General features: G+C 38.4%; 2 long non-coding RNA genes across 2 annotated transcripts; one reads left to right on the forward strand and one right to left on the reverse strand.

The window, feature by feature from the left end:
• Nucleotides 1–8,950: 8,950 nt before the first annotated feature.
• On the forward strand, nt 8,951–95,338 carry LOC147574940 (uncharacterized). The gene is made up of 3 exons (XR_015243329.1): nt 8,951–9,262; nt 70,359–70,503; nt 95,013–95,338. It is a non-coding gene; the product is annotated as an uncharacterized LOC147574940 (long non-coding RNA).
• Nucleotides 41,828–44,663, reverse strand: LOC147574941 (uncharacterized). The gene is made up of 2 exons (XR_015242900.1): nt 44,447–44,663; nt 41,828–42,213 (listed from the first exon to the last, which is right to left on the reverse strand). It is a non-coding gene; the product is annotated as an uncharacterized LOC147574941 (long non-coding RNA).
• Nucleotides 95,339–138,186: the final 42,848 nt, after the last annotated feature.

Genomic DNA, 138,186 nt, shown 5'->3' on the forward strand with positions numbered 1-138,186 from the left:
CTGGGCCAGAAGAGGATCCCTTTGAAGTGAGATTGAGTCACATATTGCAGAAGATTTCTCTGAAAATGTCCTCTGCATCCTCACTTCTTCCGCTGAGTCTGTGGAACAATCAGGAATACGAACAAGGAAGACAAAGGAGAGATCCTTGTCTGCTTGCCTGAGGTGCTATTTAGAAAGCAGTTCTTGAAAACAAGAAGGCTGAACTCTGATTCGTGTGGGAAAGTAGGGTCGGGGATGTTTCCTGCCCCTCTCACACTTTATTTTGCAGTAACTGAGTTCTAGAGGAAAGGCCAGCAAATTATGGCCTACGGCTAAATCTGGCTCTCTGCCTGTTTTTGTAAATACATTTAATTGGACCCCAGCCATATCCATTTGTTGACATATTGGCAGCCTTTTGCACAACTATGAATAGTTGTGACAGAGACCATATTTTTGCAAGGCAAAAATATTTACTATCTGCCCCTTTAAGACAAAAATGGGGGAACATTTGGTCTAGAAGGATGTAAACATTTAGAAGCCTTAATATCTGGTTAGCATTTAGCTGACTTTTCATAAAAAAATAGTAATTTGGTCTTTTGGGGGAAAGATCTATCTTTCTTTCCAAAAAGCAAATATTCTGGTTGAGGATGATATATTCCCTGAGGTTTCTTAGAAGTTGTACCCATGTGGAGCACCTGGGTGGCTCAGTCGGTTAAGTATCTGACTTTTGATTTTGTCTTGGGTCATGATCTCACAGTTGGTGAGTTCCAGCCCTGCATTGGGCTCTGCACTGACAGCAGTGCCTGGGAGTCTCTCTCTCTGTCCCTCCCCCACTCACTCTGTCTCTCAAAGTAAATAAATAAACTGAAAAAAAAAAAAGAAGTTGTACTCATGTAAGTCAGAATTATATTTATTAATTCTTTTCAGGAATTATACATTTAAGTGTGCTATATCTTTTTTTAAGTAGAAAATATTGGCATATGTGATGTAAATTTTTTGTAGTTTCTTAGCACACTTTCCTGTAGGAGGACTAATAAGTCACTGTTATACTAATTATTTCATTTGTCAAGATATCAACAAAAGGCTCTGTGGCTATTTACCTTTCATTCGATAAACATTCTTGTGATTACCTTTCATTCAACAAATAGTCTTGTGACGGATGGTGTGGCTTATGTTGGAGAGGAAAATTTTTCTTCTACACTTCAAGTTCTTTTAGCTGGTCTAAGAATTAAATTGACATGAGATAGTTTAATAGGAAAAATGAAATTTAATTACGTATATATGGGGGAAACCACATAAAAATGAGATTACAAAGAAAGGAGAAATGAGGTATATATGTCATTATGGATTAAGGAGAAGAGGGTAGGGGCCTGAGGCTTGAAGGGAAGGAATGCAATTCACAAAAAGAATAGAAAGAGTAAATGTTGGGTAAATATGTTTGTTGGGCCATACAGAAACAATGGGACATAGAGACAATTTAGGTCAAAGGGGTTTTGCTAGTTTCCTCCCTGTCTAGCATAACGACTTCATGTTACACTATAGGTATCTATAGTGGTATCTCCCTTCCTGGAATAGGTCCTCTATCTAAATTCTTTTAGGTGGTTACAAGGGAGGCAAAAAAGAAAAACTCCTTGAGTCTTCTGTTTTTTAAAAATAACCAACCTAGGTGGCACCTGGGTGGCTCAGTCAGTTAAGCATTGAACTTTGGCTCAGGTCACGATCTCACCACGTGTGGGTTCGAGCCACACGTGGGACTCTGTGCTGACAGCTCGGAGCCTGGAGCCTGCTTCAGATTCTGTGTCTCCCTCTTTCTCTCTCTGCTCCTCCCCCACTTGTGCTCTGTCTCTCTCAAAAATAAATAAACATTAAAAAAAATTTTTTTAAATAATAAAACTAAAATAATCCACATGCCAAAGAGGCATATGTTGGGATAGCAAATTTTGGCCCCTACACTTAGTTATGAGTTTGTAAGTGCTCAGCTATTGCTAAGTCAGAATCATGGTAATTCATTTTGAATTACAAGTTTTGAATAGTAAAATACACTTTCTACAGATCCTCTTTCTCTTCCACATGATTTTCATTGATGTGGCCCAGTGGGAGGGTCTGCAGAAAGGAGCTGCCAGAAGGGAAAATTCTGTTTATGAGTATTGGGGGAGAACACGACAGGTAGGCTCTCCACCCTCCTCACCACTGCGCTTTATTTGCAGAAACTTTTTCAGGTATGTAGGGGAAACCCTTCTGTATGGTAAGGTGGTTATGGAATAGGATTTCCTCATCTAATCTACTTAAGGGAATTGGGGGTGGGGTAGAGTGCCTGGCTGGCTCAGTTGGTAGAGCAAGTGACCCTTGATCTTGGAGTTGTGGGTTCGAGCCCCACGTTGGGTGTAGAGATTACTTAAAAATATCTTAAAAAATAAAAGAAGGGAATTGGGCATGGTAGGGTGTCAGAATGTTATATTTTCACCACATTTCCCCAGAATCCTCCCTAGATTATTGTAGTTTAATTTATTTTAAAACTATTGTGTTGTTTTCAAACCATGTTTTTCCTATTTCTGTAACCTCTAGCCATATATATTTATATGACTTATATTTAAGGAATTTCAATGTATAACTTCAGTGCTCTCCTGTTCCAAATTTCTTAATGTTGATTTATGTTTCAGTATGCTGATTTCTTCAAGCACTTTTTAAAATGAAGGTGTGTGTGTTCTATATTTTATATGTATACCTGTGCCCTTGCATGTGTGAGAATACCTTTGTGGTTTTTTCTTATATAAAAGAAAGTGGGCACAATATTTTTGACTCACAAGAGTTTTTTTTAAAACACTATAATTATAGTGTTAAAAGATACTTTAAAATGGGGAATTTTGACTCACATACAAACATACAATGAACATGTATCAAAGATTTTATTTAACTCATTAGTTAGAAAACCAGTAAGATGCTATGGTTGTTTCCAATGGAAATTTGAAGAACCACATATTATACAGGCAAATAAGGAATGCTGGAATAGATTTACCAATAGAATCAAGATAGGTCTATCTATGAGGCAATAATCAATTATATTCCACTAGATACAATTATTTTGCATTTTTATGGACAAGGATAATTTACATTATTCCCCATTTTCTACAGAGTTGTGAAGTAGCTCAATGACAATGAAAGGTTGATATAACCTGGATGGGCATGCTATATGGGATTACACTTGGTAATTGGTCCATTTCAATGTCTTTCTCAATTTTTCCCTAAAATAATAACATTTGGTAATGTCCATTATGCTTGGTATAGTTATAAATACATTATTATACCCGACTCAATAAACTCTTACAAAATTAGCTTTATTTTACAGATAAAGAAACTGAGGCATGCAACTCTGGTCAGCTGGTGGGCCTCACTCACATGTTTGGTGGTTGGCAGGTGATAAGCCAGAGAGCCATGATTTTCTCTGTCTGGCTTTTCATCTTCTAGTCGGTTAGCTTGGGTTCATTTACATGCTATCTCAAGGTTTTAGGATCAGCAAGAAGCAAACCACAGAGAAGAAGTGTTTCTCAGGTCTCTGCTTATATTACATCTGCCAATGTCCGTTGGCTCAATGAACGTCTGTGGCCAAGCCCAGATACAAGGTGATGAAAAAGCAGACCTCTTTCTCCCCTCCCCCAGCTTAATTGAGATATGATTGATATGTAGCATTTTGTAAGTTTAAGGTGACGATGTGATGATTTAATATATGTGTATATTGAGGAATGATGACCACAATTAGGTTAGTTAACATATCTATTATCTTATACAGTTACCATTTGTGTGTGTGTGTGTGTGTGTGTGTGTGATAAGGACTTTTAAGATCCACTCTTTTAGCAACTTTCAAGTGTAGAATATAGTATTGTTAACTGTACTCACCATGCTGTGCATTAGATTCCCACAATCTCCTGGTCTTGATGGGAAGAGCAATGTCCCATTGCAAAGCACTGTGGATACTGGGGTAGAAAAATTTGTGGCCAGTTTTGCAATTCACCACATTCTGTTCATCCCATATTTCTCTCTTGTAGTGTCAGGAGGTATTTTCTGTCATGGGAGGGTTTTCCTGACATTTTTTCCATGTTAACAGTCACATTTTCTACCTCATAGTCCTTTTCGTTCTTAGGGAACACATTTTCATGAACATCAAGCAAAAAATGCTTCCCAGAAGTCACTTTTTTCTTTCACTTAATCTGAGTAAAATCTCATATTAATATTTAGAGGATTTTCTAAGAAGGAAGATCCTTATTTAAAATATATATTTATGGGGGCGCCTGGGTGGCTCAGTCGGTTGAGCGTCCGACTTTGGCTCCGATCATGATCTCGCAGTTTGTGAGTTTGAGCCCCACATCGGGCTCTGTGGTAACACCTCAGAGCCTGGAGCCTGCTTCAGATTCTGTCTCTCTCTCTCTCTCTTGCTCTCTCTCTCTCTCTCTCTCTGTCTCTCATTCTGCCTCTCCTCCACTCACGCTGTCTCTCTCCTTTGGAAATAAATAAACATTAAAAATATTAAATATATATATATTTATGGATTTTAAAAATAAAGATGTGAGTAATACATGTTAACTCACAAAATCTAGAACATAGATTGAGTGCAAAGGAAAAAAAAATATTCAACCACAAACATACTAGTGAATGTCTGTCTGGTTGTTTTCCCTTAGAGAGAGAGAAGGAGAGAGAGGCACAAGCAGTGGTATAGAAAAGATGTAAAGAGCATAGACTTTGGAGTCAGATTGCCTGGGCTAGAATTCCAGATCTTCTACTCACTAGCTGGAGAGGGCAAATTAGAGAACCTTGTTGTCCTTTGGTTTCTGCATTTCTATATAACAATACCTCTTCACAGTTGTTCAGAGGATGAAATGAGTATACATAAAGAACAGTACACAGCTCAAGGTAAGTGCTTTGTGTCAGCGTTTGTGTGTGTGTGTGTGTGTGTGTGTGTGTGTGTGTGTGTGTGTGTGTGTTCTCTGCTCCCCAGTTGTCCAGCCTCAAGGCATGGCTTTTCCCTTTGAAGCCCAAATACTGAGTCTGTGCACTTATTCTGCTGAACGCTGCAACTGCACTCATTTATCAGGTTCACCTCCCCAAGTCCTTTCTGGGGCTTGGAAGGAATTGTTGCAAGTTCCACAAATCCATCTTGGCTGTTGTTTATCACCTTTGTCTGCCTCTCCAGGGTTGCAGGGCTTCTGGCTGGTGCCCAAAGTTCCACCAGGGACTGCTGTGTTACTGGCCACCTTCTATGGTACCCGGACCATTGTCTCCTGAGAAATGAGGCTGCATAATATCTCTTCCCAGTTAAGAAGTCACTCTCTTAATTTCTTGAATGCTAATTAAAACAAAGCGAAACATTTTGTAAAAATGTACTAAAGGCTTTGAGACAGAGGAAACAAAATATCTCCGTGTCACTCCTCAGCCCACTGCAATTTGGCCTCTGTCTGCTTTCCCTCAGTTTTAAAGAATATACCAAAGTTAAGAGAAAAGTGTAATGAATTCCTATGTACCTATTACCTAGACTCAACATTTACTAATCTGTCGTGTTTTTTAAAAATATAATTTATTGTCGAATTGGCTTCTATACAACATCCAGTGCTCATCCCAACAAATGCCCTCCTCAATGCCCATCACCCACTTTCCCCTCTCCCCCACTCCCATAAATCCTCAGTTTGTTCTCTGCATTTAAGAATCTCTTATGGTTTGCCTCCCTCCCTCTCTGTAACTTACTCATCTTTTGTCAACCACATTTCATTTATCTTATTCCCTTTCTAGATCATTAAAAAGCAAGTCCTAGACATCATGTCATTTTACTCAAAAATGCTTCATTATACATCACTAATAAATAATGGCATTTAAATATATCTTTTACATGCCACGATCACATCATCACACAAAATGTCCCCATGTCATCTGATGCACAGTCCTTATTCCCCACTAGACTTGAATGATCTGCTTAAAGTCATTGGTTCGACGAGGACCAGACAACTTCACATGGGTAGGAGATAACATCTCATCTTTTCCCTTCACCTGTTCCTGCTTCTCCTCCTTTTTTCTCTCTCCTTCATCCCTTACACTTTTGGAACACAACTTTTACCATGTATTTAAAAATCTGCAAACAGGAAAAAGTGAGGGGAGCATCCACAGCAAAGAGCTAGATGTTTTACATCATGAGTTTTCTGGGTTACCTATAATTACTGAGTATAACTTAAGGTTCCCTGCCACCTCCTTCATTTTCAGAAGTTTTTTTGGGACCCACAGAGGAGGCAGTCTTTGTATTCATAAGAATACTTATATCACACATTCAAAAAGTGACTGAAGCAGACGTTGCACAATTAGGAGAGTAATGACAAGATGAAGTATACATTTGCATGGAGACACAAATGTACCTCTTGAAAAATAAGAGAAGTCATAGTAAAGAAGATTAAATGTGCCTCTGAAAGGAAATTCAGATATATATTTGGAATGAAAAGAAGTCACAGTATTCCCATGGTTTATAAATTTTAGAATAAGAGATATGAAGCTCTTTTGTTTTGCTGATCTTATTATTCTTCCCTCTGTGTAAGGTCTAATCCACACACTTAGAGCTATATATTTGCTAGGCTGTAATTATACTGTAGGAGACACTTGAGGGAGGTTATGATAATTTGACTGTTCTTCCCACATTGATTTTGACCACCCCCTTCCACCGTGGCTGCACTGTAGCCAGGGCGACTTTTTAAGGCAAATAATCTAATCATCCCCCATTAGTGGTTTCCCATTGCACTCAGAATAAAACCAACATTTTGTAGCTTGGCTTACAAGGCCTTGGATGGTTCACCCCCTGCCTGACTCTCAAGTTTTATTTTGGACCACTTGTCTTTCTTTTGATTTGGGCACAATGTCCTTCTTACAGTTTCTACAGAATGTCATGCTTCCTCCTGCTATCAGGCTTTGCCCAGGCCATGTTTTCTGATTGGAATATTCTCCTCATCCCCTACCTTCCATCTAAGTTGGGTGACTTCCTTAAAAATTTTATTTATGTATATATATTTTTAAATATTTACTTTTGAGAGAGAGAGCACGAGCAGGGCGGGGGCAGAGAAAGAGAGAGGGAGAGAATCTCAAGCAGGATTGGCACAGTCAGCGCACAGCCCAACATGGGGCTCGAATTCGCGAACAGTGAGATCATTCCCTGAGTTGAAATCAAGAGTCGGATGCTTAACCCAAGTGAGCCACCCAGGCACTCCATGGGTGACTTCTTTGTTAGAGAACCATATTCTTCTCTCACAGAGCACTTAGCTAAGTCTGTGATTATTAATTCATTAATGTGATTATTTGGTTACATTTGTATTTTCTAGTCAGGTTGTGCATCATATAACATATATGAATGAATGGTGGCCCTTCCCTGTTAGACCACAAATGTCCAGAAAGTCATGGCAATGCCCATATTTGTGCACCACTTTTATCTCCAATATTCATTCATTGAAAAAATGAATAGCTATCAGACATGGATCTTATTCAGGCTCATTTCTCTAGCTTAAAGGATTGAAGTTCCAGGAGCACCTGGGTGGCTCAGTTGTTTAAGTGTCTGACTTCGGCTCAGGTCTTGATATCACGGTTTATGAGTTCAAGCCCCATGTGGGGATATGTGCTAACAGCTCAGAGCCTGGAGCCTGCTTTGGATTCTGTGTCTCCCTCTCTCTCTCTGCCCCTCCCCTGCTTGTGCTCTGTCTGTCTCTCTCTAAAATAAACATTTTAAAAAATTTCCTAAAGTTTGTTATGTATGTATGTATGTATGTATGTATGTATGTATGTATGTCATTCTTGTTATCTGCTGGTAGTTATATTCTATAAACTTGCTTTGAACAGAATACTGCATCATTGCCCCTAGGGCAGATTCAGGGTTAGGTTCCTATGAGCCTCTGGTCACATTTTTTGTCAACTGATCAATATATAACCTTGTTTTATATGTGTTTCTATTTAGGGACACTATTTAATATCATTGCTGGTGTATTAATATTGAACTCATAGCTAGCAGCATTATAACTAATGCCTGAATGAAGCTTGTTTAATACATGCTTTTCTGCATCAGGCACATCACAGCCTTCTTGCACTTAGGAACACTAGACAGCACTTTAGCCCTATGTCTGGGATCCATGTAAAATCACCAACAAAAATGTGAAAAATGTGACACAGAAATGTGAAAAAGATGGCACTAAGTAAACCATGATCGCCTGTTTGACCTCAATTGACAACATAAATGTTGGGCAACTCAAGATTTTCCTCCCTTTTTGAAGGTCAGTGAATGACTGCAAGAGTTCCCTTAGTATTAATTTTGGTGTTACAAGTACATTTTGGCAAATAGACAAATTTGCATATATGGAATCTAAGAATAATGAAGAAATTATGTATGTGTGTATAACAAAATATATACTATATATCTTACATATATTTAGATATCTAAATAATTAGATAAATAATGTATCAATATATAATAACACAATTGTTACTATCTTATACATAGTGTTGGACTACTTGGAAATGTATGCATGTCAATAAACATTCTTCTATAAAATATATACCAAATGGTGTTTTCCGGGCCAATGTTAAATGTGCACTGGGTTATAAGGATTCTTTGGGAAGTCAGTTTGGAAAATGCTGCAGTTAAGAAATTCTTGGGGCTCCTGGGTGGCTCAGTTGGTTGAAAATCCGACTTCAGCTCAGGGCATGATCTCACGGTACGTGAGTTCGAGTCCCGCATCAGGCTCTGTGCTGACAGCTCAGAACCTGGAGCCTGCTTCGGATTCTGTGTCTCTCTCTCTCTCTGCCCCTTCCCTGCTCGTGCTCTGTCTCTGTCTCTGTCTCTCTCTCTCTCAAAAATAAATAAACAAAAAAAGAAACGTTAAAAAAAAAAAAAAAAAAAAGAAATTCTCTGTGGCATTTGAAAAAAAACCAGTGACTCAGACTCTTCTAGTGATGCTTTTGATGGGAACAGGGTCACTTGTGCCAAAACAGAGGCTAGAATCAATCTCCCTTTTGCAGCTGTGTATTTTGTCTGTTGTTTGGTGCTTTGCTTTGCCAAGCTCTTACAGCTGTACTCTACAGTGGTCCCCCTTATCCATGGTTTCGCCTTCCAAGGTTTTCCGCTCGGTTCGGCCCTCCTCCCTGGTCTGGAAGCAGATGCTCCTCCTTCTGACGTAGCATCAAATGACGTCACAATTACGGCGTCACTCACGGCATTTCAGCGCTTCGTCTCGTCATTCGGGCTTTTTATCATCTCCACGTCATCGCAAGAAGGGTGAGTGAAGTACAATAAGGTATTTTGAGAGAGAGAGAGACCACATTCACATAACTTTTATTGTTTTAAGTGTATATTTTAAGTGTATAGTGTAACAGGATATTGGTTTTTTTTAAATGTTTATTTTGTGTGTGTGTGTGTGTGAGAGAGAGGGAGGAGAGCGAGAGAGAGGGGAGAGAGAGAGAGAGAGAGAGAGAGAGAGAGAGAGAGAGAGAGAGAATCCCAAGCAGGCTCGGTGCGCTCAGTGCAGAGCCCGATGTGGGGCTCCAGTTCAGGAAACGTGAGATGGTGAGTGACGTGAGCGGAAATGGAGAGTCTGACATTTAACCGACTGAGCCACCCAGGAGACCCAACAGTATGTTGTTATGGGTGTTATATTTTATCGTTAGTTATTGTTAGTCTCTGACTATGCCTAATTTGTAAATTTAACTCTATCATAGGTATGTTTGTATAGGAAAAAACACAATATGTATAGGATTTGGTACTATTGGGGGTTTCAGGAACCCAGTGGGGGTCTCAGAACGTATCCGCCACGGAAAAGAAAGAATACTGTACCCCCTTGGGTGGAGCATAACTTCAATCTTTTTTTTTTTTTAAATTTTTTTTTCTTTTTTAACATTTTTATTTATTTTTGAGACAGAGAGAGACAGAGCATGAATGGGGGAGGGGCAGAGAGCGAAGGAGACACAGAATCGGAAGCAGGCTCCAGGCTCTGAGCCATCAGCCCAGAGCCGGATGTGGGGCTCGAACCCACAGACCATGAGATCGTGACCTGAGCTGAAGTCGGACGCTTAACCGACTGAGCCACCCAGGCGCCCCATAACTTCAATCTTTTTGATAAACATTGACATATATGATTGAGCAAAATCAGGGTTGTCTGTTTTTCTCATATTTTGCACAGATTTTATATGCAGCTTTCACCTGAAAATGTTTAATGTAAAATTCCAATAAGTACCTTGGTTCAGTCAGTGCCTCAGCATCAGTTCAGTAAGTTTTGCATCCTTACAAGCCTTGTTTTGGGTTTTCTTGTATTTAATAGGAGCTTCATTTGACAAGAAGCCATGGGCTGTCCTCAATTCAAATGATTTCAAAATCTCTTCTTAGATGGCCCTTTTGGAAATGTCAATAATTTCTAAACTGTCAATGCTACAGTATAAACAATGCTGCATATACTGTTAATAATGAAGGTAATTTCTGGTCCTAGTAAAACCTCAGGGAAGTTTGTTGTGGTGATACGTTTTTTGCCTGCAATTGCGGACGACTCAAGTACAGGCTGTGTGTTTGCAGCCTGGCATCTCATTTCCTGAGACCTGTGTGTTATGGATTACATCTGGCATGTTAAAGCATTATCTGATCATGGGTGCAATATCATTTCAACTACATACCACTTCTGACAGTGAGTATGTATAATCTTTGCCTTTTAGAATCTATATACCCTCCCTGCTCCCTTATTTTTTCTTAAACCTTTGAATTGGAAAAAACTCAGTTATTCTAGTTGAGAATATCCTCGTGGTATGGTTTTTATGTTCTTTGTTTAATATTCTATAATTAATCCAAGAAACAAAACCTAACAGATAATGTGAGTTGGTAATTGTGCTGTTCTGATTTTGTTTTCTCTTCTATATTTATGTACTAAATCCAGATACTAAGAAAAATACATTGCAGATGCAAAAAAATTGACAATGAAAAAACTCCCTGTAAGAACCCACAGGATATGACCAAAACTGCCGAGACAAATCCATGGCCTTATTACTTTCCTTATTAAATGACAATGAAAGTAAATAAACCTAAACAGAATTAAAAGGTGAGCAACAGGGGCGCCTGGGTGGCGCAGTCGGTTAAGCGTCCGACTTCAGCCAGGTCACGATCTCGCGGTCTGTGAGTTCGAGCCCCGCGTCAGGCTCTGGGCTGATGGCTCAGAGCCTGGAGCCTGTTTCAGATTCTGTGTCTCCCTCTCTCTCTACCCCTCCCCCGTTCATGCTCTGTCTCTCTCTGTCCCAAAAATAAATAAACGTTGAAAAAAAAAATTAAAAAAAAAAGGTGAGCAACAAACTCTTGTAATGTCAGTCTGAAATACTACAAATATCCTAGAGGAAAAATGGAAGAAAGAAGGGCTGTCAAGAAGGCGACCTACGTGCAAAAACTTTTAGGGTCCCTAGAAAGGAAACACTATCTAAAATATTTTGGATGGTATTGTTGGAGAAGGTCATCATGACTGCTGGCTGACCCTGGAGCTGGATGTGGGCTATCTTAGGCTCCTCACTCCCTCCCTCCCCTTTCCCTGGCATGTACATTCTGCCCGTACTTCCCACAGCAGGAGCCCTTTTCAAGGCTGCAGGCTTGAGAGAGTAAGGTGCTGTTGGGAACATCAAGTGTTATACAGGACAGAACCCCGTTAAAACCTCTATGTAAATTTAAGAATCTGGTGGGCAGGTGTGGAGCTCTCTCTGTCTTGCAGCTAGCCAAGACAAGCCTCCTAAGTAAGTTCCCTTGCTTTTTAAACATGCCATCTGCCAAGCTGCAGTGGCCTGTCTCTCCTGTCTCTCCTTACCCTCCGTGTGAAAACCAACAGGTATTTGCTTTGGAACCGCTTGACTGCCATTACTGTGTGATGTGCCCCAGTTTTCCTTTTTTCCTTCTGCCTTGGTAAAAGGTATGAAATGGCCATTTATGCAGGGACAGTTTCAGATGTCAATAGATCTAATAAGTGTTCATCCTTACTAAATAATAAATATAATCCAAAATGAATCTAATACTGATCAGCCACTTTGTCCTACCAAATTGGCAAAAGTAAAAAAGGATAATATCCACGTGGCCAAGGGTATAGGAAAATTAGTACTTTTTTTTTTTTTTTTTTTACTGTTTATGGAAGTGTAAGCGGATTCAGCTTTTCTGAAGGACAGTTGGACCCTATGTGTCATGAATCTCTTGATCCATTAATTTCATGTCCAGGATTTTACTCTAAGGAAATTAGGGATGTGTGTAAAAGTAGATAAGGATTTCTTGCAACATTTGTAAGAGGGGAAAAAAGGCTACCATGCCTTTTTCATTAGCAATATTCATTGCTATCATTATCAAACATTTACTAGATTCAAGACATTGTACTAAGTAAATGTAATGTCTCACCTATTAGGTCATAGTTTTAAAAATTGTAGTATAAAGAGGTTAAATAACTTATCAAAGGTCACATGGTTAAGGATTAATAAAGCTTAAATGAAACCCCAATCTTATAACTATATTGTAATAAATGTCCTCTGTCACTGAACAAGGATACTTAATGACATAAGGAAATGTTTATAATATATTGCTGTATGGAAAAAATACCAAGCTGTATTCAATTTCTCTAATAGTTATAGGACTTATCAGATTTTCTGATACTTTTGCTAAGTTATATTTTTCTAGGAATTAGTCCACTTAAGTTATTATGTCAAATTTTTTGGCATAAAGTTGTTAATATTTCCTTGTTTTAATGTCTGTAGATACTGTAGTTGATGTCCTTTTTCTTCTTCTTCTTCTTCTTCTTCTTCTTCTTCTTCTTCCTCTTCCTCTTCCTCTTCTTCCTCTTCTTTTAGCCTTTCTCAATTTTCCGATATGCACATAAGGCCATAAATGTCCTTCTAAGTGTGACATTAATTCTTCATCTGGAAAAAATGAATATGCAATTAAAAAAATTGTCATTCATCTCAAATAGTTCTCATTTTCATTATCTTCTTTAACCCATGAACTATTTAGAACAGCATTGGTTAATGTCCAAACATATGGGGATTTTTTAGTTATCTTTTTGGTATTAATTATTAGTTTTAATTCCACTGTGGTTAGTCAGGACATGACATGTGTTACTTAAATCTTCTAAAATTGGTTGGAACTTGATTTTTGCCCCAGATCTGAGATTATTTGGTAAATATCCTGTGGTATTTGAGAAGAATGTGTAGTTGACACTAGTTGGTGTTCTGTTGTCTGTCTGTCCACTAAGTCCTTTGTTAATCTTGCTCTGTATCCTTACTGATGATGTATTTGCTTTTTCTCTCAGTTACTGAGAAGAATGTGTTAAAGTCTCTAACCATGATGTGGATTTTTCTATTCTTCTATTTCTGCCAGTTTTTGGCTTTACGTAGTATTTTTAGATTCATCATACAAATTTAAGCATTGTGTTTTCCCTTTAGATCTATGCTTTTGCCATCATAAAACATCCATCATAAAACATCCAAAAAATTGATGATAAAATTTGTAATATGAAGAGTAATGTTTCTTGCCTTTAAATCTGCTGTATCTTACAGTAGTGAAGATATACCAGCCTTCTTTTAGTGAGTGTTTGCATGGCATATATGATTTTCCATCCTTTTGTTCCCGACCTCACCTATTGATGGTGTATCTTTTCTATGTAATTGAGTTGCTTATTTGTGATGATAGTTTGACAGTTTTTCTAAAATTATGTATTTGATATATTCACATTCAGTGTATTAATTATATATTTGGTATAAAGCTATCTTAATACTTATTTGTCCTACTAGTCTGTGTTCTTTTATCTTACCATCTTTCTGTTAATAAAATATTTATTCAAGTATTGTATGTAGTACTACCTTTACTAGTTCTGGGAAATGCAAAGAAGGCAGAGTAACCCCCTCATGTCTTATGTGCTACTAATGTCAAGGTTATTAATGATATCTTTTAAACTCCAGATGATATTGTTCCTGTTATTTTCTAGTCAATATTTACTTAAATGTACTGACATACTTTACCCTTTCCATTGTTCTGCATTCTGTTCTGTATCTTAGTTCTTCTTTCTGGGATGATTTTTCTTTCTCTTGAAGCACTCCCTTTTGTATTTCCATGAGTGCATTTGTGCCAGTCACACATCCTCTCAGTTTTTGTATTAAATGTATTTGTCTTAAACTTTGAAGGATATTTTTGGTGGATAAATAATTCTGTGTAGGCAGGTGTTTTGTTGTTTTGTTTTTAGCACTTTGAGGATATCATTACATTGTCTTCTTGCTTTTTTTTCCCTTTCTTGTTGAACAATCAGCTGATGGTTTTAGTGTTGTTGTTTTAATTTTTTTTTTTTTTTTGAGAGAGAGAGAGAGCACGAGCAGGGGAGAGAGAGAGGGAGAGAGAGAATCCCAAGCAGTCTCCACACTGTCAGCACAGAGTTAGATGCGGTGCTTGAACTCACAAACCATGAGATCATGACCTGAGCTGAAATCAAGAGTTCAACACCACCCAGGTGCCTCAGTTGTTCTTCTAAAGGTAATACATCTCTTTTCCTCCAATGGATTTGAAGCTTTTTCTCTTTCTCTTTGTTTTTCAGTAGTCTGACGATGGTGTGCTCAGGTGTGGTTTTCTTTGTATTTACTCTTCTTGGAGATTGTAGCACTTATTGGTGTTTTGACATTTTTGGGGGGAAAAGTTTTGCCATTATTTCATCAAATATCCCTTCTGCTTTATTTTCTCTTATGCTTGGACACTTTCTCCTTATCCCTTATGTCTTTTAGGATCATTTCTCAATTCTTTCATTTTGATTTTCCATGCTTCAGGGTGTATATTCCCCTCTGATGACCTCTTCACTAATTGTTTTTTTCAGTTGCATGTAATTTCCTGTTGTCAATTTACCATGTTTTATTTTCTAATTTTAGACTCTGTTTGATTTATTTTCTGGTTTCCAGTTCTCTGAAATTCTCCATCTTTATCCATCAGTTATTGATTGAACATAATAATAGTTTATCTGGTCTTTGATACTTCAATATTTGTATCACTTGTGAGTTTATTTCCATTGTGTTTTTTTGTTGATTTGCAGATAAATCTTACCCTCTTACATGCTTTCTTCCTTTTTAAAAAATGTTTATTCATTTTTGAGAGAGAGAGAAACAGGGGAGTGGCAGAGAGAGAGGGAGACAGAGAATCTGAAGCAGTCTCCGGGCTCTGAGCTGTCAGCACAGAGCCCAACCAAGGTGGAGTTTGAACCCATGAACTGTGAGATCATGACCCAAGCCAAAACCAAGAGTTTGGATGCTTAACTGACTGACCCACCCAGGTACCCCGTGCTTGCTTGCTTGATCTTTCTTTTCTTTTCTTTTCTTTTCTTTTCTTTTCTTTTCTTTTCTTTTCTTTTCCTTTTCTTCCTTCCTTCCTTCCTTCCTTCCTTCCTTCCTTCCTTCCTTCCCTCCCTCCCTCCCTCCCTCCCTTTTCTTTCTTTCTTTCTTTCTTTCTTTCTTTCTTTCTTTCTTTCTTTCTTTCTTTCTTTCTTTCTCTTTCTCTCTTTCTCTCTTTCTTTCTTGTTTATTGAAGGCCAGGCATTGTTTATGAAAAATTTTAGATAAAGAAATTGTGGTTTATATACACAATGGAGTACTACACGGCAATGAGAAAGAAAGAAATATGGCCCTTTGTAGCAACGTGGATGGAACTGGAGAGTGTGATGCTAAGTGAAATAAGCCATACAGAGAAAGACAGATACCATATATTTCCATTCTTATGTGGATCCTGAGAAACTTAACAGAAACCCATGGGTGAGGGGAAGGAAAAAAAAAAGAGGTTAGAGTAGGAGAGAGCCAAAGCATAAGAGACTGTTAAAAACTGAGAACAAACTGAGGGTTGATGGGGGGTGGGAGGGAGGGGAGGGTGGGTGATGGGTATTGAGGAGGGCACCTTTTGGGATGAGCACTGGGTGTTGTATGGAAACCAATTTGACAATAAATTTCATATATTGGGGAAAAAAAAGAAAAATTTTAGAGATAATTTTGGGCTCTAGGTAATGTTTTTTGTCCTGGGAAGATTTCCTCTGGCTCTTGTATACAGTTCATTTGAACAGAATCAATCTCATCCCATCAGAAACTGAGACCAGATTCAAATCTGAGCTTCAGTTCTTGTGAGGGCTGTTCTGTTCCTAATTCCTCTTAAGCCCTTTCAGAATCTCACTTAAAGTACAGGGTATTTATTTACTAAGTCCCTCCTTGTTCTGATGCCGTGTACTCAAGTTTTTATTTTATTGTGCTCACTTTCTTAGCCTCTCATTTGTTGTTTTCATTTTCAGAACTGGCAGTTTGCCTCAAGGGGAAAAGTGCCCTAAGTTCTGGATTACCCCTCTTGGTTTCCCTCTTCTCTTAAATCTTGTCTCACCTCTTCTCACTGTCTTGGTAGTTCTTTGAGGCCAACGTATATTTCAAATATATATTTTATTTTTTTTAAAGTTTATTTATTTTGAGAGGGAGAGAGAGAGAGCGAGGGAGAGAAAGAGAAGGTGAGCATTAGTGGGGGAGAAGTAGAGAGAGAGGGAGAGAGAAAGAATCCCAAGCAGGCTCCTCAATGTCAGCATAGAGCCTGACACGGGGCTCAAACTCACGAACTGTGAGATTATGACCTGAGCTGAAAACAAGAGTCAGATGGACGCTCAGCCGGCTGAGCCATTCAGGTGCCCCTCAAGTATATATTTTAAAACACTGTCCATCTTTTAGCTGTTCTCAACAGGATGGGTGTTCTGACACTATGCATCATTCTTTCCTTGAAGTGGAACTCTTGTTTCTTTCCTCTATTCATATAAATATGCACAGACACAAAAGACTCAAAGAATTTAGAATTTTTGTAGGATTATGGATGCTTTTTGTTTTCTTTTTTATTTCCTTGTGATGTATATGTTTTCTGAAAAAAGCATGGATTGCTTAGATTTACTAAAATTAACATATAAATAGGATATTAAAATTGACATATAATAAGATTCTAGTAGCAGCATTTATTTGTAACTGTTTAAAAATATTATTATAAAAATAAAAGGTAAATAAACCAAATCACCCATAATCCCCTTCCCTGAACTTACCTCTTTTATTTTCTAGTCTGTGTCTTTATTTCATATGCAGATATAACAGTGCATGAGTGTTCATAGTGAATTTTAGTAAGGTACTTTGGGGAAAAAATAGCCTTCATATATTTTTTCTAATATTGTGTTTCTAATTTTCACCCAACATCTTATTCTTTGCCTAGAACTAAAAAGATTGGCACGTTTATAGATATATTTTCTATCCAACAGGCATATAGTTAAAATGTTGAATAAAAATGGTTAAAAATATTAACATCACTAGAGGATGTATATGGTATCTCTCTACAATTTTTTTTTCAAATCAGAAGAGGCATAGGAAAATTTTGTTTTAGAATATTATATTTGACTTTGCCAGCCTTTAAAAGCTTTCTTTTAGCCTGGATAAATTATTTCGGCTGTTTGTTTGAAGTCCATTTATCAAACTCTGGATATATATCCTTTCCCAGAACAGTGCCTGTGTCTCATTAATGGTGATGGTATTGATCTTTAATAATACTAGACTCTGATGAATTGAAATCTTTTGGTGATATCTCGATTATCACTTACAAACTTTTGGCACAGATAAATTATTGGTGAGATTCACATTATTATCATTATGTTTATAGGCACCTTAATGAAATTGATGGCAGTATAAAAGGAAGCTAAAATTTAAGTGGAGATTGCCCTTAAAAATGAAAGAATCTAATATTTTTGGTAGTTAGGCAACAAGTAGGTGAATATAGGAAATAAAAATGGGTTTGAAATAAAAAGTTTCAAACATTAGTGAACTGGATTTTCTCTGAAAATCATGCTAATAATTGGTGGTACATTAAAACATCAGTCATATTATGAAAAAAACATAGGGATTAATCTTGGCCAGATATCTACTCTCTGGAAATGTAGTGACTGTAAATTATGTAGTGAATCTTACTTTTCTGAATGGCTTTAGTAAGCAACTCATAATAGAATGCCAGCTCTGGAAACTTACTTAGAGGTCATAGATGAGACCCAAGAGGCTTTTCTGGGCATCTGGTTGGTGGATAATTTTGTGAAACTCCTAGAACAGTAGTTGGCCTTGAACAAAGTTTCCATAAATGTTCATTTCTTTTTCCTTTTTGTAGAACACAGAAACCTAGTCTCCCCATTCTTGGGATAAACACATCATGATTTGTTTGTTGTATTAATCATCTGTTCTGTGATGAAAAGCACCCCCCAAATCTCAGTGGCAAATAACATGCATGTCCTCCGTGCACAGGTTGAAGCTTGCCCCTTTTGTTGTTGGTTGCCTGCAGCTGCAGCTGTGGCCAAGGCTAGGTTCCATATGGCTCTTTTCCATGAGTCTTCCTTTTGGAATCCAGGCTAATGGAGCATTCCATCAAGGATATGCTATTCTTTAGGTAGAGATTAAAAAGCAAGAGCAGACCTCTTAAACAAGCTCCTGCATGGAGTAAGCACACTGTCATTTCTGCTGATGTTCACTGGCCAATCAAGTCCATGGCCAAGTCTGACTATGGGCAGTGAGATTTGCTCCTTCTTACAGGAATCAGGGCAAACAACAAAGATGTGTAATTCTCTCACAGGGTAGGGAGCAAATAGTTGCCAACAATTACATGAGCTACCACACAATTGAGAAATATTTTAATGTGGCACCCTAATTTGACCTGCTATTCTTTCTCAATTCCAGTTCTGCAGAAATGTAAGATCTTGGCTCTTGCTACATTTTTCTATGGCAAAACTGAATTCTAATTTTTTCACATTAGACTAGTCATTTTGGTTACTTGGGAAGAATGTTTCCAAAGCTGCAACAGAATTTGAGGACCATCTGCAGAAATCAATTCTCCTTTGAATCAAATTGTTTCTACTAAACTTGAGGATGTTAATGTTCTTATAAAAAATGCTTGATGGAAGAGGGACATTATATGAAGGAGACTGTTGTCTTTTATCTTCTAAAAGAAGACTTTCAAGGCTTCAACTTAATCCTCAGAGAAGGTTTAAACTTTAGATGGTTAAGTATTACTGGTCATACTCATATGAAGATGAAAAGCCATGAGAACAAAGGGTATGTGTCCACATAGTCTTTAAAAAATGTTTCAAGGTCAATTTAGCAATCAGTAGGGTATTACACATCCCTCAAGGGCATTCTTCAAAATTTGTTTTCAAGGAGAGGAGAGCTCTGGGTAAAGTGGGGGTAAGTTGGGGGAAAGGAATAGGGGGGAAATGGGAATTAGTTATCTAGGGTCTATTATATTTCTTTTATACTTTAAAAATACATTTAAACATCACAGCAAACCTTAAATGGATGGATGCGTGAAGACATGAGTTACAGTGATAGAAAGGGAGAAGGGTCATCTTTCTCATGCCTGAGAATTGGATGATCTCTTCAGATTCTTCATATTAAAATTTGTCTATTTCACATGTATCCATCTGTATCTATTAAGTGATAAGCACATTCACATTTTTAGGGGCTGAGAGAGGAAAGAATAGAACTTCAAGTGATATAAAGGGACTGTAGGGAAGGGGCTCTTAGAGGCATAGAGCGCAGATGGAGGCAGAGGAATGAATGATGGGACAGAACCAGGGCCAGAGATCTGTGTGGTCCCCTAGAACACTCACCTTTTCTTTCCTTATCCTTCACAAGAGCCATATTGGTGGAAAGAGAATTTGCTGTCATTTTGAATGTAAATGGGAAATCTGCATCTGTTCAGTGTGCTATTAAAAGAAGAATCATACCAAATTACAGGGTATGAAGTGGTAAGTCATTTGAGTGAATTACCTACTAAATGTCAGCCATGACCTAATAATATGTTTTCCTTTATATGGAAAAGCTGTGCCACTCACTGCTATCACTAGGACCGTTTCTCCTCTGTCTTGCTTTGTCCCCCTTGCCACCAGCTGGAGTGAGGGGTCAGGTGGCTGTCACGAAACACAGTGATCCTGAATAGCCTTCATAAGAACTGACCCTTGGCCATGGCTTCATTTACACCTTGTCTGGTGTTCTGAGATTAATCAGTCTCAGGCAATAATACAATAGTTTTATAATTACATAATGCTTATTCTCATAATACACAAGACCATGAGCTATTATTAAAGAATGTGTACAGTTTTTTTTCTCTTAGTTTTTCTAGATTGAATTTTTTATAGATGGCAAACAGTGATATAAACGGCTAAAATGAGGATCTGTAACAATCTATTCGGATGGAAGAATTTTACTATGTCCCATTTAGTCTGAGTTTTTAAAAAATACCTTTTATTGGGGCACCTGGGTGGCTCAGTCGGTTAATTGTCCAACTTCAGCTCAGGTCATGATCCCACAGTTTGTGAGTTTGAGCCCTGTGTTGGGCTCTGTGCTGACAGCTCGGAGCCTGGAGCCTGCTTCAGATTCTGTGTCTCTCTCCCTCTCTGACCCTCCCCTGCTCTCTCTCTCTCTCTCTCTCTCAAAAATAAACATAAAAAATACCTTTCTTTAGGAGAGGTTGCATCTGCTAGTGAGTGGGCACAAGCATTCTCGATGTTTGTTGACACTGATCATCTGTCTACCTAACGACTTGAAAGTACCACTCGGGAGCTCACTCCTCAAACCCTTTACCCTTAGCTTTTCATGCTTTCAACTCGACAAATCCTCTTCTGAACTTGTCTTCTGTTTAAAGTCCAGAAAATATAAATTGTACAGAGCTGTGTCTTCCAGACCCATGCAATGGCATTTTCAGATACCATAGCACATTGTGAAAATCCTGATTTCTTCATCCTAATAAAGAGTATTTACTAAATGGTGGGCTTTCTTCAACATATCAGTGAACTTTGGCATAACCATGCTGGATTCTGTGCTTTTATGCCTGTCTGTACCCTAGAGTCCCCTGCTTTATTTTCTCCCTCAAATGCCTGCAGCTGGACTTCCCAAATCTCAGGACTGTTGCAGCAGGAGCTGTTCCAATGCTGGCAAGGGGAGCAGCAGCCTCAGCCTCCATATTTCATCCAAGTTAGAATTAAACTTTGCTTCAGACCAGACCTTGGATACGTCATTCCCTGAGGTGTTTGCAGTAGGTTATTTACCCTCAGCCCATATTTTATGTCCACGTGAATGAGAACCCCCTGGATCTCAGTGTAGTCCCTCTCCTGTTGGCCTCACATGGTTACCTTTGCTTCATACCTGAGCCAGAGTGCTTTGAAACTTATGTGTGACTATAGTATAGCCTAGGGGGTAAGAGTTTGGATTCTGGAGTCAGGATGGAGTCGTGATTTTAAATTCTTGTTCTACAATTTACTAGTGGCATGACCACGGGAAAGTTATCTACCTCTCTGCAAGCTTCAACTTTTCTCCTCCATAAAATGGATAGGGGCGCCTGGGCAGCTTAGTTGGTTGAGTGTCTGGCTCTTGATTTCTGCTCAGATTGTGATCTCATGGTCATGGGATTGAGCCTTGAGTTGGGCTCTGTGCTGACAACACAGAGTCTGATTGGGATTCTCTCCCTCTCTCTCCCTCTGTCCGTCATCCTCCACTTATGTGTGCGTGTGTGCATGCACACACTCTCTCTCTCTCAAAAAAAAAAATGAGGATAAGAATAGTAACTCCCTTAGAGAAATGTTGAAGGTTTCAGTGAAGTAATACATGTCAGATCCAATGGTTCAATAAGTGTTAGCTATTATTATTATTATTATGACTGAGATGTTGACTATTTGACTACTCAACCAGTAGAGGTGGATATAACTCTAAAGCTCCTTATGGGTAAAGACTGGCATATTAATTAATGTTCATTAAATGAGTAAATGATGGGAATGCCCTTGTTATATAGTTTTCAAGATAGAGATTGAAAATAGGACCAGAGTCGTTTGTTCTCTAGAAATATTTTTAATTGCTTTCTGTATGTAAGATCTCATTAGTGATACAATAAGGTAAAGTTTTCTCCCTCTAGGGAAGTCATATTCTTCATCACATTCTTCTATATGACAGCATAGCCATAGACAAAATAAACACAGAAGGAATAAGGCAGATCTAGTAGGATTATGATTTTCTAAATCATAAAGTGATTACAAACTGAGTATGTTTTCTTAAAAATGAAAATAGCATCATTGTTTGTCAGATTATTGAAACAAATTCAGAAAAGATTGTAACTTGAGTATCTGCAGATAACTACTACTTAAAAAAATACGGTCATCTAGAAACTTGCCATTCAGTGTCTTAACAGTATTGGCCTCACCTGGGAGCTTGTTAGAAAGGCATACCCTTCAACCCTATCCAAGAGCTAGAAGCAGAATATGCCTTTTATCAAGATCCTTAGCTGATTTTATGTAAATGAAAGTCTGGGAAGCATTGATCTGGTGGACTGTATAATATATACCAAATTGAATTAATTCTCTACATACTGCATTTCTCTTTTGGCAATTTAGAGATTAGATAACCTGAAAACTTTCCTGCCGCAGAATGTCTGGGAAACTAGGTGAAATCTAACAGATATCTCTTTGAAGGATAACAGAGTGCAAGAGAAAGAGAAATTGTTCAGGAGCAAAACAAAAAGTAAAGACAGGAACAAGTGGATGCTGAAGTATGAGTTACCCTGAGTGGGTTTGCTGGTAGTCAGGGAGCTTAGGTTTGAGTGGCTCTGGGGATGGGGATGAGAGCTTGTGCTGAAGATGTGGGACCCATAGAATGGAGCCCCAGTCTAAGGCCGTGGTTCTCAAAGGCCGAATGGCCAGGAAAGGGCAAACTAGAAAAAAATCAACCCACATACAGAGGGAGATGAAGTTGTAATTTGTGTGTCTCAGTCTGAGCTCTGGGCAGGAAAAAGGTATTCTCTGAGAATGTGTAATCACAGTGCTTCTTTTACTCACATTGGGCATTTGAATTCATATCAAAGTAATCCTCAAGCCAAGAAGTTAATATGAAAGTCCTAATTTGGAAAGAGCCCCAGGGTGTCTGAAAGAAGCAAATGCACATCCTCAACTCAGCCCCAAAGGATGCCCATAGCTCTACTAAACATGAGCTCTTAATCTAAAAGTACAAAGCACATAAAAAAAAGTGATCCCTTTTGAGTTAGACTCACTAGACACAAGTAACAGAATTAGAATTTCAAGAATTTTGAATGATACAGTTATTGGGTGCAAAATAAGTATGTTAAGATGCTTTAAAAAAAAAGAATCGTAGGTGGGGGGGGCGTGCTCCTAGGTAGCTCAGCCGATTAAACATCCACTCCTGGTTTCAGCTCAGGTCATGGTCTTGCAGTGGGTGAGGTTGAGCCCCATGTTGGGCTCTGCGTGGCATTGAGAAGAAGCCTGCTTGGGATTCTCTCTCTCTTCCTCTCTCTCTGTCCCTCCCCCACTTGCACTGTCTCTGTCTCTCTCAAAATAAATAAATAAAAACTTAAATAAAAAACACCAGAAACAAAATCTTATATACTCTAGTAATTTCTTGTAACCTCCCTTTGTTCTTCTTAACATCCCTTGAGAATAATTTTATTGTCCTAAGACAGCACATATCCAGGACATGGATCAACTCTCACTTCAGCAGTAAACAATCAAGAGAAAGAAAAAAGCACCATTATATGCTGACCTTTTCTGCATGGTGGCTCCACCCACTAGCTTATGTTGTATGATCTGTGCCCTGGAATATGATTTATAATTAGGATTTTCCCTCCTTGGAGAAGAGAATGGGGTGAGGGTAGGGTTCAGAGCAGGGGTGTAAAGTGGGCAGGGGAGGTTAGAAAGGAGCCCAAAAAAGTGTGTCTTTTCATAGAAGACTATATATCAGAGGATATGTTTAAGGGAAAAAATGATTCCATTGAATTCCTTAATTGTAATGAATTTACTCCTGCTGTTTATGTTGTAATTATGTTAATTAAAAAACCATTCAGGGGTGCCTGGGTGGCTCAGTCGGTTAAGCGTCTGACTTCAGCTCAGGTCATGATCTCATGGTCCTTGAGTTCAAGCCCCATGTTGGGCTCTGTGCTGTCAGTTCGGAGCCTGGAGCTTGCTTCGGATTCTTGTCTACCTCTCTCTCTCTGCCTCTATCCCACTCATGCTCTGTCTCTCTCTATTAAAAAATGAATAAATGTTAAAAAAAAAAAACATTCAAAGTGCATGTCAGCAGTGAAGACCCTGACCTATTTAGGTGATGATTAAAAATGAAATGATCTACAAGCCACTGTTTTCCAAAGTCCCTCAGGATTGCTCAGTTTGAGAACCAATAATGATTGCTTGCCATCTTGAGGCAACACAAGAAAGTTCCACATGTGAACATTAATACTGCATTTGCTGCTATGTGTTCTTTACCCACAGAGGGTTTCTGCTCCTCTTCCCCCATGTTGCTGACCTTGGTAATTGATCCCTCAGAAGAGAAAAGGCACCATTCCATTGACGTGGACATTTCTCCTCTGAATGGAGGTCTAGGAAAGCTTCCTCATCCCATAGGAACTCAGCAGTATCCTAGTTTCTTCCCACTGAGTTCTTTCTGTCCCTCAGGGACTCTTTTGGACAAGATCTAAGAAGACCCATGCTAGCTCTCTTGCGCATGGTCTCCACCTGGTCTACAGCAAATACTCACATATCTTTTGTTCCACAAGCTCCAGGAATGCAGGCTGCCCCAAGAAGCGGCATCTTATTTGCTTTTCTGTTAAAGCCTCTAGCTAACTGGTTTCTTGCCTTTTAGATTTTTCAGGTGGGAGTCAGTCTATAGGGGCCTCATCTTTAGGGGCCATATATCAAAGTCTCTAAGCGGTCTTCTTAATTTGATTTGCAGGTCGTCTTCTATTATTTGCAGGGATGGGGAAACAGCCCCTTAGTTCACTACCTTGGGAGGGAGGTTGGGTCTCTTGGTACACTGTTAACTTTCTCCAACATCCTAATCTCTGACTTCTGACCCTTTTATATCCTGATATAGCTGAGGGAGTAGGAGACATGTAACTGTTTTTCTTTTTTAATTACATTTTTGATTTTGACATAGTTATAAATTCACATGCAGTTGTAAGAAATAATTCAGACAGATCTTGTGTACCCTTTACTCAGTTTCCCTCAGTGGTAACATCTTGCAAAACTAAAGTTCAGTATCACAGCCAGGACACTAGTTTCAGTCTAGTCAAGATACAGAATGGTTCCATCTTCACAACGTCCTTTGGCTAGAGAATGCAGACTTTTGGGGGGCTTTTTCATCACCTCCATTGGTGTTTCTTGGTTGTTGGCTTCTTCAGATCTACTCTGGGATTTATGAGGCAAGAAATATAAGCCAGGAAACTCACCAGCATGTTATTCTCTGGCTAGTCTGTCTCATCTCCCTGCCTTTCAGAGTCTTTTATTTGTTTAATGTATAATGTCCAGGGTTTTTAGTTGTACTTAGTGGGAGAGACAGGGGAAAATATGTCAGCTCCATCTTCCGAGAAGTAGAATTCTACGTAACTGTTTTTTAATCACCTCTTTTGCAGGTTCTCAGCAAAGCATTGCTCTTCCTTGGAGTATGGCTTTTATGTCTTGGTGCCTCAGCCAAAATTTCCTACTAGCATTTAGTTATGTACATGTGATGAAGAAAGGGTTACAAAATGCATTGTTAGCAATCATGATTATGAAAAGTACCTGTGTTTTCACTGCTTTAGTAACAACACATACACATGTTCCTAGATTTTTCTTTCTTCTGGCTTCAGGGAGATTATTCTAGAAAGATAGGTCTTAGGAAAATGATGAAAGAAGTGACCAAATTCCATTGGTGAAAAAAAAGAATGTTGTTATTTTGTATTCTCTTCCCCTGTTACAACTTGAGGACTATTTATGACTTCTTATAACATGGCAGCTGCAGTATATAGTATAGATAGTGGTGGACTGGGGTCAGTTTGTACTGGCTTGTAAAAGGCAATTGTTTTCAGGAATTCTACAAGGCAATAAACATAGTCATTATTAACAATTAAATTAGGGGTGCCTGGGTGACTCAGTTGGTTAAGCATCCAACTCTTTGTATAGGCTCAGCTCGTGATCTCTCAATCGTGGGGTCGAGCCCCACATCAGTTTCTATGCTGAGCATAGAGCCTGCTTGCTGATTCTCTTCTTTCTCTCTCTCTCTCTCTCTCTGTCTCAAAATAAATAAATAAACGTTAAAAAATAAAATTATGTAAAATTTCAGTAAATTACGTGAAAAACAAAGGTAACAAATATTCAAAATTTGCCACTTCCTAGTTTTTTTAAATCTACATTCTTGAGATTATGTCCATATTATTTTACTAACTATGTTCTTGTGTGTGCGGGATAAATACTGTGTGTTGGCATCCTCCTGTGCATCTCCTTCCAATTCTGTGTTCAGTGGTGTCACCTTAGTAGCCTGACCTCATCCACAGTGAGGGTATTTACAGAGATTGGAAATGTTACAAGTTGGGACTTTCTTCCTTTTTTTTTTTTTTTTTTTAATTTTTAAACAATATTTATTTTTGAGAGAGAGAGAGAGACAGAGCGCGAGTGGGGTGGGGCAGAGAGAGAGGGGGAGACACAGAATCCAAAGCAGGCTCCAGGCTCTGTCAGCACAGAGCCCAATGTGGGCTCAAACCCACAAACTGCAAGATCATGACCTGAGCCAAAGTCGGAAGCTTAACCACTGAACACCCAGGCTGGGGCTTTCCTCCTAATCAGCCTATTGTTAAACACTTTCCAGGACACCAGTGAGTTTAGGTTATTTCCCCAGATTCTCTCTATTCCTGCGAATAATTTTTCTCATTCTCCAAACAAAAACTTGCCGTATCTTAGGAGCTTTTGAATTTCCAGACTTAAATTACTTGCATTTAATATAATGTAATAACAAGATAAGAGCAAGTATTTCTTCAATCTTCACAATCCACAGTGGGAAACAGATAGATGTTTCCTATTATTCTGCCTTTTGAAGAAGCCTTGACGATGGAGCTGATGTTATGTTCAGATTAGCTATGTGAGCAGAAGGGGTGGGGGAAGGGGAAGACAAATGAATTGTTTTTTCAATACAGCTGCTCTGGCTATTGTCTTTAATTACACTCCTGCTGGACTGATAAGAAAACTGGCTTCTGACAGCTGTGAGGAACTACCATGCCGCAAAGCCCTATCTCTTTTTGGATGTAAGCAGTCTCCTGCACTGAGCAACATAGACATGAATTATTTTTGGTGACTGTAATTGGCTATGTTTCTACTATGTTTAGGGCCTTCATTTTCTTAAAGCTACATGACTCCCATTTGGAAGTTTACCTATTGCATTTAGTGAGGCAGGAGATGTTACTGGTTACAATGTAGATGCATTTATTTCAGCTTTTCGACATACTCCTTATATTATTCAGCATTTAAAAATGTGCTGATACCTGCTTGAAAACATGACTGATAACTATACTGGTGCCTTTTCCTTTTCGGTTTGGCCAGAATATTCCCAGGCTCTTCTAAATATCCTCATGCTATGAACCCAAAGCAAAGACACATGATATAGAGAGCATGTGCCTTAATTTTTTTTTGTGTGGGAAAAATAGGTAACAGAACTACACACTTCTGTCTTTTATCCCGGTCATCTTCACTTCTTTTGTGGCAAATGACCAAATGCCAACGCAAAAAAGAATTATAGAAAGACAGACACATTACCGTATGTCCCAAGTGCCAAGGGAATATCATTTGGAGAAAAGGTCCACCTGACACTCTTGTTGTGCGCTGCAGGGTGGAAATGCTGTAGAAATCAAAGTCCCTGGAGGTTTTGTTTATTAATGAGTTTTCAATTTAGAATCTACCAAAATGTGATTAAAAAGTCCTGCTCCCTGCTAGAGTATTTTAGAATAACCTATATAAAATTGGGCATGAAATAATTAAACATTTAATGTGGAGTTGTCAAATGGTATTTCATAAGGAATGTCATTCCCTCCAGGTTTCTGTCTGATGAGGAAGTCATTTTAACTTTCTACTTCAAGCAGATACATACTCCACGTCAAAGGGACTTTGAGATATACTAATCCTGCTGCCATTGCTCAGCTATGCAGCAGGGAACACTGGGGCCAAGAGAGCCAGCTGTAGAGCACTCAAGTTGGAGAGCCGGGAGCTCTAGCACCAAGCAGACATTATAACATTACCCAGAATCTGTGGGAGGGAAGCAAATCCAGATGGGTAGGGATTAGGAAATGATTAAATCACTTCTTTGAATAAGTACTTAAGCAGAGATTCAAGACTTTATAACAAGAGTCCTGAAACAAACATAAGACCTCCAGGCATCCCAGCAGAGGACTAAATGGGATGGGAGGCACATATGCTGAGCTAATCAGAAAAAGACCCAGAGAGAACCATCTTAGAAAGTCTGACTAGTCTCTCTGACCCTGCTGGTTAATTGAGGCTAGGGCTATGGTTAAGTGTGTGGGCTCAGGAGTTAGATCACCAGGTTGATAGTCTGAATCTGCCATGAAATAACTATGTGACATTGTGTTTCTCAAACTCAGTCATGTTATCTGTGAAATAAGAATAATTATAGCACACCTCATGGAGAGCTCTTAGCAAAGTTTCTGGATCCAAGTAAATTCTCTACAAACGTTAGCTGTACAAATACTAATGCAATTATATTATTATTAGTTCCATAGTGAAATGAGACATATCAGAATCCCCTCGGCATTTTTTATGGCTTTTAGTGTGTTAGTGTACTTAGTGAACTGTGTTTTGTTCCCATTATAAAATAAGGGTTTAGGAATCCCCCATCAATCCTTTTATATTCTTCATAGAGTTTTTTTAAATACATATTTTTTTGATGTTTATTTACTTTTGAGAGAGAGACACACACACAATCTGAAGCAGGCTCCAGGCTCTGAGCAGTCAGCACAGAGCCCGATGTGGGGCTCGAACTCTTGAACCATGAGATCATGACCTGAGCCAAAGTCAGTGGCTCCACCGACTGAGCCACCCAGATACCCCTCTTCATAGTGTTTCAAAGCAGAGAATCCTTAGGGTGTTATTCTACATTGACACTAGTTTGGGTGGACCCCACCTGACTATTGGACCGACAAGAATGAACACTAGTCATATAAGCAGCCCCCTTACAGAATGTGGGCTTAACTGAGTCTATATTTATCTGAATTTGCTACCAGTTAATTTAGTTTGTACCTTGTATATGCCTCTCATGTGTGGTGGGGCAACATCTGAGGATACAGTGATGCTACTGTCCTCTTTTACTCATTCAAGCCAGGTATGGGACAAGATCAAGAGTTAGGAAGCAGGAAGAAAGTCTTTGAAAGCCAGGTTGACTTTTATTCTTTTTTTCAAAAAAAATTTTTTTTTTCAACATTTATTTATTTTTAGGACAGAGTGAGACAGAGCATGAACGGGGGAGGGGCAGAGAGAGAGGGAGACACAGACTCGGAAACAGGCTCCAGGCTCTGAGCCGTCAGCCCAGAGCCTGACGCGGGGCTCAAACTCCCGGACCGCGAGATCGTGACCTGGCTGAAGTCGGACACTTAACCGACTGCGCCACCCACGCGCCCCAGTTGACTTTTATTCTAAGAGCAACAAGGTATCATTGATGGGTCTTAAATAGGGGGATGATGTGGTCTAATTTACATTTAAAAAATGTACTTCTGGCTGCTGTGTGGGGACTAGATTGTTGGAGGTGGTTGCAGTATTCCACATGAAGGAGGGCAGTGGCTTGGATTGCAAGGCAAACAGTCTAGAGAGGGTAGATGTCAATGCATTTGGGTGTGTTTTGAAGGTAGAGCTGACAGGATTTGCTTATAGGTTGGATGTGTGGAGTGAAGGAAGAGGAATAGGTGCAAGGTAAGCTCTGAGGTTTTTGGCATGAGCAACTGGGTGAATGAAGGTGCATTTTACTGAGATGAGGAAGTTTGGGAAAGGAGCAGAGTGTGTTTTGATGGGGATGGGGGGAAGCTGTGGGGAGAGGTGTATTCTGAAATAGCTGAATAGCTGTATGGAGTTTGGGATATCTATTAGATGCACAAGAAAGAACATGCCTTCCACTTGTGGGACTGGCATGGCAACTGGCACATTCTAGGTTGGGTCAGCAACCATATTTGGATGAAGGGATGAATGAATGAAGTAGAGGATAGCCTACTCTGTCATTACATCTGCACTCTTGTCAGATGCTGCCTCATCATCACATGTGGGAGCACAGAAAGACTAATTCAAAAAGTAACATATTCAGACAAAATTAGGCTTAGATAAGTCTGCATTTGTAAAGGACTACTATTTGTTTTTGTTCCCCACAAGTACTAATTTGAATATACAAATCTGAAATCCTGGGGTGAGGTGAGATTTGCTGAGAAAGATTTAGAAATTGTGGAATATAGATGTTTTTTTAAAACCACAGGATTGCCTTGAGGTCTCTTAAGAAGAACATTATCAATAGAGAAAGGAATGGGATCTGTATTAGTGCCCAGTTGAGGCTATAACAAATTACTACAAAAGTAGTAGCTTAAAGCAACAACACAGATTTATTATTCTATTAAAAAAATTTTTTTAAAAAATATTTTTTCTTTTTTTTTTTTTTGAAAGAGAGTACATGTTTGCAAGTGGGGAAGGGGTAGAGGGAGACAGAGAGAGTCTCAGGCAGGCTCCATGCCCAGTGCAGAGCCTGACACAGGGCTCGATATCACAAGTGTGAGACCATGACCTGAGCTGAAATCAAGAGTTGGATGCTTAATTGACTGAGCCACTCACGCACCCCACAAATTTATTATTTTACAGTTCTAGAGGTCAGAAGTCCAACATGGGTCTCACTGGGCTGAAATCAAGGTGTTGGCAGGACTGAATTCTCTTTGGAGACTCCAGGGCAGGATCTGTTTTTTCACCTTCTCTACCTTCTAGAGGCTACCTGTGTTCATTGGTTTGTGGCCCCATCTTCAGTGTTTATAGTGTATCACTCAATCCCTGTTTCCATTCTCATAGCATTTTCTGACTCTGACTTTCCCGCCTCCCTCTTTCCCTTATAAAGATCCTTGTGATTTCATTGGGCCCAACTGGATAATCTGGGATAATTTCCTCATGTCAGGATCCTTAATTATACCTGCAAAGACCCTTTTGCCATGTAAAGTAGAATATTCACATAATCTGAGGATTGGATGTGAGCAACTTTGGAGACCGTTATTTTGCCTACCAAAGAGCCCAAACTGATCCCTGGAGTGGTCTGAGGGGGCTGAAAAGAGAAGATGCAGCAAAGAGGAAAAGGAGGAATGGATAGTGAGAGAGAAATAAAACCAGGAAAATGTAGTGTTGCAGAAGCCAAGGGTAGGTAGGCAGTTTTAAGAAAGGGAATGTTGGGGCGCCTGGGTGGTTCTGTCGGTTAAGTGTTGGACTTTGGCTCAGGTCATGATTTAGTGGTTCATGAGTCAAGCCCTGTGTCAGGCTCTGTGCTGACAGCTCAGAGCCTGGAGCCTGCTTCAGATTTTGTGTCTCCCTTTCTCTCTGCCCCTCCCCTACTCCTGCTCTGTCTTGCTCTCAAAAAACGAATAATCATTAAAAAAAAAAAGAGGAATGTAATTGTATCAGTTAGCTTTGGGTTTGGCTGTAGATAATAGGAAACCCTATTACAGTGGTTTAACTAAAGAAGGGCTTTACTTTTGTCCTGTAACAGTAAGTCTAGAAGGAGCTATCTTTGGATGGGGTAGTAGTGCAAGGTACCTATGTCTTCCTCCTTTGCTGTGTTTAGCGAGTGACTTCCTTTTTGTCACATTTCCAAGATGGTGGCTACATCTCTAGAGTCAGAAGAATGGGAAAGGGTAAAGAGCAAAGGGCAAAGGGTAAAAGGAGGATGACTGCTGAGTCTGGTTCCTTTCTGTAAATCTTCCTTAGAAGTTCTTTCCCAATCACTTCAGCATACATTTCATTAGCCAGGTTACATGGCCATCTCTAGAAGCATAAGAGGAGTCTGTTGGTCAGGAAGAGGGAAGCATGGATATTGGGCAGGCAAATATCGTCTGCTGCTGTACTACAGTATTTGTTAATCATAGAATTTTTGTGAAGGATAAGGCATCAAGAAGTCTTTCATTCAGGATCACTTCTTCCAAGGAGGTTGGGCTTTAAAAATACACTTAACTCTTTTTTAAAAGAATATTGATGATTGGTGTTCTATAGCCTTCATAGAAACTCTTGTAACAATTGATTTATACACTTAAGAGGCTTTTTCCTTCTGTCTCAGAATTTCCTTTCAGATGTGATTTAATTCCATTTCTTTTTGTTCAATCTTCTGCAGAGATGGAGTAACACCAGTCAGCATCAATCAATCATCTGGTCCCTTGAAATAGTTTGAACTAGCAATCCTCCAATGAATTAGTGGAAAAAAGGCATTGGGAGATGAAATATAGGTGTAATTTTGTTAGAACTTACTGAGGGAATTAGTGAAATACAAAGTGAGGAAAAGTGCACTTCATTTTTATTGGGAGAGAGCTGGTTGAATGAATTTTCATACAAATTGAAGGGGGTGTTATATATGGTTTTTATTGATGAGGAAGTAAATTTGAACACTTATAAAAAATGGAAATTAAATAAATATTCTAAAAGACTACAGACAGATGACTGCAAAGCGAGAGAAAATGGTTTGGCTGTGTTGAAGTGTCCCCCACAGGAGGAGCGAGAGAAGAGAGCACGGCACTCCAGTGAAGGCATTTCTGTGCCTGTATTAAGTGAAGTTGCCATGTGCCAGTCTCTTCTGACAGCTGGTGTTTTTCTGGGTTGGTGGTTTTATCTCCTATTTGCTCTCATTGGCAGGGTGAAGGCTAGTTTGGGCAATCATTATAAAAGAGAAACATTTTAAAATGTCATCTTTTGGTGAATTTTTCAACTATGCCTTAAAAGGTGGAAATAAATGTCTTTTGACGTTCTTCCCTACAACCCCCCCCCCACGCCACATGCTATTTTTTGGCCTATCCACCAGGCTGGAAAATTGTTGTTCTCTCCTTCCCTCACCATCAGTGATCCAGACTTAAACTTTGTAACTCCTCAGAATGTTATAAAAGGGTTCCACAATCCTGGAAATTCTGTCTAGTCAGTATGTGCTACTCTCCTTCACTCCCAACACACACACACACACACACACACACACACACACACACACACACTCTGTAGAGTGCTGGTTACATTTATCCTGAGTCTAAACCCCTATGTAACACACATACACACTCTTACTCTCCTGTCAGGATGAAGTTGAGTGTAACTTTCCCAGGTAAAATGGCTATTCTCATTAATGAGATTTGCTCATAGTAGATCCTAACTAGAATGCCAATGAATATTAGACACTTTAATTTTTGATTGATTTGATAGCAGAAATCAAACCCCTGAGTATTTGAAAATGTAAAAAGGTTTTAACCGTAATCATTCTATAGACTGATTGTCATCATTGATTATATCTTCATGGCCAGAAAAGGTGGTGTTTGAATTGGTGTTGAAAGATTTTGTCAAGAGGAAAGGGGAAAAAAGAGCAGTTCAAGCTAAGAGCACAGTGTCAGCACTGGTAGGAAGGCAAGACATTGTATTGCATACACAACAAATAGCAAATACTCTGGCAAGGCTGGTGCACAGAGTTTGGGTAACATTGGGATGGAACATAAAAGTGGAGATATACTTTGGAACTGGATTTTGGAAGGCCTTGAATGCCAGACTAAGGGGTTGAATTTTATTCATTAGGCAAGAAGATTTTTGATGATGGAAATTATCTGAACTATGCATTAGGAAGAGAATTTATAAAACAATAAAGGTAATTTTAGTGTACAGAATTCTCATATGTGTACAGAGTTCTAGAGTTTACATAGCTTTTCTACCTACTTGAAAAACATTTAATCTTATAGAATGAAGTAGATAAAGCCCTACGTGGGGTTGGGAATTCATGTCATACAGAACTTGTTTGAAATTGTTCGAACTGACTCTCACTATTTGGAGGGTTCTATGTAGAAAGGGTATAGATTTGTTCTGTATTGTCTCCGTATGCAAGGCATAAAGCTGAGAAGATTAATCCAACTCCTCCAAAAAGTCTTTAAAAGTTAATAAGATGGAAAACACAATTAAGTAAGGAACAACTTAGAAAGCACAAAAAGTTATCTCCCAAAGACAGTCATTCTTAGAAATCTGGTGTATTATCTTCCATTCTTTTGGCACACATATTCATCTGTCTATCCATTCACCCACTTACACAACAAATATTTACAGATACTATGGTAGGTTATATAGATACAAGATAAATAAGATAAACATGGTTCCTGTTCTCATGGGGTTTGTGGTTTAGTTTATTCTTTTTACAAAGTTATACTTGCATATTCACCTCCTGATTTTTCACATTAACGATTTAAAGTATCACACCACGTGCACTTGCAATGCCTTTATAGATGCATCATCTGTAAATATTTTACCTTGTGCATACGCCATGTTTTTTTCCTACTGTTAAACATTTAGATGGCTCCCAGTGTTTTTGTTATTGTAAACAATTTTAATAAACAAATACCTATTTTTTCCCTACACTTTAGATAATTTTCTTAGAAGAGATTTCTACAAGAATCACAGGGCCAAAGGCATTTGACAGTAGTTATTGGTTAACAAACAGTGCCCACATTTATTCTCTGTGTAGCAATGTAAGAATCAGTCCATCTTATAGCAACCTCACCACATTGGTCATTGCATAGAGAAAATTAATTTGGCATGAAAAAAGGTAGCCAATATCCTTAATCTTCATTAGAGAAGACTATGAGATGACTCATTCCAGCTGTCAGAAAATGCAAGGTGATAACCTTGTGCTTTTGTGGATGCCTTGTGACTGGAGGTGTGCAATCCCGACTACACAGCCATGTGATCTTCCGTCTAGAATCATTCTAAAGTCTCAATTATTGCATGGCATTTTTATTCTCTTCTATGATGGTAGTCCAAAGTGATCATGAATGAAAATGTGCTATTTTGTTGGTTTTGGAATGAGTGTCAATGGATAGGGAAACATGGAGGACATGTGAAAAAACGAAACTTTAAATAATCCAAATAGGATATAATTAGAAATAGTCAAGAGGCTTACTTGCAAGAGTTAGCGAAAAGAAGAAGCACCAAAAAGAGAAACAGAAGCACCTACAGAAGCAAAAAGGAAGGAAACCGAATACTCAGCAGTTCCAAGAGACAGAACAGGTCACCAGGGCTTCGATACAGATACGCCATAAGTATTAATTGCTTTGTTACAAGAGAAACGGCCTAAAAATATGTGAACAAGGCAGGGCCCTAGAGGTACTAATGGCAGTGGAAACGGTTGCCATGACAACGGCAAGGAAAAGTCAACCAAAGGAATTACTAATACATATGAGTGTAAATGTGCCTGACATTGAATAATGTGAGCTGATTCCTTGGCAGATTCCAACCTATTTTTGAACCAAAAAAAAAAAAAAAAAAAAAAAAAAACCCTCCAAAAAAACCATTTAAGCATTTATCACATGCAGTTTTCATTGTATGGAAGCATGGTAAGGGGTAACCAACTTTTTCCTAAGAGGTGGGCTTTGATTTTAAAATAGCTTTTATTATTAGGGACCCCTGGCTGGCTCAGTCAGTGGAGCATGCAACTCTTGATCTCGGGGTCGTGAGTTCGAGCCCCACACTGGGTGTTCAAATTGCTTACAAATAAAATCTTTAAAAATAAAAAAAGTAACTTTTATAATTAAAATATCATAGGAACATTAGAGTGTATTTTCAAAAGAAAAAAAAGAAATTGCTTATCATTCTCCGTATCAACAGCTTGCCTTTTCTTTCCATCTAACCGCATTATTATGTGTCTGTAAGCTGAGTATTCTGACAGTTTTGCATTTTGCTTTTATCATTAAATCTTAATTCCAAAGCATTTTCCATATTTTAAAATCATCTTCATAATTGGCAATTAAAATTTTTACGCAGTAGTCCGTCAATTGGATTGTATCATTTACTCAGTCATTTGCCTATTGGAAGGAATTTATATATTATTCACAAGTTGTGTTATAAGCAATGCAAGAGGGAATAGGTAGGGTTCAGATTAATGTTACTGAAATGCTGATTCTCAGCATTACATAGAATTGAGCTTGTGTTGGGGCCATGGTGCATTACAATACACAAATATCTGCTAGCTGGAGGGTGGGAGAGGTCAGTAATTCTTGATTATCAGGTAGTGCCAATGATTAATGGGATAGGGACGAATGCTTTTCTCATTATGCCTCATATTGCTTTATAATGCACATCTGCTCCTGGGCTCTGCTGAATCCCCTCGTGCTTTTCTGGAAGACCATTTCTTACCCCAAATGAATCTGTCAATAATAATTTTTATAGTAAAAGTAAAAAACCCAGCTAACATGAGTGAAACATTCCCTCATAGTCTGCAGTGAAGAATAGTAGCTGTATACCACAGGATGACAATTGTCTCTTGAATTCATGCTAAATCAGGTGTCTTTTCCATCCGGTATTGGAAGGGATTCTGCTTGGCCTCATGTACTGTACCATTCATCTTGTTTTGTGTACGTAATGGTACTCCTGGCTCAGAATGACTTTCAGTGTTTCAGGTTGTTAATAGAGCTGTTTGCTTCCATGAAGATGCCTTCTGAAAGTATGACTATTCTATCAGCCTACATGATTAGCACATCAAAGGGCAGTCTGTAAGTCACTTGTAGAGGTGCTGCTTGAATTTGGGAAATTCAGTGCAAGCTTAATGCTCTGATGATGAGTTGATGACAGATTGAAAGTGGAAACAATTTTTACCAAAACTACAGTTTCCATGACCATTCAATTACTAAAGAGTTGTACTGATTCAAATCAACTAAAAGATGTTGGTTTTGTGTAATTGTGGTTAAAAATACTTAATGAAGAATTATAAATTAGCATTTTGCATTCCAATAGGCTATTTGGCTAGAAGGAAAAATAGAAGGATTTGAGGAGGGAAAGGAATAAGCAAGAAAGGGTTGAGAGAATGAGATTAAAATAAGAAAGCCAGATGGGGCACCTGGGTGGCTCAGTCGGTTGGGCGTCTGGCTTTGGCTCAGGTCATGATCTCACAGTCCGTGAGTTCAAGCCCCATGGCAGGCTCTGTGCTGACAACTTGGAGCCTGAAGCCTGCTTCGGATTCTGTGTCTCCCTCTCCCTCTGCCCCTTACCCGCTCACACTCTGTCTCTCTCTCAAAATAAAATTAAAGAAACATAAAAAAAAAAATTAAAACAAAACAAAACAAGAAAGCCAGAAAGAAATAGGATGAGATCATTGATCCCAATCATCAGACACACTCGGGAAATTTTTTACATACTTAAGGTTATTAATAAGCCACTTGGTCAGAGGACTGTGTTGGGCTTCTGTGTCCAGGGATGCCTGTGGGGCAGCATTTGAGAATCAGACTAAATATCTGCTGCTTTCCTTCGAAGGGAAAAAGTTCTTGGTTTCTTTTTCCCAAATCAGAAAGGACCAGTTAAGAACAGTTTATTTTCTTGTGGTGAGTATATTCCTAATGTCTCTGCAAGGAAGCTTAAATTCTGAAGAAAAGGGGATTCTTCTTCTCATTGCAAGAGGGAAAAAAGAGGGCGTAAAGGAACCCCAGAGATCTCAGAGGAAATGTTGGGAGGGAGGAGGGTTAGAACAGTGGCCTTCAAACTTTGACTCCAACTCACAAGAACAAACACATTTTACATGGTGACCCAGTGTGTGCATAAGCACACAACACTAGACAAGCAGTTTTTGAAACAGTGCTTATCCTCACTGATCTCTTTTCATCAAACACATCACCACTAGTCTACTGACAAGATGACATGCATTAATTTACCAGATCTCATCCTTATGATAACCCTAAGCAGGTATTATGTTGTTTTCTAGATAAGGAAATAGGGCTTCAGGAAGTGAAATCACTGGCCTGTGTTCACATGGCAGTTAAGGGGAGGAACTGAGATATGGGCCTGTATCTGACTGATCATAGCTAAGCCATTTGCCACTGTGCTAAGTGCCCTTTCCCCAGGAAGTACTAAAAATTGGTCCTGACTTTCTTAGCAACCAAAGAAAGGAGAAAAAGATGATCAATGAGAAGAACTGTAATATCTCAGGAACTAGCTCAGAAACCCAGGCTTTCAGAGTCAGTATGGTAGCAGTAGAGCCCTGGGATTCAAAGCATGGGCTCCATCAGTTAGACTGCTTGATTTGACTGTTGGAGCTCCACACTGACCAGCTGTTGTACCTTGGGCAAGTTAAAACTCTCTAGACATCACTTACTTCATTTATAAAGTATTTATATTAATAGTAGACTCCATGTAGGTTTGCTGTAAAGGAGAAGATCCATGGAAGTATTTAATATGGTGTTGACAACAGATTTGGCATTCCATAAACATTAGTTGTTACCATGGACATGGGAAAGGTGCATAAGTGTGTTAGCAACCCCTTCATTTAAAGCCAGGATCCTGGGGCGCCTGGGTGGCGCAGTCGGTTAAGCGTCCGACTTCAGCCAGGTCACGATCTCGCGGTCCGTGAGTTCGAGCCCCGCATTGGGCTCTGGGCTGATGGCTCAGAGCCTGGAGCCTGTTTCCAATTCTGTGTCTCCCTCTCTCTCTGCCCCTCCCCCGTTCATGCTCTGTCTCTCTCTGTCCCAAAAGTAAATAAACGTTGAAAAAAAAAATTAAAAAAAAAAAAAAAATAAAGCCAGGATCCTTGAGCCTGTAACTCGGTAACTTTGTTTATGGCACTCCAAATCCTACTGAGAAGCCAAATGTATTTTTTGAACCAATTAGGGCTAGATGGAATCTCATAATAAACATTTGCTATTCATGCAAAGACCCCTAAGCAGTTACTGAGATGAAGGGGACAAAATTGCTTCTAGGTCATTACTTTCATTATCGCTCTTATAACTCTGACTAAATACAGTCATGAGTTCTCTTGTTGATAGTCCCATCTATTGGAATTAGTGGCTTCAGTTCACTTTTCATTACCCAGGTCTCTCAATCACAAAATCATAGATCCCAAAATTGGAAACTCACATTCTAAAATGAATAGAGTATATTTAGGAAGCCTGGGAGAAACTAAGAATCCCCACTGTAAGTAATTGCTTCTCATATCTTTTCCTAAGATATGTTGTTAGAACAACATGAGGTGATGTTCTTTGATTTTGATTATATCATAAATACCTTTTCAAACAAGGCACTTGCGCCAGGCATTTGATGTGAGAACGATATCTTTTTCTCTTGTTGAAGCACTTCCAGTTTTGTTAGTAACAACTCAGCCTCCAGGTATGGAAGTCATCATCAAAAACTGTTGAGTAATACTGTCCCTGGTCAAAAGCAAACCAAGCTATTCAGATAACTTTATGCATGAGTGTTATTATTATTATTATTATTATTATTTTGAGAGAGAGAGAGTGTGTGTGTGTAAGCAAGGGGCAGGGAGAGAGAGAGAGAATCCCATGAAGGGCAGAGGGAAAGGGACAGAGGGAGAGAGGGAGAGAGGAAGAGAGAGAGAAGTGGGGCTCATCTGAAGCAGGGCTTGTGTTGAGGGGGCTCGTGCTCACCCACAGTGTGTCACGAGCTCAACCGATGTGGGACTTGAACTCACGAACTGTGAGATCATGACCTGAGCCATGCAGGTGCCCTGCATGAGTTTCATTTTGTGAGTTAGATCTCATCAGATAATATTCCCATCTCTGTCTCCATCTCAACAGCTGGAATTCTTGGTAAATAGTATAAAGCTTAGGGAAGCTTGGCCCATGATCATCTCAAATTCTTGGAACACATTATTTGGAACTTGGGTAACTAACTTCACTGGTGAGGTCCTCCAGTGGACCTACTCTCTCTAGAATGAATTGGAGAGAGACAAGTGATGAAAGACTTAATTGATATAAGCAATTTGAATCTTATTATGCTTTCAGAATTTCTGGAACATGTTTTATTCCCATATATATGCTTTCTCTGAAAATACATACTGTGTGGCATTGACAGGCTCATAAAATATCAAGCATTGCAATATTGGTGATAATAATGATTACATTTTTTGAGTGCCTATTGTATGCCAAACTGTGCTAAGTATTCCACATTAAAAATCTCAGTTCCGGGGTGCCTGGGTGGCGCAGTCGGTTAAGCGTCCGACTTCAGCCAGGTCACGATCTCGCGGTCCGTGAGTTCGAGCCCCGCGTCAGGCTCTGGGCTGATGGCTCGGAGCCTGGAGCCTGTTTCCGATTCTGTGTCTCCCTCTCTCTCTGCCCCTCCCCCGTTCATGCTCTGTCTCTCTCTGTCCCAAAAATAAATAAAAAAACGTTGAAAAAAAAATTTTAAAAATCTCAGTTCCTATTCTGTAAGGTAGGTACCATTACTACCTCCATTTTACAAGTGAGAAAACTGAGACGCAGAAAGTTTACTCATTACTCAAGGTCTTACAACCAGTGCTATCTCACATTGACAAGCTATTAACAGTGTTTTATATCTCTTTTTTTCAGCCTTGATTGCTCTTTAGTAAATCTCCTGAATAGTAACTACAACTTGTGGTGGTTCCTAGTCACCCAAGAGGTCTTCTAAAATATATGGTATCTTTGCTTTATTATTGTCACATGTGGATCGCTATCAGTTGTGGATGACAGCCACAGCCTGAATAGAGCCATTGGTGCCAGGTCATGTTCTACAAAGTGTAGAGTATAGATACTACAAAGAGTATCTGTTGACATGAGCTTTTGCCCCTGCAAAAACATCTCCAATTCTAGAACCCAGAAGTTACTGGGTCCTACAAGAATAGATAGGCCTATGTGCACAGTAATGCCTCAATGGCCTCTATATGCACCATGACCATACTTGGAATGGCTTTCATCTCCTTTCTTTTAAGACCCAGATGAGGAACTCTGCCTCTGTAAAACCTTCTCTGACCTCTTCATATCTTCCCCAGCCAGGGTGGCAGCATGCACTTGGACAGGCACATTCAGGGTGGCTCTCTGGTATACCTAGACAATAGGATGCTTGGGGAAGGGTATCAGCAGAAAAGGAGGAAACTTATTGATAAGAGAGGACCTTGCATGTTTATTCTCGGAAGTTAGGATTTTATCTAGAGGGCAAGAGGGAACCACTGACAAGTTGTAAGCAGGGCAATTGACATAAGCATATTTGCATTTAGGAAGGTCATTAATAGGGAAGGAATGGTAGTCCTCAAATGAGTAGGCATTAGAACCTGCCAGAGCGCTTATTAAAACACAGACTCCTGGGAGCCTACCCCAGAGTGTCTGATACAGTGAATCTGGGTGGAGCCTGAGAATTTGCATTTCTGAGTTCTCAGGTGATAGTGATGTTACTGGTGTGGGAACCCCATACTGAGAACCACGAGAACAATTGTTGCAGAGAAACAATGGTGATTTGATGTACTGGTGAAGTTAGGGATGCAAAGATACTTTTAAGAACTATTTAAGACATAGAACTTGACTGTGTTGGTGATTAGTGGAGGGAAGTAAGGAAGAGAAAGGTTTTGAACTGGGTAACTGGGTGGGCAGAGGGGCCATCAATAAGCTGGGGAATCAAAAAGAAACAGCATCTTTAAAAGTACAGTAGTCTTAGGGTTAATGCTTCTTGCTGTACCTCACATTGAGGGCTTCCTTTTAAAGATGACTCCATTTTTCCACTTCAGCGACTTCTACTTTTCTGAGTATTTTTATGAGGGCCTTTCAGTAAATTAAGTGGCTTCCATGAATGGTTTTATGTTACCAAGCAGGCATGTGTAAGGGAGAGGAATTCATGGAGAGATGAATGAGGCTGTCAGAGGGTGTGTGTTTGGGGCTACATCATATTCTTTTCTCCTTGCTTGTCCCCTGCAGTGCTGTGGTTACAGTGACAGTAGGAAACGCCCATAAACAGATTCTCCTGGTTGGCAACAATTATAAATATTATCACTCAGCAAGCACGGAAGTTGTTCACCATTTTAAAAAAGGATGAACAATAATTTATTGTTCAAATATAGCACAATGGAGATAGTGCTTGAAAGCGGAATCCTAAGTGGGTTAAGTCAGCAGCAGCAGGACTTCCCTATGTTTGCAACCAAGCAGGAAGGAGAGAAAACCCCTGTTCATCTTGGCTTTGAGAAAAGAACATAAATTAACTGCCTGGTAAACTCTCCGGCAAGGGATTGGTCAGCAGACGCAGAAGCTGCCAGTGTTTTCCAATACTGAGCTCTTTCACCCCGGCAACTCCATTGGAGGTATGACCGTGACCGCAAATGAGAAAAGATGTGCTTGTGGAAAGATGCTTGCCCGCCAGGCTGGTCATAATTCATGCTCCAGCAACGCTGTGCCTGGGGGAGGGGGAAATGAAACATTTATGAAAATGGCACTTTCCCAGCCGCGTATCATGTTTGTCAAAGGGAAGAAGGCAAAGGAGCAGGAATCGTCTCTGAAGAGAGGCCATGCTGGCTTTGATTTTGTTTGTTTGTATCTTTTGGGCTAGACGGCATGTACGAGGATTTGAATGTGAACCCACTGAGTGGTTCCTATCCTTGACTCTGCCATTTCACTGCATCTCAAAATATCTTCCTGAAATAGAGGATAGAGTGGAAGAGAGTGGATTTGATCTTTAGAGGGTGGAGGTGTAGCCTGAAGCATCCCCCTAGGAGTGAGAAATTCTTTGCAATGTCATTGGAACACTAAAAAAAAACCCGAAGTGCATTTTGCATTCTATTCCCTGATATGCTCTCATTTGTTGTAATAGTAACAGTCATCTGTACTCTCCTACTAGAAGCATAAAATTTAGAAAATTCTCCCCAGATGACACCAAGGCAATTTGACATTCTGTAATTCTTCCTGCCACTCAGTAAGCAATTAGGGGCATTTTCTCAAATTCATGGTGATTTTATCCAAGGAGAAGGGCCCAGTAGTTCTCTGGAAGGAGTAGAATCCAACTTTGGTCAGAAGACAATGAGATCTGTTTGGAATAAGAACAGCGGCTTAATCAGCATGGGCCCTGTGCTCATGCAAGTTTTGCTGACATTTTCTTTCTCCCAGATAATTTTAACCATACTCAGGCTTTCTGGTATTATCTGAGAATATGTGGAAAGAACACTGGGTTGGCAAAGGAAGCACCGTTATGATGAGCCTTGTGCCCTGGGACAGCCACTTCACCTTGGTTTCCTCACCCATAAAATGAGAAGCTTAAGCTCAGTCATCTCTAAAATCAATTCCAGGTACTAAATCCCCATTTTTCACGTAGGGAGCAATGTTAACTACTCCCTATGCACTGACTGTACACAGACTTGGTGAAAACAACTGGAGGGGAAAAAAGCAGGCTCAAGAGTCTGAATTTGAGCTGTATTTTCTTCTCTTTTGAATGATGTGGCACAGGTATAGGTCTTGAATAATATTTATTTCTCAAACAAATATTTAAAACAAGTGTTTATTTAGTTCCAGGTCCTCTTCTAAGTTCTTTACAAATACTACGTCATTTAATCCTCATGGTCTTGCTGTGAGGTGGGTGCTATTGTAATCCCCATTCTACAGATGAGAAAACTGATGCATGGAGAGGTTAATTGACTTGTACAAAGTTGTACCTGGCAAAGGCAGAGCCAGATTTTGAACCCAGGCAGTCTGGCTCCAGAGTCCCTGCTCCTGCCTGCTGCATTATGCTCTCTTTCCATGGAACAATGGACATGATATATTTTTCCCTGCTTCCAAGTTACACTGCAGTTGTGCCATGACATTTATGCTCTTGGCATGAAGATGAATATGATTTGCCCCTACCCTCTTGGAGCCCCCAGTTCGGGGGGAGGAGAGAGATACAAAATCAGCAAACCATAGTAGGAGTGCTTTCAAAGGCATAGTGACGGAGGCAGAGGTGGGAGTGATTCTGTCTGGTTAGGGGAAGGTTAGAGGAAGGTGGGGGATAAAGTGAAGGATGCAAGGAAGGCCTTGAAGGAAATTTGGATAAGAATTTTAGGATGCTTATAGATTTACCAGAGAGGGAAGGGAGTGTGGATGAGTCTGGATGGGGATTCCAGCTGAGGGTGCAGAGGGCACAGAAGTGTAGTGAGACCTCCAGTGGGTCCGAAGCTTTGGGGATTCCCCCTGAACTGAAGCTCTTGCCATGAAGTAGGAGCAAAAATTTCTGTATTATTTAAACTTTTTACATCGAAGATGTATTTCTTTTACAAAACCAAAAATAAAGCTATTTTATTTTAAGGCACATTTGTTCACTTTTAAAAACAACTTGTCTCTGTTCCTTTAGAGAAATCAAAGCTATATTATGTACTTGGCTTCCCTAAAATGTGAGCTTTGAAAACAAATCCAAGCACTTACACTCATTGGCTGTATGTCCCTGCCTTTTCTGGGTTTCAGTCTACTTTTCTATAACTTGGAGATAGTTATAACTACTCTACTGGCTTGATGGGAGAAATATAAATGAGACAATGAATATAAAATATATAATAGCTATTGGAGCTTGGCACAGAGGGGATCAGTAAATATTATTTTGCATCCCCCTCACGTTTGTAAAAATAGTTTTCCCACATATATTAGGTTAAATCTTAGTTAACTTACGTGGTTGAAGAATGTTGAGAGCACAGCTTCATGGCCACACATGAACTTGTCCTTGTACATGCTTGGTGCCTCTGGTTTCAGGATGGATGGTAAGCAGGTTCTTGAGATGAAAATATATTATGTAGATTATAATTAGCCTTCTCAGCTTGTATAGCTCTGGGAGAAATGTTGGCATGTAGCCAGGAGCACTTAACAACTTTTCCCAGTACATGGAGGAGTCTCCTGAACCCTAAGCAAGGCAGTGACATATGACAAACATCAGGGCACAGATAGATGATCATGCCTGCTCTGTTAGAGTTGTACGCACACCCCTCTGCTCTCTCACACACAAGCAATCAAGGGATGCTCCAGCTTTCTGTGCTTGTGGACTCAACTTTTATTGTTTTTTTCCCAAGGCTGTATTGTAAAAAGATGTATTTGATTTCCTATTTGTAATTATTCACCTTTTTTTTTTTTTACAGTCAGTTTTCAATCTGCTCTTAGGAAAGATTGACATGGTCCAAGCCATCCTCACGGGGACAACACTAGGGCTTCCTTTTGCAATCCTCCTCTTCCCCTACAAGCTGTTCTCCATCCTGTAGCCTGAGTGACCTTTAAGAAAGTCCCACCCTGCTTAAAGCATTCCAGTGGCTTCCCATGCACTAGAAGAAAATCTGAACACTCTACTCTCACTTACAGAGCTCTTACTGAGTTCTCATGGCATGATCATTTGAAAACTTGGAGGAGGACAGTGGTTGATTTTCTACTGTGTACAATAACAAAATACAAAGGTTTATTTTTCTCCCAGAGTATGGATGGTTTTATGGAGTGACACCTTTTCTCTTGAAGGGTCTATTGTTATACTGGACAAGCAGAAGGAAGTGCTAGACATAGAAAGTAACCCACATACACATTTCTTTGACATAAAATTACTTGTGAGGCCTGTTAGGATGGCTTTATAGAAGATCCACACTTAGAATATATCACCAAAGTGTGGCTTATGACTTAGTAAAATGTGCCAGATGCGAAGTGCTGAGAATCCAAGGACTGTGTGGATTGGCCAAAGAACTGCTAAGAACAAAACTTAGTGTGAACAGTGAATCGTGAATTGAATTCTTACTGTCTATGACATGATGTGTCATAGGGAAATCAACAGTGGGTCAGTGGAAGGAAGTGTACTCAAAAAGTGGAACAAGTGCTTTCCTGAAGGCATTCATCATTAAGGAGAGATAAAATATATGTTAACCATGAATAGCTTGAGAAAACTGAAGGGGACCCTAGAGATATCAGGGCAACTAGAGCAGACCTAGTGTGTATGTGCTGAGGGGTGAAGATCAGTGAGGAGGGGTGTGGGGTCCTGGGGAGAGATTCTCATAAGAGGCGAATTTTGAGCTGGGAGATAAATGATTCAGATTGTTGTGAGTAATAAGGAGGTCATCTGAGGAGAAGGTAATGTCTTGAACAAAGGTAGAAGAATCCTAGGGAAATACATACAGAACAAAGGTCAGAAGGACAGAAGCCGAGGGGCTATGATGGCAAAGAAGGCTGTACTTTTATAAACTACTGTCAAATATCTACATAAAGATGAGCAATATGGAAACAAATAGAAATTTACAAGAAATATACGATACTTAAAAATAAGCCAATTGCTTTGGGCTTTGAGTATTTTGCAATATAATTCCTGGGAAAGAGATTTTGAGTTGCTTTGCTGGAACATTCATTCCTTCAGCATCTGTTGGGTACTATGTTCCAGGCATCAGGTTAGATGCTCCATCCTAAAATATAAACACAAATCTTTTTTTGGAACAAGGAACGGTACAAAAGCTAAATGAATACATACATACCCAATTGTTGATAGTAATGCGTTCATTCCCAGAATAATACGGTGCCTGTGTGAAAAAGGAAGAAAGATATTTTTAGAGAGCTGATCTCCCTATTTTGGAATATGAGGACGACACCTGCCAAATTTGGCACAAAATGATCATTGCGCCCCAGCAGAGATACACATGAACAACTGACTCAGCCATGATGGGTGGTTTCAAAATCAACAGCAGTTTCTGGGTGTAGGATTTCAGCTCTCAGCGCCTGTTGTAACCCTGTGCTAATTCCTTCAATATTTTTAGTAACTTGTAGTTACAAGTACTAAATTGTTAATAGCAAGAGCATAAAGGACAGATTTATGATGACTGGAAACTAGTGTGCTTCAGTTATTGAACAATCAAGTCAAAAATTTTTTAGAGAATGTTCTTTCTTAGGCTACACTTAATTAATCTCTAATATTTCACCAAATGACCTGGAAGAAGTAAAATGCGTTTTTTTTGTCCATTGCATTTAGTTCATTAATAAATTATCCTCATAATTTAATAGTATGAGTTGTTAATTTATAACCCAGATCATATTCTGCTCTCCCAGCATTCTTTTTAGTTTAATTAATATTTTCTCTAGGAAAAATATTTAGGGAACAGATTCACATATGAAAAGGAATGCTGAACATGGATGCTAGTTATTCTGTTTTTCTTTAAATTCTCATGATTCAAGTAGAAAATTATAAAAAGCTCATGTAAAGATAATTACAATCAGCAACCAGAAAGGAACTGAGTGACACTAGGTCTTCTCTGTCACCTTGAATGACATGCTTTGAATAATCATTCCTTCAGGTTAGAGGAGGTGTTTGGCCTTATGACAAAACTCATTTTCCTAATTAACCTCAAATTAATGCATGGGGTATTTTAAAAATTGTGGCTGCGTGCCTTTAGCCAATTTTCCCCATTTAACCTGTGTGAGTTCCCAGGTTCGTGTTTCTATCATGCTGGAATGGGCTCATGTGTAGGAGACGAGTGGGAAGGTCACTGTGCACCACACATTTCACTGGCTCTCATAGACTCTCTAATTGGGCCTAATGATAGAAAATTGCAATGTTTAAAATAGTGTGAGGTTAGCTGTCTCTGACATAGCCTTTCCTAACTTTGGTTGGAAATGTCTATGAGGTGCAAAGAAAATCCTGAAACTATATTATACTATCTAAGAAGATTTAAGAAAGAAAGTTTATTGGCAGAAGGTGGATTAAGAAATACCTCCTCATCTTCCCTTCTGGCACACCCATACTTTACCTTATGGAACAGACCCATTTGAAAAAAAAAAAAAGAAGGATAGAAAAATACTGATTTTTCCTACCAACCATTTGTCCTGTCTTCAGGACCTAAGGTCTGATCTTCTTTTCTTCAGAATCAATGATTTTTTAAGATGACAAAAGGACAAAATTACACCTCTCTATCCTTCTATATTCATTAGCACAAAAGGTTACTAGAAAATACCAGAATTTGAAGAAGGGAGTAGGTGCTGGCAGGGACATGGCTTGGTATAGAGGAATGAATGAACAGAGGGGGCAGGGTTAGAATCTTACCTCTTCCACTTGATACCTGAGAGGCTTTGGCAATGTGACTTACTCTTCTGGAGCTTGTTTCCTCATCTGTAACATGGAGAAAATAATATTTAGCTTACAGAGTTATTTTATAGATTTGATATATAAAGTATCTCATACAGCTTTGGCACATGGTTAGCATTCAAGACATGGTAGTAGCAGTAGTAGTTGTTGTTGATGATGATGTGTAGATTCCAATAGATAAAACATTATGGTTAAAGGAGGAGACTTGAAGATAGATGCTTGTTGGAGTTCATGCTGGGGGAAATGGTTTTTATTCATTGGATTGGTTTGGTATGTCAGAGATCCGGGCAAGGAGAACCCCTCATCTCAGAATAGTGGAGCTGTCTGTTAGAAGCCAGGATGGAGACAGTATAACCCACTGCTAACCTATAATCTTTTTTTTATATTAAATATACTTTATTGTCAAATTGGTTTCCATATAACACCCAGTGCTCATCCCAACAGGTGCCTTCCTCAGTGCCCATCATCCACTTTCCCCTTTCCCCCACTCTGCGTCAATCCTCAGTTTGTTCTCAGTATTTAAGAGTCTCTTATGGTTTGCCTCCCTCCCTCTCTGTAACTTTTTTTCTTTTTACCCCCTTCCCCTCCCCCATGGTCTTCTGTTAAGTTTCTCAGGATCCACATATGAGTGAAAACATGTGGTATCTGTCTTTCTCTGCCTGACTTATTTCACTTAGCTTAATACCTTCCAGTTCCATCCACGTTGCTTGCTGCAAATGGCCAGATTTCATTCTTTCTCATTGCCAAGTAGTATTCCATTGTATATATCTATTCTCCAGCAAGTAAAAAGTGGGCAAGAGAAATTGACTTACCTGAGTTTTGGCAAATACGTCACTTAAAAAATCTCACTGCATTGGATGTGTAGATTACTTTGGGTAGTATTGACATTTTAACATTATTTGTTCTTCCAATCCATGAGCATGGAATGTTTTTCCATTTCTTTGTGTCTTCCTCAATTTCTATTATAAGTTTTCTATAGTTTTCAGCATATAGATCTTTTACATTTTTGGTTAGGTTTATTCTAGGTACTTTATGGTTCTTGGTGCAATTGTAAATGGGATTGATTTCTTGATTTCTCTTTCTGTTCTAGTGTATAGAAATGCAACTGATTTCTGTACATTGATTTTCTGTATCCTGTGACTTTGCTAAATTCATTTATCAGTTCTAGCAGCTTTTTGGTGGAGTCTTTCAGGTTTTCCATGTAGAGTATCCTGTCATTTGCAAAAAGTGAAAGTTTGACTTCTTCTTGGCCAATTTAGATGCCTTTTATTTCATCTTGTTTCTGATTGCTGAGGCAGGACTTCCAACACTATGTTAAGTAACAGTGGTGAGAGTGGACATCCCTGTCATATTCCTGATCTCAGGGAGAAAGCTCTCAGTTTTTCCCCATTGAGGATGATATTAGCTGTGGTCTTTTCATATATGGCTTTTATGATGTTTACGTATGTTCCTCCTATCCCGACTTGAGGGTTTTTTTTTTTAATTTTTTTTTTTAACATTTATTTATTTTTGAGACAGAGAGAGACAGAGCATGAACGGGGAAGGGGCAGAGAGAGAGGGAGACACAGAATCGGAAGCAGGCTCCAGACTCTGAGCCATCAGCCCAGAGCCTGACGCGGGGCTCGAACTCACAGACCGTGAGATCGTGACCTGAGCCGAAGTTGGACGCTCAACCGACTGAGCCACCCAGGCGCCCCCCGACTTGAGGGTTTTTATTAAGAAAGAATGCTGTATTTTGTCAAACGCTTTTTCTGCATCTATTGACAGGATCGTATGATTCTTATCCTTTCTTCTATTAATCTGATGTATCATGTTGATTGATTTGCAAATACTGAACCAGTCCTGCAGCCCAGGAATGAATCCCGCTTGATCATGGTGAGTAATTCTTTTGATACACTGTTGAATTCGATTTGCTAGTATCTTATTAAGAATTTTTGCATCCATATTCATCAGGGATATTGGCCTGTATTTCTCCTTTTTTGTGGGGTCTCTGTCTGGTTTGGGAATCAAGGTAATGCTGGCTTCATAGAATGAGTCCGGAAGCTTTCCTTCCGTTTCTGTTTTTTGGAACAGCTTGAGAAGGATAGGTATTAGCTTTGCTTTAAATGTCTGGTAGAATTCTCCTGGGAAGTATCTGGCCCAGGACTCTTATTTATGGGAAGATTTTTGATAACTGATTCAATTTCTTCACTGGTTATGAGTCTGTTCAAATTTTCTATTTCTTCCCGTTTGAGTTTTGGTAGTGTGTGGGTGTCTAGGAATTTGTCCATTTCTCCCAGATTGCCCAGTTTGTTGGCATATAATTTTTCATAGTATTCCCTGATAATTGTTTGTATTTCTGTGGTGTTGGTTGTTATCTGTCCTCTTTCATTCGTGATTTTATCTATCTGGGTCCTCTTTTCTTTTTGTGAAGTCTGGCTATGGATTTATCAATATTGTTTATTTTTTCAAAAAAACAGCTCTTAGATTAATTGATCTGTTCTACTGTTTGTTTTTTTATTTTATATTGTTTATTTATGCTCTAATATTTATTCTTTCTCTTCTACTTCTGGCTTTGGGGGTTCTTTCTAGTTCCTTTAGGTGTGTTGTTAGATTTTGTATTTGGGATTTGTCTTGTTTCTTGAGACAGGCCTGGATTGCAATGTATTTTCCTCTTAGGACTGTCTTTGCTGCATCCCAAAGGGTTTGGACTATCATGTTTTCATTTTCATTTGCTTCCATGTATTTTTTAATTTCTTCCTTAATTGCCTGGTTGACCCATTCATTCTTTAGTAGGATGTTCTTTAACCTCCATGCATTAGGATTCTAGTAGGGTGGGTATGCCCCTTGGAAATTAAAGAGGTTAGTTTGGATGGAAAAGTACATGGGAAATTTATCTTTCCAGGTTGTATCTTTCTTAGTTTAACACCACATCCTGCCATAATATCCCTCCAATGACTTTTAACAGTCAGTAATATTGAAAACACCTGCTAACTGAAAGATTATTATGGATAAATTTAACTAAGGGTAATGATTGATCGTGTCCAATGGCACCTTCATTTCAGAGGCAGGCCTCCAACTACATGAAAGAGAGCATTGTATTGAAAAGACTTAATGAAATATAAAGGCTATTTCCCTATATTCTTTCTCTCTCTCACACACAAAATTAGTTTGAGAGAGGCATTGATACAGAAGTCTGAGAAGAAACAATGGTTTTCTAAACAAATGTGTTATCTCAGGATCCAAAGCCTTAAATACAAATGCATTGCAGAACAGAGATACTCACAGTGACAGTTCAAACATGACCTTTGATGTCATCTTTGTTCTTTTAACTCAAACTGCAACCAGCAGGCTATGTGATACGAGTTGGATGCTGAGTCCTAGAATCAGATCATTAGTACCAAGCACTGACAAACCTGGGAGCTCTCATGAAATCTCTCAGGCAATAATTGTTACATGGAATTTAGCTTGGAGACAGTGAATTAATCTCTTTAAGGATGCTTAATTTAAATAGGATGGTAATTTGCCCAGATAGTTACAATGTTAAAAGTCCTTGAAAACACCTGAGAGAAAATGTATTTATGGGACCTCTAACAAAACATATAATGAAGAAACAGACACATCAGAAGCAGCACGTTGCCTTAATTGTACCCTTCATATTCTTCCTCTTCCATTATCCCTTTAAAGCAAAAGCCCAAAAGGGGTGCCTGGGTGGCTCAGTCGGTTGAATGTCCGACTTGAGTTCAGGTCATGATCTCACAGTCTGTGAGTTCAAGCCCCATGTTGGGCTCTGTGCTGACAGCTCAGAGCCTGGAGCCTGCTTTGGATTCTGGGTCTCCCTGTCTATCTCCCCCTCCCCTGGCTCACGCTCTGTCTCTCTCTCTCTCTCTCTCTCTCTCTCAAAAATAAACACTAAAAAAACCAAACCAAAACAAACAAAAGCACAGAAGATCCAATCAGCCCTGGTATTTGACCTAAGTGGAACAACCTTAAATAAAAACCATAAAGAAAATCTCACTGCATCTAATGACAAAATCCCAAAACTCAACATAGGACATTTGGAAAAAGATTATAAAACAGCGGAGAGTAAATATGATTGGTAAAGACTCAGAAGAAGAGCATATCCGTGAAAATGAAATAGTGTGGGGTTCAGAAGAAGATTTCAGGTATTTATTTTATATGTTTTTTAGAATTTAAGAAGATTTGTGAACCAAAAAAAAAAAAAAAAGAAATCATAGAAAACAGATTGATATGAAAGGATAGGAGGACAAAATGAAGAGGAAAATAGATCTGATTAAGATATAATTGTTTTTTACAATTTTTTAAATTTTTATTTATTTTTTTAATTTAATTGTTTTAAAAATTTACATTCAAATTAGTTGGCATATAGTGCAACAATGATTTCAGGAATAGAATTCCTTGGTGCCCCTTACCCATCCCCCCTGCCAAAACCCCTCCAGCAACCCTCTGTTCTCCATATTTATGAGTCTTTTATGTTTTGTCCCCCTTCCTGTTTTTATATTATTTTTGTTTCCCTTCCCTATGTTCATCTGTTTTGTCTCTTAAAGTCCTCATATGAGTGAAGTAATATGATATTTGTCTTTCTCTGACTAATTTCACTTAGCATAATATCCTCCAGTTCCATCCATGTAGTTGCAAATGGCAAGATATCATTCTTTTTGATTGCCGAGTAATACTCCATTGCATATATATACCACATTGATTAAGATATAATTGTAAAAAAAGAAAATGCAGTAGCAGAATTGATTATAATAGTTAATCGTTTTTGAGTGTCAGCTTTGCTTTAAATGTATTAACTCGTATTCAACTCTGAGATAGTACCTATTATTATCTCCATTTTACAGATGAAAAAACCAAAGTATGGAGAGGATTAGAAATGCAGCTCAAGTCACAGAGTTGGTTACGAGAAAAACCCAGATTTCTAATCCAGGGGATGCAGGGGGTGTGCTCTCAACTAGTGTGCCTTACTGCTAAGAGAGAGTGAGAGCAGAATTAGCACTACTGAAAACTAAAATGGTTATGAGAAGACAAACCTAGGAACATTCACAGAATATCAAGAAAAAGAGGAATAGATGAAAGAAACAATAGAAAGGTGTAGAAAACAGAGATTGATGAGCAAACCTAGGAATTATAGGTATTCCTGAAAGGAAAAATAAATACATAGAACAAAAACAATTATCAGAGCTATAATTGATAAAACTGTTCCTGGGTTGAAAAGATGTCTGTGTCTATAGACAAAATAGGGCTCCTATACTCCAGACAAGATCTAAAAAGAAATCCACATGTAAATATATACCAACAAAGTTTCTGAATGAAAGGAAAATTCTAAAATATTCAAGGAAAAAGAAAAAAGAAAAAAGAAAAATCCTGGCATCAGAGTTCCTTTTTCTGTATCATTAAATGTCAGAAGACAATGGGATAATATTTACAGAATTCTGAGGGAAAGAGGTTGTGACCAAGAAATTTGTACCCAAATAAGCAATCTTTCAAGTGGTGGAGTCAACAGAAAAAAACAAAAGAGAACAAAACTCAGGTATTCATGAACTTAGAAAATGTTTTACTTTTATTAATTTTTAATATTATTATTTATTTTTGAGAGATAGAGATAGAGCTCGAGCAGGAGAGGGGCAGAGAGAGAGGGAGACACAGAATCCGAAGTAGGCTCCAGGCTCTGAGCTGTTACCACAGAACCTGATGAGAGATTCAAACCCATGAACTGTGAGATCATGACCTGAGCTGAAGTCAGAGCCCAACTGACTGAACCACCCAGGTGCCCCATACTTTTTAAAATAATATTTGAAGGTGTATTTTAAATAACAAGTAGATGAAGCAAAAATAGTGATTTGCAGTGATAAATGAAACAGAAAACATAATTGGCTGGCAAAACAGACTATAAAGCTGCCAAATGTAAGACTGATCCCAGAGTGTTTTAACACCAGTTCATTCAGACCCACAGCTAAGCTGATAAGACCACCGACAAACTGTCTTCACAGTAACTCCACATAGACTTGTATTCCATAGATAAGACCACTGATTATTCCAGCAACTGGCCCAGTTATAAATCGTGACCAATTCCTGCCTGGACCATACTTACTTCCACTTGAAACTCTATAACTAACACCAGCTTCTGAAACCTTGAAACTTTCCTTCCTAGGCTCGTCTTCCCTTTAGCAGACCCTTCTGAGACCTCTTTTAGGTGATGCTCTGTTCTGCTAAGCACGTTTAATAAAACCCAGCTTTGTATGATCAACATGCCTCCCTCATGTCTGTGGAGTATGGGAAGGCTGGTAGTGAGCACTGGAATATATTAAACACAGCAAATCAGATTATAAAACTGAATGCAAATCCCAAAATAGTTTTCATGAGAACAAAATTAAGGTAAAAATGATAACAGATGAAAAATATAAAGAATGGAAAGTTAGATTATTAGAAAAGTAGTAGTATGTACAATTATGCTAAAATTTTAGTTTTAATTATGGTGGACTCTAAATATAATTTTTCATTTTAATGTTTATAGCTAGAGAAGTGTCAGTTTAAAATATTTTTGGAAAGTAAATATAACTTAATGGAACTATACATAGATCAGTGCTTCCAAGATACCAGTGAATATCTCGTAAAGCCACATGCCAGTAAATAAAAATGAGTAAAGTCTCCTTATTAAAAAGACTAAGATTCTTGGGGTGTCTGGGTGGCTCAGTCAGTTAAGCATCTCACTTTGGCTCAGGTCATGATCTCATGGTTTGTGAGTTCAAGCCCCGCATTGGGCTCTGTACTGATAACCCTGAGCCTGGAAGCTGCTTTGGATTCTGTGTCTCCCTCTCTCTCTGCCCCTCCCCTGTTCACACTCTGTCTCTCTCTCTCAAAAATAAAATAAAATATATTAAAAAATTAAAAAAAAATTTAAAAGACCAAGACTGTCAAATTGCATGTAAAAATATAATCTAATTATTTGTGTCTATCTACAACAGACATACCCAATTAAAAATTGACTTATTAAAGTTAAAAGAAGGAAGATGGGAAAAATATTTTGTAAGTAAAAATAAAAAAATACTTTGTGATATTATCAGATAATTTAAATATTTGATGAAAACTGTTAATTTTGTTAATAAAGAGTATTTCTAATAAAGCCTTAACTATCATGGAATTTTATGTGCTGGAAAGAAATGACTAAAGCAACAGTGAAATTTGGTTTTCCCCATTAGATTGGCAAAGATTTAAAAGATTCTCAATACTTTGTGTTAATGCCTAGTGATGTGACTGAGAAGAGATGGGAACTCTAGATATTTATGTCATAGTAGAACTTGGAATCAGCTTTTACAGGCTTGTCCTGCAATATCTACAAAGAACCTGAACAGTATGTATACACTATACCATATATACCCATTAATTCCACATTTAACAAATTTATTCAAAGCAAGTAATGGGAGAACTTTTCGAAGATGAAGATAAAGGATATATATTGCAAAGTAATATATGGTAATAAAAATGGATAACCATTGTACTCTCCAGTATAGGGAATTGGTTAAATAAAGTGTAGAATATCCATACAATGGAATAGAATGTAGTCATTATATTACTACTAATATAGAATGTGTGCCTTAGACAAACGGTGGGCAGTAGAACCAGGACTTAATTGTTTAGAAGTTGGACCTTGATAAATCCAGTTTTTTTTAAATAACAAACTCATAATATATTATGAAATGAAAATAAATTTCACACTATATAAAATATGTAATTTCAGGTATGTATATGTACATAGAAAGGAGAAATGGAAGGATATCTGTCAAAATTAAAGCAGTGGATATCTTTGCATAGGGAGACCAGGGTGGCTCTCTGTCTTCTATATGCTTCTTATAGTATATCATTTTCAAAATTATTTTTTTTCATCATGGTAAGTATACTCTTTAATACCCATCCCCTATTTCTTCCATCCCCTGACCTAAATTCCCTCTGGTAACCATCAGTTTGTTCTCTATAGTTATGAGTCTGTTTCTTGGTTTGTCTCTCTCTCTCTCACTCTTTTCCTTTGTTTGTTTGATTTTGTTTCCTAAGTTCCACATGTGAGTGAAATGATATGGTATTTGTCTTTCTCTGACTGACTTGTTTTGCTCAGCCTTATACTCTCTAGATCTATCCATGTTATTGCAAATGGCAAGATTTCATTCTTTTTTGATGGCTGAATAATATTCAAGTGTGTGTGTGTGTGTGTGTGTTTGTGTGTGTGTATGTGTGTATGTGTGTGTGTGTGCGTGTGTATACCACCTCTTCTTTATCCATTCATCTATCAATAGATACTTGGGCTGCCTTCATAGTTTGGCTATTGTAAATAATGCTACTATAAACATAGAGGTGCATGTATCCCTTTGAATTAGTGTTTTTGTGTTTTGGGGTAAATACCCAGTAGCGTGATTGATGGATTTTAGGGTACTTCTATTTTTCATTTTTTGAGGAACCTCCATACAGTTTCCCACAGTAGCTGTACTAATTTGTATTCCCCCCAACAGTACAAGAGGGTTTCTTTTTCTGCACATCTACTTGTTTCTTGTGTTGTTGAGTTTAGTCATTCGACAGGTGTGAGGTGGTGATATCTCATTGTAGTTTTGGTCTGCATTTCCCTGGTTATGAGTGATGTTGGCCATCTTTTCATGTGTCTTTTGGCCACCTATATATCTTCTTCGGTGAAATGTCTGTTCATGTCTTCTGCCATTTTTAATCAGATTATTCATTTTTTGGGTGTTGAGTTATATCAGTTTTTTATATATTTTGGATCCTAACCCTTTATTGGATATATCATTTGCAAATATCTTCTTCCATTTAGTAGGTTGCTTTTTTGTTTTGTTGATTGTTTCCTTTGCTGTGCAGAAGCTTTTTATTTTGATGTGGGCCCAATAGTTTATTTTTGCTTTTGTTTCCCTTGCCTCAGGAGACACGTAGAAAAATGTTGCTACAGCCAATGTCAGAGATTATTGCCTGTGCTCTTTTCAAGGATTTATTTTTTTATTTTTTTAATGTCTATTTATTTTTGAGAGAGAGACAGAGCACAAGTGGGGGAGGGACAGAGAGAGAGAGAGGGAGACATAGAATCCAAAGCAGGCTCCAGGCTCCAAGCTGTCAGCACAGAGCCCAACATGGGGCTTGAACTCACGAACTGTGGGATTATGACTTGAGTTGAAGTCAGACACTTAACCAACTGAGCCACCCAGATGCCCCTCTTCAAGGATTCTTATGATTTCAGGTCTTACATTTAGGTCTTTAATCCATTTTGAGTTTATTTTTGTGTATGGGTAAGAAAGTGGTCCAGTTTCATTCTTTTGCATATGGCTGTCCATTTTTTCCAACATCATTTGTTGAAGAGACTGTCTTTTTCCCATTGTATATTCATTCCTCCTTTGTCAAAGATTAATTGACCATATAATTATGAGTTTATTTCTGGGTTTTAGGTTCTATTCCATTGATCTATGTGACAGTATTTATGCCAATATCATACTGTTTTATTTACTACTGCTTTGTAATATAACTTGAAATCTAGAAGTGTGATACTTCTAGTTTTGTTTTTCTTTCTCAAGGTTGCTTTGGCGATTTGAGGTCTTTTGTGGTTCTGTACAAATTTTAGGATTGTTTGGTCTAATTCTGTGAAAATGCTGTTTGTGTTTTGATAGGAATTGCATTAAGTCTGTAGATTGCTTTGCATAGTATAGACTTATAACAATATTTGTTCTTTTAACCCATGAAAATGGAATGTCTTTCCATTTCTTTGTGTTGTCTTGAATTTCTTTCATCAATGTTTTATAGTTTTCAGAGTACAGGTCTTTCACTTCTCTGGTTAACTTTATTCCTAGATGTTTTATTGTTTTTGGTGCAATTGTAAATGGGATTGTTTTCTTAATTTCATTTTCTGCTGCTTCATTATTAGTGTAGAGGAATGCAGTGGATTTCTGCACATTGGTTTTGTATCCTGTGACTTTACTGAATTCATTTATCAGTTCTAGTATTTTTTTGGTGGAGTCCTTAGGGTGTTCCATATATAGTATCATGTCATCTGCAAATAGTGGAAGTTTTGCTTCTTCCATGCTGATTTGGATGCTTTTTCTTTCTTTTTGTTGTCAGGTTGCTGTGGCTAGGACTTTCAGTTCTACGTTAAATAACAGTGGTGAGAATGGACATCTAACAGTATATTAAAGAAAATTAAAAAAAAAGAAAATCATATACCGCAATGAGATGGGAGTTATTCCCAGGATACAAAGTAGTTTAATATTTGGAAAACAATCTGGGGCACCTGGTGTCTCAGTTGGTTGATTTCTTGATTTCTGCTCATGGTTCATGAGATCGAGCCCCGGATCAGGGTCTGCGCTGACAGCGTGGAGCTTGCTTGTGATTCTCTCTCTTCTCCTCTCTTTGTCCCTCCCCTGCTTGTGCTTTCTCTCTTTCTCAAAATAAATAAATAAACATTTAGAAAATATTTGCAAAACAATCAATATGGTGTGTCACATCAATAAGAGAAAGGATAAAAACCATATGATCATTTTAATAGAGGCAAAAAAGCACTTGACAAACTACAACATCCATTGATGATAAAAAGCCTCTGTAAAGTAGGTCTAGAGGGAACATATCTTAACATAATAAAGGCCTTATATGATAAATCCACAACCAACATCATACTCTATGGTGAAAAACTGAGAGCTTTTCCCCTACAGTCAGGTATGAGACAAGGATGCCCACTTTCACCACTTTTATTCAATATAGTATATGATTTTTAACATAGTAAGAATGGTTTAATAATCTGTAAAACACTATAAAGCCATGTCCTTTATTAAGTTTATTTATTTATTTTGAGAGAGAGTGCACATGTGTGCAAGCAGGGGAGGGGCAGAAAGAGAGGGAGAGAGAGAATCCTAAGTAGGCTTCAAGCTGTCAGCACAAAGCATGATGCATGGCTCAGTTCCACAAACCTTGAGATCACGACCTGAGCTGAAATCGACTCAGATGCTCAACCAACTGAGTCACCCAGGCTCCCCTAAAACCATTTCCTTTAAATAAGCTCTTTCTGAAGGTCATGAAATGGAGGCTTGAAAACATGCACAGACACACCAGATTCTTGAATGAGAAGTCATATATGTGTGTGTGTGTGTGTGTGTTTAAATTAATTTATTGTTTAATTTACAATTGTTTAAGTTAGTTTAAATTGTTTAAGTTAGCGTATAGTGCAACAATGATTTCAGGAGTAGACTCCTTAAGCCTCTTACCCATTTAGCTCCATTGTATATATAATCCACATCTTCTTTATCCATTCATCCATTGATGGACATTTGGGCTCTTTCCATACTTTGGCTATTGTCGATAGTGCTGCTATAAGCATTGGAGTGCATGTGCCTTTTCGAAACAGCACACCTGTATCCCTTGGGTAAATACCTAGTAGTGCAATTGCTGGGTTGTAGGGTAGTTCTATTTTCAGTTTTCTGAGGAACCTCCATACAGTTTTCCAGAGTGGCTGTACCAGTTTGCATTCCCACCAGCAGTGTAAAAGGGATCCTCTTTCTCTGCATCCTTGCCAACATCTGTTGTTGCCTTAGTTGTTAATGTTAGCCATTTTGACATGCGTGAGATATCTCATTGTAGTTTTGATTTGTATTTCCCTGATGATGAGTGATGTTGAGCATTTTTCATGTGTCTGTTTGCCACCTGGATGTCTTCTTTGGAGAAGCGTCTATTCATGTCTTTTGCCCATTTCTTCACTGGATTATGTGTTTTTGGGGTGTTGACTTTGATAGTTTCTTTGTAGATTTTGTATACTAACCCTTTATCTCATAGGTAGTTTGCAAATATCTTCTCCCATTCCGTTGGTTGCCTTTTAGTTTTGTTGATTTTTTCCTTCGCTGTGCAGAAGGTTTTTATTTTGATGAGGTCCCAATAGTTCATTTTTGCTTTTGTTTCCTTTGCCTCCAGAGATGTGTTGAGTAAGAAGTTGCTGCGGCTGAGGTCAAAGAGGTTTTTGCCTGCTTTCTCCTCTAGGATTTTGATGGCTTCCTGTCTTACATTTAGGTCCTTCATCCATTTTGAGTTTATTTTTGTGTATGGTGTAAGAAAGTGGTCTAGGTTCATTTTTCTTCATGTTGCTGTCCAGTTTTCCCAGCACCATTTGCTGAAGAGACTGTCTTTATTCCACTGTATATTCTTTCCTGCTTTGTCAAAGATTAGTTGGCCGTATGTCTGTGGGTCCATTTCTGGGTTCTCTAATATGTTTCATTGATCTGAGTCTGTTTTTGTGCCAGTACCATACTATCTTGATGATTACAGCTTTGTAATACATCTTGAAGTTTGGGATTGTGATGCCTCTAGCTTTGGTTTTCTTTTTCAAGATTGTTTTGGCTATTTGGGATCTTTTCTGGTTCCATACAAATTTTAGGATTGTTTTTTCTAGCTCTGTGAAGAATGCTGGTGTTATTTTGATAGGGATTGCTTGAATGAGAAGTTATATTAAGTGATAACAATTATTTTCCAAATATTGAGGAAAATTTTATAAAGGAATGATAATTTACATGGTTGTCCCCCAATAAAATATTAAAATGCATTAAAAGTTAGAATATGGAAAATAAAAAGTCCTAATGAGACACATATTGATGGAATAGGAGGAAGAGTCCTGAAATATATTCATGTGGTAAAGGTTACATTTAAAATCAGCAAGAAAAGATTGAATGTGTCATAAATCAGGCTAGACATTGATTAAACAATTTTGGAAATGTTACGTCATACCACATCAAAGTAAATTCTACTTGAATTAGAGATATAAATGTTTCAAAAGGAGTGAAATAAATAGGATATAGAATAAGTAAATAAATGTAGAAAAACTAAAGTACATATAGGTGACTATCTATATCCATATATCAACTAGAGGCATGAAATCTAAGTATGCCACCACAGGCAGAAAATATACAATGGAAAGGTATGGTACATAAAGAGTAAATTTTTCCCTTATGTCAGAAACACCATAAATGAAAATAAAAGACAGATACATGAATGATGGATTGCTTCTGTATTCCGTGCTTTCTAATTTTTCCACAGTGAGAATGCTACTTGGTAATCTCCATGAGGACCTGATGTACAAATGATGATGGGGAAGCAGAGTATGGGGGTTAAGGGGACTTCGGTGCCAGACAACATGTGTTCCAATCCTAGAATATTTTTAAATTTTTTTTTTCAACGTTTATTTATTTTTGGGACAGAGAGAGACAGAGCATGAAAGGGGGAGGGGCAGAGAGAGAGGGAGACACAGAATCGGAAACAGGCTCCAGGCTCTGAGCCATCAGCCCAGAGCCTGATGCGGGGCTCGAACTCATGGACCGCGAGATCGTGACCTGGCTGAAGTCGGACGCTTAACCAACTGCGCCACCCAGGCGCCCCCTAGAATATTTTTTTGTGTGACACAGGCAATTTAATCTAACCTCTCTGTGCCTCATTTCTCTGATCTTTGTAATGAAGATAGAACCTACTTGAGAGTGGTCAGGATTAAGTGTGTTAATTTTTATGTATGACTCTCAGAATACTGAATATGTAGTAAGCACTCTAAATGATAGCTATTATTATCTAAGACCCTTTGAGTTCCAACATGCTTTGATTCTATGGATGACTAAAGAGTGAATGGGATCTAGGAGCAAACTACTCTTTCCCAGTAGAATAATTGACTTCAGGAGAGGACAACAGAACCTAATGAATTGTGCTTTTGCCTCAAGGTTTAAGAGAAGCCTGTGGTTCTAGGCACTGGTCAAATAGGGCCAGTTGATAGGGCTGAAGTTACATTACTGAGATAGAGAGGAAACAGAACAAGAAACATCATGTCTCTTTTATTTTCTGCATAAGCAAAGCAAATGTATAAAATGATAGCACAAATTGTATTGCGGTGGGAGGGAGTAGGTGAGCAGACAAGCTCTCTTTGTTTATTCTAACGTATGGACAGTAAATGCAATTCCAATTTTCCCCTAATTTTTCTCTCTACACAAAAGCTGAAATTCTGGATATACCGGCTACAAATGATGCCTCTTCTCAACTTAGCCTTTTATTTCCTGTTTGACTCTGCAGCAGTGTTGGTGCGCTGCTTCATTGTTTTTCCATGGTTGCCCACATGACACACACCTACTAGAGCCATGATGAAAATAATAGACGTGTTGAACAGAGGATGAGTAATTATAAATCTGCCGTGTGTCCACATGATATCTGCACCAGGGAAAAGAGAAGAGAAGTAGCAATCAACTGAAATACGACTGTTTTGAAGCAGATTGAGAAGAAACATATGACCAAAATACATACTGGGTTTGGAGGCTCACTCTTTTTACTTTTGAAATTATTGTAATCTTTTTTTTTTTTTGGTGTTTTTTTTTAAGTACAAAAGCAACATATGCTAATTGTAGAGAAAAAAGGAAACAGAGACAATAAAAATAACATGACCTACAATCTCAACCCCAAATCTTGCAGAGGATTAAATAATGAATGTGGACAAGGAGCAAACCACTCTTTTAAGAATAGAACATTTTGGTATATATCCCTCTGATCTTTTACTTTATCTTTGTGCAAAAATGTAGTCAAATGATATTTGGTATTTTATACTTCGTTTCACTTAATATATATTTGCTATATATTACAAAGGAGTTGTAAAATATTTATGAACCAAATTTTAAGATCTGTATAAAATTCTATTATAAAATCTATTATAAATAGCACAGTTTATTTTACCTATCTCCTGATTTTGGACATTTTAGATTACCTCTTTCCTGTGACTATTGTGGTACAGAAATATTTGGGCACATGAGTTATTTCCTTAGCACAGATTCTTAGAAATTAAATTGCATATATATATATATATATATATATATATATATATTTATATATGCTTTTTAAAAAATGTTTATTTTTGAGAGAGAGACACACACACACAGTGCAAGCATGGGCAGGTAGAGAGAGAGGGAGACACAGAATCTGAAGTGGGCTCCAGGCTCCAAGCTGTCAGCACAGAGCCCGACGCAGATTTCAAACTATGAATGGTGAGATCCTGACCTGAGCCATGTCGCTTAACCGACTGAGCCACACAAGCACCCCATAGTTTATATATATTTAAAAGAACTTGATACCTTGCCAAATTGCTCTGAAGTCAGGTACTATAAATTTATGATTTACACACACACACACACACACACACACACGTATATATAAAGATTTCAGTGTAGAAATATAGAATAATGAAATTTAGGAGCATATTTTCATAACCATGGGTAGAGAGAACTTCCTAACAGGAAACCCAATTGCAATAAGAGACTAATTTCAAAAAACATCAACATTTGTATGTTTAAGTATAACATAAATGAAAGCAAAGGATAGAAGACAAAAAGGAAAAAATATTTCAACATCTATGATGGACAAAATTTAAGAAGCTTGATAAACAAAGGCTTTCTATAAATGGATAAGAATAAGGCAAATGACCTAATAAAAATGGACAAAGTATATGCACAGATAATTCACAGAATACAGATAGCTAGTAAAGACATGAAAAGATGCTTATTTCACCCGTACTCAGGGAAATAAGAAACAATTAGTGTGGTAAAAATGGGAAACTTTGGAAACACTAAGTGTTGGTGAAAATACAAAATGGGTAGTTGTACATTGCTGGGTGAAATTTGAATTGCTAGAAGTTGATGGGAAAGCATCTGGCAATATCTGTGAAGATGTAAAATACATGATATCATTTGATCTTGTAATCCCTTTTTGTAATTTATAATAAAGAACAGAAGTGCAAGTGTTTAAGGATATATGAATAAGGATATTTATTTAGTGTTGTTTGTACTGGCAAAAAAAACCCCCCAAGCTGGAAACAACTTGAATGAACATTAATAGGAGAATAGTTGGATTGATTATAATAATCTTTACTATAAACTGTTATACCAAAATTAAAAAGAGTAAACCAGATTTACATATTTTGAACTGTATGGATTCCAATGATATAATATTATGTGGGAAAAAAAGTGGGAGATTAATGTACAAGATAGTATCACATTTCAGATTAAAAAGAAAAAAGTGCTAATCTAATATGTACTTTATTGGAGAATAAACATGTAATGCTTGTTTTCTTCAGTAACTGTCACTTTCATATCTTTTTCAGATTTCCTCCCTATTGTAATAGGAATGCTTAGTAATATTCAGCCAAATCCATAACTTTTCAGTTTTTAGAATCTTATTTTAGTTCTCGAGACTCAACCAAAGATATGCATGAGCTATGCATTTTATCCCAATTTCAACAATCAGATAAGTTGCTTCTCCTCTCTTCCCGAAGAGCAAGAGGGTGGAGTTGTTGATGGAAGTTCCTCAAGAGGGTGGATGTGTTGGTGAAAGTTTCTACTTTATGAATCCAGAGAGGACTTCATGGGAAGAAAGAGACTGGCTTAACCTACACTGATTCACACGTTGTTGATAAAAGATGGAATTACAAGATTGCTGTTAGTGATCATTCCACTTGCTTTTCACTATATCCATTTAATTAATTCCTTGTTAAATTGAGATTATTTAGAGTAGTAAAAGTTAAATATCTAATTGGAAAACTGGTTCCCATTGTGTATGATACAGAAAAGACTATTCAGTTGAAAGGACATCTAGTGAAGTAAGTTAATAAAATGTCTTCCTTAAAAGCCCATATAGAAATTATGACTCCTAATGTCCAAAGTCTGTCTGTCTAGTAGCAGGGGCACCTTTGTTCACTGGGTTTTCCCAAAGCATCAGAATTGATCTTATTACTGTGCACTTATACGACTTTCTAAGGGCATTTGGACTATTTTCAAGAGACTTAGCCCTGAAACATAGATGCAGGAAGTCATACATATGACTACCGCCTTTCTTTCTATTTTCCTCTGGTTCACATGAGTGTTGTTATTCTCTCTCCCACTGAATGTAGCAATTGTCATTTCCCACGTGACCGCTATTCTCATACAGTTGCTGAGATATCTCTGTTGACTTCTCTTGCATCTGTTCTGTTCTTTCCTCAGCCCAAGGATAAAGCCTCCTATATCCTAAGACAGTTTTTATTCTCTTTGTCCATGGTTAAGATTATTCATTCTCCTTTCTTCCCATGCATCAATATCACTATTCAAAGTAGGTGAGAGCTTGGCACAGTTGGTGAAATCTCCACCTGATACTGACCCTGGCCATGATTCTGATTTCTAAGGGTGGTCCACCAAGATGGCAAGTTCCATGGTGCTCAGGATTTGCTACCCCATAAACAAAAATCACATGCAGGGCATCTCTGTATAAGCAGTTGCTTTCACTCTTGGCCTGATCCTATGGATACAATACCCGCTGCTACTGCCAGAGAGAAAAATCTTGAAATGTTTACAGAAAGTCGTGATTCATAAAATGCAAATCATGTTTTTTGCTTTAGCAAAAACATGTAGAGCAGGAGGGGACACAAGCCAAACCCTCTCATTTTACAGTCAAGAAAGCACACGCTCAAGAGACTTATCCAAGGTCACACAGCTGGTTGACTTGCAAGCTCAGAACTAGGAGTCAAGTCTTGGTACTTGCTGTTGTTTATTTGTGAAATGGAATACCATAACAGCATGGGAAGGAAATCCTGATAACCTATGTTTCTTTCTGTTCACTTAAAAATAACTCCCCAGGGGTGCCTGAGTGGCTCAGTCCATTGAGCATACAACTTTTCATTTCTGCTCAGGTCATGATCTCAAGCTTTGTGAGATTGAGCCCTGCAGCACAAAGCCTGCTTGGGATTCTCTGTCTCCCTCTCTCTGCCCCTCCCCGCTAAAAATAAATAATAATAAAAAAAAACCTCCCCAAACAACCTGAAAGTGTTAAATTGTGCTTAGTCACATTGTAGGTTTTACCAATTTGAGAGTCTTAAGAAGAAATCCCCTTGTAAAATTCTTGTCTTTGTGTGTTAAGGTGCAGGTTTTTCACAGATAATTGTAAATTGGTTCATTAACATTTCTGTCTTCCTAATGCTTTGCCATTGTCATTTAGGGAATAGAAGGTAATTTTGTAATGTGCACTTTCAAATTACCTAGGGAGCTTTTAAAAAGTATCAATGCTGCCAGGGCCCACCCTTAGAGACTGTGATTTGATTGGTCTGGAGTGAGACCCAGGCTTGGGTATTTTTCAAAAGACTCCTGAATAACTCTAACATACAGCTAGAGTTGAAAATCACAACTCTAGAGTCGTGATTCTCAAGTTGTGGTCTCTGGTCCAGCAGCTTTGGCATCACCTGGAAGCTTGCTTGAAATGCAAATTCCCAGACCCTTGCTTAAACCTGATCAGAAACTGAGGGCAAGGATGAGCAAGCAAGTTTTAACAGGTTCCCAGAGTGGTGCTAATGAATACTAACATTTGAGAAACCACTGGTCTAGCCCATAGTAAATATATGGCCTGTTTCAGCAAATAGTTTCTTTTTAAAAAATTTTTTTTAATGTTTATTTATTTTTGAGAGAGAGAAAGACAGAGACAGAGAGACAGAGCACAAGTGGGGGAGGAACAGAGAGAGAGGGAGACACAGAATCAGAGGCAGGCTCTGTGCTGTCAGCACAGAGCCCAACGTGAGATCATGACCTGAGCCGAAGCCGGTGGCTCAACCGACTGAGCCACCCAGGTGCTCCAGTAAATAGTTTCAAGGGAACACAGCCACACACATTCACTTATATATAATACAATGACAGAGTTTAGCAGTTGTGATAGAGACTGTATCACCCATAAAGCCTGAATTATTTACGATCCAGCCTTTTATTAAAAAAATTTTTTTTAACGTTTATTTTTGAGAGAGAGAGAGCGCGCGTGCGCACATGTGCACAAGTGGGGGAGAGCCAGAAGAGGGAGTCAGAGGATCTGAAGCAGGCTCCTTGAGCGCAGAGCCCGACACTCAGGAATTGTGAGCTCAGACCTGAGTGGAAATCCAGAATCAACCACTTAACTGACTGAACCACTCAGCACCACATGATCCAGCCTTTTAAAGAAAAAAATTTGACCCCTGAACTGTGCTTTTCAAAAATTTTTTAATGTAATGAGATTTTTAAAATTGTAGTTGACACACAATGTTACATTAGTTTCCGGTGTACAGCACAGTGATTTGACAATTCTAAACATTATCCTGTGCTCACCAGAAATGTAGCTACCATCTGTCAACATTCAAAGCTATTATAGTACCACTAACTATATTCTCTATGCTGTACCCTTCATCCTCACGACTTTTTCATTCCATAACTGGAAGCCTGTATTTCCCACTCACCTTCACCCATTTTCCCCATCCCCCACTCCCCATCCCACTCCCCTCTGGCAGCCATCAGTTCTCTGTATTTATGGGTCTATTTCTGCTTTGTTTGTTCATGTTGTTTTTTAGGTTCCACATATAAGTGAAATCATATGGTATTTGTCACACTTATTTCACTTAGCATAATATTCTCTAGGTCCATCCATGTTGTTGCAAATGGCAAGATCTCATTTTTTTTTAAATGGCTGAGTAATATATACGTGTGTGTGTGTGTACACATATATTACATTTTCTTTATCCATTCATCTATCAGTGGACACTTGGGTTGCTTCCAGGTCTTGGCTATTGTAAATAATGCTGCAATACATATAGGGGTGCATATATCTTTTTGAATTAGTGTTTTTGTTTTCTTTGGGTAAATAGTAGAATTGGTATTATATAGTACTTCTGGATCATATGGTATTTCTATTTTTATTTTTTGAGGAACTTCCATATTATTTTCCACAGTAGCTGCACCAGTTTACATTCCCACCAGCAGTGCATGAGGGTTCCTTTTTCTCCCATTTTCTTTTTTCTCCTTTCTCACCAACACGTGTTATTTCTTTTTGAGTCTATCCATTCTGACAGGTGTAAGGTGATATCTCATTGTGGTTTTGACTTGTATTTCCATGATGATGAGTGATGTTGAGCATCTCTTCAAGTGTCTGTTTACCATCTGTATGTCTTCTTTGGAAAAATGTCTATTCCAGTCCTATGTACTTTTCAAACTTCAGTGTAGAGATGAATCACCTGGGGATATTGTTTAACTGCAGATTCTAATTCAGTGGACCTGTGATGGGGCCTGAGATCCTGTTTTCTAATAGCTTCCAGGTGATATTCAAGTTGTTGGTCTGTGAAGGACACTTTAAGCAGCAAGGGTCTATAGCAATGTTGTCTGATAGAAACACAATGTGATGAGACTTCTCAGTTGGGACTCTTAAAATATAGTTAGGGAGATTTTTGTGGGGAAGTTTCTAGAAGCCCTGAAATCTTTGGTATGGGTGTGTGAAAGTCACATTAAATCTGGAAAGGCCCTTATAAAGGGTGACCATATAAAGTACATTCCTAAACTGGGACACCTCTGAGAGGGAAAAAGGATGTTATTAATAAAATAGGAGAACAGATGTCAATTGGAACTGTCCTGGACAAATTGGGTGTATGTATGGTCACTCTGCTTACAAAGGATCTAATTCATAGTTCTTGAAGGGACCAGCTATATACTGTGAGGAGCTTTTTCCAAAATAAAAATGCAGCTGGGAATGGGAGGGGAGTGTGGTGGAGAGGGGAGCTGTTTATCAGAATTTGGTAATAAGAAGGGCCGTGTAGTTTACAACAGCGCTCCACGTGGCTATCTTGTTCCCCTCACCCTCCATCCTGAAACCCACACTGAGGATCACGGTATTAGGGTCACAAGGCAGCACAGTCAGGACCAGAAGCCAGAGCCCAGCACTGCACCCGGCACAGAGAAGGTGTTGATTGTGCGTTTATTGACTGCTTGACAGAATGCAAGTGCCTTAACCTCTAGTCTGTAACCCTTCCTATGGGATTCTGTTTCTGGGGCAGAGCAGCCTGAAGCTTGCGCATGTGCGTGCGTGTGCACAGACTCCAGGGGGCGCTCTCACCGGGGTCACTGCAGTTCCCTCCACAGGCTGTGACCGAATCTTCCTGCCACTCACCTGGGTAAATTCCTGAGGCGAGGCACACAGCCCTATCCCGGCAGGACCGGGAGCCATTTGTTAGAAATTGCTTTGCCTGGGGAGACTCTAATCTTCGGCTTGTACTGGTAGCCCATGACTGAGGTGCTGGGGAGAAGGGCTGAGTGAGAAAGAGGCAAAGGACTGCAGAACAGCGCCTCCAGCCACTGTGTGCGCGCCCACGTGATGAAGGGCAGCCGGCGATACAGGCGCCATATTTTCTGGGTTTAGTCTGTCAGTAAATAATAGGGCACAGATGTTGCTGAATATTTTATGATTAACTTGCCCCAGGGGTCCCTAAATGTTTTATAATTTCTGAGTAAAGAAAGAAAGCATCCAAGGCTGTGGATTTTTAGCAGCAAGTTCAGCATCATTTTAATGGCTAATATAAGGAGACATTCCTTCTCACAATCGCACTTAGAAGAGGGCGGTAGCCATAGAGGTCACAGCTTCCGTTTAATGTGAACAGCCTGAACACAGGAAAATAACATCAAACCAGAGGACTGGAGGCTGATTTCAGGACCACTGTAATGATTCTGTGCCTTGAATTTGGACAAAATTTTGAAAACTGACATGGAAGTCTTGCTTCTTTTAGTTGAAGGCTTTTTTTGGGGATAGACCCATGGAGCAGAAGCGTTTTCTTTGTGAGCAGGAGGTACAGTTGTTTGTTTATAAGGGACAAATTCATCTCAAGCTTTGGTCTCCTTATTATAAGGAGGCCCTCTGAATCTTCCTGGCCCTCGGTTCTTAACCCACATCTACATCATCTTTAACAGCAGAGGGCACCCTGCTTCAGCATTCTGAGGGATCACCCCCTGAGAGAGGATCAGATGATCTGGGTTATATGTGTGTCTATTCTTAATTTACCTCTTCACATCCTTTGAGTGAACTCAAAGTGGAATCATCCACAGGTCAGGGAGGGTGTGGGGGTGTGGGTAGATGGCAAGATGTCATTAGAGAGTAGGGAGGAATGGCCGTACTCTGCAGGGTGATGGTGAAGCACATGGGTTTGGGAGGATGAACTTGGGTTCAAATTCTAGCATTGCTTCTTACCAGCTCTGTGTTGTTGAGGGAGTTATTTTTCCTCTTTTCAGTTTCTACATTAATAAAATGGTGATGTATATTTGTAAAGTCCTTGGCACAATGCTTGGCTCATAGGAAGTGCTCAATAGCTTTGAAAACTGGCAAGCAAGCAAACAAGCAAATGTCTTCAGGTTCAAGCTAGGGGAAGAGAGAGGCAGAAAATGAGTAGAGAGCTGCTTTCCTACCAGGCTGGAGTAACTCATTTTGGGAAATATTACACAGACTCAGGTTTTATGTATATTCTCATTGACTGATTGATTAAAAACAATCCCTTATAAGATGTGAATAGACTTTGTTATATTTCATTTTAGTTTTCCGTTTATTTGGGAGGTGCTGGTATTCTTTCACTTCTAAATGATTTAACAGTGTGAAATTCTAAAATAGGAGTTTGAAATCATTCTCTGAAATAATCCTGTGCTTTTTCAGAGAGAAGCTTGATACGCTCAAGGATTAAACCAATTTAAAGAAGAAGAGTGATATAAGTTGTTTGGAGGTACTTTCCAAACGTTGTTCCAGATTTGGGGTCTGAGGATATAAAGGAAGTGGCTTTTACCACGCTTCACTTTGAATGGTAAGAACCTCCTTTGATACAGTTGATAGAATTTCAGAGCGAGAAGAATCTTTAAGGTTTTAGCATTTAAGAAAAAATATCGTACCTGTTTCTACCCCCTCAACTAAATAAAAATCTCTTAGCATCAGGCTAGGTTAGCAGTGCTTTTACAAGTTTCTCAGGTGATTCTAATATGCAGCCAGCAGTGTGAACCCTTGTTCTACACAACTTATTTTACTAATGGGGAAAGTACTTTATGCTGGTGGGGGAAAGTACTTGTCTGTCTTCCATGCAGCCTCTCGAGTAGAGAGGCTTAAAATAGAAATCCAATAGGTTAAAAACCTTCAGTGACCTCCCTCTCCCCTTCCCCCCACCATCTCTTTTGAGTTTTTGGGACAGAGTTCAGGGTTTTCAGCCTAGCTCACAACTCTTTTCAGTGTTGACCTCTTGCTAAGCATCTCACCTCAATTTTTCTGTTCCCTTTACTTCTCCCCCTACACTCTTCTGTATAGTCATGCACGACTGCTTACATCTCCATGATGTGGCATGACACGTCCCAGTGTCATACTTTACAATACTTTCCTTCCTCGTGCTGGACTGCCTTTATCTCTTCATTTTCAAAATGTAGCTCAAGCTGAGATATTCAAATAGGGAGGGAACAAGGAAATACTAGCTGTGGCTGCTTGGGTGAAAACACTGTAGTTTTTTTTTTTTTTCTTTTTTTTTAAGACTGGGAAATATTCTTTGAGATTTTAGCATTTCTAGCCCAAATTTTTCAGGGCTAGGTTGGTTTCATAAATGTGTAAAGGAGGATCAGTTATGAGAAAAAAAAGTGATGGGGCTCTGGCCGCCTGGACAGCATGTCCTCCATTTAAATATGATTAAATTAAACTTTTGAGAAACAGGGCAGTCATTCCAAGGACTGCCAATTCACAACTTTGAATCACTTTGTTTTACAGACGAGGAAACTGAGAACCAGAGAGAACACTGGGAACATGGTAGTATATAGCAGTGCAAGAGCCCAGGTCTTCTAAATTTAGGTCCAGTCTTCACAATGCACCATACAACTTGGCACATTTCCTTTTTAAGTTCTAGTGTATTTATTCCAGATAATAATAATACTCATTAACATTTAGTCAATGTTATACAGTTAGAAAAAAACACTAATTCCATTTTATAAACTGCAGCTCAGGAAGGTGCTGTAGAATGATGTGTCTTGCTTCCTGGGTTAGACTTCTTGTGTTCAGAGGCAGAACAGAGGGCTGCCTGGAGTGTCCTACTATGAAATGCAGTCTTGGCTCCCAGTGAGACCATGTAGGAGGCAAGTGAATCCCTGCCATGCTTCCCTCCCAGCTCACACTTACTATATAGTGAAATCTTAGCTCTGGTGTCGGATTGATTGATTTCCTTCTCTAGGCTGTGTGGGTAGATTTTACCCTTTAAGAATTTCTGAAAATAAAAGCCTTTCCCCCAACCTTCTTTTCTAGAAGAGATTTTATTCACCCAGACGAAAGTACACAGTAAAATGTGAAAATTATCCTCCTACATACATACATATGAAGTTGAAGCTGGACATTTACTTTGGTCTGGTGAACAGCTACTGTACTGGCTGGGTTTTGAAAGCTTCCTTGCTGGAAGGAAGATAAGGCTTTGTTCTGACACATGGACACTCTGGGCCCATTTGCCTGCTTCAGGGGCCATGGTCCAACCCAAGGTATGGAGAGCACCTAGGTCTGCTTTGGCTCTTCTAAACAGAGCTTTCCCAACTCCCAGTTTCTATATGTCTCAAGAGACAACTAAAGAAAAGCCTTTAGCTTTGCCAAGAGACTCACTATTGGGGATAGAAGAAAGTCTTACATACATGATACAATCAACAGGAATGGGAAAGAGCAGAAATAATAACCTGTGAAGGGAGGTGTATAGGATAAAATTATGCTTCTCCATTGGTCAGGAGATGCTACAGGTGTGGAGAGGAGAGGCTGGGAATTTGGGATGTCCACTGGTTGGCAAGACTGCCTTTGCTCCCTACATGAAAGCATCTCTCACCATAGATAGGAGATTTCGTTCTTAACTGTTGACACTTGCTATTTCTCTGTCTTGTTCTGAAGTTGTGGTGACTCATAGTGGTTTATGAGATGTGGGCAACTTCCTGGCTCAGTGTTGCTGAATGTCCAAGTGTGTCTTTATTCATGCTGTGGTCACAGAAAGGGTAACTCCCCTTGCAAAGCAGGAAAGTTTGTGTTTCAGGAAGACTTTTCTCAGTTAATACACTTTATTTATTGGACTTCAAAGCCTTTGTTGAAGAAATAGAAATATTTAAAATAAAAGAAAAACGTAAGTTAAAATTAAAAATAATGGGGCGCCTGGGTGGCGCAGTCGGTTAAGCGTCCGACTTCAGCCAGGTCACGATCTCGCGGTCCGTGAGTTCGAGCCCCGCGTCAGGCTCTGGGCTGATGGCTCAGAGCCTGGAGCCTGTTTCCAATTCTGTGTCTCCCTCTCTCTCTGCCCCTCCCCCGTTCATGCTCTGTCTCTCTCTGTCCCAAAAATAAATAAAAAAACGTGGAAAAAAAAATTAAAAAAAAAATAAAACAACAGGGACTGAAGAACATTAAGTTATTTTCACTTTATAAAAGGGAAGGGAGAAGCCACAGGTTTATTTTAAATAGCAAGATCTCCAGTAATTTAACAAGTGTTTTCCTTTATATACAATTTTTAAGAAACAAAATGTTAATTTATTTATATTTATATATTATTTACATTCTTTTCACTGTTCATTAAAATTTTTTTTGATGTTTATTCATTTTTGAGAGAGAGAGAAACAGAGCATGAGCAGGGGAGGGGCAGAGAGAAAGGGAGACACAGAATCCGAAGCAGGCTCCAGAGAGACACAGAATCAATCTGAAGCAGGCTCCAGGCTCCAAGCTGTCAGCACAGAGCCCAATGCAGGGCTTGAACTCAAGTTCTTTGTGAAATCATGACCTGAGCCAAAGTCGGATGCTTAACCGACTGAGCCACCAAGGTGCCCCTCTTTTCACTGTTCATTTTAAATACGAAGCTGATCTTGAGATATATAGACACCTAAGCCGTTTTTAAAGATGAGGAAATTAATATTTATGAAGGCCTCCCTTTCCATTCTGATTTGCTATATGTTATGGTTACAAGTTTCAGACTTGTATTCACAACTTGATAAATTTGTATGTAGACATTATATATCTGTATTATAGTCCCTGAGTTGCGGTGTCCTTATGTATCTGACATTATGACAATGGCATTTTCTGTATTAACTGCTGGAGGTACCTGTCCTCACCGTCTAGTTCTGAGAAAATCCTTCATATTCAAAAGGAGCTAGTGAGTGGGAGCCATCACAATTGTTCTTTAAAAGATTTTAGGGGCGCCTGGGTGGCTCAGTCGGTTAAGTGTCCGACTTCAGCTCAGGTCACGATCTCACGGTCCGTGAGTTTGAGTCCCGCGTCGGGCTCTGGGCTGATGATGGCCCAGAGCCTGGAGCCTGCTTCCGATTCTGTGTCTCCCTCTCTCTCTGACCCTCCCCCGTTCATGCTCTGTCTCTGTCTCAAAAATAAATAAACGTTAAAAAAAAAAAAAAAAAGATTTTAGATAAGAAATGGATCCACTAAACAATCTGCAAGGAAAGCCATCTCTCTTAGGTGGTTTCCATGTTCTTAAAATTCCCCAAATGTGTAGTTTTTCTTTGGTTATTTAATCTCTGCTGCAGATGTCCATCTAATTTATTTGCAATTTATCATAGATTTTAATTTATAGTAAAAGTACTGGGCCATATTTGCAAAGAGATAATATATTTTTTTCATGCCTCATTCCTCATTCCAGTTTCAGTGAATAATTGTTTTTTTTCCATTATTATGAATTTATCTTTGGATGTTAATACTTTTGGATAATGAGTAGTTTCATAAGGTTCTTCTCCAGATGTCACATTGCAAACCTGACACACCTGGAACCTTCTTGTGCCAATGTCTAAATGACACCCCTGGTCACCATTCAGGCTCAATTTTCACTAATACAACTTGTGAGTACTAAAACAAGTTGTTTACCTTAATGCGAATCAGAATATCTCCATGTGTATAGTAAAAATGTAATACTTGCCTTGCCTGCTTCAGAAGAAGGCAGTGTATCTTGAAGGTTATGAGAAATGAGCTCTGTGGTCAGATTGGCCAGTGTTCAAGTCTTAGCTCAGCTACTTAGTACAGTGTGATTCTGGGGTGGTTACTTGACCTTTCTGATCCTCAGTTTCTGCATCTAGACAATGGGAAAAATAATACCAACCTGTGGGATTGTTATGAAGGTGAAATTCAGCAATGTATTTTATATGCTTAGAGTAATGCTTGGCATATTGTGAATTTCTTCAATTAATTGTGGCATATTTATGCATCTGTAGTTACATATTTGTGAAGGTCAAATAAAATATACACAAAAGTGATTTGTAAGTGTTAACGAGCCATTCAGATATATTAGCATCATTACTTGAGCATTCTGGTATTTTTTGAGCTTTGAGTTACAAACCTCCTGGGGACCTGAGTGAAGCAGCCACCGAGCCACAGGAAGGCTGATGCTTGTCCACCTTCTATCTCTAGCCCCAAATAGGACCCACCATCTGTTGGGCAGCCACTGTACTCTAGGTCCTATCTTTTGCTTACTTTATTATTAACCCTCACAACAATCCTCTAAGGTAGGTATGATTCACATTATACAGATAAAGAAAAAAAGTTCAGCAAATTTAAATAGATTTAATAACTTATCGAAAGTTTATGTTAAACAGCTCTTAAGTTGGGGGATTAAAATCAAAACTTCGGGCGCCTGGGTGGCTCAGTTGGTTAAGCATCAGACTTCAGCTCAGGTCATGATCTCATGGTTCATGAGTTCGAGCCCCGCATCAGGCTCTGTGCTGACAGCTCAGAGTTCAGAGCCTGGAGCCTGCTTCAGATTCTGTGTCTCCCTCTCCCTCCCTCTCTCTCTCTCTCTCTCTCTCTCTCTGCCCCAACCCCACTCACGCTCTGTCTCTCTCTCAAAAATAAATAAATGTTAAAAAAAATAAAAAAACCAAAATTCAAATTTATCTGGTTTTGAAGTATGGGTACTTTTACTGTACTATATGCCCTGGTGGGAGTGTAACGACAGTTGTGAGCCAGACAGATTTATACCTTGTCCTGGTTCTGCCACTTATAAGCTCTGTGTCCTTGGGTAACTTGGCTTACTAGTTGAACCTAGGTTTCTTCATCTGTAAAATGGCAGTAACAAGACCTACCCCACAGGAATGTTGTGAGTATTAAGTTAGAAAGCATGTAGTAAGTGATAGTAAATAATAGCTGTTTATATTTTATCTTGTCTTCAGGTGCTTTCCATCTCCCATGGGGGTGCTGGAGATCCGCTCCTCCCTCTTCAGGCCAGCAGGGGGCAGTAGAGACAATAAAGGATATGACCAAACCAGGGCTATAGTTTTAACCACTCTCTCTCCCCCCCCGCCCCCCCCCCCCCGCCCCGATGGTGTCCACCTAGCAGTCTAGGAATTTCTGAATCAGATAAGATCCTTAGTGGTCTTTGATTCTGGCTCTTAGAAGGAAAAATAAGCCCCCCGCCACCCCCCAACCATCCTTGATTTTATAGAGAAAACGAGCCACAACAGTAATAATCCCTAGTGTTTGGATAAGACTCAGAATACATGGTTTTATATTATACACAAAACCATTCACAGTCGGCCCATGTTAGCAGTTTCATTAACCTCATGAAGACATTAATATCATTAGGAAAACGTAAGGAGAATACCTCCAGCTCCTCCATTAGACCCAATTAGCCGAGCGCTGCAGCAGAAAGGAGGTCCATGCCATTCCTGTCTGTGCTCAGGCTTGCAGCCACCATGATCCCCATTAGATTGCTACTCGCCAGTCATTAAATCAGTCTCATTCGTGTTACAGAGCCATCATTCCCAAAATAGGTTGCTTTCAAGAAATGAATATTGGTAAGTGATAATGATGACAACATAAGATGATAAACACAGATGCAGATAGGATCAAACATTGATAGATGGAGTGGGGGTGATATATCCCAATTGCTTTGAAATATTACTTATTCTTTCTTCATTTCTTACAACAACCCTATGGGATCCTTATTGTTTTCATTTTTGCTGTAGATTCTCTGACTTGCTCTCACTTGCTCTCATGAGTCCCTGCAAAGTTCTCTATGTTTTTCTGGTAGTTCTCAAAGGTGGGGTGTCTCTTGTGTATCATGAACAAATACAGCATGGCACATGTACTTTTATTCCTCCTGCCCTCATACCCCCACATGCTGAGGTCGGTTTCTCCCACTGGTCACAGTTTCCTCTGCTCTATAATGTGGTGACTGTTTCTGCTGGTTATTACTTTGGGTGTTTTGCAGCTCTGAAGGTGACAAACTCGTGGTGTTTTATGTTCAAATGTGTATGTGAAGATTGTGCCTCTTTCCTCTTAAAAAAAATCACATCCTGTTAGACACTCTATCAAGAGGCCCTTGGATTCTTTATGAAAATGGGCGTCTTTTGGCCCATCTTGCCAATTTCTCATCCTTCAAGATTGAGCTTGGATATCCTATTTTCCAGGAAGTCTTCCCCAAATCCCAGGTTGCTCTGTGAGCCTCCCCACCCCTTTGATCCCAAAGTGCTTTGCTTACTATCTTGGCACACCATATCTACAAAAGGCTAGCAGGGCAGATGATGAGTAACTTCTTATTTGCTCTCGAATCCCCAGCACCTAGGGCAGTACCTGGCCTCTAAATCCATGTTCAGGAAGTGAAACTAATTTCCTCTTCAGTGTTGTGATTGCTCCTGGTTCTGTTTCCTCCACCCTGTTAGCTTTCTCTAATCACTTCTGTTTGGTGCCTGCCTTCTTCAAATTGCATGTTGAATGCCTCTTTTTACCTAGTCCTCTGGATTAGTGGTCTGGTTTTGAATGATCCACCAGGTTTTAAACCAATACAGTATTTTGATGATTGTATTAGTTTCCTGGGGCTGCTGTAACAAAGTACAACAAACCCGGTCACTTAGACCCGGGGGTTTATTATCTTCGTTCTGGAGGCCAGAAGTCAGAAATCAGGGTGTCAGCTGGGTTGGTTCCTTCTGAGAGCTAGGAGGGAGTCTCTGTTCAGTGCCTGCTCTCTTAGCTTTTGGTGGCCTCAGGTGGTCCTTAGCTTGCTGATGATGTTCTCTCTGTGTCTTCACGTCATCCTCCCTCTGTAAATGTTTGTCTCTTTATCAGAATTTCTCTAGTTTATAAGGACACCAGTCATATTGGATTAGGTCCCATCCTAATGACCTTGCCTTAACTTGATCATCTGCAAAGACCCTAGTTGCAAATAAGATCACATTTACAGGTACCAGGGATTAAGACTTCAACATCATTTTGGGAGACACAATCCAACCCATAACAAGTGTCTCATCTGGTAATAAATACTTCAAGGGTAGTTGGTGCCACACAGCTGGCCTAGGTTTGGCCAAAGCTTCCCATATTGGCTTCTGTTTTCTAGGAGAATTATTGCTGGTTCACTTTCCTTTTCCACCTTCTCAAGGAGAGTACAGAGCTCAGACTAGGACCTGTTTCTAATGTTTCATCTTTCAAGTGGACTGGGCTGTACATTTATTTTGAGAAGCATTGGCAGCCAGCTGAAACCAACTTCAGTAACATCCTGGGCTATTCAGGGCTTCTGTCCTTCTAGCCCATTTGTGGGAAGACAATGTATTATTAACTGGTATCTTACAGCAGGCTTCTGATAATGCATTCCAGCATTTTATTTTTTTTATTTTTTATTTATTTATTTATTTATTTTTTTTCATTCCAGCATTTTATAGGTTTGCTACCTCTGAATGGATTGGAAATTCTCTGAATAATCCCACAGAGGCTGGGTAATCTTAGAAAATATCTTAATAGCAGTGAATCGATCAGAATAGACTTGTTTGGCACAATCCACAGGGATCACCTCTAGGGAGAAAACAAAGCCAAAAACAGAAAGAACTGAGTGGAAGAAATGAAACCGATGGAAGATTTAGCCAATTTCTAATTTGGATTTAAATTACTGGCTTAATCTTGGCTGAGGTGGTGCTTCGGGAGGTGCCTCCATTGCTTTCCTTTTCAATTTGATGCTCAGTTTACGGACTGTGTGTCCTTCCATTTCATGTTCTTTCCCTCTGTGGTTTCTGACTCCCTGGAATGATGTTCACAAGGTAAGTTACAGTTGAGGGGGGAGTCCCTTACCTGATGCAGACTCATGCAGGTTTGCAGTCCCTTACTGAAAGTTGTGGCTTTACACTGGTGGTTCTCAGTCCTGGCTACATTCCCACAGATTCTGTTGCAATTGGTCTGGGTGGGCCTGGGTATCAGTGCTTTTTAAGAGTTGATCTGGCGATTCCAGTATATTGCCCATGTTGGAAACTACTCTTGCACCTTTCTGGTTTGTTTGATTCAAAAGATAAAAGGGCTAAGTTAGGGGACTGTTTGAAATGTAGAGTCAGCCTGAATCTCTTGAGACCACATCTTCTCCTCTACAACCCCTGTCCCTAGCTAGGTACATTAAGGAGGCAAAATTCCCACCCCAGCTCCTGACCATGGCCATTGTAATGGAAAGCCATGCAGCTCCATGATACTTGTTTACTGCCCACAGCCTTGAGTCCATCCTGTTGTCTGATTCTCTAGACACTGGGTTTTCAGTTCCTGATGAAATTGCCTTTTACTTCATGTCCTTTTGGCCGGATTGGTAAGTTTAAGTTACATGACTACTTTAAGACTTTCTTAAATGGTGTGATGGTGGTTGTACAGCATTGTGAAGGTACTTAATGCCACTGAATTGCATGCTTAAAAATGGTTAAAATTGTGAATTTTATGTTATGTGTGTTTTACCACCCTATAAAAATATAAAATAAAAAAAAAAAGACTAGGTATTTGACTATACCCTGTGGGACAATAGTGGCTCTCTGAGGAAAAAAGAAAAGCCTTATTGGTAATATTTGCTGATTTCGGTGGTGTAAATGCTTCTCCCCAGGCCAATTTCAAGCTATTGACATGACTTTGAACTTGGAGTTCAAAGAGAAAAGCAACATTGGCTCTTCTGAGCCCACTCCTTTCTTTGGGAAACTTACTATGCCTTTACTTCCTGCTTCCTCTCTCCACTTGCTGCTCTTTGTTGTAAATTGGAGTTTTAAATCCCGATTATTAAACAATTATCATTTTTACATTGGACAACATACAGCCTTTTAATGATAATTTGACATTTACATTAATTTTTTGTCCAAATGTTAACTAGACTGTATTTCACTAACTACTTTCTTTTATAATATCAATTTTTCTTTTCTTGAATTTTTGCTTTCATTTTCAGTTATATATATACTCTAGATGTTTTTTTCATGAAGAGTACATAAGTGTTTTAATTTCAGAATATTTAAATTTCTGAAATTTCTTTTTGTCTTTGAAGATAACTACTTGAATAGATGTGATATACTTTTTTCCTTCAAAATTCGGTTCATAAAGATTGAGACCAATCTGATATTTGCTCTTTCGCACATCACTTTTATTTCTGATTGTTTTCTTGCATATTTTTTCACAAGTCTTGAACTTCAAAATTTTATCTAGGTTACATCTAAATAATTTTGCCTAGTACTCTTTTAGGCTTTGGGATTTGCAAAATGAATTCTTCATCTTAAGACATTTGCTTCTAATTTTAAACAGTTATTTCTTCTCTCTCTTCTCCGTTTTTACATCTGACATAGATAAAATTCTAATCTCTCCATATATCTTACCCTTTCTTTCATTAAATTAGCCTGTTAATCAATTTCTCCTGAATTTGTGGGAGAATATTTTGAATTCTACAATCTTATTTCTATAATCCTGATTACATTTTTTTAAGTTTATTTATTTTAAGAGAGAGAGAGAGAGGGGAAGTGAGTGGGGAGGGGAAGCGAGAGAGAGGGAGAGAGAATCCCAAGCAGGCTCTGCACCACCAGTGCAGAGCCCCATGTGAGGCGTGAGCTCACAAACCTTGAGATATGACCTGAGCTGAAATCAAGAGTTGGTCTGAGCCACCCAGGTGCCCTGTAATCCATTTTAGAAGGATCTGATCAGTTACTCCTTATATCCATCGTGGTGTTTTCACTGCATGTTTTCATTACAGTGTGTGTTGTTTTCTTCTTTTTTTTGACATCAGGCTATTGTGACTTTTTAAAAAAAAATTTTTTTTTTGAGATAGAGAGCACGGACACGTGCACAAGAGGGGAGAAGAGTTGGAGGGAGGGAGGGAGGGAGAGAGAGAGAGAGAGAGAGAGAGAGAGAATATCTTAAGCAGGCTCCACACCCAACTCGGGGCTTGATCTCAAGATTGTGAGATTATAACCTGAGCCAAAATCAAAAGTTGGACACTTAACCGAGTGAACCACCCAGGCGCCCCATGACTTCTTAAGGGTCTGTTGTGGTTTCATGTATGTGTGAACATTTTTCTCAACTCATCTTTTGAGAATGTGTATTGGGAAATGCCTAAAATTCTCTCTTGTTTCTGGTAGTCACATATTTCAAACATATTTCATACTTGCTCTGATTCCTCAGGTGGTTCCTTCTCCTTAATTTGATTTATTTTATAACTTTACATGTTTGCTGATTTTTTCCCCCTGTTTGCTTTTCCTACAGAAGAATGTCAATACCTGTGATCTGCTGGGAGTTGAAGTGGGTCTAATGGAGGGAATATGGATCCTTGTTTAAATATTTCAGACATAAATAAAGAAGAAAGAGAAAATGAAAATGTTAGGTTGTCTGGAGCTTTAAGCTACCAATTAGTTTAAAGATTTAGCATTCTAGTAGGGAAAGAATCAGAGCTAGAACCAGCATTTTTTTCCATGTTTGTTGTGGCAATCAGACTTCAATATGGGCAATTCCATATTTTTATGTGTGGCAAAATGAGCTAGTCATGGCAGTGCCCCTGTACAAGGGCAAGCATAGTAGTCCCCTAGATGAGAGCTGGGAGGAGTAAGTCCCTCCCAGAGTCCTGTCTTGATGTGGTCTCTAGCACCCATGCTTTTTCTAAAGGCTCAGATGGGAGTTAAATGTGATGTACGATGACCCCACAAGACCACTTTTGCCTCCCTCAATTGCTTATCCTTTTCAGTGGGTTCTGTTGAGCTCTCTTCCACTTACTTGTTAAGTAAATTCATCCAGCACATGAGAGAAGTCATGGGAATGGTCAGCCTTCCCTTCCGTCTCGTTCCCTTTGCATACATCAGTGTTTCTTGTGTGAAGATGTCATATACTTTTCATACTATTAACAATTTTTTTTTTTTTTTTTTAAAGTTTATTTATTTTTGGGACAGAGAGAGACAGAGCATGAACGGGGGAGGGGCAGAGAGAGAGGGAGACACAGAATCAGAAACAGGCTCCAGGCTCTGAGCCATCAGCCCAGAGCCTGACGCGGGGCTCGAACTCACGGACCGCGAGATCGTGACCTGGCTGAAGTCAGACGCTTAACTGACTGCGCCACCCAGGCGCCCCCATACTATTAACAATTTTTAAGTAATCTACATTGGCATTGGGAATGGGATATGCCCAGATTTCCACCTTAACTGGCAATCTAACAAAGGAGATAATAAACTAAATGTATGGGTTTAGAAGGTGGCAGTTCTATGCTGCTGGGAGATTGTTGTATATTTGTTGCCGGCATAGCTTCTTCAACAGGCCAGTGCTTGCTCTTTTCTCCAGTTGGGCTGTGTAGATCCTGCCTTTGTAGCAGTGTAACCATTGTAACTTACTTTATTAATTTAGGGTACAAATATGGTCATTATTTTGTCAGGTTGATTATTTCAGACCCCAGATATTCTAGTAGAAAGATGTCCAATGTTTTTCCAAAGGCTTACCAAAGGCTTACCTTCTTGAAATTAAGGTTATTTCTTCTTCTAATGCCAGAATTAGAGGGAAATGAGAAGTCTTGGTCATTGCTTTCTATTAACTCCTAGCACTGCTGTTGAAGCTGGGTGCTCTAGTATCCCATGAATATTGATGTTTCCCTTTGCAATATGACAGTGGTCCAGACTCATGTGCCAACCACTGTGGTGCCTTATGGTTGAGCTCCAAGATCATACTTAAGTCCATACTCATATGTTCTTTAGTCTATAGTCAAATGTCCTCTAACACAACATTGTGCTTGGATGTCTGGGTCCTGAGAGACTTCTAGGTCTGCATTGTTATTTCCATGCCCCCTGACTTCTGAATCTCAGGCCTTTGAGCTCGGATTGCTAACCTTTCCACAGACAGTTTTATTCTAGAGGGCTTGCCTTTTTTTCCTGTGGGTCTTATTCTGGACCACCCTGGTCTGCCATCATTGATCTTCCTGACTTTGAATCAGGGAACAGGGTTTGAGTGTATCAGACCCTTCTGCAGATTGGTTCACCTTTTCTCCTAGAAACCAGCCCAGTTGCCAATGGGTATTATAAGGGGTCTGACTTAGTAAGGCACAAATGTTTCTATTATATTCTTCTGCCAGAGCAGAGGTACATGCTCATATTTTATAAGAAAGATGATTCAAATGAGTCTTTGAAGAACAGATGTCTAGTTCAAAGTGCTACTCTGCCCCTGCCTATATTGAAAAGCAGTGACTTTCAGTGACAGTGCTTCAAGTGACAGTAACTATTAATACAAAAGCAAGTGTAATCATTATATTTCTTGCTATTCTTTCATCATTCTGTTTATTTTAGAAGAGAGCATGACTATTGAAGGTATATTGAGTCACAGTATTTGAAATGGCAGACGGGTACTAAGTGTATCAGCTGGAACACAAACCCAGGCCTGGCTCACTCCCTGGTAGTAACAGAGTTCTTTCCACCATACTCTATATTGCTGGAAGTCTGAGTTATTGGCATTGAACAGTATTAATTACATGTGCATGAAAAAAGACTGGGTGACATTAGGCAGGTGTGACCATAAAAACTGCTCTTTCAGTGAATTTAATTGTCTCCCACTATTGGTTTGAATTGGTTGTGAACACACTGATAGAAGGTAATCAAAGAGCTGAATGAACCTGGCAGTTGTAAACGGAAGCACAGGGTCCCCATCAGGCCAGTACAGAAGTGAATGCGTCCATTGTTTTTAATAGGCCAAATATTTCTCTCTTGTTCCCTAGGAGGCAATTGGAAGAGACATGCTGATAGCTCCCCTTGGGGCATTAACTGGAATCAAATTAGTGAAGTGAAGCTTAAGTTGGTCATTTTATCCCCAGTTCACAAAAACAGGAAGTGAATGGTAGTGGGAACAAAGACATTTTCTAGTTCATCAAAGATTACAAATTGTATTAGTGGGGTATTTTCATTGTAGGAATTATGGGCATAGCAATGTAAAAGTATCACTTCTGATAAATTCCCATTTTTCTGTTGTGGTTCTTTTGTAAAGCAAGTCTTTCCACTGTAATGGATATCTTAATAACCGACATGGACATCTCTCCTTGCCTTGGTTACTGATTCCTCAGTGACATAGTTCCATAATCTACATTTAGTTTGTGCTTTATAGGTGATAAACACAGCTGCCCTGTCTACAGGACATGGATAGCATCTATGAAAGTGAACTGTGACACCCTCATGAACTTCTGGCCCATATGGTTTTTTTTTTTTCCCCTAATGTTTCAAGTTTTTATTTAAATTCTAGTTATTTAACATATAGTTTAATATTAGTTTCAGGAGAACTTAGTGATTCATCATTTACATATAACACCCAGTACTCATCACAACCAATGTCCTTAATACCCATCGTGCATTTAGCCCATCCTCCTGCCCATTTCCCCTCCAGCAGCCCTCAGTTTGTTCTCTGTAGTTAAGAGTCTCTCTCGTGGTTTGCCTCCCTCTCTTTTTTCTTTCACCTATGTTGATCTGTTTTGTTCCCTAAATTCCACGTATCAGTGAAATCATGTTAGTTTTCTTTCTCTGACTTATTTTGTTTAACATAATACACTCTAGCTCCATCCATGTCATTGCAAATGGCAAGATTTCATTCTTTTTGATGGCTGAGTAATAGTCCAGTGTGTGTGTGTGTGTGTGTGTGTGTGTGTGTGTGTATTCATACATACATACATACATATCACATCTTTTTTATTCGTTCATCAGTCAGTGAACATTTGGGCTCTTTCCATAGTTTGGCTGTTGATGATAATGCTGTTATAAACATTGGGATGCATGTGCCCCTTTGAATCAGTATTTTTGTATCCTTTGTGGTGGATATGTTTTGAGTGCGGTATGGTCATAAGTTTCAAGACATCATTTGAGGAGTCAAAGAAAAAAAATGAACTATCCCGTATGCTCCATTGATGTTTTCCTAAGATAAAAACAGAAAAGTTGGAATATCCTAAATCAGAAAAGAAGTTCTTGGGCAATAGAACCAGTAGGGGATACTTCCATTCTGGGGGTGTAGAGATGTTTGATGGACATTTCCTGGAGGATCAAGTTGTACCTGTAAGTAAACCTCTAAGGATCTGTGTACACAGAAACCCAAGGAAAGAAGAAACAAGGGGAGGCTGTTAGTGCCTCAGTGCACTGTGCTTTTCTTTTCATCCACTAAATTACAAATTTAATGAAGTTACTTAAATTCCTGTGAAGTCAAATAAGAGTTCAGTGTATTTTCAATTGAATTATCCAGATTGACTATTGACATGTACAATATTTAATTTAATTTATTGCTCCTTACATAGTTATGGACACTCAGTATAAATGAAAACAATGAATCTGGTTGCATTTTTAAAGCAGTAGCCTCACGTGGGAATGTGAACAATAAATGGATGTGGCAGCTTTCAAAAGGAAAGAAACTTTTTAAAAATGTGTATCCTATTTTATATCATAACTATTTGATATATATATATGTATATATATTATATATATACATATATATATATATATAATATATATACAGTTGAGCAACTATTTGGTTTTAGAGCTATTCTCATGTTCCTGGCCTTGTGCTGGGGTCTGAGGTTCCCGAAATTAAATAAAATAGTCTCTTGATTTCAGAAAAAGCTCATTGCCCTTTATTGGAATGTTGAATTGTTTATTTTTAGTGAATGAAATGTGTCTTAAACCTTAATGCAGACAGTGAATTAAGGTTCTGTGTGATAACTTATTTTGTAAATAGGGATTATTTTTGTAAAAAGGAAATTTATTATAAATGGATCTTTTATATCCTGTTTCTTAAAGCGGGGGCCTGTCTCTAATGTAGCTGCCTCTTAAAACAGGTATCTAAAATAAAAAGAAGGGGGGACTTGAGGCTTGCTGAGCTTTAAGTATTCTGGCTACTTACCTTCCACTTTTCCCCATTTCAACCCTCCCTGTTTTCACACACCTTATTCTCACCTTCCTTGATAATTTGCTGTGTATGTTCCTTATACCCAGAATTTCTTATTTTCTCTGATAATCCAAACGTTTCACTGACTTTAAGATGTGATTCAACTCTCTCTTCTTCCTTAAAGTGTTTCCTACCCTTAGTCAGAACTCTTTTTTTATCATTGAATTCTGGGAACAATGTCAGGCCAATTAGCACTTGATCAGTTTCTAGTGTTATAATAATATTAATGATAACAAAAACAAGAACAACTTTTACTAAGTGCTTACTGGGTGCCAGTGTTACCACCATCTAAAGACACAGGTGCTATTATTATCTTCATTTTATAGATGAGAACGTTAAAGCATGGAGAACCGAGTAACTTAATCAAGGTCGCACAGCTGGAAACTGGTAAGACCCAGATTATTTGACTCTGGAGCCTGAGCTTCTACTCAGTGGTGTTTTTCAGTGTGTGGTTGCCTGACCATGTGGATTAGTTAGAATCACCTATTTGGATACTGTTAAAAATGCAGCACTCAGTTACTAAAGTTACTCAGTTCAGTTACTGAACACACCCCAGAAATACTGTCTTGTTGGAGTCCCTGGGTCTAGGTCTGCAGCCTGGAAATCTGCATCCTTAAAGTTCCTGAATAATTTTTACAAACTGTATTTTGAAAACCACTGCACATAACTGACTTTTCATTTTTATCTCTAATCAGACTGTAAACTTTACTTTTTATTTTTAAAATTTTAATTTCAGTATGGTTAACATACAGTGTTATATTAGTTTCAGGTGTACAATATAGTGATTCGACAATTCCATACATTACTCATTGCTCATCATGATAAGTGTACTCTTAACCCCCTTCACCTCTTTCACCCATCCCCACCCACCTCCTTTCTGGCAACTACCAGTTTGTTTTCTATAGTTAGTCTGTTTCTTGGTTTGTCTCTCTCCCTTTTTTTCTTCCTTTGGCTCATTTGTTTTGCTTCTTAAATTCCACATATGAGTGAAATCATATGGTATTTGTCTTTTTCTCTGACTTATTTTGCTTAGCTTTACACTCTCTAGCTCCATCCAGGTTGTTGCAAATGGTAAGATTTCATTCTTTTTTTGTGGCCATCTATATCTGTATCTATCTATGTCTCTGTATCTATCTGTCTATCCACCACATCTTTCTTATCGATTCATCTATCGATGGACACTTGGGCTGCTACCATAATTTGGCTACTGTATATAATGCTTCTATAAACAGAGGGGTGCATGTATCCCTTTGAATTAGTGTTTTTATATTTTTTGGGTAAATATCCAGTATAGACTGTAAACTTCTTGAGGTCAGGGATTATGTTATCTACTACCTTCTGAATCCCAAAGTCTGCAATAGATATTTAGACATTTACTATATGCTTTCTCACTACTTGCATTTTTGATTTAGAAAGCAAAATTAAATGTATTCATATAGCAGTGGGAAAGACTCAATATGGTGGGACTTCCAATTAAAGCTTCGAGTAAAAATCAGAGGCACCTGGGTAGCTCAATCAGTTGAGCGTCCAACTCTTGATTTCAGCTTGGTCATGATCCCAGGGTTGTGGGATTGAGCCCAGTGTCGGGCTCTGTGCTGAGCATGGAGCCTGCTTAAGAGTCTCTCTCTCTCTGTCTCTCTCTCTCTGTCTGTCTCTCTCTCCCTCTCCCTCCCCCTCTCCCTCCCCCTCTCCCTCCCTCCCTCCCTCTCTCTCTCTCTCTCTCTCTCTCTCTCTCCTTCCCTCTGCCTCTCTCCTCAGCTTGTGTGCTTTCTCTCTCTAAAATAAAAAAAAAAAATAAAGCATCCAGTAATAATCAAAGGTCCCACAGTTAGAACCCAGAGTTAGGGTCGATCTCATGAAGACTTCTCAGTTTCTCACACTCACTCACTGCATCCTTATTTCCTGCTTCAGTTTGCCTGCCTTTAAATTTGAGGAGACTTTAATAATAAAAAACAGAGATATTGGTGGGAGTTAATAATTGTAATTAGAATATAGAATTTTAAAAGACTGGGGTGCCTGGGTGGCTCAGTTGGTTAAGTGTGTGACTTTGACTCTGGTCGTGATCTCATGGTTTGTAAGTGTGAGCACTGCATTGGGCTCTCTGCTGTCAGTGTGCACCTGCTTCGGATTCTCTGTCCCCCTCTTTTTCTGCCCCCCCCCCCGCTCCTGCTTTCTCTCTCAAAAATAAATAAATATTAAAGAAAAAGTTTAAAAGTGATTAGGCTAACATAACATTTAGAAGTTTAAGATAATAAATGAAACTGTCTTACTATTGGAATGAGATCATACAGGAGCTTGAAAAGCCCACTTCCAATCCATTGTGACCAAACTTCCACATCAGTTCAATTAGGTAGATATTAAGGAGCCACACAGAGTTTACCTATACCCTCTGACTACTCTTTTTTTTTAATGCTTTATTTATTTTTAAGACAGAGAGAGACAGAGCATGAGTGGGCATGGGGCAGAGAGAGGGAGACACAGAACCCGAAGCAGGCTCCAGGCTCCGAGCTGGCAGCACAGAGCTGGATACAGGGCTCGAACTCATGAACCGTGAGATCATGACCTGAGCTGAAGTCGGATGCCCAACCGACTGAGCCACCCAGGCGCCCCTACTCTTGATAATTGTTGGGAAGCCACTAGTGGCCTGTCGTTGTTGTGTGGTAATAGGGTGCTCTCCTTCCCCATACCATTTGGTCCACCATCTTAGATGTCATCCAATCCAGGCTCCTAGTTTAAAAACAAGCTATTTGAATTCCTAAGATCAAGCTAGGATTTTAACCCAGACCTTAATATTCCAAATTCAGTGTTCTCCCACTGCATCATGCTGTCTCCTTTCATTACATGTTATTGAACATGTTAGCCAAAGAAGGCCAATAACACAGAAAAGAGACTTATTTTGTTACCTGCTCATTTTTGTTAGCTAGTCTCTCATGTGGCATCAGCTACTGAAGGACCATTGACAGTGTTCTAACCACTTAAATCTTACCCACTGACACTCAAAATTATGACAGTCCAAACCTACCTACCTTTTTCTTTCTGTCTCTCCCTACCACCCCTCCCTTCCTTCCTTCCTATATATTTTTTCCAAACCTTTATTTTTAATCTGAATGCCAGCCATACCACTAGGTACTTGTTACTATTAAACTTTAGCAGTTGGCTAATGTGCAGTTAATAAGTTAAACTTCGTGGGCTACTATCCAGCCTAAGTGTGTTGACAATTGTTATCAAAATTTTGCTTAAGGAATAGTTTTGGAAACAACTAATGAAAAATATGAACATCATCTACCATACTCTAATGAGGATGGAAAACATCTAATACCTATTTAGAGATACAGTGGATTAAGGATAGACTGTGAACAGAGTCAGCACCTTTGTCTTTCTGGAAGTCGTTTGTTTGGCCATCACATGTCTGCCTATCACCTGCCTATAAATATGTTTTTAGATTGCCTGCCCTGAAGGGAGTAGTTTAAACTTTGTAGGAATATGTAATTAAATAATCTCTTAAGGAGATACTCCAAAAAGCTTCTCTTTCCCTTAGATGAATTAAGCCAATGTACATGAATTGTTGAAGCCCATCCAAATGAAATATGAATTCGGCAGCCTCCTTCCTTTAATGGCCTTCTGCCCAAAATAAAACTGGCCAGCAAGCAATATTTATCTTAGCAATGCTGCCATTTCATATCACAAAGTGACCGTGTAGTCTCATAAACATAGTCCAAAAGTGCTGACTTTTAAAGGCAGTTGATTTTTTACTTGCTACTGTTTTATAGCTTTGCATAAAATGCTAATGCCATGACATTTGTAGAACTATTAAATCATTTTAATGAAAGAGTAACAGTTATACAACTAATTCATTTGAGTGCATTTCCCTTGCAGAATCCTTTAGTGGTTGATTGTAATGGGAAAGAGTTTTTTTTTAATTTTTTTTTAAGCTCCATAATTTTCTCACATGGAACCAAATCCCATTATTTTGGTGTAGTTTGTAACCCAAGTCTAATGGAACCAAATTCATCGACAGAATTTGTTGTCCCAAATCTGAGCTCATTTGCCTCATGGCCCCACTTAATTTGATCTATAGTCTAGGCAAGCCAAGTCTGCTTTTCTTGAGAAATACAGCGTTCTGTTTCCCTTTTATGTGTTTAGGGGTAAATATGTAGTCATGCATTTTAGCTACTGAAAAATGAGCTCAATTGCATACGCCAAATCAAGGAGATTATTTGGGCTTTAAAAATTATCTTGTGATCACATAAGACGACAGCTGGTATTGATTCTTGTCTAAGCCCACATTTCTTTGTTAATGGCCATCCCATGCAGCATATGCTATCGTACCTGGGCCTCCATAGAAGGAAATGGCTGGAAAATGCTGGAGACATTAAGCACTGTGAGCAGGAGAATTGGATCTGTATTCCCAAATAGATCACCACTGTTATCAACCTGCAGCTTTCTTTTACAATAGAAATGATTCTTATCTCTGTGTTCTATGTTTTCAGACAAAGGCCCCATGTATAGATAATTCTTATTTCTTGAACAGAAGTATTTGTTTTAGAAACATTGTATTTCCTGATGCCCTCAATTGCTTGGGAGAACAGAGTTAATAAACTTCATTGTCAACATATTTTTTTTTTGCCCTTACAAATAGGTATATTCTTGTGAAATGTAGGAGCCTGCATTTACTTTGCTTACCCTGACTATAAATTTTTCTTTACTTTCCATAGTTTTGATTTTCTTCTGGAGCAGCTAATCTCATCATTGTTCTACTATGAGTTTAAGGATTTTGCTGCTAAAATGTTCAACCATTTAGTCATATCTTTTTCTTCACCCAGGCTTTTCTTGAGCATAGATATAAAATATTGTGGAGAGATGTGGCAACCAGAATGTATTCCCTTAGGATGAATGGATTCTTTATGAAGCCTAGTAGAACAACAGTGCTTGTATGTATTTTATCTAGTGTTGATTAAGCATTTTGGGACAAAGTTTTCTGCTAAAATAATGCCTATACAATATCACTCCAAGAATATAACATGAAATTGATTCACTGATGTTTGGTACTTTTATCATTCACACAATATTATTGATTTGATTAAACACATCTGTTTAGGCTCTTGTGGGCAGGTTTCTTTACTGTATTTCCTTATTCACAATGAAAGGGCTAGAGTTTCTTTTTGTATTTATGTAGGTGCTGATTGAATGTGTATAATTCTATGATTATTTTTCAGCTAGATCATCAGAATACAAATTTTGTCTGTTAAAATGTCACATATTTGGGTTAATGTCTTACTGTTTTTATAAGCTGTAGTAAAAATTGAACAAAAATCACTTTATCACTTAATTCTATGTGCCATTAACTGTACATTAAACCCCAGGGTCTGATACTACTAATAGCAACTAACAATTATGAAGTGACTGAAAGTTGATAAAACACTTTCACAAATATTTGATCCTCACAACTCTGTAAGGTGCATTTGTAATTCCAGCTTTTCTGTTGAGAATACGGAGGTTTCCAAGCATATAATAAACTGGATATTTATTTTTTCTTTTCCAGCTTTGTTGAGGTGTAACTGACAGATAATATTGAATGTAAAGTGTACATGTGATGATTTGATATACATGTACTTTGTGAAATGATTGCTATAGTCAGGGTAATTAACATGGATGTTTGCTGCTGATCAGTGTAATAGAAGAGGCCATTTACTATATGTCACTGAATAACTTGAAGAATTACATCTAAATTGTTACCAGGAAATAAGGATGAATGTAAAGACTTAATTTGCATAGGATGATTTTGGCCACAACAGGTTTAGTGTGTTTCAGAACCTTGTCGTACAGGTTGGCTGCATAATATCAACGATAGATTTGGTTTCCATGAACTCAGATGCATTTTATTTGACAACTGTGCCATTGCCAGGCCAGCATCAGCCCATAAAAAGGCCAGGATTCTGTAAACAAGATAGAAGTTAAGCAAGTACATCTGAGAGGAAAGCATTATAGGACAAGAGAGCCTGGAAAGACCATTACCACTTTCTTGTTCTTCCAAGACTTGAATAGAGTAGCTGGTTGTCAGTATGGTGTATTTGAGTACAGAAAACCTTTCCTACTTTTCAGTATCTCTAAGCATGATCTGTCCCCTTCTCTCTATTTCAAATATAAGACTTGCTCTCTTGGGTATTATTCATTTGGTTAAAGTCTCTACAGTTACTTTTGTAGTCAGTGACACATCTTTTCATGTGCAGACAAATTTAGTCTTCTCCAGGTTTCCTTTTAGACATTTTCCCTGGGTGATTTTGTACATTCCCAAGTATTCAAACATTACTAATATACTGGACCCTCAATTTATAGCACAAGCTCATTCTTATGTTCTAGGCTTTTTGGTTTTTTGTTTTTTCAAATTTGAATCCAATTTGTTGTTTTTTTTTTTTTTAATTTTTTTTTTTCAACGTTTATTTATTTTTGGGACAGAGAGAGACAGAGCATGAACGGGGGAGGGGCAGAGAGAGAGGGAGACACAGAATCGGAAACAGGCTCCAGGCTCTGAGCCATCAGCCCAGAGCCTGACGCGGGGCTCGAACTCCCGGACCACGAGATCATGACCTGGCTGAAGTCGGACGCTTAACCGACTGCGCCACCCAGGCGCCCCAAATTTGAATCCAATTTGTAATCTTGTTCCCCAAATCTTGTTTCTTTGTCTTCATTAATGGCACTCCCATCTCATCACCCTCTGTTGCACAAGTTAGGAACCTCTTTGTTTCTTTTCTTCTGTGTAAAATAGGTTAGTAAGTTGTGCTGATTTCTCCCCTCAAAAACGCCAGAAACTGCCTTTTCCTCTCTATCCCTGTGACCACTGCCCTGCTTTAGCTCATCATGATCTTCTGTGTGGATTGTTGTAACTGATCTTTGATGGGTCTGTTATCTGTGCTATAGTTCTCTCCTTCCAGTCCATCCTATGCATCGTTATCACTGATTTTATAAAACTGATCATGCCTCTCTGCTTGATTAAAACCTTTGAATGTGTTCCTTTAAGGTCACATTCCCTAAGGGTTATAGTCAAAGACTTCACCATCTGATTACAGTTTGACAACTATATACATTTATATTTATGCACTCATTTATATTTATATATAATATACAAATATGTATACATATGTGAATATATGTATATACAGGCATATGTATGTGAGCACTTGTGTATGTATACATGCTTATAGTCTAGCTTCGTTTTTGCTATTTCCTACCATATTGCCTATATCTGAACACACTGGACAACCCAAAAGTCCTCAAGTACAATGTGTGTTTTCAAGCCTGCTTGTCTTTGCTCATGCTGTACCCCCTGTTTGGAAGGTCCTTCATCCTATATGATAATGTTCTATTTATGCTCTACAATCAAGCTCAAATGTCATCTCCCTTGTGAAACCTCTCTTGACTGTTCCTTCTCAATTACCTGTGCAACCATTTGCTCTCAGGTGGAATTAATCTTTGTGAGTTTTTCCCCCCTGCTGTAGAATGGACTTAAGTATTGCATTTAGAATGGATTCAGTCATTGCAGTTCTCCTTATACTATAAATGTGTTCTCTCCTGAAGGAGGGAAATAATCAATGTTTGTTCATGAGGCTTGGTCAATGGTCTTATTAACCTTAGCCGCTCAGATGCTGTCTGGTTTCTCCTTATCTGAATCTGTCACATCGCTTTCATTCTCAGACTCCTGTAGTTAACCACTATAGCCTGGATAAAACTATGCCAAAGCTGGGGAAGGAAATGGTTCAGTAATCCAGGCTCCTCAGGCAAAATTACTCAGTTTCTATGAATTCCTTATTTCTCAGATTTAATGTTACTGGTTTTCTGACCCTGTGCCTGACCTGACTTTAGATAGCTGAACCTGTGCTGTTAGCCACCTGCCTAGTTGTTTTCTCCTGTCAATTAGCTGCCATCTGAATCCCTGGGTACTGGACTGCTGCCATCTGTACCTGCCATATCCTTTGGCTATGTGCCAAACTGTCCAACCTTCTGCGCTTTTGTGGTCATCTGAAATTCTTCACCTTAACCCTCCGTGTTCTGACCAGGGACCTCTAGCTTCCAATCTTGGGAACCAAACTGATAATTTGTTATCTTTGAGGGGGAATATACTAAAGCACTTATAATTAGAATATATTGTGGATTTGTTTTTGTTTTTGCTTTGGGGAGATTGGAAATAGAGAATATGACTGAGAAAATAAAATCCTGGACACTTTTGATAGGCACAAAAATGGAAATGGGAAAGGTTTAGAGTTTAGGGAACTCTCTGTGGGCATGTGTGGGTGACACATGACAATAGTAGGATATCTTGGGTGAGGTACCACAGAAGAGGTAAAGAATCAGCAAAGACAACTTCAACTATTTCAGCATTTGGCATAGGCCCGGACTGACTTCTAGCTGTATATGTCTTCATTATGAAAAGAAAACAAGACTGTCTTACAACTGTGGTACATATAAATTCAACCTTTTTAAGCTGGGACTAGGTCTAATAATTTAAATACACAATAGAAGCCCAGAATATCTCTTTGCACATAGCATTACACCTTCCAGGACCTCACATTGAAAACTATTATTGAAAAAAAAAAGATTTCATTGGAATGTTCCATTTCACAGAAAAATTCAAATTTAATTGCATAAATTCATCATCATGCAATTTAGTATTGAAGTGTTGTTTACAGTGGGACAGTGTCCTTTCTTTATAGTGGTAGGATTAAGCATTCAAAGATTTACAGTGAAATGATGAAACTCAGGTAGGCATGGTTTTGGTATCCTAGATATCCAGAAATACTGGGTTTTCAGGGAAGCAATAAAATCTGTTCAGCAGGGCACAGGCTAGGGGCTGGGAAGAAGGTGTCCAGTGATAGAGGGCTGGCCTGGAGTCAACACCTGGGCTACTCAAATACAATATTCTCAAGTTCATTCTGGGAGGAAAAAGTGGGTAGAACTCTGTGTGATCCAAAATCAATGCAAAGTGACCACTTCCAAATGATCACTGTTTTGGGAAATCCTCCCATATCTACATGGAGAAATTGGAGATAAATTCAGACCCTAAGGGAAGAGCCTATAATGAACTAGAATCTAAGAGGCAGGTTGGTGCAGTGGAAGGAGAACTGTTTCTTACCTGCATTGTGACCTTGAGTAAGTTTTTTTTTTAAGTATTTTATTTTATTTTAGAGTGCATGCACGTGTAACCTGGAGAGAGGGGCAGAGGAAGAGAGAGAGAGAATCCCAAGCAGGCTACACCTTCAGCATGGAGCCTGACATAGGGCTCGATCCCACAACCTTGGGATCATGACCTGAGTAGAAATCAAGAGTTGGATGCTCGACTGAGCTGTGCAGGCGCCCCTTGGGTAAGTTTTGTAAACTCCCTAAGCATCAGTTTTCTTATCTATAAGATGATGATAATAGCACCTTATCTAAAGATCATGTATTAAATATATGAAGAACTTAGAACAGTGCCTTGTTAATGGTAGATTCTCAGTAAATCATTCACTATTTACATCACCTAGCCATCCTGAGGTCTTTTTATTGAGCCTGGAATTCAAAGTCACCTTCATTTAATAGGACTCTAGCCAAAAATAATGGAAATGTGGGCAGAGCTCCAGTCCTAGAAAAAGGGCTACAGTTACAGAAAGTAGAATAAGAATGAATGGGACAGACGTATGTGGGCTGCAGTTGCCTAAGGCTTTCATGGTGTACTACTGATTTTTGTTTCTGGTTAGCAAAATGAAGGAATCAGAAAATATTTCACCATAAAAAGATAATTCATATAACTTATTAATGCCAATGTGCATAGGCGATGATCTTAACAAAAACAATTGTCACAAATTGCCAAGTCATTCTTGGAGGTTATGTTTCTTAGCCCTAGAGTGGGGAGAACTATCATTTTACACCCCATAAGTAATATTGTCTTGTTCTTCTTGCCAGGAATGATAAAGCATCTTTTTTCTGTTTAATGCTATTACTATTTTTGGCAACCTCATGTCCCATTAGCTTCTTTTCATTTTTAATTTAAATTTTAGTTAAAATACAGGAAAATACTGGTTTCAGGAGTAGAATTCAGTGATTCATCACTTAACATACAACACCCAATACTCCTCACAAGTGCCCTCCTTAATACCCATCACCCATCTAGCCCATCTAGATCAAACCTCAGTTTGTTCTCTATCGTTAAGAGTCTCTTGTGGCTTGCTTCTCTCCCTCTCTCTCTTTTTTCCTCTTCTCATGTTCATCTGTTTTGTTTCTTAAATTCCACATATGAATGAAGTCATATGGTATTTGTCTTTCTCTGATTGACTTATTTTGCTTACCATAACACATTCTGGCTCCAATCTGTCATCACAAATGGAAAGGTTTCATTCTTTTGATGGCTGAGTGGTATTCCATTGCATGTATGTATATATGTGTATATATGTACATATATGTATGTATATATGTACATATATGTATGCATATGTGTATATACATACATGTATACATACACCACATTTTCTTTATCCATTCATTAGTTGATGGATATTTGGGCTCTCTCCATAGTTTGGCTGTTGTTGATAGTGCTGCTATAAACACTGGGGTGCATATAGCCCTTCAAATAAGTGTTTTTGTATCCTTTGGGTAAATACCTAGTAATGCAATTTCTGGGCCATAGGGTGGTTCTGTTTTTAGTTTTTTGAGGAACTTCTAGTCTGTTCTCCAGTGGTTACACCAGTTTGCATTCCCACTGACAGTGCAAGAGGGTTCCTCTTTCTCTGCATCCTTGCCAACACCTGTTGTTTCTTGTGAATTTTAGCCATTCTGACAGGTGTGAGGTGGTATCTCATCATGGTTTTGATTTGCATTTCCCTGATGATGAGTAATGTTGAGCATCTTTTCATGTCTGTTAGCCATCTGGATGTCTTTATAAAAATGTCTGTTCATGTCTTTTGCCCATTTCTTAACTAGGTTGTTTGTTTCTTAGATGTTGAGTTTGATAAGTTCTTCATAGATCTTGGATACTAACCCTTTACCAGATGTGTGATTTGCAAATATCTTCTCTCATTCTGTCAGTTGCCTTTTAGTTTTATTGATTGTTTCCTTCACTGTGCAGAAGATTTTTATCTTGTGAGGTCCCAATAGTTCATTTTTGTTTTTGTTTCCCTTGCCTACAGGGACATGTCTAGTAAGAAGTTGCTCCGACCAAGGTCAAAGAGTTTGCTGCCTGTGTTCTCCTCCACGATTTTGATGGTTTCCTGTCTCATATTTAGGTCTTTCATCCATTTTGAATTTATTTTTTGTGTATGGTATAAGAAAGTGGTCCAGTTTCATTCTTCTGCATGTCACTCACTGTCCAGTTTTCCCAGCACCATTTGCTGAAGAGACTTTTTTCCATTGGATATTCTTTCCTGCTTTGTCAAAAGATTAGTCAGCCATACATTTGTGGGTCTATTTCTGGGTTCTCTATTCTATTACACTGATCTATTTGTCTGTTTTTGTGGCAGTACCATACTGTATTAATGATTACAGCTTTGTAATATAGCTTGAAATCTGGAATTGTAATGCCTCCAGTTTTGTTTTTCTTTTTCAGGATTTCTTTGGCTATTTGGGATCTTCTGTGGTTCCATACAAATTTTAGGATTTTTTTTCTAGTTCTGTGACAAATGCTGGTGTTACTTTGATGAAGATTCCACTGAATGTGTTGATTTATTTGAGTAGTATAGACACTTTAACAATGCTTGTTCTTTCAGTCCATGAGCATGGAATGCTTTTCCATTTGTTTGTGTCCTCTTCAATTTCTTTCATAAGTGTTCTATAATTTTTAGAGTACAGATATTTTATCTCTTCTAGTTAGGTTTATTCTTAGGTATGTTTTAGTGCAACTGCAAATGGGACTGATTCCTTGATTTCTTTTTCTGCTGCTTCGTTATTGGTGTGTAGTAATGTGATAGACATCTGCACATTGAATTTTATTTCCTGTGACTTTGATGAATGCTTGTATTAGTTCTAGCAATTTTATGGTGGAGTCTTTTGGGTTTTCTACATAGAGTATCATGTCATCTGAAAATAGTGAAAGTTTTACTTCTTCCTTGCCACTTTGGATGCCTTTGATTTCTTTTTGCTGTCTGATTGCTGAGGCTAAGATTTCCAGTACTATGTTAAATAGTATACATTAACCTCTATATGAAAGAGGACTAAAGTCTAGTGGCCAGGCTAAACTTAAGGGAGACAGTTAAAATCAGGACAACCAAAGAATGCCTTCCTTTATTTCCCTGGCAGAGTGCTTATGTGACTTGAGAGAACAGCCATGATGGGGTGATCTCAGGGGGAAGATAACAGGGATGAGCACAGAAATGAATGGGGTACTCCCCTGGGCTATGGATGCAGCCCTCACAGGGATTATCAGTTATCAGTGGAAACGTGATCTCAGATCATAATGCGTTCGTGGTAATGCTGCCTATTGCTATACAAAAAGGCTGCCTTTTCCTATATAAATGAATGCAGGAATTAAGAAATCTAGAATCATTTATTTGTAAAGCAGTACACATTAGAATGTCTGTTGAACGCTTTATTAGAAAAAACTACACCTGAAACATTAGTGAAGTTTTGAAAGTTTCCATTTGCTTATTCTGTAAGGCATAATCAGGTGACTGAAGCCTTCAGGGCAAAATAGCAGGTTTTATTTAGTAATAGCTTGTGGGCCAAATAGGGCTTGCTACCTGTTTCTGTATTGCCCAAGAACTGAGAATGGTTTTTATATTGTTATATGGTTGAAAACAAATTGGAAAGAATAATATTTCATGACACCTGAAAACCTTATGTACTGCAATGTTCAATGTCAGTAAATAAAGTTATACTGTAACACAGTTACATTAATTCATTTTCATGTTGTCTATGGCTAGTTTTGTGCTACTTGACAAAACTGAGTGGTTGTAACAGAGACCTTATGGTAAAGCCTAAATATTTACTGTAAAGCCTAAAGCTTAAAATATTTACTATCTGGTTCTTTCTTTTTTCTTTTCTTTTCTTTTTTTTTTTTTTTTTTTTACATTTATTCATTTTTGAGAGACAGAGACAGAGCGTGAGCGGGGGAGGGGCAGAGAGCGAGGGAGACACAGAATCTGAAGCAGGCTCCAGACTTCGAGCTGTCAGCACAGAGCCTGATGCAGGGCTCGAACTTACGAGCTGTGAGATCATGACCTGAGCCAAAGTCAGACGCCTAACCGACTGAGCCACCCAGGACCCCCACTATCTGTTTGTTTACTGAGCAAGTTTGCTAATCCTTGCTCTGCATTTCAGTATAGCTAAAATAATATAACAAAACATAACTATATTACTCCCAGGTATAAAAAAATGTAGATCTTTAGAGTTTGAAGCACACTGGATGAAAAGGATTGACAAGTATCTACACTTATCAGTTGAGAAAATGTGAAATGACAATTTCTGACACATAGATCTTTTGACTTATGAATGAATAAAATGACTGTGGCTTTTGAGGCAGATAACATGCTTATGCTAAAATACTTAACTATGGTTTTTCATAATAGGAAAGAGGCTATGACCATGATAGAAACTGGATTATGATATGTATACAAGTAATATATCCTTATGCTGTTTATCAGAGATGATGATATGCTAATATTTCCTCTTTGAAATGTTGATGGAAACCTAGACTATGTGTAATTGCCCTATTAAATAATCATGGTGTTATTAGTATTAAGAAACAGTCAAGAATCAATTTCATGTGTTTTGTAAGCAATACATATATTCTCAGACTAAAAGGCAATTAGTTCTTTTCCTCAAATCTGTTGTATCAACAGGGAATATATTTTGCTGTAACTAGTGGATGGACAGCCTGGCATACAGAGGCTTAAGCAAAGAGGTATTTGTTTATCTTTTAATTTAACTGTGTTGTTAGCGACCTAAGCCTTGTCTATCTTTCCCCTTTACTGTTTGGTATGTTGCTTTGTAATTTCATGGTTGCACTAGGGCTGCTGCGGGGCTAGACATAACACCTATGTTCAGGGAAGAAAGAAAGTATCATGGGGAATGTATAAACCTAATCAGAATAACTAAAAGTTCCCAGAAGTTGCTGTCAGATCTGTTTATATCCCAATGGCTGGAATTGTGTCATGTGGCCACTCCTAGCTTTAAGAATTCTATTCTTCTTAAGGCTAGGAGTGAATTCTATTCTTCTTAAAGCTGGGAGTGGGAATGTATTCAAACTTTTATGAAGGCAGGCAAGTGGGAATGTCTTTTGGGGGTATCTGCTGCATCCTCCAATAAATGTAAATAACCAACTGTGGAAACATTTTTTGAGAACAATCACTCCATCTTTTTGTTTGTTTAAATACACTTTAAAAAGATACAGATATTCTCAAGGGCCAAAGCCAAAAGGGGAAGTGATTCAGCAAGCACCTGCTGACTTAGATATTAGTGATAACTATTTCAGAGAATATTGTCCATTCATTTCCAAATTATCCCAAAGCATCATGTTTTCTATATTGTATAAGCATAGCTAGTAGTTATATGCATTTGGAGAGGAAAGAGGCATTGAATCATCTTTGTGACTTCTGCAAAGCAATTAAACATTTTGTGCAGAAACATTTCACATGAAACTGGGACTGGGTGTGAAAAACGTTCATCTGTTCCCATTTTAATCCTCAATCTACAATAAAAATGCAAATCACAGAATGTTGGAGCAAGTAGGAGGGCCTTCATAGACCTTTTGGTCCAAAGCCCTCATTTGTGATTCAAAATGGGCCTGATTGTGCCAGTCCTGTGAGAAGGTGTCTGTGTCTTACCCAGGATGACTGGACAGAGTTTCCTGCTTTGTTATTATTTCCTTAATGACTTCCCTGAGTTGATATCCAGTATGTAGGTCACTATTTTCCCTTTCCTGGGAACCCTCAAATATACAGCAGATGGAAACTTATGGAGTGCCAGATAATCTTTCTGCTTTCATTGCTTCTCTGTATCCATTTGAATGGTGAGTGATTTAATTATGTCCAGATGTACGTTCTATTGCTGCTCTGGAGTAAGTTTTGAGGGGAGGAGTCTTTCTGTTTTATCTCTAATCTGATTCACAGTAAATTATGGATGCTGAAGAAATTTAAGAGAGTATCCAGTGTAACCTCCTTGTTTTTTGGATGAAAAGTAGAGTTCAGTTTGAGTAATGTGCTCAGGGTCACAGCGATATTTAGTGCCAAAATTAAAAGTTGGTTCTGATTTCTAACCCAGTGCTCTTTTCATTATACCATGCTACAAAAAAAACTATTTTATTTAGGAAGTACATAAAAGCAAAGGCAGAATAAAACAAAATGAAAAAGGATCTTGAGATTTGAGACCGAGATAAAGAGCTATGTTCTTGTCTTTGACTTGCTCTTTTAAAAACAGCTTAATTGATCATCAGGGAAATATGAATCAAAATCACACCTGTCAGAATGGCTAAAATAAAAAAAAACACAAGAAACAAGTGCTGGCAAGGATGTGGAGAAAAAGGAATCCTTATGCACTGTTAGTGGGAATGCAAACTGGTGCAGCCACAGTGGAAAACAGTATGAAGGTTCCTCAAAAAATTAAAAATAGAATTACCATAGGATACAGTAATTCCACTAGTGGGTATTTACCCAAAAATATGAAAACACTAATTCGAAAAGATGCACCCCTATGTTTATTGCAGCATTACTTACAATAGCCAAGATAAGGAATAAGCACAAGTGTCCATTGATAGATGAATGGATAAAGATGTAGTCTAGATATACCATGGAATATCACTCAGCCATAAAAAAGAGTGAAATATTGCCATTTGCAACAATATGGATGGAGCTAGAGAGTATAATGCTAAGTGAAATAAGTCAGTCAGAGAAAGGCATTACCCTCCCCATTTTCACTCTGCCTCTCTCTTTCTCAAAAATAAACATTAAATTATAATGTGATTTTTATTACTGGCTACTCTTAAAATTTATCTTTTAAGATAATTTGTCCTTTTTTTTAAATTTGATTTTGTTGTTCCTTGGTGTAATTTTTTCTCATTTCTTTTATTTATTTTTATTAAATTTTTTTTAACATTTGTTTATTTTTGAGACAAAGAGACAGAGCATGAGGGGGAGAGGAACTGAGAGAGGGGGAGACACAGAATTGGAAGCAGGCTCCAGGCTCTGAGCTGTCAGCACAGAGCCCGATGTGGGGCTTGAACTCACAAACTGTGAGATCATGAATTGAGCTGATGGCAGACACTCAACCCACTGAGCCAACCAGGTGCCCCTCTCATTTCTTTTATTTGGAGTTTGTTGAGTTTCTTGGATCTGTGGGTTGATAGCTTTTTACCAAACTTGGAAAACTTTCAGCTACAATTTTTTCAGATATTTTTTGTCCTTTTTTTATTCCCCCTCTTTTTCAGGGCCCCCTGAAACACATGTTATTAAGCCACGTGAATTTGTCCCACAGCTCACTGATACTATGTTGTTAAAATTCTCTTTTCTCTTTGTTTTTCTTTTGAATATTACTATGTCTTCAAGTTCACTGATGTTTTATTCTGCAGTTTCTCTTCTTCTTCCATTAATCCCATCAGTGTGGGATTACACACAATACATGCTATTAATGTGTGTAAAGTAGAATTTTTTTAGAAATTTCATTTGGGGCTTTTAAATATCTTCTATATCTCTACTTAACTTTCTGAATTTATGGGTTACAGTTATAACTCTTTTAATGTCCTTGTCTACTAATGATAACCTGTTAATGCTAATGTGTCAGTTCTGATTTTTCTCCTAACTATAGATCATAGTTTGCTGATTTTTTGTAGATTTGATAAACTTTGATTGGATTCTAGGCATTGTGAATTTGTTTTGCAGGTTCTGCATATGCAGTGTATAATTTGTGGAGATATACTGGCTAAAGAAGCAGTGAAACTATCAAAACTTAAATATCATTTACATGCGGAATTTAGCAACATGTGCATTCATCAAGTATATGTGTAATTTGCACATGATGGTGATAGGAAGGAAGAATTAGCATATTTTTTCAGCTTAGTTGCCATCAAACATAATGAATTCTAAAATGTATAAAACTATGGATAATTACATTGTCAAAAATGTGGTTTAGAGTTAAAGATTTACATATGAGTATCTTCTAATGGTATAGCTGCAGTGATAAAAATATTCATTAGTTATTCAGATTATATTAATATATGTTATAAGTTTATTTATTTTTTAAATAAACATGTTGACATCACACTATACCTACAAATTTTTAGCCTGCTTTAAGAGAGAATATGGTGCTGTTGAGACCATCTGGACTGAATAAATGACTGAACGCAGTTAAGGCCTCTATATGAACTTTTTAGATTCTGGTAGACAGGTGCAGAGATCTACGTATCTTGTAGCTACCCAAGACAGGTCTTCTAAGTTCCCTTAAAACTGCTTTGTTTTAATCTGGGGTAGTCTGCCTCTTTCCTTGGTCTTTCCTGGCCTTGCATGTACAGGGCTAATTTATGAACTAACATTTATAGAGATAGTATAATATTCCACTGTAACTTTATCTTATTTAACCAGTCTTGTATTCACAAACAAGTGGAGCTGTTATATATGTATTCTTGTACAATTTATTAGGCTAGATTCCCATTAAATTGGGGAATAAAGCCAAAGGATATAATACATTTTGTCAAATGTGCCTATACACTCTCTTAGACAATGGGTGTTTCTCATTTTTTTTTTTTTTAATTTTGTAACGTTTATTTATTATTGAGAGACAGAGAGAGACAGAGCATGAACATGGGAGGGGCCGAGAGATGGGGAGACACAGAATCTGAAGCAGGCCCCAGGCTCTGAGCTGTCAGCACAGAGCCCGACGTGGGGCTCAAACTCACAAACCGAGAGATCATGACCTGAGCTGAAGTTGGACGCTGAACCAACTGAGCCACCCAGGTGCCCTTTACTCAGTTTGATCTTAACTGTGTTACAAGAAAAATTGATAGTTCATAACTATTATATCTGTGATCTTCATTAATAAGGGGTTTCCTTGCCTTTAATTTTAATGTTTATTAAGAATTTGTTTTCACTCTTTTATAGGATGTCTGATCATATGTTTTGCTTATCTTTAAACCGGAGTCATTGTACTTTTCATTTTGATTTGTATGAATTTTTAAACTATCTCTTGATCATTCATATTTTAAGTATTTCCTAAGTGTTTCATTTTTATGATGCCTTTCTTATATTTTTGCCATTTTTAAATTAGTATTTTCCTTTGTGTTTTCAGGCTTTGCTATTATGTTAGAAATATCTTTGCTATTTAAAATTTTCAAAATTTTACATACATTTTAATGGTTTCATTTTAGTTTTATATTTAAATTTTAATAAATCAGGAATTAAAAAAATATAAGATGAAAGATATGAATCTATTTTATATATATATTTATTTATTTATTTATTTACATCTAAGTTAGTTAGCATATAGTGGAAAAATGATTTCAGGAGTAGATTCCAGTGATTCAGTCCCTGTGTATAACACCCAGTGCTCATCCCAGCAAGTGTCTTCCTTAATGCCCCTTTCCTATTTAGCCCATCCCCCACCTCACAGCCCCTCCAGCAAACCTCAGTTTGTTCTCTGTATTTAAGAGTCTCTTAGGTTTTGTCCCCCTCCCTGTTTTTATATTATTTTTGCTTCCCTTCTCTTATGTTCATCTGTTTTGTATCTTAAATTCCTCATATGAGTGAAGTCATATGATATTTGTCTTTCTCTGACTGACTAATTTTGCTTAGCATAATACCCTCTAGTTCCATCCAACAAAGTTGCAAATGGCAAGATTTCTGAATCTATTTTTAATCAGTGTCTGGCCAGTTTTCCCAATATCATTTACTGAATAACACATCATTTCTCCTCACTAATTTAAATTACATTTTGTTACTAAATATATTCTCAATAGGTTTATATAGTAAATATTTGTTTGGTTGTAACCACATAGTTACCAATATATTTTCTCAGACTTTTTAACTGGATTGTTTTCCTTCTGGTTAAGTTTAGAGTTTTAAAAAACGTTTTCATTTTTTGAGGGTAAACTACAGGTTTTGTTCTATGTATAAATTCTTTGTGCTAGAAAGCTAGTCTCACTGGTTTTATATTACTTCAGACTGGCAGCTATTTTCTCTTAGCACATTGTAATTATTTTCTGTTTCCCACCATTGTCATTGAAAAGTCACTTGTCAATCTAATTATCATTCCTCTGTTAGTGCTTTGTCCTTTCTTTCTGGCTGTACTTAAGTTATTTTCCCTCTTCGTGTTCTGCAGTTTTATTGCGACGTGTCTGAGTGTATTATTTTGGGAGAGTATGTGAACATGGAATGCACTGAGATTTTTGAATCTGAGAAGTGGAATCTTTTATCAATTCCGGAAAAATATTGGTGATTGCCTGTTCAGAGTGGAGCTGTGATTGGACAGCCCTATGAGAGCCTCTAACTCTGTACTCCATGGCTCTTGACCTTTTTAATTTTTATTTTGTTGGAAATATTCCTTTGTTGTTTTTTTGTTTCCCAACTTTGTTGAGATATATTTGACATATAACATTGTGTACGTTTAAGTTATACAATGTGATGATATCATATATGTATATATTGCAAAATGATTACCATAATAAAGTTAGTTAACACATTTATCACCTCATGGTACCAGTTTTTCTTTTTTGTGGAGAGAACTTTTTAGTTTTTATTTTAGTTCCAATTAGTTAACATACAGTGTTTTATTAGTTTCAGGTATACAACATAAAATTCAGCAGATCCATACATCAGCCCATACATCTGTATTCACTGGGTGTGTTGTCCTGTAATTTTCTTTTCTTGTAGTGTCCTTATCTAGCTTTGCTCTCAGGGTATTGTTGGTTTTAGAAAATGAGTTGGGAGTATTCCCTCCTCTTCATATTTTTGTAAGAATTTGAGAAAGATTGGCAATAATTCTTCTTTAAATGTTTAGAATTCACCGTGAAATATTCTGGTCCTAGGATTTTCTTTGTTGGGAGATTTTTGATTACTGATTCAGCTCTTTATTGTTATTGGTCTGTTCAGTTTTTCTGTTTCTTCATGATTTATTCTTGGTAGGCTATATGTTTCCAGGAATTTTCTCATTTTTTCTAGGTTGTCCAATTTTTTGGTCTATGATTGTTCATAGTATCCTATGATCCTTTGTATTTTTGTAGTATCAGATCTGAGTGCTGGTTGCTATAAGTTCTAAACCCTTGTGTATCTCTATCTGATCTCCAGTGGTTTGGCCCAGTAGAATCCCCCAGTGATCTCCATGGCATAAGACCTGAGTAGGCCTCTTGGAAAATGCTCCATAAAGCTAGGGAAGCTGAATGTCCATCTTGGGATCTCTTAACTACCAGACAAACTAAGGCCTGGGGAGGGGAGCATCTCAGTGCAGTGCTGTGCTGGCCTGGGGGATGGGTAATGCATTCAAAGTAAAACCTCTCCTCTTACCCTTCTAATGTGGTCCTCCTTTGTTTCTGTGGTTCAAGGGTATTTCAGCCTTACCCAGGGTTCTGTGATTTTTCACAATGGTGTCTTTTCTATGGATAGTTGCTAACTGGTCTTGTGAGGGGGACTGAGGTCAGAGACAACCTATGTCACCATATTGGTGATGTCATTAACCTGTTTTTCATCATTTTCATCTCTATTTGTCTGGATTTAATTTTGGGTAATTTAAAAATATCTATTTTATAATCCACCAATTCTCTTTTTAGCTGTGTCTTGTCTATTTTATCTTTCCATCAAGACTTTAATTTCATTTATTTTAGTATCTATTTCTAAATTCTACTTGGTTCCAATTCCAAGTGCTTAATTATGAGTTCTTGTTTCTTAGATTTTTAAGCCTCTCTTTTATTTCTTTAAATCATAGTCATTATGGTTATATTATTTTTGTTGCCTAAGAATTCCATTTGCAGATCTTTTTGTGGGTCTGTTATATGTTTCAGTCGTATTGCCTTATTTTTCTTGTGTTTAGTAACTTTTTTTTTTTTTACACTGTGGACTATTTTATTTGGGGTTCTATCTCTGGGAAACATTTGAGCTCTGGATTGAAGCGGAGTTCCCCTAGACAGGATTAGCATTGGCTTCTGTTAATTGCTTAGTGGAACTACCAAATTGGGACCATGTTGAATTGAATTCTCTGCTTGAGGATTTTATCCCCACAGGTAGTGTAAATCTGGACTACAAAATCATGGGTAACCTAGCTTGTTATTAATTTTCAGGGGATTTCCCTCTGTCTCAATTTAGTGCCAAAGTAAAAACAGGTAAGATTTTTCCATCATTCTCTTTTTAAAAGTTTTTGCTTAAATTCTGGTTAGTTAATATACAGTATAATATTAGTTTCAGGTATACAATATAGTGATGCAACACTTCCCTATAACATCCGGTGCTCATATTAAGTGCCCTTCTTAGTCCCCATCACCTATTTATCCCATCCCACCGCCCACCTCCCTTCTGGTAACCATCAGTTTGTTCTCTGTAGTTAAGAGTCTGTTTCTTGGTTTGCTTCTCTCTCTCTCTCTCTCTCTCTCTTTTTCATCCCCCTCTTATCATTTGTTTTGTTTCTTAAATTCCACATATGAGTGAAATCATGTGGTATTTGTCTTTCTCTGACCGAGTTATTTCGCTTAGTATGGTATTCTCTAGCTTTATGCATGTCATTGCAAATGGCAAGATTTCACTCTTTATTTGCTATCCCTTTTTGTGCAGTGGAGTTAATTTTGCATCTGAGAGTGGGGTGCTCCAGCTTTATGTGTAGTTTATTAGTTTACTTATTTTGACTTCTCAAAATGAGATCCTAGGAATGATCTCTCTATTAAGGTCTATGCAGTCATCGAAGTAGAAAGTTAAGGTCCCTAGAGTTCAGCAGAAACTTCAGGGTAGAAGCCAGCTTTGGTGTGTGCTTACCGGTATGGGTGCCTGTTTTCACTTTATTTTTGGGCTCTGTGTGTCTTTTGTTTTCCTTCCTGCTCAGTTTTGCACTTAATTGCATTAACATTTTTTTTTTTTTTTTGCTATTTTATCCAACATGTTATTGTTTCATCCTTGAGAGTTGTCCATCCACTTTTATCCATCATGCTGCCATAAGTGGAAATCCTGGTAATCTTTATTTCCTCTCTAATCTTCCCCCCCGCCCCCCCCCCCGTCTTTTGGCATTCATTTTGATAATAAGAAACTTAAGTGCAACTATAAAATGAAACGTTTTAGTGTTTGAATGTTTAAAGGGAAAATTTGAATATTATAGAAATAACTTCATATATGAACTCTGATGATTTTTTTAATATAGATGCATTTCTATTTTGTATTTGTAATATAGATGAGTTTCTAGCTTCCCTAGTACTGTTGCTAAATTTGACATAATGTTGACTTCTAAATATTCATTTATTTCCATGTTAACTTTCTATTCCTTCTTTTGTAATGTTAACAGATTATTTTTAATTAAAGATAGAAAGCCATCCATTCTCTCTTACCTCAGTCGTTGATGAACTTTTGTTTGCTCTGCCACAAGTCATACTTAAGGCTGTAAAGCTAGCGATATTTATCATTTAGCCAGGAGCATTAAAATCACCAGTTCCCTTGGAAGGACCTCATTTAATGAATGCATTAGTAATGTACTTAATGCAATCATAGGCTAAGTGAATAAAAAAAAAGAAAATGAGTATATTATGCCAGTTAAACTATTGGAATCTGTAGAGTTTGATAGGAAGACACAATTAAATTATAAAATCTTTGTTTTTCACCCTACTTTAGTTCTTTCTTCCCCAGCAGGTGAGAATCTGTATTATAGCATCATCATCATTATTTTTTTTAATTTGAGTATATTTGACACACAATTATATTAGTTTCAGGTGTACAACATATTGACAATTTTATAAATTATGCTATGTTCACCACAGTGTAGCTGCTGCCATCACACATCGCTATTACAATATCATTGTCTTGTATTCTCTAGCATCATTATTATGTAAAATACTTGATATTGTCTATAAGTGTGCAAAACTGCTTTTATATTACTTGTATTCCTGTCATACCGTGGTATAAAGAACTATCTGCATTTGACAGCATATTAAAGATAGTTTAAGATAGGAGATTAGAAAGAAAGCTGATGAGATTCTTTTTCTCAAGAAATCTTTTTCAGGTCACACTAGGAGAAGGTATATTTGATCTCTCCCCCCAAAAATCATCAGGTTGTTTTATGCTTAGGTTAGCTAAATTTTCAGAGGAGTACATCTTTGTTTGGTGGTCAAGAACATCATTGTATTACTAAGTACATTGCTATAAACTGAAGAGCATTTTAAAGTTTAGATTTCTTACTGCTCTGATATATTAGGTTAGTTTAGCACAAACTTCCAGGTAAGTATGAGAGGTTGGAGGAGGGTTTTCTCTACATGCCTGTGATTTTCACCCAAAGATTTTCAACATTGACTTGGCATTGCCTAAAATATTTCAAAATGCCACCTTTGCTTTGGAGAGGCAGCTGAAATATTTATTTGTAGGGAGATCTTTTTGTTCTGCATGTAATCTAGTCTAGATTGTGGTGCTCCAGCTAGATTAAGTGATTTTCCTCTGCTCTGTTGCTTCCTGTAAGAAGCCTGGGGCACACAATCCTGATATCTATGTGTCTCTTTCCCTGGACACCAGGTCTTGTGTCCTGCAAGGTGTCATGCACATCATAGGTGTGCAGTAAGTGCCTATGAAATACAGAAGTATATGAATGTTTGAGCTGTTTGGAGTGAGTTTCCTATAATCATCCCTTTGGCTCTCTGTCACTGTTATCTCAGAATTATCCCTAAAGGAAGCTAAATCTAGAGAAATCCTTCATCATTTTCAGCATGGATTTACTGGCCAAAAGGGGGTTTCAAATTCAAAGTAGTGCTTATTTTTTGGAAACTGGCTTTTGACTTTATACTCACATTTATATTTAGCTTTTGTAACATGTAGAAGTAGAACCACATCCGATTCCTCACTTATATGGTGAAAAAGGAGTTGGGCTGTCATGATGTAATTAAGGCCACTGTACAGGGAGGTTTTAGAAGTTTCTTTTATGTGATGAATCTTGATTCATGCTTTGAGTTTTTAACTGCCCCTTTGATACTACATATATTTGTCATGCATGGATCACTGAATCTTCTACCCTGAGACATAAAAAGGATAAGAATTAGAGTATTCTAAGCATGTTTTAAAACTGATGGACAAAGACGTAGTTGAAGTTAAAGAGAGCCAAGGTAGAGATGCTGTCAAGGAAAAGGGACACATATTTGTCATTAACTTGTTATAATTAAAGCACTATAGAGGGGCACATACTCTCCATCTCCCACTTTTCCCCTTTTCTCTAGAAAGGGTAAAGCTAGGAATTCCAAGGTTTGTTGAGTTAATTTGCTCACCTATTCCACAAATAGGTATTGTGCCTCTGCTGCGTGGCTATGGGGCTTGGAACTGGTACCCATGCAGTTTTCTTGCTGCTAGGGATAGGCAGACGTTATTAGAATAATGTCTGGTGCATGGTAGAAACTCCATAAATACTACTTGGGGTTATTATTATTAAAGTAATTCCTTGGAAGGGGGTGCACAGACCTACAATGTCAGTTACAATGTGACTATATCTCAGGGGACTAGACACAGGATAATCAGATTTCAAGAAGGAAATCTGTAGTAGTAGTTCCTAAATGTAGTTCCTAAAATGTAGTTCCTACATTTTATTTCTTCATTTCAAATTATTGATCTCAAAGAGAACCCCTCCACCAGGAAAATTGACAACCTCATTTGCTGAGTCAATGCAGCATCTTCAGGGGAATCTCAGTAAAACGGGAGGCTCCTTGGAGACCAGTCCACAGCAGGAAGTGTAAAAAGGATCTTGATGAACAGTATCATACAGCCCTCCTCAACTCTACTCGCGTCTCCAGGGCCCCTCATTCCTTCATTGCAGTTGACACCAGGATGTGCCCTGGCTTTCTGACTGATCCATGCTGCCTGCCCTTTAGAGTAGCCCCCTCTTCATCCAGGTGGTCTGATGTGCTTCAGTATATTTATTATGTTCTTACTAGTTTCTTTTTCAGAAGGTGTCCTTACTTTTTGAGGGGGGAATTTTTTTTTCTTTTTTCTTTTACATACTGACTGCAAATTGGAATTCCAAGACCTAATTCAGATTGTGATACTGGTCTTGCTACCTGGAGTCTTAATTTATGAGGCTCCCATTTCAGTAGGAATGTTTTGGTTCACTTGATGGGGCTGCCATTTTAATATGGATATTTTAGTTCCGAGATTCTACTTTGAAAATCATACCAATGTGCTAATCTGTTTGTGATGTTTTAGTCATGGTAATTTTGATTTATGAATTGATGTCACAGGAGAAGAAAGACAGATTCCTGTCTCCATTTCTTCATGCCTAGAGTACCTGCTGAGTAGTGTTCCCTCCTAATATGATTTTTTAAATTCTCATTGTGAACTTTCAGAATGATGTCACGTTCTGCTTTTTTTTCTATGTAACATAAACAAGAAAACCAGTTAGGCAGTAGAAAAGAAACTATTAATCAAATGACTTCCAGAAGACTCAAATTAACCAAAACCCTGTAGGTATATACCAAATATACTGATGTTGTCTCAAAAAAATAGAATGAATTTAAAATAATTTATTTTTAGCACATTAGTAGAGATGTCACCTGTAGGGATTCCCATGTGTAGTGATGATAATAAAATGTCACTTTAACATGTTTTTATATTACTTTAAGTAAAAATCTATTTAAAAGAAAACATGCATGTAATGTCTCAGTATTTTCGTGCAAATTTCCACATTATCAGATTTTCATGTCATTCCATCTGTCATTATTTTCAGTATTAAGTGCCCTGGTTCAATTTAATTCAATCAAACATTGATTGCACATTTACTGTGTGTCAGTTATATCTTTCTCTCTCTTCTAAGCTCCTATATAACTTGCTGTCTGAACCACTTATATGGCACTGATTGATGTATTACGGTGTGTGTGTGTGTGTGTGTGTGTGTGTGTGTGTGTGTGTAAGTGTGTAATTCTTACCTACTTTACTACATTTCACTGTCTTGAAGTTTAGGGAATTATAGTTCTCTTTCTTTTATAGTGTCTATTAAAGGTACACAGTAGGCTGTCAATAAATATTAGCTCATTAGATTAAATGAATTAATCTGTAGTGGCACCTACAGAGACATTAAGTAACATGTGATGGGTAAATAAAAATAAAATTATTAAATTAACAGAGTAAATTAAAAAAAAACCCACCAAATCCTAAGATTGGTATATTTTAGGAAGTGTAGTTAGAGCCTAACAGGGTGCTGGGCGCAAAGAAGGGGACAATATGTTTGGCAAATGATTCAATAGATGATTCATATAAATCTATATTGTGGTAATTTCGCTGAGGTGAGATCTGTTTGGTGTCAACTAGATATGGCCACAGTCTCTTAATAGAAATATATGGGCAGAAGAAAAAGTATAGTGGGGTTTAATTAGAAGGTGTTAGGATAGGGGCACCTGGGTGGCTCAGTCAGTTAAGCGTCCGACTTCGCCTCAGGTCATGATCTCATGGTTCGTGAGTTCGAGCCCTGCATCAGCCTCTGTGCTGACCGCTCTGAGTCTGGAGCCTGCTTTGGATTCTGTGTCTCCCTCCCTCTCTATTCCTCCCCCTGCTCACGCTCACTCTCTCTCTCTCAAAAATAAACAAACATTAAAAAAAGTTGAAACTAAAAAAAAAGAAGGTGTTAAGGTAAAGGATAATTTGCCCTTGGCTGAGCATGTGTTGATAACAGTGCAGGACATTGGAATGAAGTAGAGGTAAGGAATGGGTCTCCCTCCTGGTTCGAGCAGGTGGTTCGAGCAGGTGTAGAATCAAGTGATGGGTGGGAGTGCAGTTCTGCTCATCATGTTCAATCTTAGATTCTGTCAAGGAAGTGACACTCAGCTGATGTGGTAGGGATGGGGGTAAGGAATCTTTTTTTTTTTTTTTTCCAATATATGAAGTTTATTGTCAAATTGGTTTCCATACAACACCCAGTGCTCATCCCATAAGGTGCCCTCCTCAATACCCATCACCCACCCTCCCCTCCCTTCCACCCCCCGTCAACCCTCAGTTTGTTTTCAGTTTTTAAGAGTCTCTTATGCTTTGGCTCTCTTCCACTATAACCTCTTTTTTTTTTTCCTTCCCCTCCCCCATGGGTTTCTGTTAAGTTTCTCGGGATCCACATAAGAGTGAAACCATATGGTATCTGTCTTTCTCTGTATGGCTTATTTCACTCAGCATCACACTCTCCAGTTCCATCCACGTTGCTACAAAGGGCCGTATTTCATTCTTTCTCATTGCCACATAGTACTCCATTGTGTATATAAACCACAGTTTCTTTATCCATTCATCAGTTGATGGACATTTAGGCTCTTTCCATAATTTGGCTATTGTTGAGAGTGCTGCTATAAACATTGGGGTACAAGTGCCCCTATGCATCAGTACTCCTGTATCCCTTGGGTATATTCCTAGCAGTGCTATTGCTGGGTCATAGGGTAGGTCTATTTTTAATTTTCTGAGGAACCTCCACACTGTTTTCCAGAGTGGCTGCACCAGTTTGCATTCCCACCAACAGTGCAAGAACGTTCCCATTTCTCCACATCCTCTCCAGCATCTATAGTTTCCTGATGTGTTCATTTTGGCCACTCTGACTGGCGTGAGGTGATATCTGAGTGTGGTTTTGATTGTATTTCCCTGATGAGGAGCGACATTGAGCATCTTTTCATGTGCCTGTTGGCCATCTGGATGTCTTCTTTAGAGAAGTGTCTATTCATGTTTTCTGCCCATTTCTTCACTGGGTTATTTGTTTTTTGGGTGTGGAGTTTGGTGAGCTCTTTATAGATTTTGGATACTAGCCCTTTGTCTGATATGTCATTTGCAAATATCTTTTCCCATTCCGTTGGTTGCCTTTTAGTTTTGTTGGTTGTTTCCTTTGCTGTGCAGAAGCTTTTTATCTTCAGAAGGTCCCAGTAGTTCATTTTTGCTTTTAATTCCCTTGCCTTTGGGGATGTGTCGAGTAAGAGATTGCTACGGCTGAGGTCAGAGAGGTCTTTTCCTGCTTTCTCCTCTAAGGTTTTGATGGTTTCCTGTCTCACATTCAGGTCCTTTATCCAATTGGAGTTTATTTTTTTTTTATTTTATTTATTTATTTATTTATTTATTTATTTATTTATTTATTTTTTCAACGTTTATTTATTTTTTGGGACAGAGAGAGACAGAGCATGAACGGGGGAGGGGCAGAGAGAGAGGGAGACACAGAATCGGAAACAGGCTCCAGGCTCCGAGCCATCAGCCCAGAGCCTGACGCAGGGCTCGAACTCACGGATCGCGAGATCGTGACCTGGCTGAAGTTGGACGCTTAACCGACTGCGCCACCCAGGCGCCCCTGGAGTTTATTTTTGTGAATGGTGTGAGAAAGTGGTCTAGTTTCAACCTTCTGCATGTTGCTGTCCAGTTCTCCCAGCACCATTTGTTAAAGAGACTATCTTTTTTCCACTGGATGTTCTTTCCTGCTTTGTCAAAGATTCGTTGGCCATACGTTTATGGGTCTAGTTCTGGGGTTTCTATTCTATTCCATTGGTCTATGTGTCTGTTTTTGTGCCAATACCATGCTGTCTTGATGATGACAGCTTTGTAGTAGAGGCTAAAGTCTGGGATTGTGATGCCTCCTGCTTTGGTCTTCTTCTTCAAAATTACTTTGGCTATTCGGGGCCTTTTGTGGTTCCATATGAATTTTAGGATTGCTTGTTGTAGTTTCGAGAAGAATGCTGGTGCGATTTTGATTGGGATTGCATTGAATGTGTAGATAGCTTTGGGTAGTATTGACATTTTGACAATATTTATTCTTCCAATCCATGAGCAGGGAATGTTTTTGCATTTCTTTATATCTTCTTCAATTACCTTCATAAGCTTTCTATAGTTTTCAGCATACAGATCTTTTACATCTTTGGTTAGATTTATTCCTAGGTATTTTATGCTTCTTGGTGCAATTATGAGTGGGATCAGTTTCTTTGTCTTTCTGTTGCTTCATTATTAGTGTATAAGAATGCAACTGATATCTGTACATTGATTTTGTATCCTGCAACTTTGCTAAATTCATGTATCAGTTCTAGCAGACTTCTGGTGGAGTCTGTCAGATTTTCCATGTATAATATCATGTCATCTGCAAAAAGCGAAAGCTTAACTTCATCTTTGCCAATTTGGATGCCTTTGATTTCCTTTTGTTGTCTGATTGCTGATGCTAGAACTTCCAACACTATGTTAAACAACAGCGGTGAGAGTGGACATCCCTGTTGTGTTCCTGATCTCAGGAAAAGGCTCTCAGTTTTTCCCCATTGAAGATGATGTTAGCTGTGGGCTTTTCATAAATGGCTTTTATGATCTTTAAGTATGTTCCTTCTATCCTGACTTTCTCGAGGGTTTTTATTAAGAAAGTTTGCTGAATTTTGTCAAAGGCCTTTTCTGCATCGATTGACAGGATCATATGGTTCTTATCTTTTCTTTTATTAATGTGATGTATCACACTGACTGACTTGCGAATGTTGAACCAGCCCTGCATCCCAGGAATGAATCCCACTTGATCATGGTGAATAATTCTTTGTATATGCTGTTGAATTCCATTTGCTGGTATCTTATTGAGAATTTTTGCATACATATTCATCAGGGATATTGGTCTGTAGTTCTCTTTTATTACTGGGTCTCTGTCTGGTTTAGGAATCAAAGTAATACTGGCTTCCTAGAATGAGTCTGGAAGTTTTCCTTCCCTTTCTATTTTTTTGGAATAGCTTGAGAAGGATAGGTATTATCTCTGCTTTAAACGTCTGGTAGAACTCCCCTGGGAAGCCATCTGGTCCTGGACTCTTATTTGTTGGGAATTTTTGATGACTGATTCAATTTCTTCGCTGGTTATGGGTCTGTTCAAGCTTTCTATTTCCTCCTGATTGAGTTTTGGAAGTGTGTGGGTGTTTAGGAATTTGTCCATTTCTTCCAGGTTGTTCAGTTTGTTGACATATAATTTTTCATAGTATTCCCTGATAATTGCTTGTATCTCTGAGGGATTGGTTGTAATAATTCCATTTTCATTCATGGTTTTATCTCTTTGGATCATTTCCCTTTGCTTTTTGAGAAGCCTGGCTAGAGGTTTATCAATTTTGTTTATTTTTTCAAAAAACCAACTCTTGGTTTCATTGATCTGCTCTGCAGTTTTTTTAGATTCTATATTGTTTATTTCTTCTCTGATCTTTATTATTTCTCTTCTTCTGCTGGATTTAGGCTGTCTTTGCTGTTCTGCTTCTATTTCCTTTAGGGCTGCTGTTAGATTTTGTATTTGGGATTTTTCTTGTTTCTTGAGATAGGCCTGGATTGCAATGTATTTTCCTCTCAGGACTGCCTTCGCTGCATCCCAAAGCATTTGGATTGTTGTATTTTCCTTTTTATTTGTTTCCATATATTTTTTAAATTTCTTCTCTAATTGCCTGGTTGACGGGGGTAAGGAATCTAATGCAGAGCAGACGAGGAAAAGATGCCTGAGAAGACCCCCAAATATAGTCTCAGTAGTGAAGGTAGAGATAGACCTGGCTAGGGTCATTCTAGTTGGCATCAGCTGGGGAGGTTGGTCACTTGTGCTCATACCATCATCTATTTTGGAAGAGTTTAATTCTCACTATCATATGTGAACCATAAGTTAATGTGTCCTGGAGCCTGAAGACACCAACTGATGGACATCATAGTTTTCCAAACTGAATCAAACTATCGTATTTAGAGCAGTTGCTCACCAGCAAAACAAGAATCTGATACTAATTTTAATGTCTAACAAAATCCTTTCCCATTTCTTTGGTGTCAGAAGATGTGGATATATTGAAGGCTGATGGGATTCTGTATCACACATGCACAGACAGACACATGGCATAGAAACAAACCCAACAAATTTATTTTTTTTGTGCTGCCGTTTTGTCAGAACTTCAGCTCCAGCATGTAATTGAATGCACTTCTATTTTTTGTCTTTTTAAAATTAAAAATAAATTTCTTTTTGTATTTTTTTTAACTTCTTGGATGCCTCATTAATTTGTGAGAAGGCATTTGCATTAATACCCCATATTACAAAATTGTTAGCTTCCACTCTGGCTTCCAACAATAAGTACAGTTTTCACCAGGTTCTTTGGAAAATCTAGAAGTTTACCTGTACTAAAAAATCTGTCTTGGTGTCAAGCCATCACGTTTTTGAATTTTGATCTATTTATTCCTCTGTGCGTGAGCATTTGTGACGCTGCTTTAGGTCAATGTGAGATTCCTGACTTATTTTTTACTTCTGTGAAGGAGTGTAGGCACAAGTCTTTCCTAGAGTGTGCCCCATAAGATGTCTGAGACCAGACCACAACATTGACAAAATTCTGATGAAGATTCAAGGAAAGTGGGAGATAAGTATACAACATGGAGCATAACCTGAAACCACTTCTAAGGGGTGCCAGTCTGTAGAGCATGCAACTCTTGATCTCAGGGTTGTGAGTTGGAGCCCCACACTGGGTGTGGAAATTACATAAAAAGATAACATCTTAAAAGAAAATAAATTGTAAACAACAGTAACAACAACAAAATTAAAATAAAATAAAACCACTTGTAGACGAGGGCTTCCTAACTCCTGTAGGCTGGGATCCATGATGGTGGGTCCTGGATGGTGTCCTCAAGGCTGATGATACTGGAGGCCAGATTCAATTTCTAGAGAGAGGAGGGAATGTGTCTCTTCCTTTAGTCTGTGTCTGCCTTCTTAATCCTCATTTTCTTCCCCAAGATCTACTCTTTATCAGAGTAGTTGGCAGCAGAAATCTTTGCTTCTTTTAAAGAAATCCCACAGGCAGGTGATCTTGACCCGTGGTTCCCACTGGGGCAGTTATACCAAATTAAAATAATCAAACATTGCACACTTAGGAGTTTTCAGGTTTAAGTAACAGGGCATATCAGAGGAAGATGGCAGTATTTCTGCCCAGATTGAGCTGTGCTGAGCTAGTTTAACTTGCTTTTAAAGCAGTTGAAGATCATGTCTGCTTGTCTTCCTGCCATCCTGGGGGTTTTATATCTTTACACAGGCAACTCTCAATACACCTGCCTTTTCCTATCCCTGAAGCCACCTATTCCTATGGGAAAAATGATGGTATTATTTAAATCCATGCATGGAAAATAAATAGTACACTAAAGATAACTAATAAGGCTTTAGAGATATAATCCTGGCAAAGACTTAATTACAATAATCTCTATCACTAATAGAAATTATAGCTTCTCAAGTTAAACATCTCCATTTTTGTTATTTCACCATTTTCCCGAAAACTGATAAGAACATTTGATTGATAAAGGACTCATCTGAGATTATTTTTCTTTAAAAAAGGTAGATTCAGTAATAAAGATAAAATCTTCTTTATTTTTTAATTAAAAAAAATTAAAAAAAAATTTTTTTTTCAACATTTATTTATTTTTGGGACAGAGAGAGACAGAGCATGAACGGGGGAGGGGCAGAGAGAGAGGGAGACACAGAATCGGAAACAGGCTCCAGGCTCTGAGCCATCAGCCCAGAGCCCGACATGGGGCTCGAACTCACGGACCGCGAGATCGTGACCTGGCTGAAGTCGGACGCTTAACCGACTGCGCCACCCAGGTGCCCCCCCCAAAATTTTTTTTAACGTTTATTTATTTTTGAGACAGAGAGAGACAGAGCATGAACAGGGGAGGGGCAGAGAGAGAGGGAGACACAGAATCTGAAACGGGCTCTAGGCTCTGAGCTGTCAGCACAGAGCCCGACGTGGGGCTCGAACTCACGGACCGTGAGATCATAACCTGAGCCGAAGTTGGCTGCTTAACCGACTGAGCCACCCAGGCGCCCCTTTATTTTTTAATTTTTTAATGTTTATTTATTTTTGAGAAAGAGAGCATGTGCAAGCGGGGGAGGGATAGAGAGAGAGGGAGAAAGAGAATCCCAAGAAGAGAAAGAGAATCTCTGTGCTTTCTTACAGTGCTAAGCTCGATGTGGGGCTTGAACTCATGAACCATGAGATGATGACCTGAGCCAAAATCAAGAGTTGGACGCTTAACTGTCAAGCCTTCTCTTTTAGAGGGACCAAAATGACCTGCAGTTATTTGACCAGCAATTGTGTTTTCCTTCTTCCTTCTTGCTTCTTTCTCTTTTTGTCCACTTTCTCTTCTGTGAACTTTCTGTCTGTCCATGGATTGTGTTAATAAGGACAAAACCAAGGGGAAAACTTGCTACAGCAATTCTTTCTCTCTCTTTTAATCTCTTTATTATGAAATGTTTCAAACATACACAATAGCAGAATAGTAGAAAGTACACTTTCATGTACCCATTAACCAGCTTCAATAGTTATCAACAGTTTGCCAGTCTGTTCCTCCCCCACATCTTTGGGTTTTGGTGGCATATTTAAAAAAATTAATTAATATTTTAATTTACATCCAAGTTAGCATATAGTGCAACAATGATTTCAGGAGTAGGTTCCTTAATGCCCCTTACCATTTAACCCATCTCCCCTCCCACCACCTCTCCAGCAGCGTTCTGTTCTCTATTTAAGAGTCTCTTATGTTTTGTCCCCCTCCCTGTTTTTATATTATTTTTGCTTTCCTTCCCTTATGTTCATCTGTTTAGTGTCTTAAATTGCTCATATGAGTGAAGTCATATAATATTTGTCTTTCTCTGATTTCGCTTAGCATAATACCCTCCCATTTCCATCCACATAGTTGCAAATGGCAAGATTTCATTCTTTTTGATCACTAATACTCCATTGTGTGTATATATATATATATATATATATATATATATATATATATATACGCACACATACCAAATCTTCTTTATCCATTCATCTGTTGATGGACATTTGGGCTCTTTGGCTACTGTCGATAGTGATTAAACATTGGGGTGCATGTGCCCCTTTGAAACAGCACACCTGTATCCCTTGGCTAAATACCTAGTAGTGCAATTGCTGGGTGTAGGGTAGTTCTATTTTTAATTTTTTGAGGAACTTCCATACTGTTTGTCCAGAGTGGCTGCACCAGTTTACATTCCCACCAGCAGTGCAAAAGAGATCCTCTTTCTCCGCATCCTTGCCAACATCTGTTGTTGCCTGAGTTGTTAACGTTAGCCATTCTGACAGGTGTGAGGTGGTATCTCATTGTGGTTTTGATTTGTACTTCCCTGATGATGAGTGATGTTGAGCATTTTTTCATGTGTCTGTTCACCATCTGGATGTCTTCTTTGGAGAAGTGTCTATTCATGTCTTTTGCCCATTTTTTCACTGGATTATGTGTTTTTTGGGTGTTGAGTTTGATAAGTTCTCTATAGATTTTGGATACTAACCCTTTATCTGATATGTCATTTGCAAATATCCTTTCCCATTCTGTCGGTTGCCTTTTAGTTTTGTTGATTGTTTCCTTCGCTGTGCAGAAGCTTTTTATTTTGATGAGGTCCCAATAGTTCATTTTTGCTTTTGTTTCCTTGCCATTGGAGATGTGTTGAGTAAGAAGTTGCTGCAGCTGAGGTCGAAGAGGTTTTTGCCTGCTTTCTCCTTGAGGATTTTGATGGTTTTCTATCTTACTTACATTTAGGTCTTTCATCCATTTTGAGTTTATTTTTGTGTGTGGTATAAGAAAGTGGGCCATGTTCACTTTTCTGCATATAACTGTCCAGTTTTCCCAGCACCATTTGCTGAGGAGAATGTCTTTATTCCATTGGATAGTCTTTCCTGCTTTGTCAAAGATTAGCTGGCCATAAATTTGTGGGTCTATTTCTGGGTTCTCTATTCTGTTCCATTGATCTGAGTGTCTGTTTTTGTGCCAGTACATACTATTTTGATGATTACAGCTTTGTAATACATCTTGAAGTCCGGGATTGTGATGCCTCCAGCTTTGGTTTTCTTTTTCAAGATTGCTTTGTCTATTTGTGGTCTTGTCTGGTTCCATACAAATTTTAGGATTATTTGTTCTAGCTCTGTGAAGAATGCTGGTTTTATTTTGATAGGGATTGCTGGTGGCATATTTAAAGCAAATCCATGACATGATATTATTTCATCCATAAATATATCAGTATGTTTATGATAGATGAGGACTTAAGAATACCACTATACATTAACAAAGATCTCATATCCTCTGATTAAATGATCTCTTCGAAGAATTTTACATTTGCCCCCAAAATGCTTTTTTAAATTGTTGTGTTTGAATTAGCATCCAAGCAAGGTCCACACATAGCATTTGTCTGCCATCTTTATGAAGTCTTTTTTGATCTCAAACAGCTCTCCTACCCCACTTTTTCATGCTATTTATTTCTTGAAACTGGGACAGTTCTTCTCATTTTGAAGTTGGCTGATAGCATCCTCATGGTGTCTTTTAACATCATCTTCAATGTTATATGTTTCTTGTAGACTGGTAACTTGATCTAGGCTCAACTAGATTTAGACTCAATTTTAGCAAGAATAATTCACAGGTGGTGAAACACAGAATGACTGTTCCACTTTTTATGCTATTTTAAGGTTGGTTAGTGGGTTTGGCTGGTGTAAGCCAGATTGTGTATTATAAAGTTCACCATCAGCTTGTCACTTTATGGTTTTAGCTTCTGTTGGTAATTGAGGTCCAGATCCTTCATTCATTAGGTTCTACAGAACTGGTGATTTTCCTAATTCTCTTATTCTTTTGCATTATTAGCAGGAATTATACTATGAAGAGGAACTTTTCTTCATCATCTATTTGGCTTTTAAAAACATTTAATAATCTAGGTGGAATATAATATGCTTTTGCAGTTAGCAGACATCTTCTCCCAGAATCAGCTCTGAAGGCCTTTCTCAGCTCGTGAGTCCTTTGGAACACACTAGTTGTCTTATCACATCTTGACACTGATCAGTGGCTTCCTTCCTTTTTAAAAGGGGCTTTGTCTCCTACCTCCATATTCTGCTCCCTGACAGACTATTTTTATAACCAGCTGGTGCTCAAAGGGAAGCAGAGCTTTTTGACAGAAGAGGTTTTCCTAGCCAATACTATGGGGTAGGACTTATCAAAATGCTCTCACTCCTGTGGAGATTGCCTGAATTCATTTAGTTGACCCCCAATATACTTGACACATATATTTCAATCCTCAGCATTTGTTATTTTTGTGAATCTTCAGTGTTTTACTGGAGTAGACAAGCATGATATGAACTTTGCATAGTTGTTTAATTCTGTCTGGAAAGCTCCCTGCTCAGGAACACTGGAGCAGAACCTGTCAGCCTTCTGCTTTGTGATTTCTCTATGTGGGAGGTTTCCTTTTGCTGTAGGCTTATAAAAGTGCCATGATCTGTAGTTGAAGAGAAAATTCATTGCTCTATTAATGAGTAAATGTGACTCATAAACTCATATTCTATATTGGTGCAAGTAAAAAAGAGAACAAGGAATCTGTAGCAACTGCTAATTTTGTAAATCCTTGGGAAAAAAAGTTTTCCCCCTCCTGAATGGAGCAGTTAACAAGGAACTCTCTCAAAAGCTAGTTAAGTTTTTATCCAACTTCTTTCTGAGTTCACTGGAAAGCTCCAACATGTTTTATTACAATTTTAGATATTCTGACATTAAACTCCTTTCTTAGAATTCTTCCTTTACCTAGAGGTAAGTTGAAAAACTGATTGAGGGGCGCCTACGTGGCTCAGTCGGTTGAGCGTTGGACTTCAGCTCTGGTCATGATCTCACAGTTTGTCAGTGTGAGACCCACATCAGGCTTGCTGCTGTCAGCGTGGGGCCCTCTTTGGATCCCCTGTCCCCTCTTCTCTCTGCCCCTCCCCTGCTCACACTCTCTCAAACAAATGAACATTAAAAAAAAAAAAAAGAAAAAGGCTGGTTGAAAGACTCACTCTACAGAGACAAAATACTCTCTCCTCCCACTGAATCAGCTTCATAGTTTGACCTGTGGTCAAATTGAGATTCATCTCAGCCTTCTTTAGGACAGCTTTTTAAAAATTCTTTAAAAAATTTTTTTGTAACAGCTTTATTAAGATGTAATTAACATACCATTCAGTTCACCCATATGAAGTATATAATTTAAATTAAAATATTTTTTAGTGTGTTCACAGTTATGCAGCCATCACTGCAATCCATTTAAGAACATTTCATCACCTCCCAAAGAATGTCACCCTCCACCCCACACATTTTGGTCTCCATCTCCATCCCTAGGCAACCATTCATTAATCTACTTTCTGTCTCTATAGATTTGGCCAATCTGGACATTTCAAATAAATGGAATGATACAATATGTGTTCTTCTGCATGGGGCTTCTTTCATGGAACATAATGTTTTCAAGGTTCATCCAGGTTGTAGCATATATCAGTATTTTATTCCTCCTTATTGTTGAATAGTATACAACTGAGTGCATACCACATTTTGTTTATCCATTCATCAGTTAATTGACGTTTGAATGTTTCTACTGTTTGTCATTTATGAATAATGCTGCTGTGAATATTCATATACAAGTTTTTGTGTGGACATGCCTTTCCATTTCTTTTGTGTATATACCTGGGTGTAGAATTTCTGGCTCATATTGTAACTCTATGTGTAACCTTTTGAAAGCTACCAAACTGTTTTCCAAACTGGCTGTTCCATTTTACATTTCCATTTTGTGAATCTTCCACCAGAAATGTACAGTTCTCCACATTCTTAATTTAGGACAACTTTTTAAATGGGAGTCCTCAGGTTTTTATTCATTAGTATATTTGAATTAAATTGAAAAAAAATTCCAAGTATTTTGATTTCTGTGTCTGTTTTTATATTTTTCCTATGAATTTTATTAGCCTAACATTTAATGTGGGGTTGAGAAAGGCTGATGGCTCCACCTTTGTTTGACCAATAATTACATATGTGGAAAGCCTTTGAGCAAGGTACGTATCTCTTCCAGTTGATTTTTCCCCCAGAATCTCCTCGTCTGAGACAGTAGGAAAAGTCATGAAAAATGCATGTGACAGGAAGTGGCTTCAGCTCCCTGATACGCCGATATTCTGGAACTGCTTGGAATTTAGGGAAACAGAATCAGTGTCAACAAGTGCCCAGTGCTGCCAGTATATCCAAAGGGCTAAGGGCCTATACATCTATGAAGTAAATAGTTGCCTGGTGGTATTTTTTCACCTATTTATTAACTGGTAGATAAGTCACTTTGCTGCCAAGGCAATATGAGAGGGGAAAAAAAGAAATAGTTGGCAGGTAGTTACAAAGTATAAAACTTCTTTTATCCCTTCATACATTTAAAAATGTTCTGTTTTGTGGGTTCGTGGCTCTACTGACATCAGTGTATTTTTGAAAAAGGCATTCTTTAAGAATTCTTATTGTCATCTATGGTGTCTGAGAAGCTCTACAGAATGCCTCTATCTCTCGTTCTTACCCTTAGAGGAGCTCACGTTGAAAGCTGATGAGACCTGACAACTTGCAAAACAGAGGGACCTAGAAGGATTATTTAGGGATGAAAGTAATTTTCCTTTGAAAATTGTCCTTTGATTAAGAAAAGAGAAATGGATTTTCTATAGCAGAGCCTTAATGCTTAATTGGATTTCCTAAATACATTAGTACTAGAACTATAATATGTAATAAGAGTGTTCATGTATCCTTTTCAAGGAAGTTTCCCATACTCTTCCAAACTAAGCTTTCCTAATTCCACTAAGATAAATGTAAGCCTTATCTCTGCTTCCCAGACAGAGGTGCTGAAGCAGTAAGTGTAGATGACGTGAGCAGATAAGACAGAGTTACAACCATAATTAGTGTTTTCTGTATCTTGAACTTGGGGCCATACTGTTAGGATTTTTCTTGTTCCCTTGTTCCCAACCAGGACTCCTTGAGTGTAAATATTCATTGCTTATGTTAATTTTGAATGGCTTATCCAGGGTGTAGCTTTCAGTTATCTTTGTATCCAGTCACACTCTAGTTTCAGTCCCAATGGAATCACTGTAAAAGATAGGATGCACTTGTAACCTCATAGCTTTTTGTTTTGTTTAAACCAAGGTTCAACAACTCAAATGCTTATAGGGCTGAGGCAGTGTTATCCAGCATAATAGATTTTGTTTAACACAATGGAGTGGTTGTGTGGCTTGTGGCTAATTGGAATGTTCATTTAGAATTCAAATTAAAAGAAAAATTTAGAGCAGTGCTCAAATAAGACCTTTATTTGGGTTGAATTCAGCCAGGAGGTTCAGACTAAAATCTCCAGAAATACTGAATGCTTGAAAAATTATTTGCTTAATAAAGAATATGACTCACCTATTTACATTATTTTCTTGAAATTGAACATTATATTGAGTTGAAATTAGTGAATTCCTTGAAATATATTGTTTTCTTAAATGTTGAAAGAACACACTTGGGATTATGCACTCTAACATCCACCCATTTGAGAGGGAAATCCACGAAATGCCCCCGCATTGCATGTGATAAAGACAAACTATGCCTCAGCCTTTAAATTATCCTAAGAAAATGAGTTGAGAAAATACAAGTTACTATTAGGTCTTGAATTCCCATAATTTTCCTAGTCTCCATTGCTTTCTCCTTTCTTGGAGACGCCAGTAATCTTTCAGCAGGCTTTAGCCCGTGGACACATCTCAATGTGGGACATTTCTTTGTCATTGTATTAGAGTCCCTATTTTCTGTATTCTTTGTATTCTTATCTTTGGGACAACTTCCTTGGTTTCTTGGAATAATCTCACCAGTAACTTCTTGAGAAAAATTGATTAGAAGGTGAATTCAAATATATTTTTGCTTGTTTGGAAATGTTTATACCCTACCATCACACTTAAATGGTAGTTTGGCTACATATAGAATTTTAATTTGGAAATAACTTTCCCTCAAAATTTGGAAGGCACTGCTTCATAAATGCCTGGTTGCCAGTATTGCTCTAGAGAATGCATGCTGAGTTTTGAAGTGTTGCATCTGACCTATTTTTTCTCTAGTCAGCGTTCTAAACTTTTGGAATGGTGTGCCTTGGTGTGGGTCTCTTTCATTTACTGTGTTGAGAACTTGGGTGCGCTCATTCACTTTTAAAAATTTTCTTGTATTATTTATTTGATAATTTCCTGTCCTTAATTTTCTGTTTTTCCCTTTTCCCTGGAACAATGTCCAAGGTTGTACTTCCTAGAATAATATTTTCCTTTTATTTTTTTCCTGATACCCGTTTCCTCCTCCTCCACTATTTTCTGGGAGATCTCCTTGACTTCATCTTCCAAATATTCCATTGCATTTTTCATTTCTGCCATTATATTTTCAAGTTTTCAGAGTTCTTTTTGGTTCTCTGCCTGTTCGTTTTTTTTTTTTTTTTTGGTTACATCATCCTGTTCATGGATGTAATAATTTAACCTCTCTAATATACTTTAGGATATTAGTTATGGTTTTTTCCAAGGGTTTTTATAGATCCTGAATTGTTTATGTTTCTTCCAGGTTTTTAAAATCTGCTCGTGATCTTTTCTGTGTTTTGAGAACAACTTTTTGCAATCTTTTTTTCTCTGGTGGAACCCTTGAAATAATTTTCATGTCTCAGGGAACTTATGCATAAAATTAGTAATCTTTGGCTCAAGGTACATAACATGACCACTAAGTTTTAGATGTAAAAATTTAATAATAATTTCCAGTGCTTTTTTGAGTAGAGAATAATATTTTTCTGTAGGTCTGCTTATTTTGTGCAACACGTTAGCTTACTCTCTGTGAGCAGTTCCCCTTTTCCAGAGAGGATATCAATGGTAATGTAGGTCAGTAATATAGTTTGTGGTAATTTCGATATTTTTCTTCCAACATTTCCTATTTGATTTTTATTCTTTTTTTATGTCCTATTTGATTTTTAAAACCTTATCCAAGTAGCCTGATGTTTTATAATGAATTTCTACTATATGAAATGTTAATGAGTTGATATGTGGTATAATGTGTGTGCAAGAGTATTTCCCCCCTAAATGAAAAAAAGAGACTACTTATCCAACCTTTCTTTTTTTTTAATGTTTATTCATTTTTGAGACAGAGAGAGACAGAGCATGAACAGGGTAGGGTCAGAGAGAGGGGGAGACACAGAATCTGAAACAGGCTCCAGGCTCTGAGCTGTCAGCATAGAGCCCGACATGGGGCTCGAACTCACGGACCGTGAGACCATGACCTGAGCTGAAGTCAGATGTTTAACCAACTGAGCCACCTAGACGCCCTTCCAACCTTTCTTAAAACAACCAGATAGTTAAGCTGAGCTTAGCCTCCCTGAAATCAATCTTATTGTATTTTTTATAAATTTTAAGCTCATAAAACAAACATAATAAATTTTTTTTCGATGACTGATTTAAGCCAACATGGGATTTGATTTTTCTAAATATGAGGTTGGTAGATTTAAGAAGAGGTTATAAATAGATTTTAATTAATGTTATTTATAACATGAAAATTTATTGACAATGTTGAATAGTAATGCTATTACAACCATAAGCAAAAGCAATATGAATAAAGTGGATTGTAAGATATAATTTTATACAAGACTTTGAAGAAATATTTTCTTACTACATTCATGCCCAAAATTAATTTTAACTTTAGCAGTTGCAAAGTATCATAAATATGTGTTTGCTTCTCTGTTGCTCTTATAGGAGTATATAGACATAAAGAGTATTATTTTTAAAACTAAAATTAAAAAAGGATATATATGCCATTATTTTGAAACCTATGCTTCTTTTTTCCTGCACAGATCTGCAAGTCTAGGTCAAATTTGAGGTATGCACATGTGTATGTCATTTTCAATCAAGATGAGATGATTTCTCTTGATGATTGCTAAATAAGAAGAGTTTGCTCAGATGTGTTGAAGGTTGAACAGTGCAGTAAAATTCACTGTCCTTCTGTGAGTGATTGGACTTTTATTTTGATCATCTGTTGCACAAGTGCAGTGAATGACTCTTGAGGTTGTAATTCTTCATCCTTGACCTTATTGGAATTGTTCATTAACTTAGATTTGGAATTTTCCTTTTCTAACTCATACATTATCTTTAAAAATAACCATTTTGGGGGCGCCTGGGTGGCGCAGTCGGTTAAGCGTCCGACTTCAGCCAGGTCACGATCTCACGGTCCGTGAGTTCGAGCCCCGCGTCGGGCTCTGGGCTGATGGCTCGGAGCCTGGAGCCTGTTTCCGATTCTGTGTCTCCCTCTCTCTCTGCCCCTCCCCCGTTCATGCTCTGTCTCTCTCTGTCCCAAAAATAAATAAACGTTGAAAAAAAAAATAAAAATAACCATTTTGGGCTATCAGACCTCTTTATAAAATATAATGCTAGCAAAATATAAAACAGAAAGACCTAATATATAACTACACAGAATATCACAAAAAAAATGAAAATTTCATAATGCTATTTACTTCTAACTTCTATAGTTCACATTTGTGATGTTTAAAATAATATCAAAATGGCATGGAAGCAATTAAATTGCAGCGCATAAAAATTCATTCTTTAGAATGAAAATTTCCCTGCAGTTTTTAAAATTACACCAGCAGAACTTATGTATTCACACAAGCAGCCCATAAATAGAGGTTGGATGAAGTAATTTGGGGTAGAGACTGATGTCATCAGCCTACCATAGCCTCCCTCCATGCCATGTAGCAGTCATCAATTATCAACAGCTTTCCTTTATTTCATGTCAAGAACCGAGAATGGTCTTAGGCAATAAACATCATTCTACAGTGCACTGCCAAAAGATTTCTTACTAAATTGCTAGTGGGCCTGTTGGGTTACTGTCCATTTCATCACAAGGCATGTGAAATTCATGACTGATGTTTATTATTATTTTTTGAATCATGATCTTTCACAGAGCCCTTAGGGATACTCGTAAAACCGTAAGATTCTTTAAGAAATAATGTGTATAGGTATTTATTGGCTCTTTGAAGTCAATTCTCCAGCAGATTTCTGTGCAGAATTGTTGCTTGGGACCTTTCTTTTGTTCGGGATCCTCATATATCAGTCCCTTGTGTTTTGACTTGGGACTGTTCAGGGCTCTACATATTTCTGCCTAGAGATTGAGGTTTATATGCTTGACTTCCAGTACTCTTGGATTTAAGCACTGCAAGGAAACTGGACAAGAACCTCACTATTAAGAATGTAGATTTTCACCTACTACCCATAGTTTTAGCCTGGCACCTCTTCTCCACCTTTCACTGTGTTTAGTGTCTTTGGGTTTGGAGAAACTCTGGTCTAATTTATTCACCGATTTAATTCCCGGTCTGACTGCTCCTATATGGACATTTAGCCAATGCTCATATTTTCAGTGCCACATTTTATATGCGACTTTCTATACCTGGTGCCACCAACTCCTAAGTTTTTATGGGGCTTATGGTATAAATTGGTTTACTTGTCTCCTCCTTATCACTCTCTATTGAAGGTTTTTGGTATTCAGCTTTCTCAGCTATGAGAAATCCCCCATTTATTTTCCATCTTCCAAAAGTTTGTTGACACCTCTCATCTGTGTTGTCTCTGTTCCTCTTATCTGTATTATTATGGTTTTCTGTACTGTTCTCTTAGTTCTGATGGAATTCTACTTCTTTATTTCTTCATTCTCATTGTTAGTGGAGTTTCAGGAAGGAATAGTAATAAGCATATGTGTTCAACATGCTGTGATTAACTAGATGTCCTTCACTGAAACTCTTTTTTTTTTTTTTTTTTTTTTTTTTTTTTAGGACAAATAAATGGTTTATTGGCTTAAATAGAAGGAACATGGACTCGACAGATCTTTTATTCAAGATCATTTCCTGGATAAATTGTAGATCTCTCCGTAAATCAATATTATAGTGAAAATTATTTCTTTAAAATTAGAGAAAGGCGATGGTTCCTGGGTGGCTCAGTCGGTTGAGCGTCCCATTTCGGTTCAGGTCATGATCTCACGGTTCATGAGCTCGAGCCCCCATCGGGCTCTGTGCTGACAGCTCAGAGCCCAGAGACTGCTTCGGATTCTGTGTCTCCCTCTCTCTCTGCTCCTCCCCTGCTCACGCGCTGTGTCTCTCTCAAAAATAAAGATTAAAAAATAAATAAAATTAGAGAAAGAAAAAGCTCATTCTTATTCCAATTTACTGAGGACACTGCTTTTCTCCTTAGGTTCTTTCTTTCTGTGCCGGGCACTCAGGAACACTTAAAAATGTTTAGGGGTAAAATATACAGTCCTGTGTCAACAGACCCTTCAGAAGTCAAGAAAGTTCTGACCGTGATTTTTCCAGGGTCAGGTTTTGTTGTTAATGTTCATCAGCTGATAGATTGTATTTTATTTCGTTGGATTTATTCCTTGGTTTTTGGTGGATTGTTTTCTGCATTATCCTTTGATCATAGAGTAAATTAGATTTGTTTTCTGCTTTCACATATCATCCATCTGTTCATGAGACAAATTATATTAATTCACATGTCTCTCCTATTCAAAAATTTGATTTCCTTTATAAATTTTGCCATTAACAAATTAGTTGTCTAAGAACACTAAATATGAGCTCGACTGTCAGTTTTTTTTTTTTTATATGAAATTTATTGTCAAATTGGTTTCCATACAACACCCAGTGCTCATCCCAAAAGGTGCCCTCCTCAGTACCCATCACCCACCCTCTCCTCCCTCCCACCCCCCATCAACCCTTAGTTTGTTCTCAGTTCTCAACAGTCTCTTATGCTTTGGCTCTCTCCCACTCTAACCTCTTTTTTTTTTTTTTTTTTGTTCCCCTCCCCCATGGGTTTCTCTTAAGTTTCTCAGGATCCACATAAGAGTGAAACCATATGGTATCTGTCTTTCTCTGTATGGCTTATTTCACTTAGCATCACACTCTCCAGTTCCATCCACGTTGCTACAAAAGGCCATATTTCATTTTTTCTCATTGCCACGTAGTACTCCATTGTGTATATAAACCACAATTTCTTTATCCATTCATCAGTTGATGGACATTTAGGCTCTTTCCATAATTTGGCTATTGTTGAGAGTGCTGCTATGAACATTGGGGTACAAGTACCCCTATGCATCAGTACTCCTGTGTCCCTTGGATAAATTCCTAGCAGTGCTATTGCTGGGTCATAGGGTAGGTCTATTTTTAATTTTCTGAGGAACCTCCACACTGCTTTCCAGAGCGGCTGCACCAATTTGCATTCCCACCAACAGTGCAAGAGGGTTCCCGTTTCTCCACATCCTCTCCAGCATCTATAGTCTCCTGATTTGTTCATTTTGGCCACTCTGACTGGTGTGAGGTGATATCTGAGTGTGGTTTTGATTTGTATTTCCCTGATAAGGAGCGACGCTGAACATCTTTTCATGTGCCTGTTGGCCATCCGGATGTCTTCTTTAGAGAAGTGTCTATTCATGTTTTCTGCCCATGTCTTCACTGGGTTATTTGCTTTTCGGGTGTGGAGTTTGGTGAGCTCTTTATAGATTTTGGATACTAGCCCTTTGTCCGATATGTCATTTGCAAATATCTTTTCCCATTCCGTTGGTTGCCTTTTAGTTTTGTTGGTTGTTTCCTTTGCTGTGCAGAAGCTTTTTATCTTCAGAAGGTCCCAGGAATTCACTTTTGCTTTTAATTCCCTTGCCTTTGGGGATGTGTCGAGTAAGAGATTGCTACGGCTGAGGTCAGAGAGGTCTTTTCCTGCTTTCTCCTCTAAGGTTTTGATGGTTTCCTGTCTCACATTCAGGTCCTTTATCCATTTTGAGTTTATTTTTGTGAATGGTGTGAGAAAGTGGTCTAGTTTCAACCTTCTGCATGTTGCTGTCCAGTTCTCCCAGCACCATTTGTTAAAGAGACTGTCTTTTTTCCATTGGATGTTTTTTTTTTTTTTTTAATTTTTTTTTTTTATTTTTTTTTTTTATTTTTTTTTTTTCCATTGGATGTTTTTTCCTGCTTTGTCAAAGATGAGTTGGCCATACGTTTGTGGGTCGAGTTCTGGGGTTTCTATTCTATTCCATTGGTCTATGTGTCTGTTTTTCTGCCAATACCATGCTGTCTTGATGATGACAGCTTTGTAGTAGAGGCTAAAGTCTGGGATTGTGATGCCTCCTGCTTTGGTCTTCTTCTTCAAAATTACTTTGGCTATTCGGGGCCTTTTGTGGTTCCATATGAATTTTAGGATTGCTTGTTCTAGTTTCGTGAAGAATGCTGGTGCAATTTTGATTGGGATTGCATTGAATGTGTAGATAGCTTTGGGTAGTATTGACATTTTGATAATATTTATTCTTCCAATCCATGAGCAGGGAATGTCTTTCCATTTCTTTAAATCTTCTTCAATTACCTTCAAAAGCTTTCTATAGTTTTCAGCATACAGATCCTTTACATCTTTGGTTAGATTTATTCCTAGGTATTTTATGCTTCTTGGTGCAATTGTGAATGGGATCAGTTTCTTTATTTGTCTTTCTGTTGCTTCATTGTTAGTGTATAAGAATGCAACTGATTTCTGTACATTGATTTTGTATCCTGCAACTTTGCTGAATTCATGTATCAGTTCTAGCAGACTTTTGGTGGAGTCTATCGGATTTTCCATGTATAATATCATGTCATCTGCAAAGAGCGAAAGCTTGACTTCATCTTTGCCAATTTTGACGCCTTTGATTTCCTTTTGTTGTCTGATTGCTGTTGCTAGAACTTCCAGCACTATGTTAAATAACAGCGGTGAGAGTGGGCATCCCTGTCGTGTTCCTGATCTCAGGGAAAAAGCTCTCAGTTTTTCCCCGTTGAGGATGATGTTAGCTGTGGGCTTTTCATAAATGGCTTTTATGATCTTTAAGTATGTTCCTTCTATCCTGACTTTCTCGAGGGTTTTTATTAAGAAAGTTTGCTGAATTTTGTCAAAGGCCTTTTCTGCATCGATTGACAGGATCATATGGTTCTTATCTTTTCTTTTATTAATGTGATGTATCACACTGACTGACTTGCGAATGTTGAACCAGCCCTGCATCCCAGGAATGAATCCCACTTGATCATGGTGAATAATTCTTTGTATATGCTGTTGAATTCCATTTGCTGGTATCTTATTGAGAATTTTTGCATCCATATTCATCAGGGATATTGGCCTGTAGTTCTCTTTTTTTACTGGGTCTCTGTCTGGTTTAGGAATCAAAGTAATACTGGCTTCATAGAATGAGTCTGGAAGTTTTCCTTCCCTTTCTATTTCTTGGAATAGCTTGAGAAGGATAGGTATTATCTCTGCTTTAAACGTCTGGTAGAACTCCCCTGGGAAGCCATCTGGTCCTGGACTCTTATTTGTTGGGAGATTTTTGATAACCGATTCAATTTCTTCGCTGGTGATGGGTCTGTTCAAGCTTTCTATTTCCTCCTGATTGAGTTTTGGAAGAGTGTGGGTGTTCAGGAATTTGTCCATTTCTTCCAGGTTGTCCAATTTGTTGGCATATAATTTTTCATAGTATTCCCTGATAATTGTTTGTATCTCTGAGGGATTGGTTGTAATCATTCCATTTTCATTCATGATTTTATTTATTTGGGTCATCTCCCTTTTCTTTTTGAGAAGCCTGGCTAGAGGTTTGTCAATTTTGTTTATTTTTTCAAAAAACCAACTCTTGGTTTCGTTGATCTGCTCTACAGTTTTTTTAGATTCTATATTGTTTATTTCTGCTCTGATCTTTATTATTTCTCTTCTTCTGCTGGGTTTAGGCTGCCTTTGCTGTTCTGCTTCTATTTCCTTTAGGTGTGCTGTTAGATTTTGTATTTGGGATTTTTCTTGTTTCTTGAGATAGGCCTGGATTGCAATGTATTTTCCTCTCAGGACTGCCTTCGCTGCATCCCAAAGCGTTTGGATTGTTGTATTTTCATTTTCGTTTGTTTCCATATATTTTTTAATTTCTTCTCTAATTGCCTGGTTGACCCACTCATTCGTTAGTAGGGTGTTCTTTAACCTCCATGCTTTTGGAGGTTTTCCAGACTTTTTTCTGTGGTTGATTTCAAGCTTCATAGCATTGTGGTCTGAAAGTATGCATGGTATGATTTCAATTCTTGTAAACTTATGAAGGGCTGTTTTGTGACCCAGTATATGATCTATCTTGGAGAATGTTCCATGTGCACTCGAGAAGAAAGTATATTCTGTTGCTTTGGGATGCAGAGTTCTAAATATATCTGTCAAGTCCATCTGATCCAATGTCTCATTCAGGGCCCTTGTTTCTTTATTGACCGTGTGTCTAGTTGATCTATCCATTTCTGTAAGTGGGGTGTTAAAGTCCCCTGCAATTACCACATTCTTATCAATAAGGTTGCTTATGTTTATGAGTAATTGTTTTATATATTTGGGCGCTCCAGTATTCGGTGCATAGACATTTATAATTGTTAGCTCTTCCTGATGGATAGACCCTGTCACTATTATATAATGTCCTTCTTCATCTCTTGTTACAGCCTTTAATTTAAAGTCTAGTTTGTCTGATATAAGGATGGCTACTCCAGCTTTCTTTTGGCTTCCAGTAGCATGATAAATAGATCTCCATCCCCTCACTCTCAATCTAAAGGTGTCCTCAGGTCTAAAATGAGTCTCTTGTAGACAGCAAATAGATGGGTCTTGTTTTTTTATCCATTCTGATACCCTAAGTCTTTTGGTTGGCGCATTTAATCCATTTACATTCAGTGTTATTATAGAAAGGTATGGGTTTAGAGTCATTGTGATGTCTGTATGTTTTATGCTTGTAGTGATGTCTCTGGTACTTTGTCTCACAGGGTCCCCCTTAGGATCTCTTGTAGGGCTGGTTTAGTGGTGACAAATTCCTTCAGTTTTTGTTTGTTTGGGAAGACCTTTATCTCTCCTTCGATTCTAAATGACAGACTTGCTGGATAAAGGATTCTCGGCTGCATATTTTTTCTGTCTAGCACACTGAAAATCTCGTGCCAATTCTTTCTGGCCTGCCAAGTTTCAAAAGAGAGATCAGTCACGAGTCTTATAGGTCTCCCTTTATATGTGAGGGCACGTTTACCCCTTGCTGCTTTCAGAATTTTCTCTTTATCCTGTATTTTGCCAGTTTCACTATGATATGTCGTGCAGAAGATCGATTCAAGTTACGTCTGAAGGGAGTTCTCTGTGCCTCTTGGATTTCAATGCCTTTTTCCTTCCCCAGTTCAGGGAAGTTCTCAGCTATTATTTCTTCAAGTACCCCTTCAGCACCTTTCCCTCTCTCTTCCTCCTCTGGGATACCAATAATGCGTATATTATTTCTTTTTAGTGTATCACTTAGTTCTCTAATTTTCCCCTCGTACTCCTGGATTTTTTTATCTCTCTTTTTCTCAGCTTCCTCTTTTCCATAACTTTATCTTCTAGTTGACCTATTCTCTCCTCTGCCTCTTCAATCCGAGCCGTGGTGGTTTCCATTTTGTTATGCATTTCGTTTAAAGCGTTTTTCAGCTCCTCGTGACTGTTCCTTAGTCCCTTGATCTCTGTAGCAAGAGATTCTCTGCTGTCCGCTATACTGTTTTCAAGCCCAGCGATTAATTTTATGACTATTATTCTAAATTCACTTTCTGTTATATTGTTTAAATCCTTTTTGATCAGCTCATTAGCTGTTGTTATTTCCTGGAGATTCTTCTGAGGGGAATTCTTCCGCTTGGTCATTTTGGATAGTCCCTGGCGTGGTGAGGACCTGCAGGGCACTTCCCCTGTGCTGTGGTGTATAACTGGAGTTCGTGGGCGGAGCCGCAGTCAGACCTGATGTCTGCCCCCAGCCCACAGCTGTGTCCACAGTCAGACTGGTGCGTGCCTTCTCTTCCCCTCTCCTAGGGGCGGGATTCACTGTGGGGTGGGGTGGCCTGTCTGGGCTACTTGCACACTGCCAGGCTTGTGATGCTGGGGATCTGGCGTCTTAGCTGGGGTGGGTAGGCAAGGTGCACAGGGGCAGGAGGGGCAGGCTTAGCTTGCTTCTCCTTAGGTGATCCTCTTCAGGAGGGGCCCTGTGGCAGCAGGAGGGAGTCAGATCCGCTGCCGGAGGTTTGGCTCAGCAGAAGCGCAGAGTTGGGTGTTTGCGCGCGGAGCGAGCAAGTTCCCTGGCAGGAACTGGTTCTCTTTGGGATTTTGGCTGGGGGATGGGCGGGGGAGATGGCGCTGGCGAGCGCCTTTGTTCCCCACCAAACTGAGCTCTGTCGTCCGGGGGCTCAGCAGCTCTCCTTCCCTTTGTCCTCCAGCCTTCCCGCTTTCTGAGCAGAGCTGTTAACTTATGACCTCCCAGACGCTAAGTCGCGCTTGCTGTCGGAACACAGTCCGTCAGGCCCCTCCGCTTTTTGCAAGCCAGACTGGGGGGCTCTGCTTGGCCGGCGAGCCGCCCCTCCGCCCCGGCTCCCTCCCGCCAGTCCGTGGAGCGCGCACCGCCTCGCCGCCCTTCCTACCCTCTTCCGTGGGCCTCTCGTCTGCGCTTGGCTCCGGCGACTCCGTTCTGCTAATCCTCTGGTGGTTTTCTGGGTTATTTAGGCAGGTGTAGGTGGAATCTAAGTGATCAGCAGGACGCGCGGTGAGCCCAGCGTCCTCTTACGCCGCCATCTTCCCTCTCCTCCTCCACTGAAACTCTTAATCCCTTTCTTGTTGAGGAATAGTTCAACCTGGTAAGGGATGCTTATGAAATATTGGAACTCAAGTGAAAGATGTTCAGGCTTAGGCTCAGCCCAGAAGTAGAAAATTGGCAGTCTAGAGGTCCAAAACAGTCTTCAGATATGTTTTATTTGAATAAACAAAGTTTGTTTTTAAATTAATACTATTTTAAAAATAGGGGAGAGTTCACATTATAATCAAGAAGTCCAATATCTTTAAACAAAACCCGAAGATCTGGTGGTATTCTTGCATGGTAGCAATCGGCTGGGGCTGGATAGGGATGATTGGGTGTTTGCTCACTGGTTTTCCACAGTCATCTGCAGTTTGGCTCCATTCGTAGCTCTGATTTGATTTTGCGCTGCTCCCACCTTAGAAGAGTGTTTCCTGGATTTAGGTAATTCATGACATGTTCTGCATTTGTGGTGTTATCTTCTGTCTGCTGAAAAAAGTCATCCCTAACTCGTTTTAGTAAAGTATATCATTTTATATCTCATTTATTTTATACGGATACATTTTCATTCTTTCCTTTACCTTCCCTTGAAATAATTGACTATTTTCTTGTACTAACACAGTGATAATACCATTTACAGAAGACAGAATATAAATAATAAACAAAGTCATAGAAAATGCTTAACCATGTTAATAATCAATGAGGTATCATTTTGTGCCTTATTAAATTAGACACTTCCTCCCCCTAAAAACCAAAAGAATAACAAAACAAAAAGTAAGTGTAATACTGGTAAGATTATAGTAAAACTAATACACTCACTTGTTGTCGAAGGAGATATAAAGTGATGCCTCCTTTTGGGAAAACAATTGGGTAACTTTTATTTTGTTTTATTTATTTTCTTTTCAAATTCTAATTTGAATTCTGGTTAGTTAACATACAGTGCAATATTGGTTTTAGAAGTAGAATTCAGTGATTTATCACTTACATACAGCATCCAGTGCTCATCATAACAAGTGCCCTCCTTAAACCCATCATCCATCTAGCCCATCTCCCACCAACCTCCGTCCATCAACCCTCAGTTTTTTCTCTAAGAGTCTCTTATGGTTTGTTTCTCTCTCTCTCTCTCTCTCTCTCTCTCTCTCTGTCTCTGTCTTTTCCCCCTCCCATATGTTCACCTGTTTTATTGCTTAAATTCCACATCTGAGTGAAATCAAATGGTATTTATCTTTCTCTGACTTACTGTGCTTAGTTTAATACACTGTACCTCCATCCACGTTGTTGCAAAAGGTGAGATTTCATTCTTCTTGATGGCTGAGTGATATTCCATTGTATATATATACACCACATCTTCTTTATCCATTTATCAGTCAATGGACATTTGGGCTCTTTCCATAATTTGGCTATTGTTGATAGTGCTGCTGTAAACATTGGGGGTGTGTGCCCCAGTATTTTTGTATCCTTTGGATAAATAGTAGTGCAATTGCTGGGTCATAGGGTAGTTCTATTTTTAACTTTTTGAAGAAACTCTATATTGTTTTTCAGGGTGGCTGGACCAGTTTGCATTCCCACCAACAGTGCAAGAGGGTTCCCTTCTCTCTGCATCCTTGTCAACACCTGTTGTTTCTTGTGTTATTAATTTTTGCCATTATGACAGGTGTGAGGTGGTATTTCATTGTGGTTTTGATTTGTATTTCCCTGATGATGAGTGATGTTGAGCATCTTTTCATGTGTCTGTTGACCATGTATATGTTTTCTTTGGAAGAGTGTCTATTCATATCTTCTGCCTGTTTCTTAACTGGATTATTTGTATTTTGTGTGTTGAGTTTGATAAGTTCTTTACAAATTTTGGATACTAACCGTTTATCAGATATGTTATTTGCAAATAT

Source organism: Puma concolor, chromosome D4 (assembly GCF_028749965.1).
Source record: "Puma concolor isolate L17-30 chromosome D4, mPumCon1.1.hap2, whole genome shotgun sequence".
In the NCBI taxonomy this organism is placed as follows: Eukaryota; Metazoa; Chordata; class Mammalia; order Carnivora; family Felidae; genus Puma; species Puma concolor.